Source organism: Phocoena phocoena, chromosome 21 (genome assembly GCF_963924675.1).
Source record: "Phocoena phocoena chromosome 21, mPhoPho1.1, whole genome shotgun sequence".
Classification (NCBI taxonomy): domain Eukaryota; kingdom Metazoa; phylum Chordata; class Mammalia; order Artiodactyla; family Phocoenidae; genus Phocoena; species Phocoena phocoena.
Window position 1 is genome coordinate 23,660,279 of NC_089239.1, and position 144,179 is coordinate 23,804,457.

The 144,179-nt window shown below is 45.6% G+C and overlaps 1 protein-coding gene and 1 pseudogene across 1 annotated transcript; one reads left to right on the top strand and one right to left on the bottom strand.

The window, feature by feature from the left end:
- Positions 1–13,552: 13,552 nt before the first annotated feature.
- On the bottom strand, positions 13,553–15,672 carry LOC136141727 (signal peptidase complex subunit 2 pseudogene; annotated as a pseudogene).
- Positions 15,673–17,228: 1,556 nt separating this feature from the next.
- ENPP6 (ectonucleotide pyrophosphatase/phosphodiesterase 6) lies at positions 17,229–111,201 on the top strand. Its single transcript, XM_065899940.1, has 8 exons — positions 17,229–17,564; positions 61,287–61,466; positions 81,958–82,069; positions 86,606–86,747; positions 87,916–88,095; positions 90,987–91,124; positions 106,233–106,356; positions 110,873–111,201. The coding sequence occupies exons 1-8, from the start codon at positions 17,324–17,326 to the stop codon at positions 111,076–111,078; spliced, it is 1,323 nt and encodes a 440-aa protein (XP_065756012.1). The 5' UTR covers positions 17,229–17,323; the 3' UTR covers positions 111,079–111,201.
- The last annotated feature ends 32,978 nt before the right edge of the window (positions 111,202–144,179 follow it).

Genomic DNA, 144,179 nt, shown 5'->3' on the forward strand with positions numbered 1-144,179 from the left:
ATACCCAGGGAAGGTGAAAGTCTAAAGTTGCCGGTGAAAGGTGGGCTGGGCAGTAGGAATAGAGAATTGGGCTTATGGAGCAGCCTGGGTTTCCATAGAAACAAGATGCAGCTGAATCAAACCCATGAGTAAACTTATCCACACTGGTTTTGAGCCTGGAATGAAGCTGGAAAAGGGTATTTACTGACCACGCAGGCAGAGTGAGAATTTCGACAGGAAAGTCCTCCAAAAAGACTCAGCCAAAGTAAATGGCAGCGGCTCCCCACAGAAGTCACGTGGGAGGCCCAGCTACAGATTTACGTGCACTGGCTTGTCGTGTGCACGAAATTGTCCAGCGTGGAGAATGCAAGGTGTTGTAACTCATTCTGGAAATGTATCACCCTTAAGAAACACTTAGCGCAGGGTAGTGATTTGGGGTCTGTGGGGTTTAGTGAAATACAGTGTCATGCTTGGCAGGTCCAAAACCTCCAGTTTATTGCAGACAGTTAAGAAAGCTGAAGATGTGATGCTGCTGCTGTGGGCAGCTCAGCCTGAAGCCCCCTGTGAGTGGCAACTCGAGCCTGTTTTCCAGCAGCCTGGCGGTGGCGGGGGCACTTCTGTTCAAACCTTCCCTCAGGCAGCGTGTGTGAACTTGTGAGACTGTGGTGGCTGCCTTCCAGCCGGAGCAGGAGAAGCTGAAAGTACAGCCTTGAGCAGAGTAGGGCTTGTCTGGAACAACACCCGTTCTCTCCCTTTTTTCTCCTGGGCAGGAAGGATTGGGCTCCCAGGTAAATGGCCAGAAAAGCCTTCCTTGTCTCACTTTGATGGAACCCATCGTGGAACAGATGGAGTTGCAGAAGCAGAAGTATCACTGTTGTTACTTTGCTTGAAAGGCTAAGGACTTGTAGATCCATAGAATCTGTAGAGCTCTGGGGGACCAATGAGGTTCTTGAATCCAGCCCTTTCATTCTACAAGAGAAGAAATAGATTTCACACGTGAACGTGCTTGCTGCCTGGCCAGGCTTAGGGAGAATGCCAAGACGAAGCCCTCTCAAGATGGGGAAGATCCCTGAGTAACTGCGCTGTGGGGTCCACGTTCTTATACCTGAACTTGGTCAGATTTGAGTCTTCTGAGTCCATGGTGAGGCTTACTGGCAGGTCATTTCTGAATAGAGTAAATTCAAGGTCTGACAGTATTCTCTCTTTGCCCTGGGATAGCAATTAGGGCATGTATTAGTTTCCTATTACTGCTGTAACAAATTACTACAAATTTAGTGGCTAAAACAATACAGACTTATTATCTTACAGTTCTGGATATCAGCAATCCAAAATGGGTCTCACAAGGCTGAAATCCAGACACTGGCAGGGCTGCGTTTGTTTCCGGAGACTCTTGGGGGGAGTCCTTTTCCTTGACCTTCCCAGCCTCTAGAGGCTGCCCACATTCCTCTGCCCGTGGCCCTCTTCCATCCTCTTCAAAGCCAGCAGCAGTGGTTCAAGGTCTTCTAGTCCTCACAACACATCCTGACCGCCTCTTCTACTTCTCTCTTCCCTTCTGATTTCAGTGGATGTACTCCAACAATCCAGGATAATCTCGCTAGCAATTTTATTTTATTTTTAAAAAATTTTTATTGGGGCTTCCCTGGTGGCGCAGTGGTTGAGAGTCCGCCTGCCGATACAGGGGACACGGGTTCGTGCCCCGGTCCGGGAGGATCCCACATGCCACAGAGTGGCTGGGCCCGTGAGCCATGGCTGCTGAGCCTGCGCGTCTGGAGCCTGTGCTTCGCAGTGGGAGAGACCGCAACAGTGAGAGGCCCGCGTACCGCAAAAAAAAAAAAAAATTATTGGAGTATAATTGATTTACAATATTGTGTTAGTTTCAGGTGTACAGCAAAGTGAATCAGTTATACATATATCCACTTTTTTTTTTAGTCTTTTTTTTCTAGATTCTTTTCCCATATAGGCCATTACAGAGTATTGAATAGAGTTCCCTGTGCTGTCTCTAGCAATTTTAATTGTCTCTTCCCCATGTAACCTATACACAGATTCCAGGGCTTAGGCCATGGGCATCTATGGGGGCATTATTCTGCCTACCACAGAGCACCCCCAGTTTGTCAGGAGCAGTCTCTACAGCCAACCTTGACGTCCACAGTCTTGACTTCTGAAGATCTGAAGGTTCTTGGTTCCCGCTATTTGGAAGTGACAGGCGGGGTTCATGACACATAACCGTTTGCTCTTCGACCTCTATGAAGCTTTGGCTTCAGTGCCAAAGCCAGCGCCTCGCCAGTGAGTGCGCCTCGCCGGCCTCCCAGCTGCGACCCTGTGGCGCTCCTCCGGTGATCTCATTTGATGATGCTCAGACATTTTCTCACAATAACCCTTTGAAACTGGCATTTTTCCTGATTTATAGCGAGGAAACTTACAAAATTACATGCTATAACGATGTTTCCAAATTCAAGGATTGTTTACATACTCCCCGCCAAGATGAGTGGTTTTATGTTCTTAGGGGACACAGGCTCCTTTGTAGGCTTCTGAGGCTTTCTAAAAAAAAAAAATCTTTGGCCACTAGAGGGAGACAGCTCTTTGAAGAACTGAGGCCATTTCTCATGTTTCTCATAGATGAAATCCTGTGTGTGTTTTAAAATGGTATCCAGGGCAGACGTAACAGGACAATGAAGGGGGCAAATCCCGCGCTCATCCTCAATGCAGGCCCCAGCGAACAACTTCTCCATCACCCACGGCTCCCTCTTCCATAGTCACTCCTGCCACTCGAAGCAAAGTTCCTTCCTTTTTACTTAGCCACTGACAGCTTATCATTAAAAAAAAAAAGAAAAATCTTCTCTTTCTCCCTGATGGTAAACTTTGTAGAGATAAAGCCCAATAAGTTGTTAGCACTGATTCTGTATAAAAACATAGAATCCCAAAGATTTCAAGTGCTGTCATGTAGGGTCTAAAACAGAGGCCACTGCTCCCCCAGACAAGCCCTGTGGCAACCATGTGTCCTCCGACAATATTGTTCAGAAATGGGAACTAGGGCGTGTTTTCTCTGGTAGAGAGTTCTGGGTTTCCCGACATAAGATTTGCTCCCAACATCTCTTGGTTTAAAAAATGCAACTTCTGTGTTAAAGAGATTGCTTTCCGTGAGGTAAAACGTCTAGTGTGGAGATCATGTGCGCCTAGTCGAAGCAATGTGGAGGCACATCAGCCACAGGAGTCCAGTGGCTGCAGACTGGGCCCAGTAGGAATGAAGTCGGGTGACTTTATTTAGCCTGCTGCCCTGTGTGGCGTATCTCAGAGATGCGATGGTTTATTGGATAATAACACGCGCCCACCTCACCTCTGTCTCTTATACTCGCGCAGAGATTCTGACTCAAACCTGGAAGAATTAGCACAAAAACCATGGTTACTAACAGGGATGTGCCGTATTGCTCATGTGTTTTGAGGAGGTAAAAGGGTCTCCGCTATGAAATCACTTGGTGTTTTAGTTGTTTTCAGCAGGTAGGTCAGTCTTGGTATTTAGTTCATCATATTTCTAGAAACGACATCCCCATCAGGCTCTTTAAAGGTTTTGTTGACTGTACTTCCTTTTTTTTTTTTTTTTTTTAAAGAAGACACATTTGCTTTATTGGCAAATGGTGTCATCTTGATCAGGAGGCTACTCCAATTAACTGATAAGTTGGCTGAGCTCCTCTATATAGATTAATTCTATAACCAGATTTAAAATTAAACTTGCGTTGCAGGCAGCAAACGTTGGCTTGGGACGTGCGTTCTCTGTGATGTGTATATTTAGCCCCTTTACAGCATAAGGCTACAGTGCCGCACATATTGTGCATAATAACAGCCTCTGGTGTTTAAAATTAGTCACTGTTTTCAATAAGATAAACTGTCTCTGTAATGAATTCATATTTGCAAATTGCTTCAATCCGTGGATCTCTCCACTGAATAGACTCCAAGTAACGGGACATTTGGGGTCAGCCCCTTGCAGTCATGGGAGAGCTTGGGTCAAACCAGGACCAAACTCTTCTGCCTGGATAAACATAGGTCTAGAAGGTATCTTCCTAGGTGACCTGGGCCACTTCTGCTTCCACCCGAACCAGTTAAGGCAGATGCATCATTAACATTCGTTTCAGTTTCTCAAGGAGGGGGACTGGAGACTTCTTTCTGGAACCCACCAGTGAGGCCCTGGGTAGAAAAGAAGTACTTTATGTGACTTGACAGCTACTAGTCTTACTGTTGGTTGTTGGTGCCAAGATCCATCTCCCTCAGACCCCCTTATGAAAAAAGGGTTCACTGAAAGGATACCGTGGACTAGAAATGGAGCTGGCAAGGACCCCAGGCAGCCGTGGGACTGGCTCCACCCGTCCCTTTCTATCTTTCTAACCACGCTCTGCACAGACGTGGCCTCACCACGCCCTGTAGACTAAGAACAAAGTATATATCTTTACCTAATACATTTAGAGTTTTCTCCCAAACATAAAGCTTATGCTGTTATCCACAATTCTAGAATTCAAAAGGCTCTGAAAATGTAAAGATTTTGATAACTTACTTGAGGAAAATCCTGATCTTATCTGAACTCACTGGGTGGCATGTACTCACCTTGATGTAATGGGAGGCTACTTATGGTCTTTATTTACCCCACTTAGTGTGAACGTGGATACATTTTCTTCTGTGGAAATGTTAACAGATTTGATTATCGGGTGATGCTTCTAAAGCTGCAGGTGTTTATATGATATATTCTACACGCACCATGTTACCTTTTTAAATCAGAAAAACGCTCAACTCCCAAACATAGCTGGCCCCATATAGGGTTTCAAATAAGGGATTGTGGACCATTACAAGCAGGAGATAAATGTATTTCAGGCAAATAAACAATGAAAGGGAGTGGGGTGGGAAGAGAGGCAGAATAAATAAAGTTGAAATTTTAAAAAGCTTTAATATGGGAGATTATACCTACTCTGGACTCTGCCTTTATTTACCTTTGTGATCCTTCAGGCAAGTTCTTATACTTATTTGACATGCAGCTTTCTCTTCTTCAAAATTAACAGATTACCACTAGATTGTTTCTCCAATCACAACTCTATAATTCTGTGATTCTAGTTACTTTTTTCAAGGCAGTTCTTCCCATCTGGCAGCAACCAAGATGTGCCAATTCTTTATCAAGGTTTACATGCTACTGTATTTTCCCTTCATATTTCATGTATTTAATGTAAACTCAAACATAGTCCTTTGACTAACCATTTTTTCAGTTTTCTTAAAAAGAAAAGCATTGAGGAGTTTCTATTGGTTTTACCTGAGTTTTTACATTCGACTTTTATGTAATTATTAAATAATCCATTTTACTTTCCTCAGCGTACATGATGATTTCTATTTATCCAGCAAAGATGTAAAGAGAGAACATTAGGTCATTTGTACAAGAGTATTTGAGCCAGGACTCAGAATTGCTCACTCTTGACGGCTCTGCTGAGATCACTTCCCTAGTTCTGTTTTGAAGATAAAGTCCCTTTGTTACCTTGGATCGTGGTTTGAATTAGGTTAACTTCCCTCTTTTTTCTGATTTATATAATGAGGTGATTGCTTAAAGATGGCGATTCTCCTACAGCACGAGTCTTGACAAATGTACTACTGCGTCATTGAAGGCAGAACCTTGGGAATCATCTAAGACCCTTTTCTCCCCCTAACCACCCACATGTTCAGTTCATCACCAGGGCCTGCTGATTTTTTTAAAGTTATATTATATTTCTGGCCTGCATAAAATCCAAGAGCATAATCTAAACAACATCCTTGTACCAACCCTCACGTTTGTGAAATTGTAGCCTTTTGTCATATGTATACACTTCATGTTCTTGTTTTGTTTTGTTTTGGCCATGCTGAGGCTTGTGGAATCTTAGTTCCCCAACCAGGGATTGAACCCGGGCCCTCTGGGCAGTAAAATTGCAGAGTCCTAACCACTGGACCTCCAGGGAATTCCTTGTTTTGTTTTTTAAATGAATAGAACGTTACAAACAAAGTTGAAACCCCCAGTGTACCTCTCTCTGATTTCATTCTCCTCTCTCCTTTCCAGAGGAAACCTCAATCCTGAGTTTGGTGTTTGTCATTTCTGTGGTCTTGGTACTATTATTATATAGAATATCGTGCTGCATTTTTTTTTTTTTTTTTTTGCGGTACGCGGGCCTCTCATTGTTGTGGCCTCTCCCATTGCGGAGCACAGGCTCCGGACGCGCAGGCTCAGCGGCCGTGGCTCACGGGCCTAGCCGCTCCGCGGCATGTGGGATCTTCCCAAACCAGGGCATGAACCCGTGTCCCCTGCATCGGCAGGCGGACTCTCAACCACTGCGCCACCAGGGAAGCCCCTGCTGCATGTTTTTATGTTAATATTCTATACTGTGTGTATCCATCTGCAACTTGTTTTTCTCACTCACCATTATTTTTGAGATCTTCAAGAACTAGACATTTATGTCTAGTTCATTCTTTTGGACGGCTGTATAGTGTTTTATTCTATGAATATTGATATCACTTATTCATACTCTTGTTCATGAACCTTTAGATTATTTCTGTTTTTTTTGCCATTACTGACACTGCAACAATAAATATCCGTGTATATATCTCCTTGTACAATATGACAGCTTCTGTCATATATGACAGCTTCTCTAGGGCACAGTGGAGTAGCACAGCATCCATGATTTCCTTTAACAAACTGTTTTTTAATGGTCACAGTGTTATAAGCTTTCTGTCATTGGAACCACTAGAACAAATATTTCGATATACAGAAAATCTTTTGCCTCTTTCAGTAAGAAGGCTTAGAAACTTACCATGACAAGATGCAGAATAACTCAGTCTTCATTCTTGTGGTAGTAGTATGTACAGTCCTTCCCTGGTATCCACAGGGGATTGTTTCCAGGACCCTCCCCTGTCCCTATGCTGAAATCCGTGAATGCTCAAGTACTTTATATAAAATGGTGTAGTACTTGCATGTAACCTATGCACATCCTCCTGTATACTTTAAATCATCTCTAGATTACTTGTATGTCTAATACAATGCCAATGTTATGTAAGTAGTCGTAAATACAATGTAAATATTACATACGTATTTGCCAATGAGTGGTAAAGTTAAGTTGTTTTCCCCTGTACTTATTTATTTATTTGGCCATGCCACGTGGCTTGCAGGATCTTAGTTGCCCGACCAGGGCTCGAACCGGGCCCCCAGTAGTGGAAGCTCGGAGCTCTAACCACTGGATCTCCAGGGAATTCCCTTTTCTTTCTTTCTTTTTTTTAATTGAAGTATAGTTGATTTACAATGTTAGATTAATTTCTGCTGTACAGCAAAGTGATTCAGTTATAAATATATATATATTCTTTTTAATATTCTTTTCCATTATGGTTTATCTCAGGATATTGAATATAGTTCCCTGTGCTATACAGTAGGACCTTGTTGTTTATCTATTTTGCATGTAATAGTTTGCATCTACTAACCCCAAGTCAAGTTTTTCTTTTTGGAACTTTCTGGAATTTTTTTTCTGAATATTTTCAGTCCACAGTTGGTTGAATCCAGGGCTGCAGAACCTGCGGATACGGAGGGCTGACTGTTGTGTATTCGAGATAACCTTCTCTCCTAGCTTCTAAACAAGGGCAATTGTTTCTCCATTGTTTTGTATTCTCAAAAACACTTTTGTCTTATTGATGACAGGCTTCTGATTTCAATTTAAATTCTTAAACTTTATTTTGAAAAAGTTTTGCACTCACTGAAAAATTGCAGAAATAAGGCAGAGTGTTCCCATAGCTCTTCACCCAGCTTCCCCTAAGGTTAGCATCACACATAAGCAGAGTACAATGATCAAAACTAAGACATTAACATTGGTGCAATACTAATAGCTAAGCAACTTTATTCGGATTTACTGACTTTTGCTTAATGTTTCTTTCTGTTCCAGGATCCCAGGCCACATTGCATATAGTTGTCATGTCTCCTCAGCTGCCTCTGGTTTGTGACAGTTTCTTGATCTTCTATTGTTTTTCACGACCTTGACATTCTTAAGGAGTCCTTGCCAGTTATCCTGTAGAATACCCCCCAGTCTGGGCTTGTTTGGTGTTTTCCTCACGATTAGACTGGCGTTTTGGAGTTTTGGAAGGAACACCACAGAGAGAAGCGCCGGTCTCATCTTGCTATATGAGGGGTTACATCAGGTCTGCATGACATCACTGGTGATATTAACCTCCATCACTTGGGTGATGTGTTTGCCAGATTTCTCCACTGCACAGTCACTGCTTTTCCCTTGTCCCTACTCTCTTCTTTGGAAGTGGGTCACTAGGTCTAGCTTACCCTTGATGGCGAGTAGGTAGGGGTTAAGTACTACCTCTTGCCGTGAGGGCATCGGCATATATTACCCAGAATTCTTTTGTAAGGAAGATTTGTCACTTCTTCCCTGTTTATTTGCTTGTTCAATTATTTGTTTATACTAGTATGGGCTTGTGTATTTATTTTATACTTTGGGTTAATATTCTAGTACTGCATCATTTATTTTATTCTGGTTTTGGCAATTGGGAGCTCTTTCAGGTTGGCTCCCATGTCCCTTTGGGGTGCCCCATCCTTTTGCTTTTTGTACACTTCCTCACTTTCTGGTTTTCCCACTAACTTTAGCATCCGTCGGTGGATGTTGCCTGTGACACTTATTTCTGCAGTGTTCTAATGGTGGTTTTCTATTCCCCCCTCTCAGTTTAATCAAGATAAGCTAAAGATACTTAGGGTTTATTATTTTTTTCTTTTACACAGTCTGATTTTTCTTCCTAATTTCGCAACTTGAATGTATTCCCCTAAAATATAAAGCTATTATAGAAGAGACCTGGGCTTGAATTTCAGTTCTGACACTTCAGGCTGTTTGACATTAGGCTTCCCTGAACCTTGATTTTCTTTGCATTTTCGGGATGTAGATACTTACCTTACAAAATGATCAGAAGATCTAAGTGAAGTTTTGCATGTAAAGTTCTTAAAATCAAGGAAGATGGATGTTGTCATTGTTGCTTCCACCGGCACTGATGTCGCCTCCCCATGGCTTCCAGAGCCTGCTTTCTAAAATGCAGATCTGATGATGACATGACCATGTTCAGGCTTGTCCATTGCTGCCTGTCATCGTCAGCAGTGGTTCCCAAGCCTAGCTTTTGATCAAAATTATATGAGGGGGCTTCCCTGGTGGCGCGGTGGTTGGGAGTCCACCTGCTGATTCAGGGGACACGGGTTCGTGCCCCGGTCCGGGGGGATCCCACGTGCCGCAGAGCGGCTGGGCCCGTGAGCCATGGCCTCTGGGCCTGTTCACCCGAAGCCTGTGCTCCGCAACGGGAGAGGCCGCAGCGGTGAGGGGCCCACATACCGCAAAAAATAAAAAATTATATGAGGAACCTCAAAAGATATATAATAGCCCAGTCCTGCAGACTAGAATTTTGGTGGGGTGAGTTCAGCCCTTGTCTGTACTCCGGAGGCATGAGACCTGAGTCGGAGGCTCCCTCTGAAGGCTGATCGTGGGTTCTCCCTCAGTGAGTGCTGACAGTGATCAAGAGAGGGGCCCTTCTCCCCACCATGAAATGGCCAGGTAGGACCAGAGCATGAGATTAGGAGTCAGGCTAACAGTTCTTAGATAGTCCGCGTAGTATCTGTGTAACTAATCTGTATGGTTAGCTAGCTGCCTTTTATGTACGGAGTATGTTCTTGAAGACCGTTTAAAGTGTGCACAGATAAAACTACTTTGCTAGCAGGAACAAGTGGAATGATTGTTGTACGAATTTTCTTCAGTGCTGCCTTTTACTCTTTTTTACCTTTAATTCTAATACTTTGCGGAGTGTTCTTTTTCTCTTTTGTTTTGATTCATTACAGAAATATATTATGAAAAGATTATCACAATAAGGTTAGTTAACACCTCCATCACCTCACATAATTACCTTTTTTTGTGGGGATAACATTTAAGATCTACTCTCTTAACAACCTCCAAGAATATAATAGAGAATTGTTAAGTACAGTCACCATACTGTACATTAGATCCCCGGAACTTATTTATCTTATAGCTATCTTATAACTGGGAGTCTGTACCCTTAAACCAGCATCTCCTTAATTCCCCCACCCCCAGCCCCTGGCAACCATCATGCTACTCTGTTTCTATGATTTTGGTTTTTTAGATTCCACATATAAGTGAGAACATACAGTATTTGTCTTTCTGTGACTTATTTCACTTAATGTGATGCCCTCAAGGTCTTTGTATGTCGTTGCAAATGGCACGATTTCCTTCTTTTTATGGGTAACATTCTATTGTATATACGTACCACATTTTCTTTATACTTTCACTCTTTAATAGACATTTAGGTTGTTTCCATGTCTTGGCTATTGTGAATAATGCTGCAGTGAACATGGGGGTGCAGATATCTCTTTGAGACAGTGATTTAATTTCGTTCAGATATATACCCAGAATGGGATTGCTGGGCCATATGGTAGTTCTATTTTTCATTTTTTGAGGAACCACCATACTGTTTTCCATAATATTTGTACCAATTTAACATTCCCACCAACAGTGCACAAGGGTCCCCTTTTCTCCACATCCTTGCCAACACGTGTTATCGCTTGTCTTTTTTGGTAATAGCCATTTGAACAGGTCTGAGGTGACATGTCCTGGTTTTGAGTTTCATTTCCTTGATGGTTAGTGACATTGAACATCTTTTCATGTACCTGTTGGCCATTTGTATGTCGTCTTTGGAAATATGACTGTTCAGGCCCTTTGCCCATTTTTAAATTGGATTGTTTGTTTTTTGCTATTGAAATGTTGAGCTCCTTATATATTGTGGATATTAACCCCATATCAGATTGATGGTTTGTGAATATTTTCTCTCATTCTATGGGTTGCCTTTTTTTTTTTTTTTTTTTTTTTTTGCCGTACGCGGGCCTCTCACTGTTGTGGCCTCTCCCATTGCAGAGCACAGGCTCCGGACACGCAGGCTGAGCGGCCATGGCTCACGGGCCCAGCCGCTCCGCAGCACGTGGGATCTTCCCGAACCGGGCCACAAACCCATGTCCCCTGCATCGGCAGGCGGACTCCCAACCACTGCGCCACCAGGGAAGCCCTATAGGTTGCCTTTTCATTTGGTTGATTGTTTCTTTTGCTGTGCAGAAGCTTTTTAGTTTGATGTAGTCCACTTGTTTATTTTTGCTTTTGTTGTTTGTGCTTTCAGTGTCGTATCCAAGAAATTATCACCAACACCAATGTCAAGAAGCTTTTCCCCTATATTTTCTTCTAGGAGTTTTATGGGTTTGAGTCTTACATTTAAGTCTTTAATCCATTTCAAGTGAATTATTGCGAGTGGTGTAAGACAGGGGTGCAGTTTTATTCTTTTGTATAGGAAGATACAGTTTTCCTATCATTAATTGAAGAGACTATTCTTTCCTCATTGAGTATTCTTGGCTCACTTGTCAAATGTCAGTTGATTACATATTGTGGGTTAATTTCTGGGCTCTCAACTTTATTCCATTGGTCTGTGTGTCTGTTTTTATGCCACTACCATACTGTTTAGTTTACTATAGCTTTCAAATAAAATTTGAAATCAGGAAGTGTGATGCCTCTAGCTTTGTTCTACTTTCTCACGATTGCTTTGGCTATTCAGGATCTTTTATGGTTCCATATGAATTTTAGGATTGTTTTTCTTATTTCTGTGAAAAACGCCATTGAAATTTTGTTAGGAGTTTCATTGAATCTATAGCTAGCTTTGGATAGTATAGACTTTTTTTTTTTTTTTTTTTTTTGCGGTACACGGGCCTCTCACTGCTGTGGCCTCTCCTGTTGCGCTCCGGACTCACAGGCCCAGCAGCCATGGCTCACGGGCCCAGCCGCTCCGCGGCATGTGGGATCTTCCCGGACCGGGGCACAAACCCGTGTCCCCTGCATCGGCAGGCGGACTCTCAACCACTGTGCCACCAGGGAAGCCCGGTAGTATGGACATTTTAACAATATTAATTATTCTGATGTATGCACATAGTATATCGTTCCATTTATTTGTGTCTTCAGTTTTTTCATCAATGTGTTGTGATTTTCAGTGTACAGGTTTTTCATCTCCTTAGTTAAATTTATTCCTAAATAATTATTATTTTTGATGCTATTATTGTATAAATGGATTGTTTTCTTTATTTCTTTCTCATATAATTCATTGCTAGTGTATAGAAAAGCAATTGGTTTTTGTACATTAATTTTGTATTCTGCAATTTTACTGAATTCATTTACTAGTTCTTTTTTTAAACTTTTTTTGGGGGGGTTTAGGATTTTAGATATATGGTATCGTATCATCCGCATACAATTTTACTTTTCCTTTCCAACTTGGATGCCTTTTACTTCTTTTTCTTGCCTAATTGCTCTGGCTGGGAGTTCTAACATTATGTTAAATAGGAGTAGTGAGAGTGGCATCCTTGTCTTGTTCCTGATCTTAGTGGAAAAGCTTTCCTATTTCACTATTGAGTATGATGTTAGCTGTGGGTTTGTCATGTGCAGCCTTTATTATGTTGAGGTAGTTTACTTCTCTATTAGCTATGCCTTTTTGTAGTAATTTTTAGTGGTTGCTCTTGGCATTACAATATGTATCCTTGTTACAATCTACTTAGAGTTACTATTTGATCACTTTAGATTTTATTCTTCACATCTGACTTTTCCCATTTCATAAATGAATAAAAAAGTCACAACAATTTAATTCCATTTAAACATTCTACTACTGTCTTTAAGCTACTGTTTTTTATATCTTTTAATTCTTCATAAGTTATAAATTTATACATCCTAACAGAGTGTTATTTTTTACTTTAAACAATTTTTTAGGACATTAAGAAAAGAAAAATATATACTTTTTAATGTTTATCTGTATATTCACCAATTCTAATACTCTTTATTCCCTTCCTGTAAATCTTAATTTTTATCGTGTATTATTTCCCTTCAACCTGAAGGACATTCTTTAGTATTTCTTTTTTTTTTTTTTTTTTAAAACTAAAAATGCCATTGGCTTCTTTAATTGGTTAATGTAACAGGCAGAAAGTCTCTTTTAAACAAATTAAAAAGCTGTGGGTTTTTTTCCCCCAATTCTCCCCAAATTAGATATATACATACCCGCAAAAATGGTGTGTGAAGGAAAACTGTCATACACAAGAAGTTGTATCCTGAATTAAGGGAAACAGCTGTTGAAATGGGAATTAACACAATAAAGTCATCAACAGGTTAACAATTTAAAAAATTGAGTCTTCAAATGCTGCATGGCACAAAGCTATACTATATAAAGTACTGCTAGGTATGAAGGAGGAAGTCTGTACGGATTTTAAGCAAAAATGCTTTTCCAGAAAAGCAAATCAAAACAATGCAATCAGTAGACCAAAGAGGCTACAGCTAGATAGCAGAGCTACAACTTCTCATATCTGAGCTAGAAAATTCTGTTTATACAGAATGGACTAAAATTTCAAGACAAAACGGACATGTTTTACATTTCTTACTTTATCCATATTAAGTTCTCTGTTTCTTTCTCCCTCACCCCTCAATTCAGCATGATCCAGCCAAAAGATGGCTGCTTTTAGAAGTAGCTATTTTATTTTTCTTTCTGTGGCAAGACTGTCATGAAGCCTGGATATCTCAGGCTCATATGCATCCATGACCAGGGTCCCGTTGTGGTCAAAAAACTTAGCAGTGGACTTGGTGAACTCGGCTTCCCGTTGCTGCTTTGTTCTTCCACTGATGAAGGTCAGCTTCAGAGTGTATTTTTCATCGAACCTTTTGAGACTGGACGACAGCTGCCAAATATCATCCCTGTGGGATCTTTCCTGTGGGCCACGAGAAAGATGCTCTTCTCCTTATATGAGGTATAAATGGTCAGGATCCCCATCATCACAAAATAGGATATAACACACAAAGCCAAAACAGGTTTGGACTCTGGAAAGGGGTGCATATAATCCCAAATCAAAGCCACTATGGCGAAGAAACAGGAGATGGTACAGATGATGAGGCGACCGTCAATTAGACCAAAATTCTGCACATACTTGTACTTTTCCAGAAGTACCTTTTTGGCAGAATCATCCAAAGAATTTTTCACAGCTGATCCATCCCATTTGTCAGTTTTTACAGGCTTATCATCAATCTTCCACTTGTCCAGCAAGCCGCTGCAGCTACTGCCTGTCCCACAGCTGGAACCACTGCCAGCCCCACTACTGCCTCCGCCACCACTGGTTCTCCCTCCCTGAGCAGCCGCCGCCATCTTGCTTGCTTCTGCCTAGTATTTCTTGTAGTACAGGTATGTTGGGGACTGATTGTCTCAGCTTCCTTTATCTGAAAGTGTCTTTATTTAATCTTAATTTTAGATGAATATTATCCTGAATCTAGAACACGTTCTGTAGGATTTCAATTTTTTAAAATCTATTAAGATTCTAATTCCAAGGCCTGACCAGAGAGAAGGCAGGTGGGACACTTGCCATGGTCAGGCTTTAGGGCAAGAACTTTGAGGATCTAAGACTGCTGATTTGTTGGGAAGGTAAGGGTTGACATGGGCCTACATGGGCTGCCAAAAATGTGATGGATTAACAGGGTCAGTGAAGGCTGATGTTGGCTAACATGGGCTGACTTGGGTCACAACTTTTGAATTCTAATTGATTCTGGGAAGGATCTTAAAGCCTCTATCACTTTCAGAGGGGAAAATTAAAGCATGGAAAGGCAACAGCTGTCTCAGAATCACACAGTTGCAGAATGCCAGAACCCAGGCTCTAGAATCGTGTCTTCTTTCTCTAAGCCCAGGACTCCTTCCTTCCATCTCATCTGCCTCTCCATGGAGGCAAGGCACCAGAGTGCTGACCCATCTGGACAGCACATTCCTGAGAGCTCATGCCTGTCCCTAGCAAGACCTGGAACAGCTTTCAGGACAAAGCTCGTTCCAAGTTCTGGAGGAAATTTTTCATGTTTCTGCATTATCTGGGTTAAACTCCTGTGGGCAGTGACCTTTATACCATTGTCAACCCTTGAAAAACAAGTGGCAAAAGGAGCACTTTTACATATTAGATGCTGAGGACATCCAGATAACAGGCATACAAGGTCTCGGACCACAAGGCTTTGGGCACTTAATAATAACCACATTTTCTAATCTGTTGTCTTTCCTTGCTGGCTTTTAGCTTTTCTTTCCAACCTTTTCTAGGCCACAAGGCAGTATAAGGCCAGGAGTCTGACTGTAGGCAGCGCTGGGATTTCCTTGGTTTGAATTCTATCCCATGTGTTTCTTTCTTTCTTCATATATTGGTATGTACATTAAAGATGCTTATTTACAGTAACGTATTGATCCAAAGCTTTAGAGAAACATCATCACAAAACAATGTTTAGTGCACAGCAGCAATGCCCGCACCCAGACGCACCACAGCGCTATCCATGGAGCCTTGGGGTCCTCTAGGGATCTGGGGACACTGTAACTTGGAGCTTGTTAGTTAAGGATTCCCCACCTCAGCAACTGGGTAAGGCGCTCAGGGAGCTGGATTTGGGGTTGGACCTCCCGCTAGAGGCGGAGGGAAGTGGATGCCCCTTTTATATTCGTCTGTAACATTTGGAGTCCTTAACCTCTCCCCAAGGGGGCTCAGGGGCCACCCCCAAGGCAGTTCGTGTGGGTTTGCGTTATTATGCCATCTCCATAGTCCCCTACCCTGGACATACTCAGGAACTGACAGCGCATCTAGCTTTATCTGCTGCCTCGTCAGGCCCTCCCTACCGGAGGAAATTCTTTCAGTGTGTGTGTGATGGTCACGGCCAGGGCAGCCCATCGGCTTCGTCAGCATCAGCACCTTTCCCTTTGCTTTACTCCTTCCTTCCGTTTAGAATAACAGTACAACGTAACTCAAAGAGATAAGAATAACATTGTGTTTTCAAATTTAAAAAATATTAAGAATAAGCTGTTCTCTTTCTCTTATTTTTTTAGTTGTAAAAAGCATTACTTTTATTGGGAAAATGAAATCTGATCCTTGTCTCAGCCAGCTGAGATGGGAATGGTAATTTGGCCAAGGTGTTTTTTTTTTTTTTTTTTTTCCCAGCACAATGTAGAAAGTGACCAGTGGTCTCATGTGAGGGCTTGACTCTAAATGCAATAGAATAGGATAAGAAGACAAGGCACAGGCAGAGGGCGGAGGTAGGGTGACAGCCACTGTAGAACTGATTAAGATCAGAGCGGCTGGTGTCTGACCGCCCTCAGTCTCTGTGAAGCTTTGCCCAGGGCCTTGCAAGTTTCACCAGGATCCAAGCAACGTTACAATGGTAATAATAGTTTGCATTTGTTAAGGACTTGCTATGGGCCATACACATTTTATAAGCCTTTATACTTAATTTTCTGCCAAATGAAAGACCCAGCCTAGGGAACCGCAGCCATCTGGACTTAGTGCTTTGTCTCCTGACTCACCTGTGTTTGCTGCCCTCACCGACCTCCTGGTCGGCCTCCCAGTCCCTCCTCTGCCTGGTCCTTCCTGGCATGAAGCCTCCTGGTTATCTCTTGCTGTGCTTGTCCATCTCAAACTATCGTCCTCCAGCTCTCTGTCTGATTGCTGCCCTCTTGGGCAGTGCTACCTCAGACCAATCTGCCACAATGACCCCCAAGTCTGTTGTTCAATTGTGGAACTTTCTGGCTCTATGGCTCTGCTGAGAGGCATCGCCTCCTACAGCTGGGTTTGGACACGGGCAACTTGAAAAGTAAAACAATAAGCGCTGTATAGAGATGCATACGAAAAGAAGAAGTGGCTGAGACATAGACAAATAATTTGTTTTTAAATGCTATGAAGATGGAGGCCCTGCTGAAAAGTCCACAGATATGCCCAAAATGAATTTTATGGTCTCTTGTTTACATCCCGAGTTAAGAGGTTTGCGTTACTAAATTGTAAGCGAAAAAGTCAGTGAGAGAGTTTAAATTGGGCAGAGGTGTGGGATGGCAGCAAACCAAGAGATCACCCTTTTCCTTGCCTCCTCGTTTGGTTAGCCCAACTGCAAAGTTAGTGCTAACTTCTGTCATCTTCTCAAATTCCACCTCTCTGTGGGCGCTTGTATTTCTGGAACATTCGGCCCACATAATAAGGTTGCACTCTCTCCCCTGGTGTTAATTCTGGGTTGTTTGGGAACCTGGCTTCTCCGAAGAGGTCGATCTCCGGACTTTCTAGTAAAGGGTGAGCATAGGTGTTTTTAAAAGGGGGTGCTGTACCTTTAAATTCTGAAAGTGAACTTGGCTCAGGAAGGCCAGCAGTCAAGGTCCAGCCCCTAGAAGAGAGAATAGCTACAGATTCTCCATCCTCAGTCTCTGCAAAGGGACGGCTGTGCCAGCCGTGCTCGGGCAGGCTCCTGGCAGCATGGCAGAGAAGCTCGGGGCGCTCCTGCTGGCCCTTGTTCTCAGCCTGGCACAGCCAGCCCCGGCCCGCCGGAAGCTCCTGGTGTTTCTGCTGGATGGTTTTCGCTCTGACTACATCAGTGATGAGGTCCTGGAGTCCTTGCCTGGTTTCAGGGAGATTGTGAGCAGGGGGGTGAAAGCGGATTACTTGACCCCAGACTTTCCCAGTCTCTCGTACCCCAATTACTACAGCCTAATGACTGGTGAGTACCATGTCCTCCTCCGGGCGGGGAGGGGCGGGCTGGAGTCCAACAGTAGCAGTTAGCTCCTGGCATTAGAGTCTCATGGAAATGCTCAGGTTTCCCTCATCCTTTGGGACACCAGAGATAGACAGGAAGTGTGTGTTCTTGGCTGAGATTTTTTTTTTCATGGGTGTGTTGTTTTCCAAAAGTTATTCCCAGGACCTGTTTTGGCTTCTCAGTGTGGAGAACAGAGAACTACATGAATAGATGATTGTTAAAGTGGTTATCTGTTTTACAAATAAAAAATTCTGGCCTACTCCGTATTTTCTAAGTTCAAATTTAAAAAGTCAACAGGTCTTCATTTGTATCAAATTCCTTCTGTCCCTTTGCCCTGAAGTCATCTGTCATCCTGGAGCTGTTTTGGCTTGTTTGTCAGTGTGCTAGATTATGAAAGTTACATGTGGGATTCCTGGATGACTCGGAGGGAATTTTCAGGTCATATCCTGAAGTATTACTTAGCAATGCTACTTGCTCCTTCTTTTGCCCTTTGGGGCCAGGTAAAATGACACGGAGAAGAAAAAATTGATGTGTAGTTCAGATTCCCATTTTTAACTTCTAGCATCTGTTAACAAAACAAAACCCAACCCCCAGCTAACCCAGACTGTGCCTGGGTTTGGAAAAGCAGACTTTTGCCTAAAAATGACCTCCATCTGGGATTGCCAGCACGCCAAATGTGATTGCACGAATTTGATCCTCTATCTGTGCTCACACAGTGAGATTCCTACCTTCCGGTTTGTTTATCAGCTAACCTTTGTAAGGGCCAGCGAGAGGAGCTCTGAAAGAATTTAGCAAGCTGTCCAGGGAGGCTGGGAAGAATGCGCTGCTATTAATGCTGATGTAGGACTTAGCTGTGTGCTCTGAGCGCAGGGAAAACTATAAGTTCTGTTAACAGGAAGGGGATGAGAACTCTTGTATCTCATTATGGATCTTCACAGGACAGCAAAGCCCAAGGATCCTGGAAAGACAAATTGCTATCTCTGACTTCATACGTGGATACTGTATGCATGTGTACATAAAAATGCCATCAAATTAATGGGGAAAGAGATTTTGGAGAATTAGAAATAAAGGCATGGAGAGCAAAAAAAAAAAAAAAAAAAAAAAAAGTCCAGACGGCACACAGCAAGGAATTTATCTGCTCATTTTCAAAAATCTCCCCCAACAGACAAACAATCAGCATCTCTCAGAAGAAGATGAACAAAAGTCTCCTCGTCCTCCCTTGGCACGGATCTGCCCTTTCAGGGAAGCCGTTTGCGGGCCGCACATAGAGGTTATTGTGTGTCACAGGCCGACTTCGGCACTGTCCCGGGAGTTTCACACCTGCAGCCACCCCAGCACCAGTTGTCTCTCAGAGCCCTGTTGCGAGGCTCGATTCACAGACTGCCACGTGCACTTTTCTCAGTCTCAGTGGAAGAGGAGCAAAATCCATTTTAGCAAGTCAGACTCCAGCGAGCAAAAAGGGACCATTACGGTCTCCACGGAGAAACGCAGCCAGTGACTCGGCCCTTTGTCTGTCAGATCCATGTTCCTGATATCAGCACAAGGACTAATTTGCACAAAGCCTTAGTCAGGCAGACACTTTCTTGTCAGGCTGTGGGTATTTTCTCTGGTCTAGGCACGACAGAAGGGCCCTTCTCATGGTGGGACAGTGCAGGCCCTGTGAATGTTTGACAGAGATCTTACCTTTACTATCAGACTGAGTCTAGCCCGAGAAAGCCACAGGCTGTCCATACGGCTTCGCCCTTCAAGGTTTTGTTGGTAAAATGTAGGATCTGACTTGAAAGCTCGCTTGGTGCTTAAGTTGGCCTTTTCGCTTTGATAGAAGCAAGATTGTATATAGGGTGTGTCCAGCAAGGCTCATGCTCACGTGCCAGTGTCTCTGGGTGTGACTTGTATCTACTGAGTGGACGTAAAGGCTTGGAGTGGGATTGTGGGCCGGGGTGGCCTGGCCATCAGGGTGCTGCCACCTCCACTGCCCTGGAACTGACTCAGCGTGAAATCTAGACTGTTTCCCCCAATATCTATGCTTCTTTTTCCACCTGATGTTGAAAAATTCCTCTTTTTTTCATATAAGGAAGGATCTATCCATTGGGAATAGTAGTTAAACATATGGTTTGAGCATATGAACATTTCACGAACCAACGAAAGAATCATGCTAGATCCTTTCGGTACTAAAAGGTATGCTGTCTTAAGGTTCCTCAGAATTTATAAGACAGACTGTGATCTCAATTCCTTACGTGAATTATTGCCCATAAGCCATAAAGCCCTTGGTGTTCTTCTCTTTTCATAATGAGGAATGATGGGTTATTGGAAAGAACTTGGCCTGGGAGCTGGGAGAACTTGGTTGGAGTCCTTGCAGGGTTGGGATGGGCAAGCCATTGCACTGCCCTGAACCTCAGTTTCCTCAGCTTCTGGGTCCTAATCTGGCCAGAATCTCAGGTGTTGCCAGAAGCAGACGTGAAATTAGAAAAAGTTAGGACTGTCACCTCTTGGGAGGCCTACGTATTAGAAATTAAGCACATGACTGATCTTTAGAGAGGAGAATTTCATGGGAAGCCACGTGGATGGTGATGGGAAATGAACAGTCACAGGATTTGTGGGGAACCTTGGAAATCATCTAGCCCAGTCATTGACATGAAGCCACTGTGACTGATTTTTTTTTCCTTCAAAATGTGTTTGCATCAGGACAAATGTGGACACAATTCCAATAGTGATCAAGAAGATCCATCCAGGGAATTCGCGGGCGGTCCAGTGGTTCGGACTCCACGCTTTCACTGACCAGGGCCTGGGTTCAGTCCCTGGTCGAGGAACTAAGATCCCACAAGCTGTGCGGCCTGGCACCCCGCCCCCCTGCAAAAAAGAAAATCCATCAGACAATTGATTACTGGGAACACATAGAATCTTAAAACAGGACCATTTACCCAGGGAGCCTACATTCAAGTTGAGCAGGAAAGACACATCATATACCTACTAATATCCCAAATGAGTAGCAAGGGCCGAATGGTGTCCCTCCAAAATTCGTGTGTTGAAATCCCAACCCCCAGTACATCAGAATGTAACCATATTTAAGGACATGGTGTTTAAAGAGATGATTAAGTTAAATGATGCTGTTAGAGTGGGGCCCTACTCCGCTATGGCTGATGCTCTTTTAAGAAGAGGAAGAGACGTCGGGGATCAGCGTTCACAGAGAAGAGACCTCATGAGGACAGTGTGAAGGCTGCCACCTGCAAGCCAAGGAGAGAGGTCTCACCAGAAACCAGACCTGCCGACTCCTTGATCTCAGATTTCCAGCCTCCAGAACTGCAAGAGACCAGTTTCTGTTGTTGGGCCACTCAGTCGGTGGTACTTTGTTAGGGCAGCCCTAGCAGACTGCTACACAAAGGACCAATGGGTAGTTTCCTAATATGCTGTGCAAGACCAGAAGAGAGGAGGATTTTCTTCTAGTCAGAGTAGCGTGTGAGAGCATTTTGAAGGCTGGAATAAACAGCCCCAAGCGTGGCGTTTATCATAATATCTTACTTGATGCATAAGCTCTTTTCTGAAGAGCTGTCTGTAGATCAACTTAATTTTAGTTAAAATATAACCACAGTGTAACTTCTATGGGGAAGCTTTCTGTTTTAATCTTATTAATTAATTTGTTTATTTTTGGCTGTGTGGGGTCTTCGTTTCTGTGCGAGGGCTTTCTCTAGTTGCGGCGAGCGGGGGCCACCCTTCATCGCGGTGCGCGGGCCTCTCACTGTCGCGACCTCTCTTGTTGCGGAGCACAGGCTCCAGAAGCGCAGGCTCAGCAGTTGTGGCTCACGGGCCTAGTTGCTCCACGGCATGTGGGATCTTCCCAGACCAGGGCTCGAACCCGTGTCCCCTGCATTGGCAGGCAGATTCTTAACCACCTCGCCACCAAGGAAGCCCTGTTTTAATCTTTAACTGTGGATCTTTTTGTAAAATTATTCTCTTTGAGGTAAATCCCCATTTGATTTAAGTAAAGTTTAACATAACATCCACGGACAAAAAGCAGTGATCTGTTCAATGCAGATCACGCATAAGAGAAAACATTGGGTGTGTTTTGAGGCAGCATAAGGTAGCATCATTTTGCCAAAGCCAATGGCAACAGTTGTTTGTAACTCTTGAGCACTTCTGATTAAGTGTTTGTGGAAGGTGGCCCAGAAATGTCCTGAGTAGCAGGGAAGCTGGTCTAGAATTTAATCTTCCTGAACATAATCTGCCAAGAGATGAACATATCCTGAGTTGTTTGCTATACAGTGTGTTATTATCATGTTAACATTTACAAGCTGGTAAATGAAGTGCAGGGAGACTGCGTGCTTCACTGCAGACACCTAAGAACCTCAGTAGCAGGGCTGAGATTGGAGGGCAGGCCTCGGAGGCCAGTTCTCACACAGCAACCAGCAGGGCCCCGACCCGAGTCCTGGCGTGCCCAGAAGGTTTTGTGTATGACCTGGGACCCAGGACAGAGGTCTCCTTATGACCAGTCCGGGAAGCAGCCAGAGCCTGGTTGAAGACACTTGATTAATCCTCTAGTGGAATCAAAGCAAAACCAAGGGTGTTAACTGCCTAGAATTAGTATCTGTGCCGATGCAGTCCTGACCGCCCTCCTAGAAATGACACGTGAAGCAAATTCTTCCCAGATATCAAGGCCTCACATTCTGGAGTGAGGGATTGCCGGGTAAGGCAAGCTTTCCCTTGCCTTTAAGAAAATAGCCGATTTAAATTAAAACCGGCTGTCACTTGGACCAAAGGAAATCAATGCAGAAAGTATTTGAGAAATCATGTTTTGAAAAAAAACCCACATCCTCAGCCTTCTGGAGAGTCAGTTTCACTTGTGGCGGCCTCTGCACGCCCACAGCACAAGCAGCATGGACACGGCCTCTCTCCAGGGCACCTGGCCTCTCCTCCCCCTGGATCAGCATCTGCTCGGGGCTGCTCAGCCCAGGGCTTGGCTTCCTTGGATTTAGATGCCTCTGTCTGGGGTGCCCACTGCTCCCCGCTTACTCTCTCTCCTGCAAAACCCCGTTATGCTTTGGTTTTCAGCAGCGGCCTCCTGGTCATCAAGGGTCAGTCCTCTGCTTTGATGGCCTCCTTCCTGATAGCGCCCTCAGCTCCAGGACGCCCTCCTCTCTCTGTTTCCTCCTATCTCACTGATTCCTCCGGTCCCTTCTGTCGGCCCCTCCCCATCTTCCTCACCACCTTTTCTCCCGCAGCTGAGTTGGCTCCGTTTTCAGGATGGATCGCAAAGCCTCTGCTTCTCCTGCCTCCATCCCTGGGGCCCTCACCAGAGGGCGCACCCTTGGGAGCCTAGAGCTTCCCAGCAGCTCCTGGTGCCCCACTCTCTCTGCCCTACAGTTTGTCTCATATGCGAACTAGACTAGTCCTCTTAAAACACATGCCCGATGGTGTCACTCCTCTGTTCAGACGCTCCAGTAGATTCAGGCTCTTACAGAACTGGCCCCAGGTCACCCAGCCCTTTCCAGCCTCATTCCCCACCATTTCTTCTCTTTTTTCCTCACCTGTTCCAGGCAGGTGGCCATCCCAGGACACCTGAACTTGCTGTTCCTTCTGTCTGGAATGCTTTTCCCCAGAAAGACCCAAAGTTTGAGGGATCTTAGTTCCCTGACCAGGGATTGAACCCGCGCCCTCGGCAGTAAAAGCACCAAGTCCTAACCACTGGACCGCCAGGGAATTCTTGCTCCGTTGCTTTTTTTAGATCTCTTCCCCAAAGTCACTGCAGTGGATACTCCTTCCCTGGCCACCCTCCCTTCACTTGTCATGCTCTGTCTTCAAACAAAATTTATCCTAGTGAAGAAGCATTATAATAATGATCAGAGCATTCAGAGTTTCAGGGAACTTGATTGTTATTTTGATTTTAGATACTACTAAACTAGCAGGCAGAGGAAAAGACTGAAATTATGCTTTGCTTTGTGAAAGCAATGAACAGATATTTAGGTGAACCGATTACCATTTATGCCTAATAATCTTATATAACCTCAAAGTATGTCTATCAGTTTTGTTTTACATTTTGACTATAAGGTCAGGGGCTGCAAGAGGGTTGTAAGGAGAGTCACCCATGAGGAGGGTGCTGGGCCTCAAGGGCCTGGGTTGTAGGGGGTGCAGCAATACACTAGTCATCAGCGTAGCCCTAAATAGAGCCTCACTCCAGCCAAGACTGCCGAAGCCAAGGAGGCGGAGGCATCAGTGAAGCACGAACGAGGCGAATGGTTCAGAACCGTGAGAACAACTGTGAGAGGGCAGCGAAGGCCACGTTTTGTGTGGTCTTTGCTGTGAGGCCCAGGGATGGGTCTGGCAACTTAAAGGGTCAGGCCGTCTTGTGCTCTTGGTCTCCACTCCACATTGCGTAAGGCTCATGAGAGGCTCCTTAGATATTTGAAAACAGGAAATGGTTTATGGGCTGAATCGTGTCTTCCTTGTCCAACACACAAATGTATATCTTGAAGTCCTATCCCCCAGTGCCTCAGAATGTGACTGCATTTGGAGATAGGGTCTTTAAAATGGCAATTAAGTTAAATGGAGCTGTTAGGGTGGGCTCTAATCCACATAGCTGATGTCCTGATAAGAAGAGGAGATTAGGACACAGATGGGCACCAAAGGAAAACTATATGCAGACACAGGGAGAAGGTGGCCATCTACAAAGCCAAGGAGAGAGGGCTGTAGAAAAGACCAACCCTGATGACGCCTTGATTTTGGACTTCTAGCCTCCAGAATTGTGAAAAATAAAGTTCTGTTGTTCAGGTCACCTGGTCTGTGGTACTTTGTTATGACAGCTCTTGGAAACTAACACAGGCAGGATGGGGGCCACTGGGCAGCCGATGGAAGAATGAAGGCTTCTTTAGACATACCACTTCCACCCCCAGACCTACTTCCTGAGAATTCCTGATGGTTTATGCTCTGAAATTGAGGTGGTCATGGTGTTTGGTTTCCTAGGGCTGCTGTAACAAATTACCACAAATGCGGTGACCTAAAATAATAGAAATTATTCCTTCATAGTTCTGGAAGCCAGTCGTCTGAAATCAAGGTGCCAGCAGGGCCACGCTCCCTCTGAAGGCTCTAGGGGAGCATCTGTTCCATGCCTTTCTCTTAGCTTTCTTGCATTGCCAGCAGTCCTTGGTATTTTTGGTTTGTAGATTGCATCGAAGTGTCACTCCAATCTCTGCCTTCACTGTCATGGCATTCTCCCTGTGTGTCCCTTCTTATAAGGACACCAGTCATATGGGATTAGGGATTAGGGCCCGTCCTCGTGACCTCATCTTAACTTGATTACATCTGCAAAGATCTTGTGTCTAAATAAGGTCTCACTCACAGGTGCTGAGGGATAGAACTTCAACATAACTCTTTAGAGAACGCAGTTCAACCCACAGTACATGGTATAGTGGAAAGAGCTATGGATTTGCTGCCAAAGATCTAATTTCATCCATTCTCTCACTTTCTGACTTGCAGGATTTGAAGTGCTTTTGAGTTTTAATATTATTAAGCAGTAGAATGGAGAAAGTAAAACTTACCCAATAGGCTTGTTGTGAGGACAGAATGAGAAACTTTGTGTAAAACCACCGTTATAAAAATTGTACATATTACCCACTTTACCAATAAGATAGGCTAAATCATGTTGCAGTAACAAGCTCTGTCGGAGGCTTACCACAACTAAGATTTTTTTTTTCACTCATGTGCATGGACTTTAAGGATTAACTGCCCCATTTCCTCTTCATTTTGAGACACAGGCTGAAAAAGCCACTTCCAAATGAGACGTGCTTCTTGCATGGCAGAGGGAAAAGGGAAAATGGCGAACAGTGTAATGATGTTTAAAAGTTCTGCTCAGAGGTGGCACAAGTCACATCTACTCCCATTTCATTGGCCAAAGCAAATCCTATCACCAAGCTTGATGCCAATAGTTCAGGATATATAATCCTCACATAGAGGTGGCGGGAATATATTTAACTTTTATGCACTGAATGGATATTAGGTACATTTTATCAGAAACTCGTAGGTATTAATTTAAACAAATGGCATAGAGATTAAGTGTCTGCAACTCAGGGAGACAGGTCTTATTGGGAGTTAAAATGGTCTTGAACAGTTCCATGGAAAAGGTGGATCTAGGAATAAACACTGAAAGATGACTGAAAAGATTTTTAGTGGAGATAAATTTAGGGCCAGATCTTAAAATAAAAAATCTATGAAGACTCTGATGAGGGACATGGCACAAGTACAGTCAGAGAAATAGTCAGAGACACATTAACAAGACAGAGGGAAGGGTGCTAAACCCATTCACCATCCCCGGTACAGGGTAGAGGGTTAGAGAGAGAGAGGTGAATTTGTTTTATAAAAAAAGAAAAAAGGCATGCAGTTGATAGAAGGCTTTGAAGGCTAAACTGAAGATAATTCAGTAGGTTCCACCTTTCCTTTTTTTCTACTTCAAACGTTGGAGCATCTATTCTTTCCGATGGGCTATAAGTGAAGAGTTGAATTTGAGGAGCGCCCTCGAGGCAGAACTTGCTGATTGGGTAGTGAGTGAACATGGAAGAGCTGAAAAGAAGGGAACCTGAATCAATTCCAAGCCTACAAGAAATTCAGAAGTCTGGGTCTCCTATGAGCAAAGATGGGAAAGTTTGGACGGCTGTTTATTTGACGAAGTAAATTTTCATCAGAATAGATTTCAGGTTGGATTAGGTTATTCACCTGGAGTTGGCCCTTTAGGGGATCAGAGACAACCTCTTAAAGGAGAGTTCCAGAAACATGTAGAATAATCATGGGGGTCAAGGAGAGAAATTTCTCCTGTGGGTTCAGGTGGACCCCAGTATATGGACTTCTCATCTCTCTGCTTGCCCCCCGGCTGGTAGAGGACATTTCTCACAAACACACAATTAAATCTGTCTTCTCATCTGCATGAACTCTTGTCTCAGTTTTGTCACTTACTTCCCAGAGATTTCACGTTTCCACTTAAAGCTATGGTGCGTGTAATGGGTCCTGAGTAAGCCGCCTGCAGAAAGCGGCTGGGTGTGTGAGGTGTCGGGTGACAGAAGCCGTGAGGGCCACTCACCGGCTCAAGCCCGGAGAAAAAAGCGCGTTCCAAGAATTTACGAAAATAATCTCTCCCGGCATGTCATTATTTTAGCTCTCCTCATCAGACCTCTCGACACTGAAGTGCCACTTTTCAAAAAGTATGTTTCTCTTGGCTTCCACGGTGATGGCAGGGTGTTCATTCGGCTGCTGGAAATGAAATGTACTCCCTGCAGGAGGGGACGGAGAGACTGGCGGGCAGAGCTGCGGTGAAAGTCTTTGATTATAAGCACAGCAAACCCTCTTTTAGGAGGTTCCCTTCCTGGAGCCAGGTGGTCTCCATACCAGGCTGGTCTCCTGTCTCACTCCCTCTCGCCTCTCCCCACTGCTGATTGGTGGGACCACAGGCTTCCTGCCAAGGCTGCTCTCAGGACCTGCTTCATCATCAGTGCTACGCCACAAACGGGTTAAAGAACATTTAGAATGGATTCAGAGGGAGCCTGAGTCAGCATGTTAACATTTATTTCTGAGACACTTTAGACAACACCTACTGGGGTTTCAGAGTCCCCGTCCGTGAATAAGGCCATTGTGTCCACGGTCTCCCGGGCGAGGACGCAGGGCAGGCCTGGGGCTCCTCTGCGTCCTGTGTGCAGCATTCGGCTCGCGTCACATCTTGTGCTTGATCGTAACCTGCTCCTGCCTTTGGCGCTTTCCCGGAGCGAGGAGAGGGGCAAGGGCTTGACAGGTAGGTCACAGAGCCACGAGGGGCAAACGCATCTGGACGAAGGGCTGCCCAGGCTGCAATCACAGACAGGCCTGTGGGGAGGGGAGTGCCGAGCCTTCACCCCCCCTGCTGAAGCAGCTTCCCCTGGGCGCCCGCCTTTAAGAGTGAGTGCTCCTGTGGTGCCAGGTCTGAGTCAGGAGGACAGACGCGCTCATTGGGAGAACTCACGTAAGCGTCTACAGCAGAGCATCCCCACCTGTGTGCTGTGGGCCGTGAGAGGGTTACAGGTGTGCTCAGGGGCCTGGTCCCCCGCCCCATCCCCTTGGGGAGAGCAGCCTTGTCTGTTCACCCCAGGTTGCCCAGCACAAATGTCTGACGGGCAGCAGGTTGGCAAGCCCTGCTTGAGCAGAAAGAGCGTGGGCAGGGAGTCAGGGGCTTCCCTCTGAGGACTGGAGACAGTCGACCAGAGCCCACCTTGGGTCCAGCCTCTGAAGGCCTTCCGCCTGCTGTCGTCCAGGCCATCCGCATGGCAATCTACCCTGCTGCTGGTCTACACTCACTCAGAGCGATTGTAGTGGAACGCGGGCAGTCAAAGCATCTGGGCCCAGAGCTTGCTCAGAAGAGACGGTTGATTCGTGTCTGTTGCACTTCTTTGATTCGGTGCCAGGAACTAGACTTGCATTCGATCCCATGGTGGAAGCCTTATGGTATTTATCTGTCTTCTAAGTCTCTGGAGTTTTGGCGCTGAACCTCATCAGCTGAGGTCCCACTATTTTCTAACAAACTGCTGTGTCAGCACTGGATTCTGGATTCCTCTGGCCATACTCTGTAGGCTTCTGAGTCCCCTCCTTCATCCTCACGTGGGCTGTGCTTCTCCTTCCCAGGTCCAAACGAGCACCCCTGCCACATTCAGCCTGTTGTCCTGGACCTCCCAGCACCCAAGGCTCTCCCGGTTTTGCTGGGCTCTGTGGGTGGATCTAATTCCAGGTTCTGGTTACTCCCAGTCTGGCCCATTTCCCCACAGCTTAGCCAGCTGGCCTCACCCCAAAACATGACACCCCTCCCTGTACGTTTCTGTGTGTGACTTTCATAGTCCATTTTAGTGTGCATTTGTCGGTGTAAAACAGAACACTAAAACTGTATGAATGAGCTTGGAACTATGTGACAAAACCCACTACATCCCAATCCAGAGTTTCCCCCAGAGACATTCAGAATTACAAAATGCGAAAAGCAGAAGATGCTTTAGGAATGCTAGTGCATTCATTTATCTCACTGTGCAGAACAGAGACTGGGGCGTAAGAGTCGGCTCCAGCGTCTATATAAGGGCAGAACCTCACCAAACACAGGCCTGTGAGTCAGGCTAGAGTCTGGCCTCCCTCGGATGTGCAGGGATGGAAGCCAAGGAATCCTTCCCAACCCTTCCTGCCTGTTTATCCACGCCGGCCACTTTGCCTGTGCTCTCTGAGCACTCCACTCTTTCCTGGCCGGGCTTCCCTGCTTGGTTTGCTTTTGCTATTTTCTCACCATCCTTGATGCCTCCCGAGATGTGTAAGCTGAAGTGGAGATGGGATTCGAAGAAGCTTTGTGTGTAGATTTCATCAAAGATCCAGTCAGGAAGGTAGTGGAAGTGCCTAGAAGATTGTGTGTGTTGGGGGTGGAGGGTGCTTAGACTCAGCTCAGCCATTCCGCCCCCCCCCACCCCACCCACTTCCCAGGCCTTGGCTGGTCATCAGAGGCTGGCTGCTGTCCTTCACAAGCCTTAAATGACCTCACCAAGTTCTGATGGAACAGATAAGAGAGTCACAGTCCAAAGACTTCACTCTCAGACTGTGTTAACAGCTGCTAAAAGCTAAAATAATCAAATGGAAACAAAAATGCCTTTATTTACTCAATTCTCAGCCACCTGTTTGACTAGCCTTTTGAACTGACTAGCCAGCTGTGTGGTGAATCTCACCTCAGGAGCTTCCATCAGTGGAAACAGACTGATTCCTCCCCTTCAAACACAGGGATCATCAGGGTTCTGTTGGCCAGTTGTGGAACCCCTGCGGGAATGGAATTTTGCAGAATGACCTCTTTACCTCCCTGTTTTGGTTGGAGGCCTCTCTGAGAACGCCCAGTCCTTCCCTCTGCTTATACTACTAATTACTTCTGGAAGCGCTCTACTCCCATCCTCCTTGGAACCCCCAAGCCTCCACCCCAGCCCGGACCCTGCTTCCCTCCACCCATCTTGTTCTTTGAAGCCAAAATAAGATGTCCCCCCTCTACAAGGCCTTAACCCACAGATAGTAACATCTCAGAGCTGGATGGCGCTCTGAGATCTCATTTTCATCCATTTGCTGGCTCCTTTACCACTTACTGTCTGAACCACAGAATTTGGTAATTACAACAGCATGTAATGTTGACGTATGTTTGTAAAGTACATTTGTGTATGATCGTTCCCTATGCGGGGATATATGATCATTTCCTAGGTGAGAGGTGCTGTTCTGAAGGGACGTGGCCTCTGTCTTGGATGAGCTCGCAGTTAAGCTGAGCAACTCAGTATGTGCAGAAAGAAATAGTCATAGGCCAGGACAGAATAAGGACAGAAAAGGCACAGGGTATGCGGGGACCATTTCTAAGGGTGTGTGGTGAAGAGGGAAGGTTTGCTGAGGTGACGCTGTTTGAGTGAAGCCTGAAGGATTTGGGCAGGTTGAAACCTGGCAGAAGGGCCGAGAGGGTAAATGGCGTTGCTCAAGTCGAGGGGCAGAGGCGGGAATAACGGGGAGCGTTTGGAGAGCAGAAGTGGGCTTTGAGATGATTACTCTGACATTTCTGAGTAGTGTGGGTTTGGGAGAGGCCATCCAAATCCAAGGTGAGAATGAAGGAGCCTGGGAGCCAAGTCCCCAGAGTTATGTAGCCCATCCTGTTTTCCTCTCTTCCTGCTTCCCTCAAGGCATATATGCCTTCCTTCCTTCTTTCCCCTTTAAAGTCATGTTCACCGTGTGTTTAAATGAGGTCAGTTTGAGATGATAAAAAGTCCCAAAGGAAGGAGTGTGTCCAGCAGGTAATATCAGCTCTCCAAAGACAAAAGGGACTGGACACCTACTTGAAACATTGTGGAAGGGAATATACTGGCTAATGTTTCAATAAAATATATCAATACAGTATCTAAGTCTCATACTTTGGGCACTTGCAAGACACCTGGGTGGTGATTTCTTTACTAGCCGTGAAGGCTGGAGATACAGATTTCAGAGTCGTCCTCATAGAGGTGGGCGTTATGTGAGTAGATGAGGCTCCTTGGAAGGATTGTGTCAAGAGAAAGGAAAGAGATCAAGATGAAACCTTGGGGGACCTTCTTACGTTTAGGGAGCACGACACAGAAGAAGAGACAGGAAAGGAGACGAGGAAGTAAAGACCTATCACAGAACATTCTAGCAAAGACCTCAAATGGAAATCAGGAGTCAAATAAGGTCAGAGTAATCAAGGAAAGAAGTTTCTATAGGAGATGGACAGTATTATCAAACAGAAAAATTAAAGAGAAGAAACAAAAAAGGGGCTTTACATGTAGCAGCAGGGTTTGGAGACCAGTAGGGAGATGGAAAGTCTGGACAAGACTTTGTAGGTAAAGCCTGCATTTGGAGGACTTGGGGGCTGGTATTCAACTATGTAGCTGGGAATCTGAGGGATGTAACTTAGTCTTGATATGCTAATGAGGTCCTATATGTGGATCTCTATAGTTGTGCTCTCAAGTGATCTTTTAAAATTGTTAATAGATTTATTGAGGTATAACTTACATACCATAAAATCTATCCATTGTAAGTGTACAACTCAATGACTTTTAGTATGTTTACAGAGGTGTGCAACTATCACCACAATATAATTTTAGAATATTTCCATCATCCCAAAAGGAAAACTTGGGCCGGGTAGTTGCTCCCCATTTTCACCTCCAGCCCTAGGTAACCACGAATCTTCTTTCTTTCTCTAAAGATTTGCCCTTTCTGGACATTTCATATAAATGGAACCATGTGTTCTTTTGTATTTGGCTTCTTTCACTCAGCACGATGCTTCTGAGGTCCATCCGTGTTGTATTAGTACATCATTCCCTTTCGTTGGCGAAAAACATTCCATTGTATGGATAGGCCACGCTTTGTTTATTCGTTCACCAGCTGATGAACATTTGGGTCATTTCCACTTTTCAGCTATTATGAATAAGGCTGCTGTGAGCATTCGTGTACAAGCCTTTGTGTGGACATAGGTCGTCATTCCTCCTGGGTAGATACTGAGCTTGCTGGGTCATATGGTAATGCTACATTTAACATTATGAGAAATTGCCCAACTGGTTTCCAAAGTGGCTGCACTATGTTATATTCCCACTGTATGACGGTTCCCATTTTTCTACAGCCTCAGTAACACTTGTCCTTGCCTCTCCTTTTCTACTGTAGCCATTCGAGTGGGAGTGGCAGGGCATTTCACTGTGGTTTTAGTTTACATTTTTCCCTAAGAACTAAGGTGCTTGACATCATGTGCTTATTGGCTGTTCGATAACTTCTTTGGAGAAATGTCTACTCAGATTCTGTTACCCATTTTTAAAAATTGGTTGTCTTTGCATTATTAGTTGGGGAGTTCTTTATCTATTTTGGATATATATTTCTTATCGAGTGTATGATTTGAAAGCATTTTTCTCGCAGGCGGAGGGTTGTCATCCCTCTCCCCAAGTGTCTTGAAGTACAAAAGCATTTAATGTTGATGAAGTCCAATATCTCAGTCTTTTCTTTGTGTACGTTTTGTGTCATATCTAAGAAATAACTGACTGATCCAACATCGTGAAGATTTACTCCTGTGTTTTCTTCTGCGAGTTTTATACTTGTAGTTCTTACATCTAGGTCTGCAATACATTTTGAGCTAATTTCTGTGTTTGGTGTGAGGTAGTTGCTCTGGCACCATTTGTTGAAAAAACTATTCCTTTCTTGATATTTCTGTAGGAAGTCAACTGACCATGAATGTTAGAGTTTATTCCTGGGCTCTCAGTTTTACTTCCTATGTCCATCCTTATGCCAGGACCACACTATCACGATTGCTGTAGCTTTGTAGTGAGTTTTGAAATAGGGGTGTGTAAGTCTTCCCACTTCTTACTTCTTTTTGAAGATGGTTTTGGCTATTCTGAGTCACTTGTGTTTCCAAATAAGTTTTAGGATGAGCTTTTCAACTTCTGGAAAAAAAATCCAGGTAGGATTTTGTTAGGTGCTGTGTTGAATTTATAGAACAATTTAGGAAATATTGCTAACTTAACAATATTAAGTCTTTTGATCCATAAACATGAGATGTCTACTTATTCAGGTTCCATATTCTTTCCACACTGCTTTATAATTTTCAGTGCACAAGTCTTGCACTTCTTCTAAAATATTTCTAGGCATTTTATTTTTTGATGTTATTATGAATGGAATTATTTTCTTAATTTCACTTTTGTGATGTATGAAAACTCAACTGATTTCTGGGTGTTGATCTTGCATCTTGCTGTGCTGAATTTGTTTATTAGTTCTGATAGAATTATGTGGATTCTCTGCATCACAGGAATCTACAAGATCATGTTTCCTGCAAATAAAAACAGTTACTTCTTCCTTTCTAATCTTGATAACTTCAGACGATCTTTATAATCACCTTGGGAGTTATGTAAAGGCAAGTCTGCAGATGAGAGAGCTCAAGTCTGGGGAGGGTATGCAGTTTGTGTGAGGTCACCTAGCCAGGAATTGGATAAACCAGGACCAGAACGAGGACCTCTGCATTCCCCCAGCCCAGCCCATCACTCAGCATCTTCACCATGCAGCCTCTGGTTGGTGGAGTCAGAGTCTGCGAGGACGATGGAGGCCTCTGTCTCTGCAGCACTCCTGTTGTCCTCCTTTGTTACAGCCGCCAGATTTAGTCAAGAGGGAACAGGATGTACATTTCCCAAACGTCTGCAGGATTCCTACATCCATGTGTCTAAAGCACCTAGTCCCAGGTGCTTTCAAATAGTGTTTCAGTCAGTCCTCAGAAAACCATGTAAGGTGGGCATAGTTATCCTGGTTTTTGTTTTTTCTTTTTGCGGTACGTGGGCCTCTCACTGCTGTGGCCTCTCCCGTTGCGAAGCACAGGCTCCAGATGCGCAGGCCCGGCGACCATGGCTCATGGGCCCAGCCGCTCCGCGGCATGTGGGATCCTCCCGGACCGGTGCACGAACCCGTGTCCCCTGCATCGGCAGGCGGACTCTCAACCACTGCGCCACCAGGGAAGCCCTATACTGGTTTTATAGATGAGGAAACCGAGGTTGTGAGCTCTTTTTTAAAAATTTCTTTTAATTTTGATTATTTATTTATTTTTGGATGTCCTTTTTTTTTTTTTAATTAATTTATTTATTTATTTATTTTTGGCTGCACTGGGACCCCGTTGTTGCACGCGGGCTCTCTCCAGTTGTAGAGAGCAGGGGCCACTCCCCGTTGCAATTGCTTCTCTCATTGCGTTGGCTTCTCCTGTTGCAGAGCACGGGCTCCAGGCATGCGGGCTTCAGTGGTTTTGGTTCGCCGGCTGTAGAGCACAGGCTCAGCAGCCGTGGCACACGGGCTTAGCTGCTCCATGGCATGTGGGATCTTCCCGGACCAGGGCCCGAACCCGTGTCCCCTGCACTGGCAGGTGGATTCCCAACCACTGCACCACCAGGGAAGCCCTGGATGTCCTTATTTTTATTTCTTTATTTTAACATCTTTATTGGAGTATAATTGCTTTACATTGTTGTGTTAATTTCTGCTTTATAACAGAGTGAATCAGCTATACATATACATATATCCCCATATCCCCTCCCTCTTGCATCTCCCTCCCTCCCTCCCTATCCCACCCCTCTAGGTGGTCACAAAGCACCGAGCTGATCTCCCTGTGCTGTGCGGCTGCTTCCCACTAGCTATCTATTTTACGTTTGGTAGTGTATATATGTCCATGCCACTCTCTCACTTCGTCCCAGCTTACCCTTCCCCCTCCCCATATCCTCAAGTCCATTCTCTAGTAGGTCTGTGTCTTTGGTCCCATCCTACCCCTAGGTTCTTCATGACATGTTTTTTTTTTTTCTTGGATTCCATATATATGTGTTAGCATACGGTATTTGTTTTTCTCTTTCTGACTTACTTCACTCTGTAGGACAGACTCTAGGTCCATCCACCTCACTACAAATAACTCAATTTTGTTTCTTTTTATGTGTGAGCTCTTAACTTACTCATTCAAGCTCACAGAGCCCCAGGATGGCAGAACTGTGAGTACAAAATCCCGTGCTCTTGTTAGGACTTCCCGCCTTCAAAGAAGTAGCTCTCAGCGCAGCACCGTCCTGTGTGGCCATCTAAGTGTCCGTCCCTCAGACAGTGACCTTGTAGCTGCATTATGCACATGACGCACGCCTGTACACACAGGCTCCACAGTGCATGTGTCACGGCCCTTCCAAGCTTCTTCCAGACTAGGCAACCTCACGGACAACTCTGTTTTTAAACCCTCCTTTGTGTGTCTCAATGGACAATACGAACAATAAGCGCTTCTGGGGTTGAGTACAAAAGAGAGGATTCAACCTCAGACACTCAGCTACTTATCTCAAATGGCCACGGCTGAACAGTTGTGAGGAATGGTTTAAACAGGCTTCTTTTGATAAGCCCCATCTGGGACACTGACCCAGGCCACCGAGGCGCTGCTTCGGACTAGCTGCATGTAAGTACACTTGATTCTGGGGGCCTGGGAGGGCATGGTGGTCCCGGTGAGGGCAGGACCCTCCCACTCAAGTGTCTCATCTACCCTCACACTTAGCAGGAGCTCCGTTAAGTGTCTCTTTGTGTTTGTTTTAAAATTAGTTGGAAGCTGCTTTGTCCTAAATACTCAGCCAGTTTCCTTTTAAGCTATTCTCTGCCCCATTCCACCCCTCACTCCTTACAGAAAGGCAGTCCCTGCTGCTAGGGCATCAAGGAGGACCTTTTTAGTTTCACAGCAGATGGAAAATCCAAATGGACGTGGCAAAGATTGCGTCAGACATTGCCTTACGATTCTCCTCAGCCCCAATCCATACCCGACCCAGGACAGGTTTTAGGAATGCAAAGCAGAAATGGGTATAATTAAGTATTTTGCAAACTCTGTCAAATATTTTAAGAGGCAAGTAGAGACCCAATTTAAAACTCCTATGGTTTACCTCTTCACTAAATTCCAAATTGGTGAGTAATCCAGAGCTCTGGTGGCTTAAAACAACTTCAGTCTCATTCCCAAGAGATTTTAGGTTTGGGAGTTTAAGCCATTTATAACTGAGAGTCTGGGACAGTTCTCAGAAACAGCAGTCCCCTCGGGCGACATGGTGTGAGGTAGAAGGTATCCTGTTTGCCCAGCTTCCACCTCCAGGTGGTTTTGTGGTCAGCAGGAGAATATGAATTTCTTAATAATGTGAAATAAAAAGGCAGTGCTTCTGCCCAAACAAGATTACCTTGTATTTGACTTCGCCATATTTTATAGTTTTTCAGGTCACGGCCAGACTCTAACCACTTCTCCCCTCACATGAGCCCCCTTCCTCTCTGTGTTCATGTGCCAATCTGGGCTTGGCCTGGTCACTTCCTCCCTGTCTCTTGATGGTGTCTGCGTGAGAAGGGTAATGGATTAGAAGCAAGAGATGTTGGTTCAAGTCCGGCTATGATGATTTCTAAACCCGCTGGCCTCAAAGTTTTTCTGGTTTCGAGTTGCTCTTCTGAAAAAAATGAAGGGGTTTAGGGCTCCGAGGAGTGAGTTCAAATGCTGTGGCAAGGTCCTCTTTCTTTATTTTATTTTATTTTTTTGCGGTACGCGGGCCTCCCACTGTTGTGGCCTTTCCTGTTGCGGAGCACAGGTTCCGGATGCGCAGGCTCAGCGGCCACGGCTCACGGGCCCAGCCGCTCCACGACATGTGGGATCTTCCCGGACCGGGGCACGAACCCACGTCCCCTGCATCGGCAGGCGGACTCCCAACCACTGCGCCACCAGGGAAGCCCAAGGTCCTCTTTCTTATCTGTTGTCGTGACCACTTCTGCTCTGCTTCCCCCGAACCTTCTGACCTTGGCTCACGTCACGGGGAGGGCAGTGTGTTGTTAGCTGATCCGTGCCCCTCTTCACTGCGTCGCTACTGAACCGAACGGGCACTGCGGCTGCGGTTAGCATTTGAAGCCAGATGACCATACATTTATTTTTCAAAGCAGGAATGTAGTTTTTGCCCCCCACGCCTCGCCCTGTTAAGATTCAGAGTTATGATTTTTAACAGGGGAAAAATGGCCTGGCTTGAGGTAGGATTTGGGGGATTAGAAGCCTAGGCCAGAAATTTCTACTTAAAATCCTGCTCTACCAGTTTACCTGAGGAACAAAGTTTAATTCTTTTTTGGGAAAAACCTAATGGACTCCATCCCCCTCTGTTTCACTGGAATAACCCCCATGTAGAGCTGTGGCAGGGAAAGGAGGACGGCGAGGGAAGAATTCTCTGGTGTAGCCAGGAGGAACTGTTTACCGTACCAACTCCAATCCACTTTCCCCGCGCAGGGCCTGCTGGCCCACCAGGCACACAGAGCTGCTAGGTTCCAAACCTCTGAAACAGTCTGACAGGTCGAGCGGCCGCCCTGGTGGGTCACAGATGGAAAATCCAGGAAATGAAGTGTTTTAAAAGAATGGCAAATACATTCGCTCGCTTAAGCACCTTACCTGTCATTTCGATTCCTATCAATCTTTCTAGGTGGATTCAGTTTCAAGTCAAGTGTTAATAAGACCAGATGTTGACTTCTACATGGTATCTATCAGTACCTATTCTGTCACATAAGGAAACAAATAAAATGCAAAAATGGCCCTGTCAGTGGGCCCAGTGGATTACTAATGAATCTCACAATGGCGGTTTGATGTCTTTATTTTGAAACGTCTCCACCATTTAATTGGTAATACATTCTCCTGAATCTTTTCTCATCAGAATTGCTTCTCCCTGAAGCTAAATTGTTCCTAAATTTCCCAACCTCTGGAGCTACTTGACATCACTTTTCACAGGTGGCTTCTCTTGAATTCCCTTTACATCTTACAAGAGATGCCCGCCTGTGCTCCCACGGAGGGGACTCCTAGCGACCACCAGCAAACATAGAGTGGTCAGGCCAAGGTGCGGCTTCAGGATGGAAGCTTCTCATCACGTGCCCACGATGACACAAATCGAACATAGGTTTCCAGATCTTCAGATAATATTGGGAGGAGTAGAAACGGCAGTTGGTGAAGAAATGACCTTCTTTACTTGGAGCAAAAATCTTGAATGATGTTTGATTTTGTTAACTAGAACAGGGTTGGTATTTTAAGAAAATGTTCACTTTGCCCAATCTCCCCACCGCAGCTGGGCTCAGTTAACGTTTTCACAAGGAGACACCACGAGGAAATGCTTCAGGCACAGTGAAAACCAACGCTTGACTCCTGGAATTGAAATGTAAACATGAGAATGAAAGCAAAGACCACTGGGCTTGTTCAACCCATGGCCATGTTACATTCTTTCCTGGGGTGGGCTCCTATGAGAGCATGTACCTTTAATGTTAGCTCAGAGAGACTTAAGACAAGATACCTCTGCTCCCATAAATGATCTATTACATTCTAGCATCCAATAATCAGTCTTTTATTTTTATTAAAGAATGTATACTCTGTGATAGTGGGGAGTCTTGTTCACTGCTGTATCCCCAGCTCCTGGAACAGTGCCTGACTCATTCATCCATTACATAAATATTCCCAGAGTGCTTGCTATGTGGACATGAGAGGTGTTCATCTTTCATTTATTTTTTACTCAAAAAGCATCCAGTGGGCTTCCCTGGTGGCGCAGTCGTTGAGAGTCCGCCTGCTGATGCAGGGGACACGGGTTCGTGCCCTGGTCCGGGAAGATCCCACATGCCGCGGAGTGGCTGGGCCCATGAGCCATGGCCGCTGAGCCAGCGCGTCCGGAGCCTGTGCTCCGCAACGGGAGAGGCCACAACAGTGAGAGACCCGCGAACCCCCCCCCCAAAAAAAAGCCAGTGCCTTTCGTGAGCCCAGGGGTACACTCTTCTAGGTACTGGAGATACACATGAACAAAACAGGCCAGAGTTTCCACCCTCATGGAACTTATATTCCTGTGAAGTGCCACAGACAAATGAACAAATAATGTCATGTAGTAAAAAATTCTATGGAAAAAGTGAAAAAGGTTAAGGGCTCCGAGAACGCTGAGAATGCCATTTTATATAGAGTGGTCTGCAAATGCCTCTCTGATAAGATAGAATTCAAGCAAAGACCTGAAGCGAGTAGGGGGGCTGGCCACATAGATATGTGACAGCAAAGTTCCAGACGAGGGGACAGCAAGGATGAAAGCTCAGAGGCAGGCCCATGCTCGGGATCTTGGAGGGACAGCAAAGAGCCAGGGTAGCCACAACAAAAGTGAGTGATGGGGAGAGTGGCAGACGAGGCCTGGGACCTAACAAGTGGTGTGGCTGCCGCAGAAATGCTCGGCTCCGATGTCCAGCTGCGGGGAGCCTGGTTAACCCATGGTTCCCCTGCTGCCCGCTGGGCCCACCACTGTGCTGGTGCCGAAGCCCCACTTCTCCCAGGCTGATCCTAACCAATGACCGAGCAAGGCCGGGGTCCTACCTTTGCCCATTCCTCTGATGGGTGACTTTGGCTGAAGGACCGCCATCAATCTGGCCAAACTTTCTTACATTTACAGAGGCCCTTTCTTCCCAGCCCCTTCCTTCTCCACCTCCTTTCGCAAATGTCAGACCTTCACAGGTGGAGGATTCTCCCACCTGCTCCTGCTTCTTCCTCTTCATCTGTAACAGCTGCTTCCCTCAGTAAACTTCATGCATGTCTAATCTTCTCTCAGTGTCTCCTTCCCGAAGGGCCTGAGCTAACACAAGGCCACATCAGGTCCCTGGAGGTCATGCAGACTCTGGACCTTATCTGAGTGCAGAGAAAGGCACTGGAGGGTTTTGAGTAGAGGGGTGGTGTGATATAACTCTTATCTTAGAAAATCCCTCTGGCTACTGGGGCAGAGAACAGGCACCAGCGAGGGTGAGGGTGGAAGCAGGGTCACGCAGATGTATGAATGGCAGTCTAACTTTTGATGTCATCCTTCTACCACCACTGCTCTTCCTAAGTTCACCCAAGACCTTCTAATAGCAACATCCAATGCCATCTTTCAACCTCTCTCTGTGGAATTTTACCTTTTGACCATCCCTGCCTTCTACAGACTGTCTCTTTACTGGGTCCCAAGTTTCCATCCTCCTCTCAATCTCCCCTTCTAGTAACTTCCACTGACTTCTCTTTTGCAAGCCCTTCACCCTGAGGCTCCAAGAGGAGCTTGGTTCTTGTCCTCTGGTCTTTGCTTGTTCTCTCTTCTCATCTTGGTGGTCTCATCCCTCATGAGGTGTTACCCCTCATGCACATTTATTGGTAGTTCTCATTTGTCACCACTTGGGCCCCAGGGAACCACTAATCTACTTTATGTCTTTTTAGCTTCGCCTTTCATGGATATTTCCCACAAATGGAGTCATTCAATATGTGGTCCCTTGGGTCTTGCTTCTTTTACTGAGCGTAATAGTTTTGAGGCTCGTTCACCTGGTGGCGTGTCCATAGTCTGTTCCTTTCTATTGCTGAGTAGTATTCCATGATATGGATATCTGCCAAGCCTTTATAATAAAAAAAAAATCTTAAAGCTACAAAAACGCTGAAATAGTATTATGAGTATCCGTGTGCTGTGATTCTCTAATCGTTAACATTTGGCATGTTTGCTTTTATTCTCACTTGAGAAATGCAGGTTTCTGTTTTATTTTGTTTTTTGTGCTTGCTGAACCAGTTGAAAGTCAATTGCTGACATCATGACACTTCATCTCCCCCAATCCACAAATAATGCGGCATGTCTAGAATATTCTCACATAGGACGACAGTTATTTTCAGATTTTCTCAATTGCCAACAAAATATCTTTTATAACCTTTTCTGAAATAAAAATCTAATCAAGTGTCAAGCAGTCCGTTCAGTTGCCATGTTTCTTTGCTCTCCATTGAGTGGCATCCTTGCCTTTTTGTTTCATTTGGACTTCCACCGTATTGACATACTTGAAAAGCCCAGACAGTTATGTGGTAAACTGGCTGCATTTTAGATTTGTCTGATTTTTCTTCATGGTTAGATTCATTAAACTTTTTTTGGCAAGAATACTACATTTTTCAAAATCCAAATTAGGACAAGGGGTCATGCAAGTTAGGACAGGGGGACAAGTGTAAAAAGGTCTAAGGTGTCTGTACAGTTCCAGAAGAGGGTCCCCGCAGCTCTCCCTCTGCTGCCCTGCATGGATGCTGACATCAGGTGGCTCTTGGTAGCCTTGGATGGGTTGTTCCCACAGGCTTCTACCTAAAGGTTCACAGGGAGAATTTGTCACTTAGTTTTGTCATAGATGTTGTCCATGGGATGTTTGTGTTGCTCTGTTTGTCTCTATGGGGGGATTTGGTGACATTCAAAATCTGTGCAAATCAGGACACTTTTGAAAATGAAAAAAGGGGTTAAGAATCAGGAACAACAGGTGTAAACCAGAACTGTCCTGGGAAAATACTACCCATGACCCAGTAATTCTTCTCCCAGGTATGTACTGTGAAGAAGCGGATGTTCAGCATTCTCACTACAGTTTGTTTTGGTATGAATTTTGGTATTACAATCTAACTTGCTTTTTTTTTTTTCCGGTACGCGGGCCTCTCACTGTTGTGGCCTCTCCCGTTGCGGAGCACAGGCTCCGGACGCGCAGGCTCAGCGGCCATGGCTCACGGGCCCAGCCGCTCCGCGGCATGTGGGATCTTCCCAGACCGGGGCACGAACCCGCGTCCCCTACATCAGCAGGCGGACTCTCAGCCACTGCGCCACCAGGGAAGCCCTAACCTGCTTTTTGATGTGTTGGATTACTTATCTAAGGATTTGTGTATTTCATCAGTTTGGGAAAGTATCAGTTGTTATGTCTTATAATGTTGCCCTTCCTCCACTCTCCCTCTTCTTCCTTCTGAGTCTCTTATTAGATGTAACATAGAACCTCTCATTCTAATTCTCCTTATCTCTTAGCCTTTGTCTTAGTTTCCCAGGGCTGCTATAACAAATTGCCACAAACTAGGTGGCTTAAAACAACAGAAATTTTTTCCCTCACAGTTCGAGAGGCCAAAAGTCCAAAATCAAGATGTTGACAGGGTTGGTTCCTTCTAGAGCCTCTGAGGGAGAATGTTCTGTGCTTCTCCCCCAGCTTCTGGTGCTGCCAGAATTCCTCAGTGTTCTTGACTTGTAGATTCATCACTCTGATCTCTGCCTCTGTCTCCACACGGCCTTCTCCATTTTGTGTGTCTGGCTCTCCTCTTCTTATAAGGACACTTGGATAATCTAGGATGATCTCATCTCAAGATCCTTAGTTTCACTTGTAAAGAAGCTTTCCCCAAATACAGTCACATCCACAGGCTCTGAGTGGATGTATCTTTTGAGGAGCCACCGTTCAGCCCACGACAGTCTTTCTTTCATATTTTAATCTCTTTCTCTTTCCTCTCTTTCCTCTGGGTCATTCATTTATGTCTTCCATTTCACTATCTTTTCAGCTGTGTTTATTCTGCTATTTAGCTTACCACCAAATTTTAATTCAAATGATTATATTTTTAATGTCCAAAGTGCTGTTTGATTCCTTCTTCATCCTGCCTGTTTATTTTTGATAGTCTTTTGCCCTTCGATAATTTTGATTCTCTTTTGTTTCTTTAAACATGTCATAAGGCTTCTTTCATATTCTAAATATGATAATTCCGAACTCTAAAGCCCTTGGTGCTCAATTTGTGGTTTCTTGTTTCTGCTGACTCTCACAAGGACGGATTAGTTAAGGTAGATTCACCTCCTGCACACTTAAACTCCGAACTCGCAGTGCCTTGACACTCTGGATCTTTTTTTCTTATTCCCAGAACATCAAGCTGGTAGACTGAGGTGGGACTTTGCTCTGTGCTGTCATTCCTGAAAGGTCCCTGGACCCTGGCTGAGGAAGGCTCTGCCATATTCAACACGTGGCCTCCAAGATCACCCTGAGCACCACCACCATTCTGCTCGTGGACAGGGGAGCCCGTAGAGGATCCCAGAGGTGGTCTCTGTGGGCCGGGCCTGGAAATGGAACCTGCCACTTCTGCCTTCTTTCTGTTGACCAAAGCACGGGTCGTGGCTCCACCTAGATGCAAGGGTGGCTGGAAGCTAGCATCGCCGGCTGGGCTGTTGTGTCCCAGCAATGATTTTTCACTGTGGAAGGAAGGCAAGGGACACTGGCTGAGAACCACTTGCCTGAGCCACATGATTTATTTCTCTGTGTGTTTTTTGGCTTTTTTAAAAAAAAATTTGTATTTGATTGAACTTAGTCTATGGGAAATCTGAGGGCTTAAATTGGAACTTTCCTTGAAGGAAGATATTCGTTTGCATTTCTAGGAAAGAAGGGACACTACTGACCTGGGGCCAATTGTGAGCTTAGCAATATTTTAAACTCACGCACACACAAGTGTGTGTGTGTGTGTGTGTGTGTGTGTGTGTGTGTATCCAGGATCTAGTTATATTGTGTATTGTAGTTATATTGTAGAGGGAGAGTCCTCCAGAGCATTCACGTCAGTGTTACTCACTTGCCTGTCAATGGTGGAAAGTATCTATGCTCATAATATTCGAATTTAATCTATTTCGTTGGCTGTGCAACAGCTGGAATTCTAAAATTAAAAGCTATTCAGTTATTTCTACATGCTCAATATCTGCCTAATAGAATCAGATATTCTTGTTATGTCCCATTAGTCTGACAATCTGGTTTAATACTAATAGGAACCAAAAAACCCCTCGGTGCAATAACACATACAAGCATGGCGTGCACACAGTACACCCAAACACCACACCACGTTGATGTAGCATCTTTCTTCCAAAAAGTTCTCAAACACTTTCATATTTATCGACTCTTGTGTCCTTAAGGATTAAGGATATTAAGTTTTTCTTAATCTTGTCCAAAGAGGTGAGATTCTTTTAGTCCCACTTTAGAAATGAGAAAACTGAGCCTCAGAAGGTTGTAGCTGAAGGCGGAGTCTCTCAAGGCCAAGGCCCAGATCCCTTCCTCTGGCCCACACGCTCCCCCGCAGTGACCACCTTCAGGGCCCACGCAGCAAAGGTGGCATGCAGATATCTCTGGCCCACACGCTCCCCCGCAGTGGCCACCTTCAGGGCCCACGCAGCAAAGGTGGCATGCAGATATGTGTTGTTCGTGCTTCGATGCTCTCACAATCCTCTGCTAACTCTCATGATGACATTTCCCACTGAGTCACTTTGAAAATGGTTCAGTCAACTCTAACAGGGTTTTCCTTAGGCCCCTCACCTGCAGCCTGAGAACATTCATTACTCATAGCTCATGCCCCCACCCAGTGGTACCCAGAGCTCTGGTCCTCAGCACAGTCCTTCCTTCCTGCAGTTCAGGGCAGAGGGAGGTGTGCTCCCTGTGGCCCGGTGGACAGGCAGCGTGGCACGGCACTCAGGAGCTACACCCCAGGTCAGATACCTGCACACACCTTCTCTCGCGGCCCCTCGTCACCTTGAATAAGCCACTTGACTCCTCTGGGCTTCCATCTGCTCCCCCATGTGAAAAGAGGATGATGGTAGTATCTTCTTCCTAGGGTCGGTGTGAGGATTAAAAAGAATTCTGGTGATGCCCCTAGTATCCTACTTGACCTAGACTCAGTATTTGGTACCTGCTGGCTGTGATGGTGAAGATGATGCTTGGCAAGGCCTTGGTCTATGGCCAAGGGTGCTGGTCCTGGAGTTGGATTCCTGGTTCTACCCCTTACCAACTACATGAACCATGAACTTGGGATACTCAGCCTCTCCTAGTCTCTGTTCAGTGGAGGTAACAATGGTGCACGGCTCATAAGATGGTTTTGTACTGGCTTTTGTGGCCTGGTACCTGTCCTCTCCTCCATCCCACCCACACACAACCTGCCACTTTTCTGGACACCTGACCTTGTGCCACTGGAGGGACAGTGATGCTAGTGTGGCATGATGGTTTATGGCAGACCTGGCCCAGGTCTTCTAGTTCTGTTCTCATACATGCACTGCCCCACTGGGGGTGGGAATGCAGACCAGATTTGATGTAAGTGGGCTCCTACTTCTCAGTACTCCAGAATGAGAATTCAACTCTAGCTTTGCAGTTGGTGGAGCTTCCATTTAGAGAGAGTGCCTAATTTTTGGCCCACAAGTTAACAACTTATGAATTCCCATTCCAGCACTGGCTTTGCTTTCTCCCAGTGGTGTGATAAAGTGCCCTCTTCTGCAGAGGTAGCCCCAAGCCTAGGGCTTTTCTGTCACTTACCCTTGGCATCAACTCAGTAGTGGTATAGAAGGGAGAAAACAGGGCTGCTATGAAAATCACAGCTGCCTTTAACTCAGGAGTTATTTTTTAAATTTTTATTTGATATTGGAGTAGAGTTGATTAACAATGTTGGGTCAGTTTCTGGTTTACAGCAAAGTGATTCAGTTATACATATAGATGTATCTATTCTTTTCCAAATTCTTTTTCTATTTACATCATTACAGAGTATGGAGCAGAGTGCCCTGTGCTATACAGTAGGTCCTTGTTGGTTATCTGTTTTAAAAATAGCAGCGTGTACACGTCAATCCCAAACTCAACTCAGGGATTACCATGCGATTCTTTTACATGAATTCTCTATCATCCCTGTGAGAGGAAGAAAGGAACAGGTTGTTTATAGTCCTCGCTGATTGGGAAGGGGGGTGGATTTTAGTTTGCTGAAGCAGGGAGATGGGTGTGGGTCTGCAGGTTTGGAAACTGGGACTGGAATGAGCTGAAGACCTTTTTGCCAAAGACAAAGGAGAGGGACTGAGAGGCCGAGGGGATGAGGGGACAGATCTGGGTGGGAGGGAGTCAGGAACCAAAACTGAGCAGGGTGAGGGATGAGAGAGAGTGGGGTCCTGGGAGCTGCGAGGCCGAGAAGAGAGACTTGGAAATTGTATCTCGCAGGGGTTTCGGAGTAAGTGCTGCGCACAGTGTATTGTTAGGAAACCCTCGGTAAAGGGTACGTTGTTCACTGATGCTTTCATGGGAGTGGATTATTTCCAGTGTGTGCATAGATGTGACGATTTCTGCCTCAAAGTTGCACCATCTCTGTGGTGAAAACAAGAGATGAGGGCAAGCAGAGTTAGCAGGTGCATGGGTTACGTTTCCTTCATCTTAAAGAGGAGGAAATTGGGAGGCCCCTGAGTCGACCAGCCAGGTGATCAATGGAACTGGGGTTCCACGTGGACTCTGTGGACCCCAAGGCCTGGGTACTTGTGCAGTACGCTGAGTGTCTGAAGTCACCACCTCTCCCCTTCCATGTCCCCTGGGAATCTCCCAGTGTATCTCAGATTGGGAGCAGTAAACTCAAGTGCATGTACCACAGTTAAAAATCATATTTTAAAATACTGTTGGGGTGCAAATTAAATACAGATTAGTTCCAATCCTGGCACGGGAAACCTAGGTAACTTACTTCACCTATCTGAGCCTCGGTTCTCCCACCTGTAAAATATCTGCCACATAAGGCTAATGTGAAGATATGATGAGATTGTTCTGGAAACCTCTCAGCACAGTGCTTGGCACATAGTAAAAGCTTCTGTTCTCATATGGTCCCGGTTATTACTAAGCATGTTGCAGGCACATAGTATTTTGTATATTTCAGTAGCTTAGCCTAGGATTAAAGCAAAGCCACTGAAGGTTTGAGGTTGTTTGTTACACAGCAGTAGATAACTGATACATCCACCCACTTCCATGCAAGGGACATTCAGGCAAAGAGAGATTCAAAAAAGAATGTGTTTTCAGAAAATAGTTTCACTTGGGAACCATTATAAAAGGGATGGATGTAGGTGAGGATCATCAGTGGTTGCTAAAACCATTAGGTGAAGGTTGATGGGAAACTTTATAGTAAATGGATTAGCTTGACACCATCCAAACCCACAGATCAAGCTTAACAAACAGCAAGACAGCCAGATGTTCTGAGCACATGACGTGGTGCAGGAGCAAGTACACAGCACCATCTGTAATGGATTCTTGTGTGAAAAAATTGAACCTGAATCTAAGCAGACCTCTAGATCAAACTAGTAGTTGGTAAGAAATACAAGAGCCGAAGGAACATGTCAGTAACACCACGATGCTCTAATTGGCCAAATCCAGAATATGAGACGTTTTCAGGACAAAAGACTCAGTTTCATCAGTAAATAAATGGTGAATAAATAATAAATAAACAGAATAGAGGTGAATCCTTACAAATTAGAGGCGACCAAGAGTCATAACCAAACACACCCTGCGTTTTGTTAGAACCCTGATTCAAAGAAACCAACTGCATGGAGGCATTTTTGAGATAATCAGGGAAAATTGACCATGGACTGGGTACTAGATGATGGCAAAGAATTATCGTTCATTTTGTTGGGTATGAAACAAAAGTGTCATTTTTTAAAAAAAGTTCTTCAGTATGAGAGATAGGCACAGAAGTATTTAAGATTTAAGATACGATGTCTGGCATTTGCTTTAAAAATATTCCAGTAGGGGAAGGAAAACATACAAAACCAGGGCAGAATATTCTCTGTTGTTTAGCATACTGTTTTTGGACGTGTGAAAGTTTCCATAAGAGAGAACTTTTAAATTGTATCTAAGCTCTTCAGCAGCGGCAAACCTAGACTTAGACCGTGAGCACTTTTAAAGCAAACCGATGTGTGAGATTTGCCACGGGTGAGTAAGCGTTGGAGGAAGGAGCCCAGCCAGACTGCTGAGGCCTGGTGTTCAGAAGCCATGCACCACCCAGGTCCAGGGCCTCCACCTAAAGTGGCTCTGAGTCAGCAGCCTCTGCAGCCGTGTCCGGGCGAGACACTGTGAGCTCAGAGGGAAGAGGGCAAAGTGCCGGGAAATGCCCACAGAGCCCATGTGCCAGCTCCAGGGAGCTGAGTCCCGGAAAAGGTGAAGGATGCACGTGGTGGAAATCCAAGCCTGTGACTCTCGGCAGAGAGAAGGTTCTGGAGTCCCTGCACCCAGCGGCACAGGGGGAACTGGGAGCAGAGCTAAGGGCACAGCCCTGCCGGGACCGTACCGCCACCTCAGCCTCCGCTGCTCCTTTCCTACAGCCCACATGGTCCACATTCGCCCCTACTGCAGCCTGGATTTCTCCCCCCAGGGAGCGTGTATTCACGCTGGGGGCACTTCTTCCCAGCTGGGTCTCCCAGCATGAGTGCGGGGGGCGGGGCACAGCTCTGACCCGCCCAGCCTGGATCCTAGAGCACCTGTCACTGTGGCCAGGGGTGGGCACTCTAACTGGCACAGCTTGGGATGGATGCCCACTAACCCACAGCTAGAGAGGTTGGGTCTCGTAAGCTCCTGAAAGGACCACGTGTAGGGGGTGGAGGGAAGGAATTTCCCAATGGGCAGTGGTAGCTGCTCCTAAAAGAACAAAGGGTGCTGGAGAAGTTAAATGTCCACTGCAGTGACCATTACAGATTGGGGTAGGAAAAGATCACCGACCTTAACCGAAAGAGGAAAGAAGAGAAGCAGGGGGATAAAGGGCTGGGGTCAAGGATAATAAAATACCAAATAGAAGCAACAATCTTAAAAAGAAAAGTGAAATGAAACGAGGATTAGGGTGGGGTGGAGTATGGGTATGAGCACGTGGAAACACAACAGAGACCTAGAAGGAATCAAGTCCAGACCAGGGGATCTCGTCTCCTTCCGCAGGGTGCACCGTTCACGTTTGCTGCGCTGACTTAAGGGGGCTGCCCTGGGGGTGTGGCCACCTGGCCCCGCTGGCCACACTGTCTGCCTCGGCCTGAATTTTTGGCATATTTAGTATCTTCACAAAAAGCTCTAGAAATTCTGGGGTGCCTTTACATCGTGAGATGCAAGGACAAAATGCGAGGCTCCTAAAGGTGCGTGGCGCCCAGCAAGACCGTGGGTGAGGCTGCGGGTGGTGGAGATTATTGTGACGGCCAGTAGAGGGCAGTGTCAGCCCAGGCATTTCCCAGGCTCAGGGGAGGCACTTTCTCAGCCGTCCAGAGCCCCGTGGTTAGTTTCTCAATTTGGGATTCACTCCTTGCAAACCTTCCTGAGCAATGGTAATGAGTGGTAGTGCTTTTTTTTTTTTTTCCTTCAAGGGGATTTGAGAGTCTGCTTCAGGAGTTGGTATGTAAATACGAGACAGCGTTGCCCTCTAAAGGGGGATTTAGGTGGTGGTGTGCGTTTACCAAATGCCTATTACGTACCAGACACTGTGCTAAAGTTTTGCCTACCCCAAATTATTTAACTGTAGACAAAGGTATGATTATCTCCGTTTTTCAGAGGAGAAAGCTGAGGATCACTGCAGTTCAGTGACTTGTATGAGGTCCCAGGCAGGGACAGACTTTGGTCTGTTGGGCCCCCAAATGCTTTCCACTAGGCCACATGCTTCTCATAGGTCTTCAGTTCCTGCCAGTTTTCATCCTTCCTGATGCTTCTATTTTTAACTCAAGAAGCTTCTCTGTTCCAAAGGTGTCTACTGTTTGGACTGGGAAACTATCAATACATCAGAAAGATACTTCTCACACCTAGCCAAGTGATGAATTGCTCGTTTGAGTTACTCTTTCATCCCTAAGGCAAATTATCTTTCAACACATTTCATATATGTTAAGAGCACCCAAGGAGGATTATATACACAGATCATTAGGCCAGGTGCAGTGTCAACTCCAGACACTGTGTGTTTATATGCTGATCGCTGGTGCTCGTTGATCAGGGCAGATAAGCTGTGGCTACAACCATGACCTGAACTGTTTTTTCCTCTCGTGACTTGGGAGACTGGTCTCACTATTCTGTGGTCACACCTGACCCAAGGCAGTGAACTTGATGGGCCAGCATCATACCTCACACATAGGTTTTTGTTTGTTTATTGTAGATTGGTTGGTTCACACTAGATTGAGCCAATAAAGTTGTAGATTACCTCACACACCTGAATAGCTGAATTTGATCATTCTTTATCAATTCCTGACATTAATTGTTGATCCAGTAATGTTTTGGTACCTGTCTTTGGAGCTCACCCGTCAGCCTTTCCAGGTTCTACACCAATTGAAAAGATGGATTGGGGAACGTGGCTTGGATCCAAGACCTAAATGTGACCCCCCCCCTTTTTTTTTTTACAGTATTGAACTCTCCATCCTTAGCCCACCCCTGCCCCAGTCACAGGCGGGGCAGCTGGAGAACTAAAGAAACCCCCTGCCCTGGCGCAGGGAGGACTCCTGTCCTGGGTGAATTTACGGGGAGGGAACGAAAAAGGGGCCTTCCACCACCTGAAGGCAGACAGGATGGGAGGGGGCTGGAGCCTGTTTTATGCCAAAGTAACCACTCCCAGTAGCGTGAGGAATGTGGCCGGCCTGATGTCACTGGGGAAGGGGAGGGTGGCTCAATGGGCGGGGAGGAGGTGAATGCTTTATGACTAGGGAGAGAGTGGAGAAGCTTGTGGACAGAGGTATTGGCTGCGTCTCTCTTGTGTATGGAAGAATAAGGGCTAGGAATAAGGACTTTCCACCTCCAAGTACCTGCCATCTTTAGAAGTCCCTAGAAATACTTAGTAAAATGGGAGTGTGTTTCAAAAGGGATTCCATCTTAAATGCAGTAATTAATTCAAGCTCTTTTCCAACTCTGCACAGAGGTAAGGATAGATTAAATTGTCTGGAAATTTCTTTGAACTTTGATAAAAATTAGCTTTCCCCAAATAAAGAGTGTTTAAAACAAAAAGTCCCAAACTTACATTTTTGTCCTTATTCAGGAAAATAATTTTTGTTTCTGTCCCTGTATTCTAGTTGTTAAATAATTGCACCAAGCTAGTACACTCCAGAAAAATAAAACAATACATTCTTTAGAGTCCAGTGACCTCAAAACTATGAGCATGAATATCTCTAATCAAAAAATATCTCCCCTTTTAACATTTTGGGGTTATTTTTGTTGCAGTCCGTATACTTCACACTATAATCAAAGCCTGTTATCTTGGTCTTGCAATATTTGTGACTCAGACTTGATCAGGACTGTGTCTGGCACATACATCAGTAGCTGCGTTTAAAAATGTGCAAATTGTGAACTCTTCTTTCAGCTTGATCTTGCATATTTCACTTGAAACCACTTCTTTAACATACCAGATTCTGTCTTTGAACAAGTTAAGAAAATCAGATATATTTCCTAGTAGAGCTGATCATAAAGCAAATTTCGATTTGTAAGTTAGGTAGTTAACTTTGAGCAATGCACTGTTAATTCAAGTCTCTTGGGCATCAAGTAGTTATTTGAAAATTCACTCGTCTAAACAGGGTCTAAACTCATCTTTAGACCCTCCAGATGCTCAAGGAAGAGCTCAGAGAGGAGTCTAGTGGTGGGAAAGTCTGGCTTATATAATGTGCTCAGGCTGCCCGGCTCTGGATCCGGTGTGTAGTTACCTCTTGGCGTCATGTCAATTTGAGGTGATGTATATACATACGTTCACTCTCTAAAATGCACCCATTAGCTTGAGATCTCCAGATTTCAGACCTTTGGGAGCCTCTCGTTCCACAGCTGGACCCCTTCCAGAGGGAGAGGGAGGGGAAGATTCCCGTCCGCTTTGTTCGTATCCCTCGTCTGGCAGCCTTCCCTCCTTCAGAGATATTTATGGTAAAGTCTGTGCATGATAATGCATTGCAAGAGGCAGGAGCATCTGGCTTTCTGGAGATCTGAGCACCTCACTGTGGTTACCTTGGTGAGAGTCTTAGAGGCAGTCCTGGATTGTGGGGCAATTTCTATGAAAATGACCAAGCCCTATGGGGCTGGTGAGCCACCCAGTGGCCAGAAGGGAGTAGCTGCTGGGAAGAGCGCGGGCACCGTCAGTGAGACCTGGCTTCGAACTGGGGCTCTGTTCTTTTATTAGCTGCGTGGCGCTAGCCTCGCCACACAGCCACTTTGAGCCTTAGTTCTCCCACCTGCCACATGAGGACAGTATTATCTACCTCTTAGAGTTGTGTTGAAGACGAAATGAGATGGAAGCACAAAGCACCAAGTTTCAGGTACGTGGAAGGCGGCCAAGAGCTGGTAACTAGTCCGGTTACTAAGCTGATCAGCAGATACCCGTCAGGTTGGCTCAGGTCTTTGGCCTTCAGGTTATGACCCCTCCTGAGTCTAACCTGGCCTCTAGCCCATCCATGCGGTGCCCCAGGTAAAGTGCTTCCTGAGTGGACTGATCCCCGGAACCTGACACCTGGACTGAACGGTCCCCTGAAGTCAACCTGTCCTTGAGGGCAGAAGCTCTACAGATGGCATGAAAGCAAGCACAGAGTGGCAGCAGCTCCCTCTCCGTGGGCTTCTTAAGGCTGAGGATTGTATCAAGTGCCGGGTCATACACTGGTGAACTAGTGTTAGTGGGTTGTAGTGGTTAAGGGCGAGGACTCTGTGTCCAGCCTCCCTCAGTCAAATCCTGGCTCCACTCTACCCACTGGTGTGAGAATTTAGGCAAGCTACCTCTCTGGGCCTCGGTTACTTTACCTGTAAGGTAGGGCTACCAATAGCACTTATCCCTGAGGGTAGTCATGAAGATTAAGTGTGTTAGTTTCCTGAGGCTGCTTTAAATTCCACAAATTGGGTGCCTTGAACAACACAGTTCTGGAGGGCAGAAGTCAGAAACCAAGGTGCTGGCAGGTTGTGGTCCCTCTGAAGGCTCTAGCGGAGAGTCCTTCCTTGCCTCTTGCCGCTTCTGGTGGCTCCTGCTGTCCCTTGGCTTGTAGGTGGCCATCTTCTCCCTGTGGCTTCACATCGTCCTCCCTCTGTGCATGTCTGTCTCTGTGTCCAACTTTCCCCTTTTATAAGGGCATCAGGGTCCACCCTATGACCTCATTTTGTTCAAAAACTTGATTATCTCTGTAAAGAGCCAATTTCCAAATAAGGTCACATTTTGAGCTACTAGGGGTTAAGGACTCCAACATATCTTTTTTGGGAGGGTACAATTCAACCTGTAACGGATGAACTTAGAACAATCATTGGAACATAGTAAGCATTACACACGTGTTAACTATTTTTATCTTTAATACTCACCCCAATCCAGCCAGGGAAGTAATGTTATTCCCATTTTACAGATGGAAAAATGAGGCTCTGAGAGGTTAAAGATTAGCCTCAATCCGCACAACTAGAAAGGGGGAAGACCCCTTAACCCCAACTCTGATCTGTCTGACCACATGTCCGTCCTCTCTCCATCGTACCCATCACCTCCCAGAGATGGACAGGTTGCCCACAGCCTGTTCCGTGTGCCCATCACACATGGTTGTAACCCAGACTTCCAGCGGGTGGCCCCAGAGGCCTGCCTGCAGCTGTGGACTCAGAACTCACCTGAGTGCTGCCTCTGGGTGAAAATGTATATGTTCTAAGGAAAGAATCATCTCCAAGGTCTGTATTAATATTTTGTAACCTGTATTTATATCTCTATGTTTTGGCTAAATTGATGTACCTAAAATATAACTTAATTTTTCACTTTTCACCCGGCTGTTTTGATATATAGTAGACACAGCCATATTCATCTAATGGAAACACATGGATGTCAGAAGAACGCAACGAATGGCTTTAATATTGCTTTGTAAAGGTGATTATACACCGAGAATTAAGAAAGCCTTTTGTATAATAGAGAAATTCCTCACTGGCTGTGGAACCTGAGTGTTTAGCGATACCATTCGCTATGCAGTTGTTTTTCTGCGTGTGTGTTTAAAGACGTAAGTAAATGGTTTTAAAAAAGAGCCAAGAGGTCTCATCTTGAAACCAGCATCGTTTTATGTTCCAGGATACAACTGTAACCACTAAATCTACTGCAGCCATGAAAGGTGAAAGAGTGGTGATTCAAGTTCCGGTTGTTCGTGTTCTCTTTGCCCCTGCACCCCACACACCATTTATTAGCACCGGGACAGTGAACAAAATATTCAGCCCTTTTGCAGCTAATATATATAAAATGCAGAGAGCCATTCCTCACTTCTGAATTTACAGGTGGAGGGTTAGACCAGGAGGCCAGCTGAGGTCCCTTCCATTTCTGAGATGTGTGTGGGATCATACACACTCATAAAACCCTCTGCCGGGGACCTCAGGCTCAGGTCGTCTCCCATGTTTAATTAAGGACTCCTGCCCAAGAGGTCAACATGATTTTCTTGAGAAATCCGCGTCTTATGATTTTCTTTGGCGGTTGTGCCGGATATTGTCTGTTTGTCTCTTTGCCCTACTCACCCTTCCCTGGCCTGCCTGGAGCCCCAGGAGGTGCAGCGCCTCAGCTGGACAGCGGGAGGACAGCAGAGTCGGGGTATCCATCTCCGCCAGGCTCCCTGCTGGCCACACCCGCTGCCCTAGCTCTTCAAGCCTGGGGAGCAGGTGCAGGGTGGGTGGAAGTGGCTCCTTGTGACTGTTAAGCCTGGGTTGCTTCACCATGTCTTCTGGGCTCCCCAGGACCCTGGCCACCCCTTTGCAAATCACCCCTTTAATGACCAGTGATGTATTGTGCCAGGACCTTGGCTGAGTGAAGCTCTGGCTGTCTTGAATTGTATTAGCTCAGCATATCATTAAAAGCATCTCGCCTTTCAAGGAAGGGGAACCCTGAGTGATGGAAAGCAAGATTCTACATTTTACCTGAATAAGAAATATCCACACCCCCCAATCCCATCATAATTTTGCACATGCCATCATCTCCGTCTGCAGCGCTGTTTGTGCGCAGAAACGTCCTGCTTAGCTCTCAACTCCCAGCTCCTCTAGAAGCTTCCTCTGATCCTTGCAGGCAGTCTCCGCCACTCCTCGTTCTACATTCCTTCTGGGCTGCGCCCACACCTGCTGATTCCACTTCTTATCCTTTACTGTTACTGTGAAATTGGGACAAATAAAGGATGCTTTCTCTAGAGTTGCCAGATAAAGTACAGGATATTCAGTTAGAATTTTAGATTAACAACAAATAATTGTTTCGCAGAGGTATGTTCCATGGACTACTTGGGACATACTTACAGTAAAAAATTTTATCTGAAACTCAAATTTAACTGGGAAGCTTCCAGCGTTTTGTTGTTGTTTTGTTTTTTTTTTTTGCTAAAATAAACCTGGCAGCTCTGACTAGAATAGCCTTATAAAGTCGGCGATTCCTGATCAAAGAAACACTTTCTTTCGGTTTCTTCCTTCCTTATTTTCTTCCTGCCCCCCCCACCGCCCCCCATATTTTTTCAGTATTCTATCAGTTAACGAGCTATGCAAATTTAGGAGCTCAGCAGGAGCTCTGGGGGGCTGAACTGCTTCTGAGAAAACTTTGACCTCCCGAGAGAAGTTTCGGAGGTGGGTGCTGTGGAGCAGAGAATGGAGCCGACATGAGTCAGTCAGTAAGATGCGCAAGGCTACGATCTTTCCAGTGACGGGCCAAGGAGGAGGCCCTGGAGGGGGAGGCTGGAAAGACTTTGCAGAACTTGGATGTCTAGTGCTCAATTTGAAGTTCTTTGCACTGTTCTCAGTCTTCCCCTGCGCACCCCACTGGATCCCCAGTAAAGTTCACCCCCCCTCATGACTATGTCATGTGAGTGGCCGTAAAGCACTGAGCCTCACCTCTGGGGAGCCATATGTTATGGGAGCAGGAGGCTAGAAGTAGAGAGGCCTGCAAGTTAGCGAGTGTCACAGGGAAGTGCAAGAGTCTGGCGGAAACAGGGTTGGGACAAATCATGTGGAGAGCTCGAAAGACAGGAGGCTCCAGCTGATCTCTAGATTACATTTGTGTGTGTGACTCTCTACCCTAACAATAATAATATAAGTTAATCAGAACAGTTTTTACTGTGTGCTATGTATTCATATATGTATTTGCATGTGTCTGTGTACACAAACACGCTCCTCCCTTTGCACTGTTTGGATAAGCACAAAATCCAGTTACTGCAGTTTAGCTAAATAATACCAGTTCTGCAACATGATTCAGATTTCAGTTACCATGGTATATTAACTAAAATAAATCTGGCAACCTTAATTGTAACTATTGCAGCATAAAATATAAACTTCATTCCTAGCTCATCAGTCCATAAATCACTGTGTAAATAACAAATGTGCATCATAATCAGTGACCAATCACATCACTTCTTTCAAGGTCTGTTGCTGGTTGGTTGCTGCCCATCTGTTATTTAGTTCATGCACAGACAGCAAAGCATATAATTGTGTTCCCTCTTTGTCTTCCAGTGATAAATGCAGATAATTTAATTTTTAATAAACTACTACTGTTGGATAATGCTCTGGGTCACCCTGATTCTCTTGGACACCTGAAGATTTGAACATTTTCTTTTTATGACAAAAGCAATTTCAATAATCCAGCAAACAGACCATAGAGTTATTTCAATTTTTAAAGCCTATTATCTTAGATGGACTTTTGGACAGGCTATTGAGGCTACAGTGGGAGATCATGCAATTTCTTTAGCTGAATTTTGGAGGACATATGACATAGAACATGCAACTGAAAACATTCAAGCATCATGGCAGAAAGTGACAGCAAGTAATATGTGTGTGGTGTGGCAGAAATTTTTGCATTTACTGTGCAAATAACTTTGCAGTATTTGAATCAAAAGGAATTGGAATCATAGAGGAAATAGTTGACCGTGGGAAAGTTGACACTGACACTATTGGAGACTCACTATGCAGCCGGAGGAGCTTAGTGAAGGCGAACTTATCGACGAAGGAAGGGGTGGTGATGAAAAGGAGGAAGATATCCTAGAGGAAGTGACACCAGCAAAACTACTTCACATTAAAACAAGTCTCAGACATATTTCATGACATTGAAAACACAAAGGATAAAATGTTTGAAGATGATCCACACTTAGAAAGGGTCTGAAAATTTGCCTCAGTATAGAAAAGATGCTCCCTCGTATTGTTTTATATCTTGGGAGGAAGTCAAGCACTGTTCACACCATTCTTTCTTTCTTTTTTTTTTTTTTTGCGGTATGCGGGCCTCTCACTGTTGTGGCCTCTCCCGTTGCGGAGCACAGGCTCTGGACGCACAGGCTCAGCAGCCATGGCTCACGGGCCCAGCCGCTCCGTGGCATGTGGGATCTTCCCGGACCAGGGCACGAGCCCGCATCCCCTGCATCGGCAGGTGGACTCTCAACCACTGCACCACCAGGGAAGCACCAGGACCACATCTTTTGATCTTTGTATACCTGGCACGTAAACATTATTTGATAAATACATGTTGAGTGAATGAAAAAAAAAAAGAATAAATGAAGTAAGAAACCATAAAAGGAATTAACGTTCAGTGCTTGAAAGTAATGAGAAAAGATTAAGACTGACTGAAGACTAAGTAGCAGCAACCTTACTGATCCCCAGTTCCAGGTACAATGGGCAGATCCTCAAGCATCTCATTTGATGTGAATGCCAGCCATTTTTGAGATGTTTGGAAATATTTAATATTTAATATGGTGCAGAGGATTATGGTCATTACATCAGAACACAGCTGTCTAAGGCTTTGAGGAATAAAGAATGAAGGTGTCATATCCTGCTGCTTTCTTACAGCAGTTCTAGGTATGGACGCTATTGCATCAGCTCCCACCGAGAGAGACAAACAGCGGCCCCACCCTGGCCCCCAACGCGCGAGAGCCACTAGCAGCTCCCAGTCAAATGCAGGAGCTCTTGAGCTGAGGTGGGGTCTGCAGATGGGTTAAGAGTCCACAGCTCCGTCAAGTATCGGGCTGACTGCTACTTTTTATATTAATAAGTCTATAAACTCTTCGGTCTTAGGGATAAGGGGGGAAAAGGGAGAAAAATGTTCATCTGTGTTGGGGCATGTTTGTGCCAGGAGCTGCCTGCATTTTCACAGTGAGCGCTGAGCCTCCTGGCACAAAGTTTAAAGACCCACAGAGCTGCGTTTGGAGGAGGGAGAGGCGGGTAGGAGCAGAAGTGGACCTTCTTTACACCATACCCGAAAGCCACCTGAGATCTGTGGTTTGTGACGGTGTCAGGAAGGGTTCTCCTGATGCCCTGAGCAAAGGGTCCAAATAATCAAACTACAGCAAGATCTGCTTAGAAAGCCCAAAGCAGAGAAAAATCAAGCAAAGTTGCAGATGCATAAAAATAGATACAGGTCAGGCAGAAATATGGATACCAGAGCTTGTAGGCTGCAGAAGCCAGTACCCCATGTTGTGTCGTGTTGTTTTCTTTCAGCCAAGCAATAAAAACCAAAGAGCAAGAGAGGGCCTGGGTAGGTAAGGAAACCAGCTTGAGGAAGAGCAGACTCACGCTGTTACAGACACAGACCACCAGCCTTTATATATTCATGGGAAGGAAAATCGGCTCAGCTGGGAGAGAAGATTCGAGCAGATGATGAGATGGAGAGCGTACGTCTCCTGCTGGCTTCCGTGAAAGGCAGTGCTTCGCAGAACAAAGGGATGCCTCTGGGGGCTAGCACTGCATCTGTGATGAAGCCTTTGAAGAATACACCCTCTCGCTTCAACTCAAGGCCCAGTCCACTAAAAGAATAAAACCCACTTTCTAAACAGGGGTCTGAGATGACCTTCTTGTTGAAACAGCTCCCTCTACACTTGGAAACCCTTTAATCATATAAGGAAAATCACTGGTCCCAGGATCTTCTTCGGCACCATTCACTCACAGGAAGTGGGCAGGACCCTCCGTGCTGGTGCCTCGCGTCCAGCCTTTGGAGAGGGGTTGGGTCTCGGGGGAGTGGGAATGGATCACTTACCTCCATGGGTCTGAGTTCCCCTTAGAATGGATGTGCCTTTCTGGGCCAGCCTAGACCAGCCAGGATGCTGGGTGGGAACAGGAACCAAAGCCATCTCTGGAGACCTCGTCTCAAAGACGCTTCCCTGAAGAACGCCATAATTAAAGGCTTTGAAGCTCACTTGAGTCTACGGGCACCACAACCAATTGGTATGGAAAGAAAATATGAAAGCTAATGCTACATCCTACCTAATGGTGAGGAGAGAAGACCCATTATGAAAAAAGCTAAGAGGCCCAGAGAACCACAGGAAACAAGACTTCATCATCTGAAATGTAAAAATATGGTAGAACTGTGCGTTAACGGCACACATAGATCCCACCTGTCCTCAATGAGGCCTTACGGGTGTCAAAAAAAATAAGTGTAAGAGGTAGAGAATTTAGCAGAAATTCTCTGGGAGAATATTCTTTCCGTCTCTGTCTCTCTGACACGCACACACACACAAACACACCCCCCCACCCCCACCCCACAATCCAGTCATACTACAGCTCTACAGTCTAAAGGAGGCCGTAATATTTTACCCATGAGGAAAAGAGCGAAGGAGGGTGAGAGAGCCTGCACCACCCTTTGGGTCTAGAGTGTTGAACGTGAGTGTTGAAAAGAAGAAGGAAATTTTATCAAATGATATTGTGGGGTTCTGCGATATACAAGTAAAGGTTATATAAGTACTTAAAAAATATTTTCAGTTACTTCATGCTTCTCTGGATGTAGCACGGTTTGGAAACTGAATCACGTGAGGCCCCTGCTTAGATTCGGGTTTCACGCATTCCTTCTAGAATAGCTGAAACAGTTCCAGTTAAAAGTAGAGACTCCTGCACACACACAACCCCACTTGGTACCTTCCCTTATTATTCCTGTATCTGATATCTGTAGCCCTTCTGACGCTCTCCCAGCGATTCACTCAGAGGCTCCGTTTGGTCTACTGACCTCAGTAACGCTTTTCATACACCCTTCTAATTTTCACCCTTCCTGTGAGTTTGTACGCACCAGCACCAGGTGAGATGCCCTCCCTGCCCTTGGTAGAGCGCTAGAGAGCATCTACAGAGAAAGACCCTAAAGGACACATTTCCCACGACTATTATCACGATTATCTTGCCTCGTGAAAAGGGTGAGTGAGCGTCATTAGGATGATAGAAATGCTTAGATAGGGGATGCAGTGTCTTGGGTTAAGGAAATAGATAAGAACTTTCACTCATGAGGCAGGTTCCCTTAATATTGTTAAACTCTGATACACCAGAAAGGATAACAGAACCAATAAGAAGGATGCCTCTCCTTTTAGTAGTAGGAATTATCCTCAGCACCCGAGTTGGTGACGATCCTTATAATTCTCCACGTAAGACGACAACCTGGGCTTCCCTGGTGGCGCAGAGGTTAAGAATCTGCCTGCCAATGCAGGGGACACAGGTTCGAGCCCTGGTCCAGGAAGATCCCACGTGCCTCGGAGCAACTAAATCCATGTGCGATGACTACTGAGCCTGTGCTCTAGAGCCTGCGAGCCATAACTACTGAAGCTCACACGCCACAACTACTGAAGCTCGCCTGCCACCACTACTGAAGCCCGCGTGCCTAGAGCCCGTGCTCCGCAACAAGAGAAGCCACCGCAATGAGAAGCCTGCGCACCACAATGAAGAATAGCTCCCGCTCGCCTCAACTCGGGAAAGACTGTGTGCAGCAACGAAGACCCAATGCAGCCAAAAATAATTAAATAAAATAAATAAATTTATTTAAAAAAAAGACTACAACGTGGTCCCCTTCTTAGCCCCTCCCAGGAGGCCTGTCTCTTTTATGCAGGGGACCCTTTGTTGAGTATTACATAGCAATGCACTTGAGGTTGGGGACTACATTTATTCAGATTTGAGTCTCTACACCTATCACAATGTGTAGTTCATAGGAGCATTTAATAAATGTTAGTTGAAGAAATAAATAAAACTAAGAAGTTCCTTAATCACTGGATCATTTTCTCAAAGTTTTTATTTTTTAATTTTATCAGTTTACATGTGAAAGCTTCAGTCAGGGTCAAAAAACTAACTCTACAGCTTTGGGTAAACATTTTGTTTGGCTCTCTGGGCTTTAAGTTGCAAGCATCATTTGTGGAATGCATGGGTTTCTGTGATGAAATAAAAGGTTTTTCTTTTAAGATATTTTGGGTCTACGAATTTTTAAAATTTTATTTTACGGTTTCTCCTTTTTTTTGATTAAAAATAAAGTGTGGGTGTTGGGGGGCTTGCTGGCAAGAAGACAGAACAACAGCAAACAAACAAGCAAACGAAAAAAGCCACTTTGATTAAGCACAGTCAGTGAGCTCCGTGAAGCGTGTTTCAGCCCGACGCCAAATGACGCTCACTAAAATTGCAGCAATTTTTGATGCACGTGCCAATGTTTGTGTTATTTTTACTTTAAAGATGTAACAGATTGCTCCAAAATAAATAATTTAAACCTAATGTTTCAAAAGATTCCAAGTGCTGTGTCTTTCACTTCTGTAACCAACAGAAGCAACCCTCCTCTCTATGTAACGCTCCTTTGGGAGGGTTGTTTTCTTGCTTTGTTTTTCGAAGTAGACTATTATTAAGTCACGAAAAACAATGATGTACTGATTGATATTACGACATGGATGAACCTTAAACACATTATGCTAAATGCAAGAAGCCAGACATAAAAGGCCACATATTGTATGATTCCATTTATACAAAATATCCAGAATAGGCAAATTCATGGAGACAGGAAGTAGATGGATGGTTACCTGGGACTGGGAGTAGGAGGGAATGGAGAGTGGCTGCTAATTTGCATGAGGTTTCTTTTGGGGGTGATGAAAATGTTCTAGAATTAGACAGTAGTGATGATTGCACAACTTTGTAAATACAATAAAAGCACTGAATGTATACTGTTTTTTTGGTACGCGGGCCTCTCACTGTTGTGGCCTCTCCTGTTGCGGAGCACAGGCTCCGGAAGCGCAGGCCCAGCGGCCATGGCTCACGGGCCCAGCCGCTCCGCGGCATGTGGGATCTTCCCGGACCGGGGCATGAACCCGCATCCCCTGCATCGGCAGGCGGATTCCCAACCACTGCGCCACCAGGGAAGCCCCTGAATGGCTTTTAAATTCAGAAAATAAAGATGAAAAGTAAAAAATACCAGAGCAATAAACTGACAGCCTTGTGTTTTCATTAACGTAGGTCGCCATTGTGAAGTCCATCAGATGATCGGGAACTACATGTGGGACCCCGCCACCAACAAGTCATTTGACATAGGGGTCAACAGAGACAGCCTGATGCCTCTCTGGTGGAATGGATCAGAACCTCTGTGGATCACTCTGACCAAGGCCAAAAGGAAGGTCTACATGTACTACTGGCCAGGTGAGTGTGTTGACATCCACGCCTGTCCAACCTTCCAAATCTCAAAGCACCATTGGAGTCTCTGAGAACAAAGCATGTAGATGTGTTTGAAGACCAAGCCAGGATTTAGAAAATGGGGTCTTTGTTCAAGAAATGTCTTATGGACATGTTTCTTTAAGTTTTGGTTCAAACTCTCTAACATCAGACCAGACATAATGCCATTTCCTAATTCCCTTGGTTCACCAATATTTCTGCAGTATATCATGCGTTTTCATGGGTAAAATTTTGGATACACTGGAGAGATAAATTATAGGGTGCTTATTTGCTTTACAAAAGAACTTGGAGTACCATTTCTACAGATTTTGAGCTCCCCTACAATACTAAAAAGAGGATTCAAAGCTCTTACAACTTTTTGGTTGTGCATTAAATGAAGTCCCTTTATATTAATATTCCTCCTGTACATCCTAAATCAATGAGAAACTAAAGTACTTAACTTACTTCAGTGAGGGAGGTAAGCACTCATGCAGACTGCCCTGGCTGCTGTGAGGGGGCTTCAGGAGACTCATCTTGTCAGCCAAACTCTTGTTATTAAGGATGACAGGATTCAGTGACAACAGAATACTCAACTCGCCACTGACTTTGCATTGGTAGGATGTGTTCCTAGTCAGTGGGCAATATAACTTTTCCATGCACATGGCTGTAGACACGTTTTTCCTAACTCTTCCCGGTGCAATACTGATGATTGTCATTGTGGAGGAAGAGATCAGGAGGCCTAGAAGAAATGAAGGGACAAGTGGGGGAAGCATGTGGAGGGATCTTGCTGGCCTGGGCTGGAGACAGCGGCAGCCTGATGGAACTGTGCGAGCGTGGCGGGTTCTGGGGGGCGGGGGAGCGGGGGGAAGGGGGAGTGAGCCCAGGCTGAGTCACAGGTGGCCCACACCAAGGACGTGGGCCTGGAGCGAGAGTTTGGAGGATGCTGGTTGCAGGTGGCCACGTGCAGAGCTGCTCCGGGGGCTCAAGGCTGTGCCAGCTCTTGGAGGAGGGGCGTCAAGCAAGGACGGGTGGAGAGCAGGGAAAGCAGGCCCACGGCTGCGCTGTGTTGAGTGTCCTGAAAGCTGCCGCAGAGCAGAGACTGACATCCACAGGTGAGCCCAGGACGGCCAGGGCAGCTGCGTTCCTTCAAAACCCGGCAGAAGAACAGACAGACAGCCTGGTTCTGCGGGCAGATGCAGTGTCGGGGGAGTGCTGGAGTTGCTTCAGAAGACGCCTGGGGTTCGGTTCATAGCAGCTACCTGGGCTGACATAAGGAGAAGCTTTCAAGCATGGGAAGGGTTGAAGAGACTCTACCTTAAGTGGAGGCTCAACTTTTCACGGAGCTGGACGTAAGATTGAGAAAACAAGTCGGTGCATCCGCCAAGCTAATCAGACTTGGTCGAGGAGCCCAGCTCGGGTTCAGCCCCATGTGACGACGAGATCCAGAGCCGAAAGATGTTGCTGCGCTTTGAGGTCATTCTCAGCAATCATCATCAACAAACACAAGGGCCCGCAGGCATAGGCCTAGGAGGGGCCGGGAGCAAACACGCGCTCTTAGGGACCACCTCGAGACGAACCTGAGGACCATCAAGACGAATGCTGTCCCGACTCCAGAAGGGCCATCTTCCCCGGGATCCGGTTAATGTGACTTTCTGTGTCTTGGAACTTGATCTCTTCTTGCTCTGAAGAGCACCTCCCCCGGCACCTCCCCCCAGATCCCCACATGCCTCCTGCACATATGCTGTCCTCTGATGGCCTTCTGGGAGCCCTGGATGCCAGTGCTCGTGGAAAGCGGGGGAAGATCTTAAAGGAGACAGTTGCCATGTTTCAGACTTCTCTCCGCTGTATTACAGAGCATCGCTCTTTATCTCATCCTGGAGAGTCTGGCTCCTTAATCATAATCAGCAATTTGAATTCATGTATCACTGAGTAGCTACAAAGTCTCAGTGCTAACGTGAATGTAAAATATCTTGTTGCTCCTCCAAAATAGCTCCTGAAGGGCGAGAAACGGCCAATCGCTTTCTTTGATTCAGCAGCTCATGTGATGTGACACATACGGCTTGAGATCAGTTTATGGTGTTTCCTATCAGGAGGGCAGAAGCTAAAACAGATAACCTCCCAGAATTTCCTCAGTGATCTACATGGATGTTAGCTAACCATCTGGCCGTGTTGAAGTCTTGATAGAAATTGGATGAAAAGTCTCTTGTTTCTTAGACACTGTCCATTCCTTCTAAACTGGATCCACAAATAAAGGCTCCCTGAGAACCAGCTGTCTCTGAAGGCCCTGCCGCCCAGCCCAAGCCAGGCGTGCTCTGGCCCCTCCATTCTTACGGGTTGACAGCTGAGGAATTAACGATCACTGCTGTCCTTTCTCCCTCCACCTTGGTCCTCTCCGGCCACAGCTCATAGCCCAGTGAGTGTTCATTTGTCTCTGCAAGATTTAGTGAAGTGCAGTGGCATTTCTTCTAAACATGACTTGGTTTTATTTTTCTTCTCAAACCCTCCTCTTCCTTCTCCAGTCCCCACCAGACATTGTACAGACCTCTCGATGAGGCCTGGAAAATCTTTATTGCTCCAGTGAGCTGTGTTATGACACTTTGAGTCTTGCCATTAAGTCAATATTTAGAAGTACAATTTAGAAATGGCAGTAGTTCAAGTCTTCCTGTCAGGTAGATAAAGCAGCAGACTGAAAAACTGATCACTGGTAAAGAGTCCAAAAGACCCCACCTCAAGCCTTGAGAAATTTAATATCGTAAGCAGACCCTTTATTACCCCACCCAGTGGTGCCGTGGAGCTGTGCAGAGGAAAATGTGCCTCAGGGAATGATCCCAGGCCCTAACTCAAATATCTGGGGTGGGGGGAAGGCTCCCCCAAATCAGCCAGGACCAGCGTCACCGGGACCTAGAAGTGCTCTGCAAAGGATGAGAGCTGAGTGTGTGTCATTCACTAATTTTATTCCCCTATTCCATCCCTCTGGTCTGAGGTCAAAGGAGTTTCATTGAGTGGGGGGAAAGAAGAGGCTCCAATATTCACTTCATATCAAGAGCAACCCAAAGAGAAGGATGCCTTGCGGGAGGAGGTGAAGTGGGGGAGTATAGGAGGATACGTACTGATAAGATATTGCATGGAAGTAGAGTTTGCACTCCTTGGACAGTCGATGCTCCCTTACATAGTGGCAGCGGTTTTTAAGTTTATTCTTATGGCTATCGTGAAATACAAAAAAAGGAACAAAAACCAGCAGCCTTTAGGAGTCTGTAGTTTAAAAACTCCTTGGAGCAAGGGTCTGAAGACTCTCAGTTCTACATCTTCAGTCATGATTTTGCAGTATTAACTCCTTATGGCCAAGCAGTCAGGAGGAATTGGGGGCAACCATTCATATGGCTCCGGGAGGGTGTTGGGTGTGGGTCTGGGGTCTTCTGCTGTCCTCTTCCCGTCCTGTTTAGGTGTTGAGACAAATAAGACACCTTTTATGTGCGGAAAGACACATTTCCAGCTGGCTTCTCCTCCCCTACTTCCCAGAGGTGGGCTGGCTGGGGAGTTAACAGATGGGTATCTGACTCCGCTCCAGTCAAGTTTTGGTTGTTAAAATCAAGAGGATTTCCTCTGGATGTGTGAGGAGGCATGTCCTGACTACGGATCAGGAATTGTGGTTGTTCACAGAATCTTCCCCTTCCCTGCTGTGCTGGGTCCCTGACAACCTTCCATTGGGCTGAACTTAGATGAATGCACTTAGGCTCAGGGGAGGTCCGGAGCCTAGCATCAATCATGCAAATGTGTGGGTTAACGTTACAGCCAAGGTCTTGGACTCTATCTACATGACTCCAAATATCTGCATAAAAACTGAATTTTTTTTTCAGGCAAATATTTAACAATCAGATACAGGGGGTCCAGATTTTCACTAAATTTTCCAACGCTGCCACCAATTTGGCATTAAGCTTTAAGATGTATGTAATTTTAGGACCAGAAGAGGCTTTATTCTGTATGTAGTTTGCTGGTTCCTACACTTGTAAATCAAGACCTCCTTAGGATACTGATAAAAACTATGGATTTTTTTTGTATTAGAAAAACAAGCACATACATACTATACACACAATTTTGTGCTCATGTAACACAAGAGGCTACAATGATGAGGACTGCTAGATAGTCTTTGACACGGAAATGCATACATATGTATAATATCTAGTTGATTTGATTCTTTTCAACGTGAGGGAAATGTCTTAGAAACTCACTAAAGTATCAGTGAAGCCCAAACTCCTCTAGTTAATGTTGTTTGCCAAGAGTAGGCTTGGGTTAAAATTCTCTAAGACTCTCTGGGTCAAATTCACCTTGAGTCCTTTCCTTTGTTTGTTGGTAACTTGGGTAAGGTCTGCCTCATTGCCCTTGTCTGTCCGCGTCAGCAACAAGAAGATTACAAATTCACATGGCAAGTTAGAGGTTGTCTCAGAGAAGTGATCTGTCTTCAGAAGCATCCTGCAGGATTTCTAGGCGTCAACCGTTTCTGCTGCAGAGATATTGAGGAGGTGGTGCCTTTCTGGACTGCTGCCTGCAGGGGTGACTCCCCCAGCACTCGAAAGTCTTCTGAGCTGTCCAGCCACATCCAGTCTCCTTTTGCAGGATGGTGTCTTGGCCAGAAGAGCCCATAGTTTCTCAGCAGCATCCGTTACGGTAACTAGGAAGCCTTAAAGAGAAATCCAGGGACAAACTTCCATTCTTCACAAATCATGGCAAATCTGTTTCTTCATAAAACATCTTAAAAGGGTGTGACTCAAGGCCCTGTAATAAGCTCTCAGGAGACAACTGTTAGCAACACCAGATATAGGCTCTCCCCACCCTACCCCCAGCCCCCCAGAGAACTTACCATCCATTCAGTCAAGGAGACACGTGATAATCTAATACTCGCCCATAGAAATGAAAAGGCCACTTGTTTAAAGTATAACAGTGAAAAGCATATTGCATTGTGACCTCCTCTAATAGGGGATCTGGTTTCACCCAGAGGGTGACGTGAGTTAACATCTGAGGGGATGGGCAGGGTAGCGGGGTGGGAGCGCGGGAGCACGGCGTATGTTAAGGGATGGATGTGGCGTGTGGATGGGCTGGAGAGAAGCTGAGGCCAGGCCGGGCTCCGTGGGCCAGCTGAAGAATTTGGTCTTATGCTGAGAGGGGTAGGAAGTCACTGGAAGGTTCTAAGGAGGAGGGTGACAGTACCATATTTGCATTTGGCAAGATTACTCTGGCAGCACCGTGGAGAAAGGAACGTAGGCCTCCAGAGGGGCTGGATGAGGGGTGACCAACCCGTCAGGAAGGTACTGCACAGACCTAGCAAAGAGGTGAGAATAGTGTGGATGAGGGTAAAGGAAGTGGGGAGAAATGGGTGGGTTGGGGACATATTTAGGTATTAAAATTGCCAGGGCCTGGTGATGCACTTTGGGATTAAGGGACCGAGCAGTGACGGGCATGACACTTGGTTTCTGGCTTATAGGACTAAGGAGGGAGGGTGTGTCTTTGCCCATCCCGGGAAATTGAAAGAGGAGTGGTTTGGAGGCAGAGGAACGTCTGTGTCGACTCTGAGACGTGTCACGTCGTGTGCCTGGAGCTTGAGGACTGAGCTGGAGATACACAGATGTGTGGTTCTCGGGAGGGCCCGGGGCCGGTGAAGCTGTGGGCAGGAAGGTCAGCCGGGGAAGAGCCCACGTGAAGAGAGGAGACGGCCCCAGACACAGCCTGGAGTGGAGGAGGCTCATGCTTAACGATCAGATGGGGCGAGTGAGTCTGCGGAGGAAACAAAGATGGACTTGCTCGGGAAGCAGGAGGAAAGCCAGAAGAGCTGGGAAAAGTCCAAGGAGAGTGATGCCATCCTTTGAAGGTGTCTGATGGGGGGCTTGATGTCACCCGAGAGGCAGGGGAGGCGCCACTGGAGAGCGACACCAGCTGAAATCTATTGGCCCCTCTTGTTACAGAGACCAGAGGAACCGAATGGTTTCAAGAGGGGAGTGGCCATCCCCGGGCTCATTGTCGAGCGACACTGCGGGGCGGCAGAGACAGCGTGTGGACTTATTATCTGGGGCATCGCTGGCAAGCTCTGAACTTTGTAGCTGTTAATTTCTTTAACATTTTTCAACTTAGTCTCAAGAAAGGTCCATAATGATAACCCCAGGGTAGCCTTTAATTTCCCTCTATTGCCCGAGAGTCTGCTTGAATAGCAACAATGATCATTGTACCTCATCTAATACTGGTTTTGAAGAAAACATAGTGTACGAAGAATAAAATTTGCCGTGATTTTTTCCGCAAAGACGATTTTCAATTAAACAGGAAAAGTAACATTAACAAAACAAAACAAAACACCTTTTATTGTTCTGGTTAGTGAACCCTGTGACTCCCGCTGGGAGTTCGTGTATTCTAATGGTGAACAAGCACATCTCCTCAGGTCGGGAGGCCAGAGAAGGAGTCAGCAGTCACCATCCACCGTGGATGACGCTGGGACTATAATAGACACGGTAATGGATGTGCAGGTGGGACAGATTTCTAGGAGCATCTGAGGCCGAGGGAAGGAGCATTGTGCTAAGGTTCCAAGACGAGCAGGCAAGGGCACGTCGTGTTCCTGAAACTACAAAGAATACGACAAGGTTGCAGCTGAGTGGCTAAGGCAGGGGTGAAGAGATCGGAAACTGGAAATGGCCAGATCTTAAGAACCAGGGACTTGGGCTCTGGTATGTAAAGGGACTTGTGTTTAAGGAACAAAGGTGTTTTAGATCATATCAGTTTCAGAAACAGATAAGCCCCAAAGTCTCAGTGGCTTAACCCAATGGAAGTTTATTTTTTGCTACAGAAAGTCTGAAAAGGGTCATTGTGATCCACAGTTGGCTCTCTGAACAAGGATACAGACACCGGTGGGGACTGAAACGTGTCCCCCAAATCCGTACCTCAGAGCCCTAGTCCCCCATGTGGTGATGTCTGGCGGTGAGGCCTTTGGGAAGTAATCAAGTTTGGACAAGGTCATGATCCTTTTTACTCCCGCTGGGTCTTCCTTTCTTGCCGTTTAAGGGGCATCTCTGTCCTTGTTTCTCCCTCCTTAGGAGTGATTCTCCACCCTGGGTATGCTAAGAATCCCCTGAGGCCATTATGAAATATCAGAGCCCAGGCTGCATCCTCAGAGGTTCTGATGTCACTGGTGTGGATCGAGGGGCTGAGGACTGCAGCGAGAGACCCTCTGCAGCGGGCCTGGTGCATAGACCTAGCGTGCCTGCCCTGGGTGCCCACAGCCCTGGCATGGCTTCCAGCCCCACACTCCCATCCCTGCCGGTCACACTGTCCCAAGAAGCCTCTTCCCGTCATTCTCTCCCCCCTGCCTCAGTCCCCAGGGTCACTCTGTGTCGTTGGCGCTGGCCTGTCTGAAACCTGACATCAACAGGGAAAGGAAAAGAGATGAGTAGTTTGAGCATCTGAAGTGAGCTCAGTGCTTCGCAGACATAATTTTACTCAACCCTCACAACAGTCCTAAGACATGACTGCTGTCATCCCCACTTTCCAGACGGGGGCATGGAAGTTCCCAGAACACACAGCCAGGACACAGTAAGCCAGCTGGGCCGCTGCCGGGGCTGCTTGAGTCCACGCCCCGCGCAGGGTCCCTCCCTGAGCTTGGCCGAGGCGGGGGAGGGTCTTCCCACCGGCCATCCCAGGTTTGCCAGTTCAACTGCCCCCCACAGCCCAGGGTGGGAGCGGAGGGATTCAGGGGGAGGGATCCTGACAGAGTGAAGAAAAGAGCCCAGAGTCGGGACTTCGTGTAGAAACTCAGTCCCCGGTAGAGAATGCTGGAGGCTTGGCTTTTGGTGGCCGAGGCAGGCCTATACCCACCCCCGGGTCTGTTCCACTTTCCCCCTCGGCACCAAACACACCCTCGTTGCCAGCGGGCAGGGGGCTCAGCTGCCCCTGCAGTGCTTTTCTCAGCTGGTGGGCCGCTGGCTGTGGGATCCAGCATCTGTCAGAGGGATTCCTTAGGGTGAGACAGAGACGTGGCACTTTGACCTCACCAGAGCCCTTTGTGTGCAGAGAGCTCTGTCGCCTCCCGGCCTCTCCCCTCCTGTTCTCCCTGCTGTGCTGGATGGAGCCCTTGAGGAACCTCGGGGGAATGTAAAGAGCTAGAACATGACCGGAAAGAAAACAGCTGAGACCAGTTCAGCCACTTCTCTGCCGGGACCAGGGATAGTCACTTAATCTCTCTGTGTGGCGGGTTCCTTATCTGTCCCACAGGAATGACTACGCGTGCCTCTCAGGCTTGCTGGGCGTGTGAAATGAGATAAGATATAGAGAGTATCCGACTAGAATATACGGTTAGTAGCTATACAGTAACCCCACCCTCGCCCCCCCGATTCTTAAAAGGGAGCTTCAGCCTGTGTCCTTCTAATGCGTCGCATGGGGTGCACGGGGGGAGGGGGAAGCTCTGGCCAGGTTACTCTTGGCCCAAAATAATGCTGCAAGGTCACATCAGGGCTTCAGATACACACTTGCAGCAAAGGCCACAGGGTGAAACACAAGTCCTGTTTTAAATCGCCATGAGAATTCTGAGACAGGCCATCATGGCCAGTCAGGGACAGGAAAGGAGTTTCCCAGGAAAGGGATGGATGGAGGGATCTGGCCACTGGGTCATCAGAAGACGGAAAGAGGACAGAGTCTGGCGTTTTGATGCCTCAGGGCTGGGGGGCAGAAGCCACGGACAGGGCGAGCTGTGCACACAGGACTCTGTGCAGAGGCGGGTGCTGAGTGCTCGAGGTGTGGCCACTGGGGCGGCCCTCAGGCTTTGCCCAGGTGTGCAGAGCGCTGGCTTTGCAGGGCCACATGTAGCACTCACTCCCGCTCCCAGCCATTCCTGGAAGTGGTTCAGAACCAGCTCAGAAGCTGGGGAGACCAGGGTTCCCCCAGATACATGGTGGGAGGAAAAGGGCAGTTGGTAAGACCTGGAGATCACAGACTTGAACTGGAGGGCTGGGGGATGAGGAATCCCTGGGTCGGCGCTAGAGTTCTAGCAAAGCCGCTGGCAAGGCTGAGCCTGCGGTCAAGGGCTTGCCGGCCTCCTGCATCCCGAGGAGGCCCAGGCTTCTTGGATCCAAATACCAGGAAACCACCTGCTCCGGGAGGAGGCTCTGGTGGGGACCACCACGTGTGCAGCAGTCGAGATGCCTTCCCCCTGGGGAGCATGACATCACTTGCAGGATTTCGATGACCTTGAGGCATGCGCCTCTGACCCAGAGATGCTGCTCGTGGCTGATATGAGGGCACCAGGCGCCCCTCACTCCTCACCTGGGCCTGCTGGGGAGGAGTACGGTCCCTGACCCTGGGACAGAGACTCTCCCATCTAAAGCTGACTCGCAGAGGCAGAGATCTTTGGCCTCACGATGCCTTGCTAAGGTTTCACCACTGCCTTCCTAAAGCAGACACCCAGCCTGGGTTGTGCACATGCCCCTCTGCCCTCAGGTTCCCATTATCACCTTTCACGCCCAGTGAGTCCTTTCCCGTTGAGTTTCCAGAACCGGCTCTAATGGATGAGTGCTTCTCATCTCACCAGTCTGCTCGCGTGCACAAGGCCAGTCTGCATGGCATCCCGTGTTCAGGCCAGCCCACCCCGCCGCCTCCCCCATCCCAGCCCTGTGGGCCCGGCTGACCTGGGAAAGGGCCTCTGAGATCAAAGGCCACACTTTCCCCAAGGACTTGTCCCCATAAGCTCCTGGGCCTCAGCTGTATCTTCCTGGAGAAGGTGCCATGTTTCTAAGAGTTAATTGACTTAGCTGTTTTAATAAGCTCTCTTGAGACGCATATTCAACCGTAGTACACCTGCCTCATATCCCATAAAATGCAGCTCACAGGGGTTATTGTCACAAGGTGTGTGGAAGTTGGAAGCCGAGCGGCACTTGGAAGGCGGGACCTGTGTTCTGGGACGTTTAGAGAAATGCGATTTTCATGGGCTCAGCTTCCTTGGAGAGAGTTGGCAGGAAGCAAGGATCAGTCAGGAAAGCAGTGGAAAAGTATCAGAGCCAGGAAGCTGATTACTAGGTGGCAAGGAGACCTTGGGACAGTCACTTCTCCCATCGCAGGCATTTGTTTTCTCAGCTGCAAAATAAAAGTCACTGATGTAAGGCTGCCGCGAAGGGCCGTGAAAGCTGTTCGTTGTGCCCGGATGCTGTGTCCGCGGGGGCGTGGCTCACACTATAGTCGTCATAGATTTGCATATTTATTTTGACAATATGTTGGTCTGTGACGGTCATGTTGCTATGACAAAATAGATATATTAAAATAATTGTCTAGCAGATATAAGTTAAGTGTTTTGAAGAAGAAGTGACTTAAAATTTTTTTTTGGCACAGAGATGCATGGGCTTAGTGGCGCTCCTCTTTGGTTGTGCTTTAAGTTCCCTCCAGCTCAGGATATATTTATTAGGTTGCTGAGATGGGACTGTCCAGCAGGAAGGCAGACTCTAGACAGAGATAAGACGAGGACCTGAACTGTGAGCCCTAATTAAGGGCAATTCCCTTTCAAGTTCCCTGGGAACAATGAGGAAATAAGATGCAGGAAAGCCAAAGCCTGCCCTTGAAGCACTGGTGAAACCAAAATCTTACTGCCAACTTCCTGGTTGGTCTTTGAAACTGCAAAAGCCAGGCCACTGCCTTTGTTTCCCCACAGACCCCTGTGCAGAGATTCAGGAATCCCTGTTTCCTCAGGCACCGGTGGGCTGACCTGAAGGACCTCAGTTGCCCAGATCCACACTCCCTGGGAGGCCAGGAAAGTGGCCTGGAGGCGACAGCCCGAGGGGCTGAGCAGTGCGCCTAGGTTCACAGACTGAGCCCACGGTGGGTCCAGAAAGGGGCCCACAGGCTCCTGATTAGAGAAATAGCTCGTGGGATCCACACAACACACCCCTTCCAGCCTGATGATTTCCATCAGGTAAAGACTAAGGAAAACAAAAGGAAGCCCCCAGACTAATTCTTCCAGGAATGACGAGCCTTGCCGTCTCTAAATCTACCACTTTCACTAATTCCTTGTTCCATTGCCTCGTGGCATCTGTCATTGCTTGCTGGCTGTTTCCTTTGCCAGTCATTTTTATTCATTCTGGGTTTTAAGATTAGAGGTCTGGTGACTGTTTTTGCCTTGGGAGATTTCACGTGGGAGAGACCATTCAGGCCAGAGAGCGCAGAATGGCTGCACTTGCCTCCGTTTTTGTGAACTTGGGTCCCGGTCTCTCCCTTCTCAGGGCCACGTGAAGGTATGAAGCTTCGATCCAAATTAATTGTGTCTGCAGTGTCAGGGCATCTCTGCTGGGCTGAGACACAACCTTTTCACTCCTCTGGCTGGCTGTCTGCATATCTGAAGAGACAGTAAGCAATAATGCTCCGTTGGCTCTGCAGCGAAGGTTTTCCCTCTCTCTGCTCAGCTTATAGAGCCTCAGCTGGGGAGCAACCCTGAGAATAAATGACAACTGTCAGTCATATCTTACCTGCAGCTGCCTGCACCACTCTAAGCCCTGCTGCTTTCTGAACTTTACAGTTCCCTTAGAGTAGCAGCACTAATGCCTAGTTTCCTGGTTCAGGGTCTTCAAACTGTAAGGATTTCCAAGAGCAAGATTCATTTTAAGGGAATCTGTTTTAAGATCATCAACTTTCATATATATTGCAAAAATTGTCCTGATTAAAAACATGTCCTTTTCCTACTTTATATAAGAAAGGAGTACCCCTCAGCAATCAAGAACCTTACTAAGGTGCATTGCCTCCGTATATAAAAGCCTCCAGGGCCAAAGAAACAGTTCGAAATGTTGGTGTAGGTGGATAGAAAAGAATGCATCTAGTGACAAAATAACAAAACGTAAACATAGTCAAGTATTTGCCAATGCTCTCTTTTAAATTATTTAAGAAAAACTTAATTGAGTTGTCAGCTGAAACACTATTTAAACATTTATGATGATAGATCACTATGTGAATGTTGGCATTCAAAGAAGCCATTCAGAGAATTAAATGACAGACTACTTCTATTTCCATCTACTTATTTATGTCAACAACTTTCTAATCACTTAGATTTAACAAATAGGAATAGAATGGATTCTGAACTTGTCTCATTCTAGAGATCAATCATATTCATCCATGAATATACAAACTGATTTTTAAAAGCATCCTATTCCTTTCATTATGAGATGCATTTCCAATAAAATGTAACTTTTTATTTTAAAAGATCATTTATTGAAATTTGGGGTTCCACTCGTACAATGACAGGCAAAGCTACTTTGAAACAACTCTTCTCGCCAGCAACAACTGAAAATGCTGCTGGACTCTGTGTGTGTGCGCGTGTGTGCACACAGTGTGATGGATCAGAGACAGACTAAGACCTAGAGAACAAGGTGTATCTGGAAATTGCCACCATGTCTCCCCTACATTTAAACACTGATTGCAGAAGCAGCAGCTGAGAGACTAAGAAACTGAACTGAGGTTTTGACAGAATCACAGGATGGGGGAAATGACAAAAATTGGAGTTCACGGGCCACCAAGCAGAAGAGATCTAGTAAATATCCTAGACTTTCGTTGGGACAGTAAAGGACAATGCCCTTGGAGTAAGAAGGAGCTAGAAGTAAACTAGGGGTGAAACCCTCTGGAGGACTGAAGCCTTCATAAAGCCCAAGCTGAGCTTCGAGTCACCTTAATCCCTGACTAACTCCACTCTGGGTTAAGATGGTCTGCCTGTAGCCTAGGTGCCCTTCATAAGCAAAAGCCTGTGCTCTCTAGAAAAAGATAACAACATACGGAGTGTCAAATGATATCTACAGTTTTCTGTATACAATATGCAGCATTCCCAGTATATGGGAAAACAAGTCCTGACTGGAAACTCAGGAGAAATAAACAGGCAAGTCTTGACTGAAAAATCAAGAGAAAAACAGTAGACAATAGACTCAAACCCACTGGTCCAGATACCGATATGACTTTAAAGAGACCTATGATAAAAGAACTAAATGACAAAATGGAGACCTGCACTAGTAAACTAGAATCTTTTTAAAAAGGTGAACTCTAGCTTAAATAGGCAAAAAGATGAAAAAGGCAGAAAAGAATGTTCGAGACACATGGGACATAGTAAAAAGGCCACAGAAGGATTAGAGAGAGAAGATGAGACACAAGTAATATTTGAGAGAGAAAGTTTGAGAACTTTCTGAAACAGACAAGAAATAGCAAATCATAGACTCAAGAAGTGCTGTGAAACCCATTAATTTCAGAACTGCTGATACCACGGAAATGAGAAAAACTTAAAAGCTGAAATAGAAAATTGTTCAAAGAAGCAGTGATAAGACTGACAGCTGACTTTCCAACAGAAATACTGGAATCCAGAAAGACATAGAATGATATCCCCAAATGATAAAAGAAAAATAATGATCAGTTCTATATCCAGTGAAAATATCCCTCAAAAACGAAGGCAAGGGACTTCCCAGGTGGTTCAGTGGTTAAGACTCCGTGCTCCCAATGCAGGGGGCCTGGGTTCAATCCCTGGTCGGGGAAATAGATCCTGCGTGCCACAACTGAGACCCAGCATAGTCAAATAAATAAAATTTTTTTTTAAAGGAAGGCAAAATAGTGACTTTTTCTAGAGACAGAACACTGATAGAATTTATTGCCAGCACGTTTAGAGTGGAGGAAATGCTAAATTCTTAAGGTAGAAGGAAAATTGTCACAAATGGAAGCACAGAGATGGAGGAAGGGATGAAGAGCCACAGAAAGGGTAAACGTGTAGGAAAAACTAAGCTAATAATAATAGTAGTAATAATAATTTTTAGATTAAAAACCCATACGGAATGGAAATACATGACAACAGAAGCACAGAAGGTAGGAGAAATGTAAAATTCAAAGTTAAAGTGTTTAAATGTCTTTGCATTGCCTGGGAAGTTGTGGGAGTGCAAATTTATATTAGATTTCAATTGACCAATATTTCAATTTTTAAAAATCATCTCTAGGGCACTATTCCAGAAAGAGATTAATTAAAATATACAAATAGCAAGGTAATAGAGGAGAGGAAAAGGAGCAATAATAATCATACATACATAATCCAAAAGGAATTAAGAAAGGAGAGAAAAACTGTCAAATGTGTAATGAATACAAGACATGTATTTAGGTGGCTGATTTCAACATAAAAATTTCCTTAAGTACATTGCAAGTCAATGTTTATTTATTTTACTAATATTTCATTAAATACTCCAATTAATCTGAGTGAGTCTATTTATATAAAGTTCAAAAGCAGGTAAAACTAATCTACAGTGTTAGAATAGTGTTTACACTTGGAAGAACAGTGACTAAAAGGGGGCACGAGAAGGTGCCTGTATGTGAAGGTTATGTTCTGTTTCCTGATCTGGGTGCTGGCTACACAGCTGCATTTACTTGGTCAGGATGAACAGTACACTTATCATTTATTCACTTTGTATGTATCTATGTTAAACTTTAATAGAAATTCACATGTAAAACAACTATCAGACTAGATACGAGCAAAAACTAATATATGCTGCTTATAAAAGGTGTACATTAAATGTAAGTATGCAGAAAAGTTGAAAGTAATAGCATTTTTAAAAGACATAACACACACTCACCAAAGGAGAGCTGGTGCAGCTATAACATCAGTCGGTGCAGACTCTAAGCTTAGACTATTTTTAAGATAAAGAAAGACAGTTCACATTGATATAAAGTTCAATCTACCAAGAAGTCGTAATAATTCTAAATTTTCCAAAAAAAAAAATCTAAATTTCCATGCTCCTAATTACACAATCTCAAAATAAAGCAAATATTGATAAAACCAAAAGGAGAAATGGGTAAATTCACAATGATAATAAGTTTTAAGACATCTTTCTCCGTAACTGATAATATAAGAAAATTAAAAAATAGAAGGATACAGAAAATTTATGAAGCATAATTAACATATTTACCTAATTGATATTACTAGAACACTGTACCCAACTACCACTAAATACACATTATTCTCAAGTACACATGGAACATTTGTCAAAAATGACCATATTTTAGCCATAAAGCATTTCTCAACAAATTGGAACTGTATGAAATCATACAGAATGTGTTCTCCGACTACAGTGTAATTAAAGTATAATCAATAATAAAAAGAAAAATTTCAATTCTATATACTTGGAAAATAACCAGAGACTTCTAAATAACTCATGGTTCAAAGAAGTAACTATGCATATTTGGATTGTGGGATGCAAGTAAAGTCATTCTTAAATGGAAATTAATAGTTATACATCCAAGTGATGACAAGGGTGGAGTAACAAAGTCTCATATGGTGCCAGGAGGAACAAATTAATATAGCAACTTTGAAAACCTATTTGGCATTATCTGATAAAGGTGAACATACGCTTACCCCAAATCTAGCAATTCTCCTCCTACACATATTACAACAGAAGTGCATACCTAAGTGCATCAAAGAACATGTACAAGAATGTTTATATTAGCATTATTCATAATTTTTAAAAACTGGATATTCATACAATAGAACTTTTGTGTCTTAATGGGTATATTAGAAGGAAGTTGGAAGTTAACACTAAAAATATGTTTTTGGTTTCTTATTACAAAAATAACATATTTATTTTAGGAAAGTTAGTTCAATTCAATAAGCAATAATAAGAATATAAAAGTCAACTATGATCCTTCTGTATCAGTTATGAACTCTCTACTGCAAGTTTTAGAAAACCTAGCCAACAGTGACTAAACATATAGGAATTTATTTGTATCACATAAGAAGTATGTACTTTATGTAGTTCAGCTGTTTAACAATGTCATTTTAAAAACCTAGGCTCTTTTGATCCTTCTGCTCTATATTAGCATATTAACTTTTTCCCTTCATGCTTGTTGACTCATGGTTTCAGAATGGTTGCTGCCGGTCCAGGGATCATGTCCTTACAACCTTCATCCCAAACTGCAGAAGAAGAAAAGAGGTCGCGCTAGCAACTCACGTTAACTTTTTCATATCAAAGCAAAGCCTCCCACTCTAAGCATCTCAGCAGATCTCAATGCCAGTAGTGAGTCACATGACCATTCCTATGCACAAGGGACCCTGGGCAGATGAGAAAGCTTTCCTCTTTCTTTAGTAAGGGATGGAAAGGAAGAAAGAGGTTCAGAATGGCTTCAGTTTAGCCAAAAAAAGTCTACCAAGGCAGTCACACAAATTTTACCCTGTCATATTTTGTTATATTCACTTCCACTCTTTCTTAGACATAAATACGCTTATTAAAAAAAATAAATTTATTTATTTATTTTTGTCTGCGTTGGGTCTTCATTGCACGCAGGCTTTCTCTAGTTGCAGTGAGCGGGGACTACTCTTCATTGCGGTGTGTGGGCTTCTCACTGCGGTGGTTTCTCTTGCTGTGGAGCACCAGCTCTAGGCACGCAGGCTTCAGTAGTTGTGGCACGTGGGCTTCAGTAGTTGTGGCTCTAGGGCTCTAGAGTGCAGGCTCAGTAGTTGTGGCGCACGGGCTTAGTTGCTCCATGACATGTGGGATCTTCCCGGACCAGGGCTCGAACCCATGTCCCCTGCGGTGGCAGACGGATTCTTAACCACTGCACCACCAGGGGAGCCCTAAATACGCTTTAAGTATTTACAAAAATGAGATCATCCTTCACAAACTATTTACTAGCCTTTTTTTCACTTAAAATAGTATGGCAGTAAATACAAATGGCATAATAATTTTATATGCCTGCATGGTATTTCATTATTTGGATGTGCTGTAAGTTAACCATACCTTTATTACCAAATGTTTAAATTGCTTCTTAATTTTATATTCTAAATAATATTGTAATAAAGGTGCTTGTATATACAAATTTATTTTCTTAGAATATGTTCTTTGAAGTGGTTTTCAAGGAAAAGCATGTATACAATAAAAATTATATAAATATTGCCAAACATTGCCACTCTGGAGGAGAGTGACCCAGAAACCCACTCCTAGCTGTGTGCCTCATATTGGTGTTTTTCAAACACTGGTCTTGATTCATAATGGACAGTGACATCAATTTGTGGATTGTTAACCAGTTTTTTAAAAACCCACCTAAAACAGAATAGAATAGAATACAGTATTAGCATACTTTGCTCATATTTTAGTGAAACTTCTGTTTCCTCTGTGAGAGTGTGTGTCCTGTACTGTGTCATGAAGCAAAATGAGTATTTTGCCAAGGGTTACAGACAAAATTTTTAAAAAATGTTCCCATAGAGAAACACTCATGCGTGCCTCCTGATTTCCCGCACTCATTTAAAATTTCTGTTTGTTGTTAACTGCCTTGATAAGAAGTTCTATAACAGTAGCAGATTATAGCGGTGACGGCAGCGCTCCTGATTTGCTTCGGACCTAAATGAAAATGTGTCCCATGAAGTTTTTTTTTTTTTAAGATTTATTTATTATTTATTTATTTATTTTATTTAGTTCTGGCTGCATATGGTCTTAGTTGCAGCACGCAAGATCTTCGCTGAGGCATGTGGGATCTTTCGTTGTGGTGCCCGGGCTTCTCTCTAGTTGTGGCGTGTGGGTTTTCTCTTCTCTAGTTGTGGCTCACGGGCTCCAGGGCGCATGGGTTCTGTAGTTGTGGCACGCGGGTTCTAGTTGAGGCGTGTGAGCTCAGTAGTTGTGGCACGCAGGCTTAGTTGCCCCGCGGCATGCGGGATTTTAGCTCCCTGACCAGGGATTGAACCTGCGTCTCCTGCACTGTAAGGCATATTCCTTACCACTGGACCTCCAGGGAAGTCCCCCCATGAAATTTTTAAATGTAGCATTTTCACTGTTAATAACTAGCCTGTCGGTGAAGTTTTCATTTCCTCTTTACATCGTTTCATAAAGGTTTTCTTTTTTATTTATAAGGAGTTGGATTTATTTTTAGTTAACTGTTATAATTAATTTATAGTTTTATTACCTGTGGTCAGATAATATGCATTGTGCTGTATAATTTCTACTGTTTTGGAAGTTAATGCGATTTTCTTTGTGGATGAGGATATGATCAGTTTTTCCAACTTTTGTGTTTTTATAACAATTCCATTCTTATAAGAATTCTTTAGTAATAATTATGTATATTTGTGTATATTTATGATATATAAATACTCATTTACATTCTAAACTATTAATGTGGATTTGTAGCTGTTTCAGGCTTTTGAGACCATAATCAACTTGAATACTATTGAGAGAGCTGATTTTTTGGTTTACTTTTGGGGGGGTTTATTTGGTCTATTCCTTTATATCTAACCTTGCTGTGTAATTTTACCTAACCTGTAAATTTTAAAAATAGTTTATAGTTACCTCATGTTGACATTCTTGTAGAGTGTAACCCATTCACATTTATTTTGAATATATTTGATTTTCTCTTTTATTATGCTTTCAATATTAGGGCTTCCTAGATATTTCTTTTTTTTTTCTTTTCATGTACTTTGATATTTGATTAATTTTGTATGCTTCTTTTTCTTCCTTTAGTGATTTGGAAGTTATGCATACAACTTTCTTCTGTATATTCCAAACTTTTAAATCAATGTCTAGAATGAACACTATATATTGACCATCCCTTCCCTCCAACAACAATGAAAATGCTTTTCCTTTCCTTTTTGGTTAAATAATTGGGAACTTTAGATCCAGGTTATTACATTAAACATTTTTTTTAAATATGCACTTTATTTTTCAATAAAATATTTTCACATAACTACATTAATATTACTAATACTTAACTATATTTTGTGATTTCATCGTTTACTGCTATTTATTTTAAAACCCTATCTTATTCGTCCTTGGGTTCTTTTATTTTGACTTATTTCTCGATTAGCTTGAGTAAATCTTAATAGTACAGAAAAATGTCTGTCTGTCCTTAATGTCCATAATGTCTGTCCTTGCATGTCTGAATTCGTCAGATACTGTTTTAAAAGAATACCTAAAGTTTTGGAGTCAGATAAAAGTAGATTCAAATGTTAGCTCTTCCTCATTATTGCCCTGAGACAATGGGGAAGTCTCTTCACCATTTTTTTTTTTTTTTTTTTTTTTTTTTTTTTTGCGGTACGCGGACCTCTCACTGTTGTGGCCTCTCCCGTTGCGGAGCACAGCCTCCGGACGCGCAGGCTCAGCGGCCATGGCTCACAGGCCCAGCCGCTCTGCGGCATGTGGGATCTTCCCGGACCGGGGCATGAACCCGCGTCCCCTGCATCGGCAGGCGGACTCTCAACCACTGCGCCACCAGGGAAGCCCCCTCTTCACCTTTTAGACTCAGTTCCTCCTGTGTAAAATGAAGGCACCATCAGCAATTTTATAGGATACATAAGGATCATACCAAGTGTAAGTGGGAATCATTTTCTCTGGGCTACAGAAAAGCTCACCATCTGGTCTCCAGACCCCCTTGCCTGGGAACGTTACCATGCTTGCTGTTCTACACACACACCTTATTGTTTCTCACTTTGAACTGTGCTTCCGCTGCTGTCTTTGCTTGGACGTCCCTTTCTTCCCACTTCTAACCCCAACGCATGGGCCAGACACAGTCTGTAAGACTGAGTCCAACACGGGGATTTGAGGAAAGCTTCCAGAAGGAAATAATATCTGCATTAAATGTGCTCGTCTGAGTCCTCTCACCACCCAGTAAATGTGCACTTCACTTTAGACTTCAACTATTACACTGTTTGCACGGAATCCTCCTCCTACTAGGCTAGATTCTGGGATGCCACAGGATGGAGCAAACACAATTAGAATTAAATACACCACTATGTCTGAACGTAGTGACTAGTTCATAGTAGGTGCCCAGTAAATACACCCAACTAACAAACTGAGACTGGCACGTTCCTCTCCTGCCCTATTTTCTGATAATGAGGTTGGATGTCTCTTCCTTGGGGCAACCATTTCAACTTGTTCAGGGGCCTGGGGCAGAAAAGCTGAAGCCACAGCAGCTCCCAACATCTGAATACTTTCATTCTTTTACTTCATTTTGGGAGAGGTAAGGGGACGGCTCAGGACCCTTGCTTTAACTCAGTGATTTTTAGACTTGCCCATCAGTGCAGTACTTCTGAGTCCAGCTAGACTAGTGAAGTCTTTATTTTCTTATTCCCAGGCTAATCAGATATTAACCTCATACTTGGTTCTAGAATAGGCAAAGATGCACTAGAAGAATTAGTAGTTATAAAAAATCTATAGAAAAAAGTTTTAATTGAGACATTCTGTGTACTAATTAATTTTTGTTATTGTTGTTTCAAATTGGGAAAGACAACCATTAACCAATTTTTGCCAGTCCCTGTCATGAGACACCAGTGCTGTATAGGAATGACGTTTAAGAGCCTATGCTCCAGTTAAACAAAATTAGAATTAAATACACCACTTATCAATAATACATTCTTTTATTTCATGAAAAGGAACAAAAATTTTTGTTTTGACTAATGGTATTTGCTTCCTAAAATAGGCTCATCACCCTACCTTGATTATTGAAGAAAGTAACCATTTACTGTCTTTTTCCTTCTTAGGCTGTGAGGTTGAGATTCTTGGTGTCAGACCTACTTACTGCCTAGAATATAAAAATGTCCCAACGGATATCAATTTTGCCAATGCAGTCAGCGATGCTCTTGACTTCTTCAAGTAAGTGTCCCAAATTCTTAGCCATGCCACTGTTCTTCCTGTTTCCAGGACCAATAATGAATGTTAAAGTGGATTAAGAAGGCTTGGTATAGGTGAAGTATGTCTCAGAGAGGTAGCGAGCCTCTCACACGGTGATTGCTACCCTCTAGTAGAGGATGATTGTGTGTTGAGTAATTTTAGGTAGGGGCACCCTTTGGAAACGTTGAATTGAGAGCAAGGAAGTCCCCAGGGGTTGAGGACTTTCTTCTTTGTGTTGATGGAAAATAGAGAAGCAATGTAAATGTCAGCATTTCTCTAATCATGATATAGTGAATGCCTGACTCTCCAAAGATATAAGTTTTTGACAAAAGAAGGAAGATCTTTGGTGGAATAAGTTTGGAAAACTTGACTACTCTGCCATCTTCTTGGACGTGTACAAAGCCTATTAGCATATTAGTACATAGAACCTTTTTTTTTTTTTTCTCTTCCACATGGAACTATCACACCCAGTTTGAAAAATGCAGAAATCAGTAATGGTCTGAATAGCACACGAGTGTGTCAGGGAAACTGACTTATTTCTAAGTTTTCAATTAAAAAAAATGTATGTATTTATTTATTTTTGGCTGGGTTGGGTCTTCGTTGCTGCGTGCGGGCTTTCACTAGTTGCGGCGAGAGGGGGCTACTCTTTGTTGCGGTGCACAGGCTTCTCATTGCGGTGGCTTCTCTTGTTGTGGAGCATGGGCTCTAGGCGCCCAGACTTCAGTAATTGTGGCACACGGGCTCAGTAGTTGTGGCTCGCGGGCTCTAGACCGCAGCCTCAGTAGTTGTGGCGCACAGGCTTAGTTGCTCTGCGGCATGTAGAATCTTCCCGGACCAGGGCTCAAACCCATGACCCGTGCATTGGCAGGCAGATTCTTAACCCCTGCGCCACCAGGGAAGTCCCTCAATTTTTTTTTTAACACTCAGCAACTTCAACCATTCCTTTAACCATTCTCTCTCCCTAATTCTCTCCAACCCACTTCAGTAAGGAAAATTGATGTGACATTGTGAACTCTTTACATTGAAAAGAAATCTGGACAGGATCCTAAGGTGATGGGAGATCTGGGTGTCCCTGAAATCCAGGGTTGGGGGCCTCTTGCAGCTCTCAGGTAATTGGGCCGCTGGCCACATGTCCTTCTGGCATGGTTCCTGGGCTGAAAGCTATAAATGGCCAATAACAGATCTGCAGGCGTTTCCACCCATCACTCCTCACCCAACCGCTCCATTACAAATGAGCTGACCAGTGATGGAGACCAGATCCATGTGGAAAACAGCTGGCCACCAAGAATTTGTCAGCTGAACTCCAACAGGCAAGAGCTCTTAGCCCTTGAAGACTCAGGTCCCTCATGAATCAACGAGCTCCAACATAGAAGTCTTTCACAAAAGGCATATGTATTAATCCCCGAATCTCAACCATCACAATTCCAGTGTTCCTGGCATCTGGGGTTGACAGCTTCCTGACACAAAGCCATCAGGTGACTCTGTGAGACTTACTAGCTTTCTGATCACACGGAGATTTATGAATATGGCAAATAGCCTTAAAGAAACCAGCCCAGTGGCTGCTGTATTAAGGTGAAGTGTCTAAAATGTAGTGACCTGAAAGCATTTCGTTGAGCTTTAGTGCAACCAGTAAGCCTTGTGAAATTTTTCCCACATACAAGCCCCACCCTGGAAGTGTACACACCTAAACATAGGATGTTCTGTGTGAACCAGCACATCTGGGATGCTACAGGCACAAGTACAAAAGGCAGCTAAGTGCGGAGACATATCCGAGGGTATGATTTTGTGGAAAGTTCCATTATGTTCAAACGTGGTGGAGGAAATGCCATCAGTCCGTCAGTGTAATGAACATGGGCCTCAAAAGAGTTTAGGGATATGTATGAAAATGCCATTCCCAAGTTAGAACTTTTCCCTACTGCCTACACACGTGTGGAACCCTTAGTGACTTTTTGTTCTCTGCTGTCTGTAGATGCAGGGGGCATTTGTGTTAGTCATTCATACACTAGTGAGTATGAATGATGATAATAGTATTTGTGAGAGACAAGCAAATAATAACTTACCCCAATCCCCATTGTGGAGGAGGGGGGACATGGTATTTGTTAAAGAAGGGCCAGTCTGTTTTGTTCTAAAAGGAGAAAAGAAAACTTGACTAGCAATTTCCCTTAACTGGAAACCAGCATATCCTCCAAACCGTGAATGAAGTACACCTCAGGGTACAAGAACATCACAGCATCATTAAAAGGTGTGCCCTCTTGGCAAGTATGACCATGGTGAAGGAAGATGCCAGGCTGAACATTCTCTGGAACCGATCCCCGTGTAGTGAATGGAGTCGGTGTGGACATTCAAAAGCCCGGGCTGGTGGAGCCAAGTGTTCTGACCTTGGACGTGGGAAGTTCACATTTCCAGTCCTAGCCATGTCTCAGAGGTCCGTGAGGCCTAGAATCCTTTTTGGCCTATTTCCTCATCTGCAAAATCTGCAAATGCTTTTCTCTAGGGACGCTTTTCATCTCAGATCCAGAATCTGGAGGCACATCGAAGCCGCAGACATAGAGCTCATGCCGAGAAATGAAAGTGACTCCGTTTCACTGCTGCCTTTGCCTTGTCTCACGCCCCACTTTCTTGGGGTTGGTGGGATTCTTATAGCAGAATAAGAACCACTTCCACGTGGTCATTTGGCTTTAGCAGAATGTTTCCCCATTGGTGCGGGCTGTTGCGTTCTCTCAGAGTATTGGGGTCAGGGTGTCGGAGCTCCACCTGGGTCTCAGTGCTGGCTCCACTTCTCACGAGCTGTGTGATGTGGGCAACAGTACTGAACTCTCTGTTTAACGTATTCCTGCCTGATAGGGTTGCTGTGAGGATGAATGACGATAATGTATGAAAAGCCCTCAACGTAGTGCCTGACCTAGAATAACTATGATTTATTGAGCACTTACTATTATTATACCTTCAACTGACAGTTACAGAGCTCCTGCTGTATGCCAGACCTAGGCTGAGCTGAGATACGACGGAGAATGAATGCATCCCAGGGTGAAAACCCCCGCAATTTAGAGGGGAGGGAAGGACACATCAACAGGCAATTACAGCACAGTGTGAAAAATCACAACCCAGAGATGAACCAGGAAAGCCGTGGGAGTGCCCAGAAGGGCCACCCACCTGAGCCTGGGCCTCAGGGATGCTTCCTGGAAGAAGCACCATCTTCCTGAGACTGGAAGGATGGGCGGGGTTGTGCAAACCACGCTCTGGAACTACTGTGAGGTTCTTTTTCCTCTTCTGTGGATTGCAAGGCCCAAGGCACCACAGGCGCTAAGGATACACGTTCTCTCATTCCAACTGTCAGGGGAGACCACACCAGGAGAGACCAGGCCACCTCACTTGTGTGTTTGTTTAAATAGAGTTTTTCAAGAGAAATAAGGCAGTCTGCCAAGAGGATTATTTATTAACCCTTAAAGTCCAAACAAAGGAGTTAGCCTTCATTCCTTTTCCACTGCTTCCTCTTTTGTCAGTCGCTGTTACTGCTACCCGCACCATCACCATCATCAGCGTCACTGCTCTGTTCAGGTGCTTTGCGGGACGTTGTGGGCAGGGCAGTCACAGTGGGAAGCTGTGCGCTGTGTGGAGGAGGGGGAACATTGCACAGTGTTTTCTCCCCTACCCCCCGACTCCCTCAGCCTCCTACTCCAGGTTTGTCACTAGTTCCCACTCAGTCTCAGCTTCGCACGGAGGGTTAAATAGTTGGATTTTTACCACCAATACTCTGGCCGAGGGGGGCATTTTTCTGGGATGCAGAAAGCGTGGTCAGTGCTAGAATTCACCCTGTGCCCACCCTCAAGCTGACCCTTCCTGGGTCTCCAGAGACATCAGGCCCTGAACACAAACACAAACCTGTCTGCCTCCTGCAAGGTTGCCTGGTAAAGCTTGTTCTTATTCTTGCGGGTCAGTGAAACCTACAGTCTAGTGTTTTATTTAGAGGCTCCCTCGAAGACCAGCAATAATGGAGGAGACTTTTTTTTTAAACATTTTTATGGGAGAATAATTGCTTTACAATGGTGTGTTAGTTTCTGCTGTATAACAAAGTGAACCAGCTATACATATACATATATCCCCATATCTCCTCCCTCCTATGTCTCCCTCCCACCCTCCGTATCCGAGGAGACGTTTTTTGAATGATTGCTTCTCTTTTCTCTGAGCTTCTGGTGACAGCTGGTGGTGAGGGGAGTTATCAGAACTGTCCCCTGCCTGTCGCCACCTCTTCCGACTCCTGGGTCATGATGAGCTGAGAGGGGGAGGTGACCCATAAGCATGCTCCCTGACTTTTGTCACCAGGGTGCCCGGGACTGGCACCTTCTCCAAGGTTCTCTCTCCCTTGGAGAACCCCCTTGTTCTTTTTAAGGTATCACTGTGCCTGGACCACAGGGCAGGGGCTGGAGGATGCTCATGCCTCCGCCAGGACCACCGGGTGGGAGGGGGGAAAGCTGGCAGGGCCTCTCTCAGCTCTCACCCTGCCCGCCCCCTCCCCAGGAGCGGCCAGGCGGACCTGGTGGCCATCTACTACGAGCGCATCGATGTGGAAGGCCACCACTATGGGCCCTCGTCGCCACAGAGGAAAGAAGCCCTGAGGGCCGTGGACACCGTCCTGAAGTACATGACCACGTGGATCCAGGTGACCGAAAACCAGGACCACTGGGCTAACCTTCCCTCTGTCACTCTTCTTCTGTCTCCTTGACTGTCACACCCCTCGACATCTTCCTTCTTACTGCTGAGAGCTGACTGGGCCAGCTCAAGGGTCTGAGGGGTCTCTTTTCATCACACAATGCCCCCCCAGGTACCACGAGCTCCCTTGTCTTATAGCCAGGCCAGTGGCACTGAAATGACCCAGATCTGCATTACCGCCTGGCTCAGCTGGCGAGATGGCCTGATGCTTTACCAAACCATTCAGTCTGGTAACCAGATTGGTGTGGCTGTGGAACCCAGGCCTGGGTTCTCTCCCTGATTCTGCCACACCCTTACTGAATGACTTTTAGCAAAGTATTACTTTTAAACTTTAAAAATTTTTATTTTTTATTGAAGTATAGTTGATTTACAATGTTGTGTTAGTGTGTTAGTTTCAGGTGTACAGCAAAGTGATTCAGATATATATATGTAGAGAGAGAGAGAGAGAAAGAGAGAGATAGATAAATAGATAGATTATATATGGTTCTTTTCCGTTATAGGCTATTACAAGGTATTGAATACAGTTCCCTGTACCATACAGTAGGTCCTTGTTGTTTATTTTGTATAAGTAGTGTGTATATATTAATCCCAAACTCCTAATTTATCCCTCTCCTGCCACTTTGTCTTTGGTAACCATAAGTTTGTTTTCTGTCTGTGAGTCTATTTCTGTTTTTTAAATAACATTTTTTAAAATCCCATATATAAGTGATATCATATGATATTTGTCTTTGTCTGACTTCAAATATTATTTTTTTAAACTTTTGTGGGGTTAATTTTTCACACGTGTAAAACGGGCGAGTGATAGTTGTATTCCCACACAAGTTGGCTGAAAGACCCAAAGAGGATGAAAACAGAAAGGCTACCTTAAAAGGCTGGAGCCTCATATGTATTATGTTCAGCGCTAATCGGACGGGCACTGGCTCTCTCGTTCCCTCCCTGCAGCGCTTCTGCTATGATTTTGAACCGTGTCTTATAGGGCAGACAAGCAGATGATTAAATTCAGAACTGGGGAAGGAGGCTTTCTCCTATAACCTGTAGTTGAAAACACCTCTTTGCCAGACAGCTGGTGTAAGAGGGTCCCCGTCTCGGCGCTGTCCTGACTGCCTGTCTCCCCACAGGAGCGCGAGCTGCAGGACGACCTCAATGTCATCATCTTCTCAGATCACGGGATGACTGACATTTTCTGGATGGACAAAGTGATTGAGCTGGATAAGTACATCAGCCTCCATGACCTGCAGCAGGTGAAGGACCGAGGGCCGGTTGTGAGCCTGTGGCCGGCGCCCGGGAAGCATTCTGAGGCAAGACGGGGGAGAAGGGTGGTGGGGGGACGGGGGCAGAGCGCACCCTCAGAGGCCATGACAATGCGCTGAGTCTGTGTGTAGCTTTAAGGTGGAGGCACAGGGCAGCCTCGGGAGCCGGGACTCTGGCGGCAGATGACCCACCTGCCTCCGTCCTCGCCGCGTGACCTCGGTCCAGTGCTTCATCCTTCCGTGTCTTCCTTTCCCTGAAGCGGGCACTGAACGTTAGTGGGCACGAAACGAGACGAGGGTGTGCAGCGCCCAGCACGTGGCGCGGGGCCGGTTCGTTCTTGGCCAAAATGCAGCCCTTCTCCTGCGCAGCTGGGGACAGCGGAAGCCGGCACAGAAGGCCCTTCTCTGGAGGAAAGCCGCCAGGCTGACCTGTTCTCATCAGGGACTGGAGAGAAGGCGAAGGACGAGCACAGGCTGAGGCCGCGTGTGCCATGGGTCGGCCCCGTAGCTCGGAGCCACGCGGCCGGCCGGGGTTCAGACCCCCGCTCTCAGCAGCCGAGCAGCTCCCTAAGCGGCCCTCCTGCCGCTTCTCTGCTGCGTGTGCTGACTGACGACACTGTAGCTGCCCTCCTGGGCGGCCGTGAAGCACGGGAAGCAGCTGGGTCCGCTGCAGGGACGATGTGTGTGTCGCCTACGGCGATTACCACCATCCAAGGGGGCGTCCCCACGAGGCCGTGGCGGAGTTCCCACGGCGTGCAGATAGCGTGGGGCAGGGCTCCCGGGGACTTGGCACGCTCGATGACGAGGCCCCTGCTTACCCCTCCCTCCAAACAATCCTTCCCTCCGAGTGGAGGGTAAACCACGCTGAGAAGGTGAAGGAGCGAGTGGCCCCGCCGGCTGACTGCTTTGGCCCGTGTGGCCTGGGCGTCTCCCAGCACAGGCTCTGGGCCTCTATCCCCTGGGGGAGGCCTCCACCGCTGCCAGGGGCGGTGCATCGGCAGGGAGATGGGAATCAGCCTCGGATGGGCCGGCTGCCTGCCCTGCTTCCCCACGGCAGGTGTTGGCTGGGATCCGGCCGTTTTGGCCCAGACAGAGACCTTCCTCCCAGCCCTGACCACTCCCTCCCACATGAGAGTCCGAGATCTGTGTGTCTGGGGTTGAGGAACTCGGTGCCCGCAGTGCGGCTTCTCCCCAGCCTCGTCCCCTGCCCCCGACGGGTGCCCCCTTTTCTCAGGCTCCACGGTCAGCAAGTGGAGGTGCTGAATATGTTTGCACAGGCTTCTCGTGAACTCCTTAAATATGAAACTGGGAAGAATATTTTACACGTTGGCAGGTCCCACAGTAAATGGCTTCTTGCAAAGAAGTTCTGTTTTCCTGGCAAGGAACATCATCTGTTATCTCCTATCTGGCACCTAGGGACATGCTGTCTCCAGGATGCTAGAGCATCAACAGCTCATGAGCTGGGAAGAGCTTCTTTCTTCCAATGTGGTGTGTACATCAGGCAGTTGCAAGCTGCCTAAAACAGTTGGTAGATTATTCAGAACTGGGGCTATGTTTGGGTGACACTTTGTCACGTGACGGACACAACAGTTTGTGAGGCCCGTTATGTGCCATCAGAGTTTTCACTTATGCAAAATCTTTCTGGTAATGCCCCCTACTTTTCTTAAGAATTATGGATTTTCTTAAGTAGGAAATCAACTCCTGGGGCCAGTAGAAACTCTACTAAACAGCCTAAAGACTAATTATTTTCCAGAGTTGAATTGATAAACTCAATTTTATATTCAGTTCTACCCAGGAATATATGCCAGCTTTGGCTAAGGGCCAACAAATCAACACCAGCCAGTTGATTTTAATTTTAGCCATAAAGATTTAAGCTGCTGCTAAATATTGGAAAGAGGTACAGGGTTTACATCTTCATCAGAAAATTAGCAGTGTAATTAATGGCAAACAGTCACTAGTATTTTAAAATCAGGCATAGGGCTTCCCTGGTGGTGCAGCGGTTAAGAATCCGCCTGCCAACGCAGGGGACACGGGTTCGAGCCCCGGTCCAGGAGGACCCCACATGACGCGGAGCGGCTGGGCCCGCGAGCCATGGCCACTAAGCCTGCACGTCCGGAGCCTGTGCTCCGCAATGGGAGAGGCCACAACAGCATGAGGCCCACGTACTGAAAAAAAAAAAAAAAGAATCCACCTGCCAACACAGGGGACACGGGTTCGAGCCCTGGTCTGGGAAGATCCCACGTGCCGCGGAGCAACTAAGCCTGTGGGCCACAACTACTGAGCCTATGCTCTGGAGCATGCCAGCCACAACTACTGAAGCCCGCGCGCCTAGAGCCCGTGCTCCGCGACAAGAGAAGCCACTGCAATGAAGAATAGCTCCCACTTGCCGCAACTAGAGAAAAGCCCACGTCCAGCAACAAAGACCCAATGCAGCCAAAAATAAATAAAAATAAAATAAATAAATTTATTTTAAAAAATCAGGTGCAGATAGGACATGCTCTAGGTCTAGTCAAAGAATAAATGCTTTTCTTTGATCTTGGTGGTGTTTAACATCAGGCAGACCAATTTCTCATTCACCTTTTAATTTTACTGTAGTATTTTTTTTTTTTTTTTTTTTTTTTTTCAGTACACGGGCCTCTCACTGTTGTGGCCTCTCCCGTTGCAGAGCACAGGCTCTGGACACGCAGGCTCAGCGGCCATGGCTCACGAGCCCAGCCACTCCACGGCATGTGGGATCTTCCCAGACCGGGGCATGAACCTGCATCCCCTGCATCGGCAGGCGGACTCTCAACCACTGCGCCACCAGGGAAGCCCTTACTGTAGTATTTTTGACATAAATAAGTTTTTATAAAGTCCTTCCTCTCCTCCAGGTCCAATAAATATTCACATACATTTAAGAGAGAGAATGCAAAACTGGTCATTCTTGGTTATCTTTGCAGATATATAACAAATTGAGAACAGTGGAGCACATGACTGTCTACAAGAAGGAGGCCATCCCGAGCAGGTTCTACTACAAGAAAGGGAAATTTGTCTCTCCTTTGACCTTAGTGGCCGATGAAGGATGGTTCATAACTGAGGTAAATATAAAACATATGATAAGATATTCATTATACAAATTCTATCAAACAGCCAAAGGTAAACAATTATTTACCTTTTCCACCTGAAAAATTTCACTTTTGCTTAAGTCTCATTTGTTGTATTATTTCCTTCTTTAGAGAATCCAGAGGCTTGGTCAGGTGACTCTGTAGACGCAAACTGGAGACTCCGACCCAGAGCCATGGTTTAGACTTCATGGCTCCAGACTTGCTGGGCCTTAACTCAATTACCCAGGCTTACAGTGTAACCTATTCAGTTTAAAGTGGAACAGTTACTGTGAACCAAAGCAATTGCTTTAGGGCAGCGAAAAGCCAGGAGAGGCTCGGCTTTGCTTTCACCTTAAAGGGAAATGATTGGCAGACAAAAGTCCACAGGTCCAGGTCTCTGGTTTGCCAACTTGATTTTACAGAGCTTATCTTGCATTTTGGGCCCAAACCCTAATTGCCTGGTGCCCGGATGATTTTGGCAGCTTCCTCCATGCCCACCTGGACTCCAAGCTCACCAGGCCCTTGCATCAGCTTCTGATACCCGGCCAGCTGGTAAGGCACCCCAAAGGGGAATCCGCAGTCACGTCCTGTTTAGAGTCAGTTCCCAGCCAGGGCCTGGATCACTGTCAGTATGAGTACGAAGCTGGGTTACAAACTGATCACACTACAGGCTAAAAGAGAGTAGCAGGTGTTGGCGCATGAGAGTTGTTGGTCGAGGCCAACGAAGTACAGTCAAATTTGAGGCTGCGCATCTGTAGATTCAACCAACTCTGATCAGAAATATTCAGGGGGAAAATATCCAGAAATTTCCAAAAAGCAAAACTTGAATATGCTGGATGTTGGCAACCATTTACATCACATTTTCATTGTATTTACAACTATTTACAAAGCATTTCATTGTATTAGGTATCATAAGTAATCCAGAGATGATTTCAAATATACAGGAGGATGTGTGTAGTTATATGCAAATACTGTGCTGTTTTGTATAAGGGATTTGAGCATCTACAGATTTTGGTATCCGAGGGGATCCTGGAAGCAATCCCCTGTGGATACTGAGGGATGACTGTATAAGGCCTAGGAGTGGTATTTAATCTGGCAGAGTGAGGGCAGGTGGCGATGGGCAGAAATACCGATCAGGCAAAATGAGTGGACATCTAGAGACCCAGGTGTTGAAAACGGGGATTCCCTGACGTAAACTTCAGTCGTTCGGGAGGACTGAGCTGTTCCTGTGTGTTCTCAGACCAGAGAAGCAGCTGGTCGCTGAGGAAACAAAGCAGAACTGGTCAGAAATGTCAGCTGCGCTGTCCGCGGCCAAGCTGGGTCCTCTGATCGGCAGACTTTGGCTTCCTATGCCATGTGATTTTGGAAGTTTCCAAGAAGGTCCCTCTGCCCCCTAACGCTCTCTTCTCTAAGCGCCCTAACGCTCCTGGTCACTTTATCACACCGTTTGAAGTTCACCCGGAGTGAGGTTATTCTAGGCTCACAGCGTTTTCATCTCCAGTGGTTTTCTTAGGACTTTGCACTGAACACACGTGCAGTCAGGTGGGCCACCTGACTGGGTGCCTCTTCAATTTTATTCCATCAAGCCAACTTCCCAAGCCGTACAAAAGGGCTAACATTTTGCAACTTGTTCCATTTAGAATATTCTGGTAAAATTGTTTTCAGTTTTTAAAAGCAAATAGATGCTGAGGGTTAATCCACAGTTAACTGTCACTCATTTCTCTGTAGGACTATGTGCCTCTATTGTTCACTTTCTCACATTTAGCTGAAATCAACCACACTGAGAGGCTGGTCCGTGGCAGGGAGGGAGATTATAAGAGTACAGAGGTGATTTGAGATAATTTATGGAAAATCTGGCTTACGTAGGGAGAGTGGCAAAGCCAGAGGGTGTCATGAAGACAGTGGACAACTCGTGAGGAGCCATCTCAATTCCTCCAGGAGGGGTGGACAGTCACCAGGGAAGTTGCTCCAGCCGTCAGTGCTGTCAGAGAAGGTTCAGTCTGGAAGTATCTGAGCTGTCAATACAGTATCTTGGCATTAGCACATCTAGCAAGACGATGCACGTTTTCCCAATGAGTGATTAAAACACAGTGATGGGGAAACTTGGGCTATCAGTCAAGATGCTCTTGGTTATAAGTCATACACCACTTGAATAAATGGGTTAAAAAATAAAGATTCATTATCTCACATAACTAGAAGTTTAGAGGTAAGAAGTTCCAGGGTGGTTCATCCAGCAACTCGATATCAAGGCCCTGAGTCAGTTCTTCTGCAGTTCTTTTGGCTTTCCCTTCAGAGCACAAGGTAACTGCTGTAGCTCCAAGCATCCCATCCTTCAGTTCATCCCAAAGCAGGAAAGCAGGGATGTGGCTTCTTCTTGTACATCTCATACTTTTATTAGGGAGCAAAATATATATCCCAGAATCAGAGGCAGATAGAAGTTTTGTGGGACTCTCATGATTATAATAAAATTAGGGGGAGGAGGTCTCTCTTTAAGAAAGTAATACTTAATTATGAATATAAAATTAGATACAGGGACTTGGAAGAAACCCATGCAAGTGAGAAGTCCTGTTGCTTAAGCTTCTGTAACTGCCCTATAAATCCGCCTCAGCCCAGAACCCACCAGCAAACTTCCCTTTAGGTCTCATCACTCAACTCACCAGTGTGGCTAGAAGACTCCTGCCTTGAGTCCGCTTTGGTCCTAAGATAGGGTACTGTGCTGACATGCAGGCCAGGGCACCACAATCGCAAGACCAATGTGATACAGCAGCTGGGAATCAGGCAGACAAGGTATCTGAAACTTAGATCAGCAGAGAAAAGGAGGGGAGAGGAGAGTGAGGACAAATGACACCATCGCTAACGTTCTGACTGGTGGTGGCCACTTAGGCCAGTGATGGATCCGACGATGCCGCCTCCCGCCCCGCCTCCACTTCACTCGTACCTCCCCCGCTTCCCAGCGTCCACCTGCTGAGGTCCAAGTACCTGCTCCCTTGCATGAAACTGGCATATTGCACTGTCTGTTGAGAGTAAAGCAATATGGTGATTGCGCACTATATATTATATCATTTCATATCACATATATCATATATATCGTATCATGTCATATTACATTTTGTATGTATCCCACAAATACACACACACACACATTTGTTTGTGTAAATCAAAACTAAGAGTCAACCAGTTAGCAAGGGCCACCTGGTATTTCATCCTATGGCTTAAGAAGCAGAGAGAAGCCATAAGAACGGAAAGGAAGAACGCCTATCGACAATGACTTGAACAGCTTTTTAAAAATATATAATTATTTCAAAAGGGAGATTTGAGGTAATTTTAAAATACTTGATGCAGAAATTTTTTTTTAAAGAAGGAAATCAGAAGGAAGATAATAGGTTGAGAAAAAATAAAATTAGTTCTGAAGGACTAGTGTTAACCCCCTAAATGGAGAGACTGTCAGTGTTACCTCATTTCGCTTTAATTAGTAATAATGGGTATTATAAGACTAATCTTCACTTACCATGCCTGGCTCATTAGATACTATAGAATGACTCCTCCCCCGGAGATTCAATGAAGTGAACGTAAAGTTATTTTGCCTTTCGCACATATAAAAAATCTGTCAAGAAAAATTTCTTTTTAAAATGTTGGTTGTAGGAATAAAGACGCAGACCTACTGGAGAACGGACTTGAGGGTATGGGGAGGGGGAGGGGTGAGTTTTGACAGGGCGAGAGAGAGTCATGGACATATACACACTAACAAACGTAGTAAGGTAGATAGCTGGGGGGAAGCAGCCGCAAGGCACAGGGATATTAGCTCGGTGCTTTGTGACAGCCTGGAAGGGTGGGATGGGGAGAGTGGGAGGGAGGGAGACGCAAGAGGGAAGACATATGGGAACATATGTATATTTATAGCTGATTCACTTTGTTATAAAGCAGAAACTAACACACCATTGTAAAGCAATTATACCCCAATAAAGATGTTTAAAAAAAAAAAAAAAATGTTGGTTGGCAACAATAATAATAGCCATCTTGGATTAAGTATCTCCTAGTTACCATTTCTGTTTCTCTCCATGACTCTGCATTGTAGATATTGCTAGTCCTGAAAATCACTTACCATAACATAGAATGGAACACAAGGTGGTTCTGAGCTTCCTAGCCGCCAACTCAGAGAAGAAAGTGCAATCAGTTATATCAGTGTAACTTACGGTGTCTGTAACATAAAAACACAAATGTTTCTTTAGAAAATCATGCCGGTCCCTGGTCCTGAGAGAAATTTAGGTATTTTTTAGTCAATCTTTTGCGGTACCTTAGTTTTCTAGACTGAATACCTTAATCATTTTACTCCTGTCTTCAAATTTACGGATTTTTATTTTTAAGATTCGTATATGAAAATTTTAATTTCTGAGCCTACTTAGATTTAATACTGGGGTTTTATCTCTTTATCTTCTGAAAAATCCTAAAAATGAGTGCCCATTCTTTCCCTGCTGTCTTAGACTTTTTTCTTTTACATCTCTCTGTTGTTTATTATACCTACTTGACTATAGAGAATTGAAAGTGCCGTTCTAGATCCCTGTCCCTGCACTGTGCCAGCACTATTAATCTCCCACATTCTTATTTGCAAAATCTCTCCCCACATGGTAAAAGATCATTGTGTTTGCTCTGGAGCCTAAATACCAGTGCACAGCCCGGGTGAGGATGTTCCTGTTCTGGATTGCACTTTGCATCTGCAGCAGGGCGAATTCTCAGCCCTGAAAGCAACTTCTCTGGGTCCAGGTTTGGATAGCACATGAGTCTTTTTTTTTTTTTTTTTTCTGGCTTTGACATGATTAGGAAAACAGCCGAGTCAGGACAAATCGATGCTGGTTGGGGCCAATAAAATAGAATCCCACCTCCTCTTCCTTTTTCCCTACAACCACTATCCCGTAAACATACAAGATTTGAGTTCCTTGGCAAAAATGCCATTCCCATATAGACACCAACGTTTTGCCACCAATTTAAGTTTTGCAGACTCTGAGGCAGCTGCTCTAACAGGAAGATGCAACCGAGTTCTTTTTTTTTTTTTCTTAATGGTCACTTGGAGGGCTATCACTGAAAAAGATAAAGATAGGGAAACCTATTGACTTTGTCACCTGGAATTGCACAAGCATCCAGCGTGACGGCTGGCATCATACAAGAAGCTCCCTGCCCAGTGGCTCCCCCAGTTTGTTTCTCACTGTGCTCCTTAGTATACAGACTAGATTTCCAACTACTGCCAGTCCCTTCTCTGGCCTCCCCTCCTGCAGGGGCAGAAACCTGAAGGTGTTCATCTTCCCAGAGGACTAACCATGAAGAGGCAAAAGACACAGGCCACCTGCCTAGGTTAAGCCCCAGCCTGTCACACCTGCCAAGCTCCTTTCTTCAAGGATGGAAACAGGGCTTCCTAAATGGAGGCCCCACCCCTCTGTCTCCCTGAGACCTGGTCACCATCCCCTGTAAACACTCTCTTTGCTTTTCCTTGCCAGGGGATGAGGGTCACGCTCTTCACGGAAGCATCTGAGCCCAGCACAAGGTGGCCTCACTCTCCCAGCCCATGTGGTTTTCTCACAGTCCTTTTCACTCACCCAGGCTCTGCACCCATCCCTCCACCAGGGGGCACTTGGAAAGGGGCTGGGGCAGACTGAGGTTGTCACAATGGCTAGCGTGGTCCGCGGGCCCTCAGGAGGCAGGTCCAGTGATGTTAAATGTCCTTGGCATGTGGGATAGGTAGGAACAACAGAGCAAAATGCAAAGTGGAGAAATTCTGTGGGTAGTTTCCACCATACTCAAGTACATTCTTCCCAAATCCACATACCTAAAAAAATCACTCATCTGCTAAATTCAACAGACATCTGCTGAGTGCCCGCTCCATGTAACCTACCAAAGTTCTGACTCCAATGAGAGCCAGGAGCCCCTAGGAGCTCCCTCACGGAGCTCACAGCCCAGGAAAGGAGCCAAATATGAAATAAGCACGCGTGCCATACAAAGGAATCAGCGTGCAGTTACAAAGCGCACTGCGTTATAATGCGGAAAGAGTGTCATGAAAGAGACGGTCTGGGAGGAGAGGAAGCCTGACTCAGATGAGGGGCAGAAGGTCTCTGACAAAGTGACCTCCAGGCTGGAACTTGAAGGATGAGTGGCCGTCAATGGGGCAGGGAGAAGGGGTTGCTTTCCTGGCCGACGGAGTGGGATACTGGAGGAATCTGAGGCAGGAAAGGGCCTTGAGAATTAGAGGAACTGAAAGGATGGACCCAGCGGCACGTGTGGGGAGTGAGGAGAGGGACAGCGACACGTCTGAGGCTGCCCAGGGCGGCGGGGCCTGAGCAGGCCCAGCCATGGGCAAGACTTCAAGTCCCACCTTAAGTGCAAGGCAAAACCATCGGGAATTTCAACAAGGGGGGAGCACGCTCCATAATCCTCGGGATACTGTAACGCACAACTCACAAGGAAAACAAGAGTCTGAGCAACTGAGGCTGTGAGCAGTCCCCTCCAGTTATTATATTTCTTGTGCCTGCCCACTAAATACAGAGACCATCAGTGTTTTTTCATACACCTCTCCTTAGTGACAGTGAGTGCTGTAAAATCAATCTTTATTTATCACGGATCATTAGAACCTTTAGAATGAGCTCCCCACTACCACCGCCCAAAAGTTTCAATGACACATGCATCCAGTTATTGTGCATTTTTCAGATAATAAATATATCTAGAAAATTGTCTTTTAAAAATGTTGGTCGCGCTTCCCTGGTGGCGCAGTGGTTGAGAGTCTGCCTGCCGATGCAGGGGATGGGGGGGTTCGTGCCCTGGTCCGGGAAGATCCCACGTGCCGCGGAGCGGCTGGGCCCGTGAGCCATGGCCGCTGAGCCTGCGCGTCTGGAGGCCGTGCTCCGCAACAGGAGAGGCCAGAGCAGTGAGAAGCCCGTGTACCGAAAAAAAAAAAAAATGTTGATCAACAACAACAGCAGTAATAATAGCACCTTGAATTAAGTGTCTCCTGCTTACTGTTTCTGTATTGTGGACGTTATCCCAATTTTACTGAGTTAAGTGAGGCTCAGAGTTTTAAATGTCTTGACTAAGGTCCCAGAGCTAGGAGGGAGTGACAAAGAATTACAACCCAGATGTAACCGTTAAGCACGAAGTCCATCCAGTTCTCCAAAGAGCCTTCAAATCTTCCACTAAAATGTTCAAGGTATTTCTGATTTCGTGGATTGGAATCATGGACTCACCCTTCTGATTCCTAGTGGGGTCTGGAGATAAGTCTCAGCTCCTTCACAGCAGTTCTAACGTTGGCATTCATTTTTTTCTTGCTTTTGTCACAATGCAAAAAACTCTTCCTAACCAGCCCTCTCCTTTCCTCTCACCAACATGGGAGATTTGCACATAATTGAACCAGAATTTTCATATTTGTGAAAATGCTTTTTCTAATGCAAGACTCAAGCGTCAGGTGTCAAGTGGTTGGATCCCAACGTACTTCATGCTCTCCTGACCTGCTCTCCACACCTGTACTCAGTGGGTTCTGGTACCATCAATAGCCCAATAAACCATCAGTAGAATCCAGAGTGCCTTCTCCTTCCTGACTCCCGCCTGTTTTTTAAGCCCAACTCAGATACCATCTCTTCCATGAAATACCCAGCTCTTCCCTAATTTCCTCCATCTTGGAATCTCACAAAACCCTGAATCACTCCCCAGGTGCTGCACTTGTCTGTCTGCTTTTGAACTCTTCCTTCCTGGGGTGGAAGCTCCCTGAGGGCAGGTCTGTGGCATCTTGACCTTTGTTTTCCTCTGTGGAGCCTAGTACACGGCAGAAACTCGGTACATATTTGTGATATATGAATTAAGAGATGAATTCATAAATATTGAGAGAGTTGGTTCTTGATTACTTGTTGACAGGTTGTTTATTTTGTAGGTTAGTAAATCAGTGACCAAGTAGACAGAGAGGAAAGCTGAGTCAGGCCTTTAACTTTGGCTAATTATTAGTAGCCCTAGAAGAGATTTCAACAGGTAAAAAGATGTTAAACCACTAATGGCAATTGTCCTAGCTTCCGTTAGCCCACAGCTGGAGCCCAAGGGCGGCGGATACATCAGCTCTCCCTAGGCCCTACTCAGCTCCAGGGGCTAATTCCTGCGGCCTCTCCTGAACAGTGTCCACTTCATGCCACTGTGCTCAGAAAGTCAGCCAGATGCAGCCGGAAGCTGGTGAAAGACTGTGAGACAGGGTGCTTCATCGTTGATCTTCTGGGCTCTTGTCTGAGTGGAGGGAAATGCGGCAAATTCAGGCCCAAGCTTCCAAGGGAGGCCCAAATTTGTCTCCAGAGGAAAGATTTACTTTGAAAATTGGCAAAGGATATGAAATGCCGGGCTCAATTCTAAGGCCTGGGGTTGAATGGCAGTTGGGCCCGAACCCAAAATATTTGGGGAAATCAAGACAAGCTGGAGAACGTGGCTTCCGAGTTTTAGTGGCAGCTGGAGTGGTTTTGTCCAGGCCCAAGTAATGGAGCTTCAGGAAGCTGGTGTTGGGGGCTGGAAGCTGCTTGCTTTCTGGGGGTGACTAGGGTCATTGGTATGCACTGTCGGAGAGCACACGGACGCCCTCCTCACTGTTGGCACGCTTCAGTAAACACGGTCCGGGGGAGAAAAGAATAAAAGAAAGCCCATCGGGCTTCCCTGGTGGCGCAGTGGTTGAGAGTCCGCCTGCCGATGCAGGGGACGCGGGTTCGTGTCCCGGTCCGGGAAGATCCCACATGCCGCGGAGCGGCTGGGCCCGTGAGCCATGGCCGCTGAGCCTGCGCGTCAGGAGCCTGTGCTCCGCAACGGGAGAGGCTGCAACAGTGAGAGGCCCGCATACCGCAAAAAAAAAAAAAAAAAAAAAAAGAAAGCCCATCCACTCAGTGCTCTCCTCCAACACCTCCCTCCACTCCAAGGAATTCTGCTGCCCTTGGTCCCTGCTGATTTTGCTGTCATTTTCCATTTCCAGAATTAGGCTGCATGTGGCAGTGGGCTTGCCAGGGTCAGACCGGGGCCTGAGGACTGAGCAATCAAAGCCCATCCTAGAAAGAGGCAGCCTTCTAAGACGGAGAACGAGAAACTGTTGGGGGACAAGTCTTTGCAGTGGCGCATGGCAAACACACATCTGAAGGTTCACGACCACCATTTCTGGGGGGCTCCAAGGAGTCATCCCCACAGGAAGCCCCTCGGGAGGAGGGTTTAAAATGACGATGCCACAAAACCAGAGACACGGTGCTTTGTAGTAGACGCCTAGCTCGACCTTAACCCTAGCAGCAAAAGCCCAGAGCCAGGCGGACTGCGCTCCCTTCCACAAGAGTTCTAATCGAAGCCACTTCTGGTACATCACTGGGTGCCTTTTCCAGCCTGAGATGATGTGAGTTTATTGCAACGTGGAGGGCATGGGAAGTCGCTATTATAACCCTGTCCTAGGGGAATAACGTAGATTTCATTTGTATTAGGCCCCTCACACACCTTAGACAGGTGTTCACATTTTATTTATTGATTTTAATCGGACCAGATTTCAACTTTGTTCCCTTGGGCCCTAGAGGTGGGGTGAGAGGCCTCATCAAGAGAGGAGGAGGGGGCCCTCGGGTCCCTGACCCTACTCCTCGACAGGAAGTACTTTTTTAGTGGCTGACACGAGGGGTGATGGTCAAAATGTTTAACCAACAGTGAACCTGGCGCCGGCCAATGAGCCTCGATGGCAGGTGGGAAAAGCTGGTCGGCCGCCCAGGTTCCTCTTTGGAAAGCAGCCTGTGTGAGCAATTCCATGCTGGACTCTGCGCCTACCGCGGGGAGGCCCTGTGCTGTCTCTGGCAGGGAGGCCCTGCGCTGCTCTGTGGGACCCCACGAAGGGGCCTGAGGCACAGCCTCTGACCTCAGCGTGGTAACCCAGCATAACGCGAAGCGTTCTCAGGAAACGACGGATACTCACTGAACACGGCACGGGACAGATGCCAGGTGAATGACTGCCAGCGGTTTCCAGGCCAGACGATGCATCCCCGTCACCTGGGGGACGATGATTAAATAGACAAGAGTTCCTGCCTTACGGACCTGCTGAAGCCAAATACCCAAAGTGGGAGCCGGGATAAGCTCAGGGCACTGTGTGCACAGCCAGGCTTGGGATCCAGCAGTGTAGACGGTGAGTTTCAAGGGGGAAGACTGGAGAGCAGGTCACCCAGATGGAGCAGGGGGACCCAGACAAGACCCCGAACGGCACCTCTGGCCTGGGAGGGAACCCACGAAGAACAGATTACCACCTCCTTGGCTGCCCCAAGAGAAGTCATTTTGGGTGCAAGGCAAGACCGGGAGTCCAGATGTTTTCCTGGAGCTGGAAAACATTTCCTGCGCCCTCAGGAGTATTCTTCTCTGTGGCTTGGTAAACATTTTCTGATCTACGCCGAGGGGAAATCGGAAGGAGGCGGTGAGAAATATCCGTGCTGATATATTTCCCAAATGCAACAGTACAAAGTGAGTAAATGACCAGACAGTTTATCGAAGCAAGTGCCTCGGCCACGTGCAGACAGACAGTAACGACTACAGACTGTTCAGGCCACCCTCTGCTTCTTCCCAGCCTTCCATCCCCGCTTCCACCCTGATCCTCGTTCCCAGTGCCACCCCCATTTCTGACTGTGCTACCGACAAACAGTAACGACTACAGACTGTTCAGGCCACCCTCTGCTTCTTCCCAGCCTTCCATCCCCGCTTCCACCCTGATCCTCGTTCCCAGTGCCACCCCCATTTCTGACTGTGCTACCGAGACATCGCAGCTCAGCAGCAGAAAGGAATCCAAAACTGGCAAGTCACAGAGATGGAGAGGTCCAGGCGGTCGTTGAACCAACTCCATTAGCTGGTTCGCTGACTTGGGGGTAAACAGTGAATAAAGGAATCCAAAACTGGCAAGTCACAGAGAGAGAGAGGTCCAGGCGGTCGTTGAACCAACTCCATTAGCTGGTTCGCTGACTTGGGGGTAAACAGTGAATGCTACTGTTTTTTTTTAATGCCAAGGATGAATGAGACAAAGATCTCATTCAAAGACTTGTCTCAGACAAAGACACAAGTCTTATCTCCTAGGTAATCTGGCTTCCCCAGTTCAGCAGGCTTCTGGTAGACATCTCATGGTGAGCTGGTAGTGGAGTGAGGCATTAAAATACAACGCAGGCACCAAATAAAAGAACCCAAGTCTATAAACATAATAACAACCATTCCTCACAGTGAACTCTTTCTGGGTCCTTCCTGTTGGAAATGACGAACTAGTTTAGGGGCTCATGAAGGGGAGTGTCCCGGCACTGCTGTCCACCCATGTACAGAAGAGGGGTCCCGGAAGGTACTGGAAGGTGCTGAACAAATGGACTTGGTGAGGATTTTATTTGAATTGACAAGAGAGTGTTCATTACAGAGCGACCAACTTGCCCTGGTTCGCCTAGGCCTGTCCTGGTTTTCAAACAGGAAGTTTTGCATCCCTGGACCCCCTCAGTCCCCGACAAACCGGGACAGTCGGTCACCCTGTCGGACTGGCACAGCCTCGGGTAGACACCGCCTCACTCCTCCCGACAGCCTCACGGTGCTTTCTTCTCACGCTCTCCCCACGTGCGGTCACTACACAAGGTCCCCTGGCCTCGCAGGGCCTCCTCTGTGTCAGCCCTTCCGCCACTCAGAGCTCCCGGGGGCCGCTACTGCGGAGCCACAGGGCTGCCCGCGCTCTGCGCTAGAGCCTTCTGGTGGCCTCCTCACTCTCTCTCTCTCACACACACACACATACACAGACTCACGCTCACATACACACAGACGCTCACACACAGACTCACACTCACACAGACTCACGCTCACACACACACGCTCACACACACAGATTCATGCTCACACACAGACTCACGCTCACACACTCACGCTCACACACAGACCCCTCTACCCTCGCTCTCCTGCAGGGTTCGGGCACCTCCCCGGGATGTCACCAGGCGGTGCTGTGTGGCAGCCCCTGGGCCTGGTAGGGTCAGGAGGGGTGAGGCTCAACCAGTAGCTTGAGGACCCCCTGCCTGGGGACTGAGGTCTGGGGCGCTTCACCTGCAGGGCTGCCCCTGTGTGGTATGTGTCACATGGCTGCACAGGCCTGCGCTGGGATGCTGATGTGGGGATACAGAGCCCAGTGAAATGGTGAAAGCCACCGGGAGGGGACGAGGAAGGAAATCATCCCTGCACCTCCTTGAGGTTAATTACATAATGTCATTAGATTATGTCATGTAATCCGTTCAATGACTTCGCTTCTCACATAACCAGCCAGTTTACTATTACTTTTTAAAATCAGTAAGAACAGTTGTTTCACTGGAGCAACCTGTCGTGTTAATAAGAACTGGTGGATTGACCTATGATCAGACCGATCCCCAGTTACCTTCAGGGCTGAGATTTTTTGTTGCTGTACGTTTGTAGTTGTTTAAGCTGGAATTTTAAAATCAGGCAATCAGTCCTCATCTCTCTTCCACCTGTCCCTTGGTCATGGGACACATATGTCCCATGGGGTTCATGATTAGTGACATCACCAGTGATATGTTCTACCTAGTTCTTCAGGAATCACTAAAGACTGGGGGGGGGGGAGCAGCATGTGATATTAGCGAACAAAGCTAAATTGGGATGTGTTGTGAGCTTCGCCACAGACAAAGAACAAAAAACGGTATAAGTCAGAAATGCAGTAAGTTAATAAATATATTCCCATTGAAAACTACAAGCTACAGCTGGAGAAGGCGGGATAGGGGATGATGGCAATTCAGGAAACAGAGAGTCAATGAAACAGTGTGATTTGGAAAGCAGTAATGCCAGGGACTGATTTATGGGGTGAGACTGGATGGGTGTGCAATGCGATGTGACAGCTAAATAAGCAAAGGAGGGTTCGACCCTGCCGCACAGTACCCGAGCGCCTCGCCCCGCAGCCAGTGGCATCTGCTGACCATCCCCAGCCATTTATCGAGCACCTACTGTGTTTCGGGCTTAGCGCACAGCCGGGTTATCCTCCAGAATCTCTGTGAGGCAGGTAGTATCACATCCAGCAAGGAAGCTGAAGCATGGAGAAGTTACGCAGCTTGCCCAGGATCACAGAGCTGGAAAGTGGCAAACTGGAATTCAACCCACATCCTATTCCAAAATCTCATCTCCATACTCTGAACTGGCCACCACTCAGTGAGTGAAGAGGCAAGGGACAGGGAGAGCCCACTGTCCTGTGCTGGCAGGAGCCCTGCAGCGACCTCTGGCTATGGGGTCCTGGAAGGCACATGAAGACCAGGAGACTGTCGACCTGCGTTCCAATCCCAGCCCTGCCTCTCAACAGCTGTGTGACTTTAAAAGTGTCACTTAACCTCTCTGTGCCAAGGTAGGAAAAATAATACCATCCACAGTGGGAGGTGGTGATGATTAAGTGCACGTTGGGGGAGGCTCTTGGTGAACCGTACAGCACACAAGATACACGTGTTGTTACGAGTCTTGTGAGACAACCTGTAAATCCCTGGTCCTTGAGCTCTTCTGTTTCCAGGAGGTAGTCAGTTCTACCTCCTGCATTTGGAAAACTTGTAATATTAAACCCTGTGCTGAGCAAGATGACTAGAATATCGGAAATGAAGGCTTAGTCCGCCAAGGAGGGCTCGGGTTGTGTCCAACTGGCTGCAGCCTCCTTAGGATTTGCAAAACCTCCTTTAAGCTTGTTGTCTCTCGAGTAAGCAGCAGCAGTCTAAGAAAATTTAGTTTTGCAGGAAAGAAGGGTGACAGGGCAGTGACAGTTCTGGAAGCCATCCTCAGTGAAGAATGGTCGAAGCAAGTGAAGATACCAAGGCCTGGAGCAGAGGAACACGGGTGCTATCTTCAAATGTTGACCAAATGGAGAGGAGGGGACTAATACGTTCCGAGTCACCCCCCGGGGTGGAGCTGGAAGAAAGGAGGACGGGTGGTTCCTGCAGTGGGCGCCCCTGGGATTGTGGGAAGCCAGCTGCCTCGGGGCTTCCGTGCTGTACTAAAGAAACAAAGTGATTCGATTAGACGCTGTGTTTTCCAGCAATAATTCTCCCATAGCAATTGGGTGTCCTACCATTCGATTCAATTCTGACATCACCCCAAGTTAGAGCAGACACACACTTCAAGGGGTTCCGTCCCACAAGACTGCCTGCACATGTGAATTCTGACCGCAAGTCTTGGGTCCTCAGGATGCCCGCTCTTGTGTCCGACTTGGCTACAAATTTGAGGGTTCTCACAACCCCCCTTCAGGTTCGATAATTCACTGGGATGAATCACAGCACTCAGAAAGGTGCTATACTTATGATTACAATCTTATTACAAAGGGTGCTACTCAGGGACAGGCAAATGGAAGAGATGCACAGGGCAAAGTATGCGGGTGAGTGGTGCAGAGAACCCAGGCCCTTTTTGGGTTCATCACCCTCCCATCACAACAATGTCTTCATTAATCCAGAAGCTCCCTGGACTACGCTGTCCCCGGGGTTTTATCTGGGGTTCCATTGCGATGGCATGGGTCATTAAATCATGGCCACATTGCTGAGCTCAATCTTAGAGGTCAGAGGATGTGGCTGAAAGTTCTAACCCTCTCATCCTGTGGTTGGTTCCTCAGGTGACCAGGTGATCCTGAAGCTATGTAGCTCCCTACCCCAGCGAGTCATCTCATTAGCATAAACTTAGGTATCAGAGCAAGGGGCTCATTTCGAATAACTAAACACGCCCATCACTCAGGAAATTCCAAGGGTCTAGGCATTCTGGGCCAGGGAACCCGGGACAAAGCCCAACTATATTTTTTATTATACCACAGGTAGACTTTCACGTCCCTTCTGTCTCTGACATGCTATACTTAGTGACTCTAAAACTGCTTACGAGGTTCAGTCCAGCCCGACATAAGAAGATACCTTCAGAACTAGAGCTCTTTGGCAATTCAATGGGCGGTCTCCAAAGGTCTGAGCTACCTGGAGTAGGAAGTGATCCAGCTGAGGTTGGATGACCCTGACTGAGACCGCTGAGCAGGAAGTCCACTGGGTGGCAGTTTGGACCAGATGCTCACTCGTCCGGATGTCTGGACACGGGGCGATGTGAATGCCTTTTGCTTGATTGCAGAATCGAGAGACGCTTCCATTCTGGATGAACAGCACTGACAAGAGGCAAGGCTGGCAGCGCGGATGGCACGGATACGACAACGAGCTCAGGGACATGCGGGGCATCTTCCTGGCCTTCGGACCCGGTAGGAAGACACGACCGAATTCTCTTAGTCATTCCTTCCTAAGGAAGCGTCAGCCACCAGGGGCTGATGGCACTAGTAGAGCTGGAGTGATTTCTTTATGGACCCTCTTTATGAGCAAAGCTGAGCAAACCCAGCCGGTCTCCATGAAGTGTCTTCGGCTGGCTGGCTTTCAAATGCTTCTTGGTTTTGGCAAACGCGGCCAAATACCTTTCCTTGTAAGTTTTAAATCTCGAGCGCAGTGAAAAAAACGTTCCACATGTTTATGATTCATTTGTTTTACTTAATTCATCAAAATGTTCTCTCACAGCCATCTGATGTCCAGGAAGGCTTATCAGGCGCCAGGTTGCTGACAGCTGCGTGTCCTGGAGTTGACGCGATCGCTTCACAGGGTCTGACTCTTCCACAGTTCCTCCCTGGCTAGAGCACCCACCCCTGTGCAGGTCATTCGGTTTAGGGCCCACCAGAAGCTAGGATGTGCTCAAGGGCAGGCGAGGAAATGATTCTGTGACTGACTTTGAGAATAAGCCAGAATGACTCGGGCTGTCTTGGATGAAAGCAAATTTACTGTGCCTTCCTTGACCTACATTCCCAGGGCAGGGAGAGAGGGGAGATGGAGAGAGCCTCTTTGGTTATTTGCTTTAATAAACACAGCACTGTAAATTCACATTTTAGAAAAGTTTATCAAACACTCTAAAGATCATACTACCACCTGAATACCCCCTTTTAAAAAAATAGAGTAAAAATCAGTCAACAGCCATCCACAATCAGTGGACTGGTTCATGAGCTACTAACCTTCCTTCCTGCTGTCCACACTCCTTATTAAACACAGTAAGCTTACCCCAAGATCCATATTCCAAGTTCCTTTTTCTGCATGTTGATCAAAATGTTTCAGCCCATGAAAGTCCATGCTTTCCTTTCAAATTATAGGTTAGAGATCACGCCTGGAAGCCCTGCCCTTCTCCTTGATGTAACAGGACAGAGAAATGTGTCAGCCCCCTTCATTCCATCCACCTCAGGTCACTCTACCTACCACAAGATAGCTGCTGAGAACTGCAAGGTGCCAGCTTCTGCACCCTCCTTGGGCACCTCTGGGAGCCTGAGCTTAGGGAACATGTCGGTCCAAATCATTGCCCACGTGTCATCCAGGTTCCCGTGTCCTTAAGTAAGCGTCAGCACCAGTGGCAGCAAACATTTATGGAGCACAACTGGGGTCATGACACTGGCCTAAGAGAGTTCAGAGGACGCCCCAGCATGACGCCATCAACTGATAACAGTTAACAGGCCCTCCCTGTTAGCCAGGCCCCGGGCTAGAGCTGGGCAGCTCAAAAGCCAAGTGAATTCAGGATGGAGCCTTGAGGATGTTGAGGTGACAGCTGCTAGATCAGGTTAGAGACGCTCCAGGGCCATGGCCTTCATATGGGGGAACATTAGCCAGCAGGGCTTTCATTCAAAGACATCGCCTCCTCTTTCCCCAGAAGAGAGGGATCAGATCATGAATGCGAAACAGTTGTCGGTTGGAGTGTTTACGAGTAAGAGTCTCGGGAGATTTTAAAGCAGAAGCACGTCTAGCGTCAAACCGAAAACTTTAAACAAAGTACCCAAAGCTGCAATAGCTTAAATTCAGTGGGGAGATTTTGTCCATTAGCAAAGGCCTCCATCATACGTTCCTTTAAAACTAAAAGCCTAAGTCTTTTATAGACAGAAAGACGACCCCTGATGAAACTGGACTGGGCTAATTGCAAAAATGTTTCCAGGCAGATACAGCCTTGAGAGCCTCCCACAAACCATCACGTTTCTGGCTCTAATTCTCATGAAAGATTGAACAGCTTTACGCACTGACTGTTTACTCAGAAGAAAATTTAAGAGCGAGGCCTTTAATAGCTATCTAGCTGCACTTTGAGATAAAGGTACATCCCTCCTGATTAATTGTAGGTACTTCTCGCTCATGGAAGGACGCTGAGCATCGCTGCGGCTGCCCCGATACAGCTTTAGAAGTCAGTAAGTCTGGTCCAGCTAAGAGAAAGGGAAATAATTCTGGAAGATAGCCTCTCTCTGCTTAATCCCAGTTTCTAATTTGAACAACCTAGTCTTGCTGTGGAGAACTCCACATTCGAGATAAGACAGCAGGAGTGTGACTCAGTGAGCTGCCAGCGAGCTAGCAAGCCTCACTTGGAAAGCAGCCCAAGGTGTTCAGGTACAGCGGGAGCCTCCAGAACCTTCTCTCTTTAGGAGAAACAGTTTAAATATCCAAAAAATGTAAACCCACGGAAATAACTTGGATTCCCATTCCAGGTTCACACACCATCTTGAGCTAGCAGGGCTTGTCTGGCCTCTCCCAATTGGATCAGGTATTGTTTTGCTGTTCAGGAATTTTCTAGAAGCTCTCATTCCAGTCTGGATCATCTCTGCACTGGGCCCAAAATCCCAGCCCTGTAGACCGGGAAGCCGTGAACCAGATGGAGTGGGAAAGAAACCCCAATTCTCCTTCCTGCTTACATGTACCGGATTTGACTTTGTACTTTCAACATAAAAAGATGATCTTTTCTAACATTTATTTTTTGTCAGTAGAGCTTGATCTCAAATTTTCTTGCCAAATGTTAAAGAAGGAGATGTCTGAAAGGCTGGGGACGGCTGTCTTGGATATGCTATTGTCTGCCGCCCTCCCACGTGACAGGACATGGCCACCAGGTGATGTGGCAGGATGATCTCACATCCAGGTCCACGGCAAGTCAGAGGGAGGGGAGTGGCTCCCACGTCCCTGGGACAACCTTGCCACAATCAGCTGCAGCTGGTCCTCCTCTGGGGCAGCGTTACCACCACCCTCTCTAACTGTAGTGTTTTCCTTGATATTGGAAAGGTTGGCTTCCAGGGCAGCCTCTACGTTCTCCTTTCCAGGAGGTTCTGGATTTTCTAAAGTGAGTGTTTACCCTGAGGCGATGCTGACTCTTACCCTCCCTGCCCTAAAAGTAAAGTGAACCCTTCAAATAATCTATAGGGTGAATATTCTCAATCCATACTTTCCCTTGCTGGGCGTTTATTCTATTACTAATAACAGCTCCCATTTATCGAGCACACACAGAGTGGCTGGAACTAGGATTTAGGCGCCATCTCCATGCCTGTCCCCTGAGGTTACCCAGCTAGTAAGTGGCTACAGGCTGGTTGTAGAGCCCGTGAACCTCTTTATACTGAATTCAACTTTAATTCTTCAAAATGAGCAAAACCCGTCACTTGGGAATTTGCCCTGGGTCTAACATACGCTGTGGCAGAGTTTTCAGTGTAGTCTCCTTCTGTATTTATAATTGCAGGGTTAATACAAGAGTAGAATTTGGTGTGGACACTTCTGGGCTATGTTGCTGTTTGTTTGCTCTTTAAATCAAGTATATGTGATCATTTTAGCAGAGCAATTATAAAGATTATTTTCTAAGATAGAAAACTTGGCTTTACAGCCCCCAAACTACCTGTTTTAAAAAAATATTTTTTAGAGGGACTAAAATCACACGCATGGGCCTTTATTGATGGATAAAACTCCTTCCTGAATTCAGCTTCTTAAGTTTTGGGTACTTTGTTGGAAGCTCTGGTTGGGAGCTTATGAATATTATTGAAGTCTCATACTCACTCTTTAAACACTTTTCATTCAGCATCTTTTCTGCCTCCTGTGGAGAAAGAGAGGGTCCACTTTGGACTGAAGTCCCTCCTTCAGCACCCTTACTTGCTATGCTGTGAATAGCCAGCCAGGCCCTCGGGGGCCCGTGTCCCTGTGGAGTCTGGCACAGCCTTGGGTAGAGGCACAGCCCTCTCCCTCATGAGCTCCCTTGAGCCTTCACTCAGGTCTCTAACTCCACTACCAGTTTCATTATTTTCCCCACAGTTAAGTTACTCTATCTGCCAGTGAAAGGCTCCCAAGGAATGTGCAACTGATCTTCCAGACATACTTAGGAGACCGTTGCTATTGCTTGTGAACTAGGCACACTGAGGAAACTATATAATTTCAGGTTCCATCCAGTCCTGGGACCTCCATGTTGCAGGAAAATGGGACACATTCTTGAACTGGGGAGCACCCAGGCTAACCAGTCCCTGCCAGATAGGTGGCCTGGAAGAAGAGTATGCAGCTGGAGTGGGTCTGGGGAGCCCGGCAGGACAGTCAAACTTCTGTGACCACAGCGGCTCCGCAGGGCTTGCAGAAACGAGCAGCTTCAGATGGCCCTTGGGTCCCCAAGGAAAGCTCTGTTGTCACAAGGGAAGCACAGTTATGCACAGAGAGAGTTTGCTGTCTGATCTGTCTTTCAAAGAAACATCTCCACGAGCCATAGAAAGCAACCTCCTACCATAAGCTAGAACCTTCCAGATCTCCTTCCAGGTCCACAATCCCTTGGCCAGGCCCCGCGGACGAGGCGGATTTTCCAGTCCCAAGCTGCCTGGATGCTGAATGCAACTCCTCCACATCGTGACTCCATGCCTGTCTCTGCCCTGCCCAGGAGTGACCGTGACAACTCGTTTGCTTGCCTTTCCCTTTCAGATTTCAAATCCAACTTCAGAGCCGCTCCCATCAGATCCGTGGATGTCTACAACGTCATGTGCAACGTGGCAGGTGTCGCCCCCCTGCCCAACAACGGGTCCTGGTCCCGGGTGACATGCATGCTGAAGGACCCGGCCAGCTCGGCCCTGGCTGTGCGGCCGGGTGCCTGCACGTTGGCCTTGGCGCTGCTGGCGCTGCTGTCCTGAACTGCTAGCGCGGTGTGTGCCGTGCCCCACTGGGGAGGCCTGGCCGTCTCCTATTTCACTAATAGCTTCGTCAGTTCAGTCAAGGCCATACAATTGTAAATGTATTAGTCTTGGATGGTTCTATACGTAAAAGTCCCCATTTCTTAAAAAAACAAAAACAAAACCACTTTGCTTTTTCCGGAGGTAAGGAAACTCCTAGCTTTTCATTTGTTCAACTATAGGTTATTTTCTCCTTTCGTTCCGTGTACTCAGATGAACTAAGCAGGGCCTCCCCCTGTAGTGACCGGACCTTGGGCGGGTATTCCATGGAATCCCGGCCCCTCTCTGTCCCGCTCTGCACAAAGCAGGCCCCTGTCTGTGCCCTGTCTAAACCCGGGAGCCGCCCTCAGGGTCTACGGCCACCATCCCACACTGCTCCTTCCGTCTGGGACAAAGGAGGCCCACGTGAAGCAGTAGCTGCTATTTCTAACTCAGCTCATGGGGTTTCTTCACGTTATACAAAGTCCCAGAAAGGGCATATCTGAGCTTGGCTCACCCAGCAATCAAAATCAATGGGAACTGCAGAATTCATGGAACAAAGTGAAAGATACACGTTCCTTCCCAAAGTCTGAGTGCACGAAAGTTTCTCCCTGCCTGAAAGAGCATAAGAGTTTCCAGTAGATACGGGCTTTGTGAGCCTCCTTGTATCGTGGTGTGAACATGCACACGGCAGGCGCTGGATTGCCTGTGGGAAGGCTCACTCAGAGGCTGCCTCTCTTTGGAAACCCGTACTGAGTGTAGACACTAGCGACCCCCGACATCATCACGGGCGGGGAAAGGGGTGTCTGGCTGATGATGGTGTGGACATACTTAAAGAAATCTCACGTCATTGCTTGAAATGGTGATGCAGTTAAGCGTAAGTTTGATGCACCAGTGTCCTGGAGCACTGCTTATTCAACAACCACAGCAAAGTGGACCCCTGAGTGACCCAGAATTCCAAGGAAAATGGTGGGGCACGGGGAATGGCGGCCACATGATGGAGTCAAATCCCAGTCACTAACCACTTAGCCACTGGATTAGGAAACGGTCTGGTCAAAGTGCCACCTCAGAGACCTTAAGAAACCCCGAAGAAGAGGCACTGAGCCTGAGATGAAATGTTTTTAGTTTAGTCTTCTAAGTTTGCTGTAGGAGCTCTTGTTGCAAAACAAGGGATAACTGCATTTCTATATGATCAGAGTCATATACATATATCATCGCGTTAAAAATGAGTTTGCACTAAACGAGGCACGTCTGCAAATGAGGCTTTTTGTCAGGAAAGGGCAAAAGATCAGGTCTCGTCAGGACGATGAAGCCCTTATGTATTGTTTACCTTGAAAAATGAAAATGTATGCTCACCCTGATTCAGGAAGGTTGGGAACCGTTCCTGGGCCTTGCATCATGAGAGCAAAGGATCACTGCTTAAAAATACCAAATTTACCTTCACAGAAGACTTCTAAGGATTTATGTAATGGGTCTGTAAAGTGCCAGACCATCGAATCAGCTGGGAGGCAAATCAGCCTTTGTGCCCTGGCCGGAAGCCAGTTAGTGCTTTCGGAACACTGGCGCTGGTCGTTGCAATAGGCATCTATTGTTCAAAGGTTTCTTTCTCCTTAAAGGACTGGGTTCTACTGAGTCCAGTGCGGCCCACTGTGCTCCCTTGTGAGGAAGGAGACCTAAAAGAAACCCAGTGCAGCCCACAGGGGCACAGACAGATACACAGCCTCGGATTTGTCCTTCCTGCCCCGTTCTACCAATTTTTCCCCTCCCTCGTCCTTCACATCTTCAAGTTCCATAATAAAATTTCAGATATTTGTCTGACAAAGTACAGTTGCTCAATAAGTAGTCTTGAATAGATAAATGAGAATAAGATACTTTTGGAATCATGACTATTGGTAAATAATAAAGAAAATTCAGACACTAAATGGAGAAAAAACCTTTTTACCTAAAGCAATGCATATATTTTAGTGGCTTAATTATTTGGCTAGAATTTTTTCTTTTGATGTTTGTTTTAAAGGTATGTTATTTTCCCAAGGAAAATTCTACTTCCTCTAAACGCATTTTGTCCCATCGGAACGATACCCGCTAGGATGATACACGCACCTTGTCTCCTGGATTATTTTCCCACTTCATCGCTAATTCCAGGAGGAAGGTAATTGGACTGACCTGCAAATGCCGAAGACAGATGAAAGGAATGATCTTTAAATGAAGGATAAGATGAATGGCGACTTTCCCTGCCCATAGGCCTAATGGCCAGAACCCAATTCACTTAACTTCTGAAGACTTAAACATGAATAAGAGCAGGCCCAGGGAATTCTTCGTAGCCATCAAGAGCCCAGACTTGGGCTCAAGTCCCAGCTCTCTTTACTTTAAAAGGGCTCTTGGAAATCCACAGCAGGTCTGAATTCAGCCACAGACAGCAGTTTGCAAACCTGCTGGGACTGAAAGCGTCATCTGGCCCTCTTCCAGAGACGCAGGTTCAGAGGATCTGGCGTGGACACGACACTTCTAAGTCACGTGACTCTAAGGTCTGGGTTTGCTCTCAGGAGAGATGGGTTCTGATTTGACCTTGGTAGACCTGAGTCTCCTGACAGCAACTTCGTAATCTGCCAGTTTTTTTGGGAGCCATCAGGCTGGCATTGGCTACTGGTCCCAGCTGGGTCAGATTTCCGCCCTTCTTAAGCCAAAGCGGGTCTGTAAGCCCCAGTGATGGAGAGGCTTCTCCACACCCAAGTCCCTGTGAGTGTAAGATCCCCAACGGTGCTACCAGACAAACTCACTGTTCAAGACACACAGCTCTTTTATGAATTTTCTGTGAAAGTGTTTTACGTTTCTGTAAATATCGAGAGATTTCCAAATGTGATAGTGTGTTTAATCTTTGTAAGCAATCTGTGATAGACCAAAGTCAGCTCTTGTAAACTACTTACTAGGAGGACGAGAGACGGTAGCCTTGACAGCCTGGTTATAAAACGTGGGAAACTTGGTCTCAGGTCTCTGCTATGGAAGTTATACTTATGTGTTGCTTTGAAATCATAAAATAGCACCTAGTGCGGTGCCTCAAATGTTTCATAAATGTCCCATAAATATGTGTTGAATGAGAAAAAGAATGAATATCACTGAGGAGACTTGCTTACACAGCAGATATTCTCTCTCTTTGTCTGCAGTTCCTCAAATTAAACAAACCTTTCCGTTTTGGGTTGTTATTTTTTCTTATCACCCAACTGACAATATAATTATGCTTCGTTTCATGGACTAAGCATATTCCATCTCAAGCTTATAAACTTGACAGATGGATGGAAGGAAGGAAGGAAGGAGATTAGATTTTAAATATACTAAGCATATTTACTTTTTAAAAATAAAACAGTTTTATCGAGATTCAGTTCGCATGCAATCCTTCCCTTTACAGTATCAACTTAACGGCATCAGTATAGTCACAGAATCGTGCAACCATCACCATAATCAACTTCAGAACACTTTTATCACCCCAAAAAAGACTCCATACCCACGAGCATGTTAGCACTCACCCCCCTCCCCCACCCGCTCCCAGGCCACCTCTAAGCCGCACTCTTATCTCTACAGATTTGCCTATTTGGAATATTCCATGAAAAGGCAATAACCATGATCCCTGTGGTGGCCTGAGTCCAGTCTATAGCCAATGTTACCACTCAAACGTACTCAGCCTCTCCCAGAGCATCCTCACGGCTTCACCCCGGGAACCTGTAACAGCCCACGTGCCCCTTCTCACCAGCATCCCAGCCAGAAGGTCTACGTATCACTGCGTGTTGGCTTCCTGACAGGTCTCCTTGAGATCCTGGGGCTGGCTCCAGCTCGTTCTCCTCTCTTCCATTTGAGGGTCTCTCTCACATGCAAGTCAGACCAGGTCACGTCCCTGCCCCAACCCCGACATTGACTCCCCCCGTCTTAATCTCACACCTGTAGCTTAATCGGGGCTGGCACCATGTCCACCCTTCTCTCTACCTGATCTCATATCACTCTCCCTTTCACTCTGTAAGCTTTTCTTGCCTTAGGGCACTTCCCTCACATCAATTTCTCCTCCTTGATTAGTACCCCCATCCTCATCTAGTAAGTGTCCCCTTGCCTTAGGACTCGGGCTAAATGTTTCCTTACACTCCTCTTGACCAGATTAGGCCTCCCGGCTGTACACTCTCTACACCAGCCGCATGCAACCCCACCCATCAAAATACTAGTAGCTGGAAGAGGCAAGTAAGGATCCTCCCCTCGAGCCTTTAGAGGGAGCACGGCACTGCTGACACCTTGATTTCAGACTTCTCGCTTCCAGAACCGTGACAGAATACATTTCTGTTGTTCTAAACCACCCAGTTTCTGGTAATTTGTTACAGGAAACTAACACACCCTTCCGATTGCTTTCGGAGTAGTCAGTCTAGTTCATCAAAGATTTCTTGAGTTCCTCCTTCACAGCAGGTACTGGGCTATGTTTTGGGGATGCATAGAGGAAAAAAGACCATTACTGTCCTCACAGAACTCACAATAGAGTCATTTCCTTTCTTCCATTTTTTAAAAAAAATTTATTTTTTATTGAAGTATAGTTGATTTACAATTTTGTGTTAGTTTCTGGTGTACAGCAAAGTGATTCATATTCATATGTGTTCCTCTTCATATTCTTTTCCATTATGGTTTATTACAAGATATTGAATATAGTTCCCTATGTCATGTCTTCCATTTTTCAACACAGTTGAATTCTCATTTCTGTAGAACAACATGTTCCAGTTGCTACGGGCAATGCATGGAGAGAATTTCAGAGAAAACAGGAGTAACACCTGTTACTGAAAGAAGGCATCAGCTCTAGAGCAGAGGAGCTGGTGTTGGGAGCCTCACCCACTGCCTCCTCTGGGATCTTGCTCTTGGCCATTTGATGTCTCCACGCCTGTCGGTTCTTTGCCTGGCCTGTGGGATCATGTGGCAGCAAAAGCAAGGCTGATCACATTACTCACCTGGTTAAAAAACCACCCTTGTCTCCCTTTCCTGTGTAATTAAATTCCAAATTCTGCTTCCCATCGTTTTCTACAGTTTGACTTCCCCCTGCGTCTCTCAATGCTTCATCTCAAATTTCTCAGGTTAGCCCCTGAATGTGCCAGTGTCAACTCTCTTACGTTGGCCCCATGTCTGGGATGGACCTTCCCACTCTCCATCTAGCAAACCTTCATTTATCCTTCAGAGCCTAGACTCCCTGTAAGGCTTTTGTGCTTTCACATTCTTTTCTTGTTTCATTTATCGCAAAGCAAGTCACATTGCCTTGTAATAATTTGTTGTCAAGTGTTCTCCAACTAGGCTGTAAGTTAAGCAGAATGCCAGGATTGAATCTTCTTTTTTGGAGTCTCCAAACCAAATCTGCAGCACCAACAAAGTCTGCCACAAAATAGTTGATAATTGCCTGATGAAATGAATGAATTATGGAAGGAAGGAAGGAAGGAAGGAAGGAAGGAGGGGAAGAGGTTAGGACACTCTGGTTAGTTCACCTAAATCTGGACAGAGCTTCTCACAGTAACAATGGGTTGGAAAAGCCAGAGCTAGGAAACATTTTGTAGAGGGTAGAAGGATTTGACAGATGACTAATGTGTGACACGGGATCCAGAGGGCAGGGGTTTCTTTTTCAACATTTCAGCGGGCCCCCTCTTTAGCCATGAACACGAGGAAGTATAGCAGATGAGAAGAAAGGAAGAAAAGATAAATGAGCCCTGTCTTCACCATGCTTAATTCAACTTTTCAACAAGATGCTAACACAAGCCTGTACTGTCATCTCCCTACGGCTTGGAAGAGACAGAAGAAGGGGGTTCAGAGCCTTGGATGCTAAAGACGTAGCATGTGGAGAAGGAGGAAGAGTCCCAGTCACCAGCTCCCTCCCTCCCATGCCTTCTGATTCTGATCTGCCTTTGCTACTGAGAAGTGAGGAGTGGATGACAGGAGGAAGTGGAGAAAAGCCTTCAGAGGGAGGAAAGCGGTGTTTATGAAATCCCCTTCCTGGAAGAGCTGTGTTTCCACCCCTGCCCTTCTGCTGCTCAGGAAAGTCTGGCCTCAGTGTGGTGTCAGCAGGACAGGCAGGAGCTGAATTTCCACCATATTCCAGAACCAGGTGGTGTTCAGAAGGACCCCTCCACTCCCACAGTGGCATCTGGAGGGGATGGGGCAGTCTATCCACTAGAAGCCCTTGAAACTGACCAGTCAGGTCGCAATGCTGGGACAAGACCCTAAACTGAGGAGACTCTGCTGAAAGTTAAATCAAAATCCAGCAAGATAGGGACAATAGAGATGAAAGAAAGAGAAGGTCCAGATAAGCATGGCAGAAAAAAAGAGAGCCTGAAAAAAAAAAGAGAGCCTGGAATTTCTAGCCAGAAATGTCATATTTTTGAATACTACATGAAAACAACGAAGAAGATACTGTATAAAATCAGAAAGACTATCCTGCACCACATCTCCTTCTAAAGTTTAGAAAAATTAATTTCAAATAAAAATGTAAAAAGTATTGAAGTCAAATTCCATATTAAGATACTATTTTTAAATGATAATAAGGAGCAGAATAATAGTCCAACAATCAGTGAAATCGTGCCAGAAAGACCTGATCATAAAGCAGACTGAAACCATGACTTACTATTTCAAGATGAGCCAAAATACATTAAGAAAACAATATGAAAGAACAACATAAATCAAATTATAAGAAGGCAGAAAGGGTTGAACTCAAGAAAGAATAAGATATAAAAATAATTTCAGAAATAAAATCTAAGCTAGATGGACCAGAGAGTTAATAATCACAACAGATAATGCCTTAGGAGGAATAGAAGGTAAAAGGGAGGGTTAAAAAATCAAAATTAAAAGATTAAAAAAAAAGACTCAAGAGAAAGTGACAAATACTGAAGACAAGTAAAGAACACTGAATATACAGTAACATGAATCCAAGAAGAAGAAAACCAAAGCAAAGGAATAGAATAAATATTAAAACTGTAATGCAAGGAAACTTTCTTGAAATTAAAAAGAAAAAAGTTAACACTATATACTGAAAGAATACTTCACATATCTGAGACTGTCAACCAGAACCACTAATATCAAACCCACAAATTACTGGATTTTAAGACCAAGAAAAAATCCTTTGGGCATCTAAGCAAAAAGAGGACGTGATTTATAATAAAAATGCCTTTTCCAACACAATAGGGCAGAAGAAAATGGACTAACATATTTGAGATACTAATGAAAAGAAAATGCAAGTCAAGGATTTTTATATCCAGCAAAACTGACTTTCAAGTATGAAAGGTTCAAATTGTTATCAATAGGAAAGAATTCAGGAAATACTGTGCCCACGAGTCTTTTCTGATGAATCTATTAGAGCACACGCTTCAGACAATCAAACTGACCAGGGACACATGGACATAAGGCCTAGTGATGAACATGAAATAAACAGTTATTACAGAACAAGGATGAGAGGGCAGTGTGCAGTGTCTATGTGCTTTGGCAATGTAGATATGGTATAACTTTTTAAGTGGAGGGAAGATAAATGGGGAGAGACTTCGCAAAAAAAAAAAAATTAACTCTTGTCAGTAGTCTTATTGGTGGTGGGAATATCTGTACTCTTGTCCTGAGACTATTGTGTAAGTAATGTAGAGTAAAGCATGAGAGTTAATATGGGATATTCTAATTATATCATTCCTGTGTCATTGAGAACCAGGATTTGCAGAGTGGAAGAAAAGAGATGCAGATATAAACTGGAGGGTATATAAAACTCCTATGTCCTGAACTTGAATTAGAAATATCATTGTACAACATGGGGAATATATCCCATTTTTATAATGACTATAAATGGAGTATAACCTTTAAAAATTATGAGTCACTATATTGTACACCTGTAACATATAATACTGTACACCAACTATACTTCAATTTAAAAAATTATAATTTTCAAAAAGTGATGTGGAAAGTAAAAAAAAAGAAATGTCAATAAAAACTCTTAGAGATTTTATCTTTAAATATATATTTTCTAGCTCTAACTGCTAAAAAGACTTAGAAACAATTATATATCCAGTAGTATTCCTAGTATCCATGTTGTGATTTTTTTTTTTTTTTTTTTGCGGTACACGGGCCCCTCACTGTTGTGGCCTCTCCCATTGCGGAGCACAGGCTCCAGACGCGCAGGCTCAGCAGCCATGGCGCACGGCCCCGCCGCTCCGCGGCACGTGGGATCCTCCCGGACCGGGACACTAACCTGTGTCCCCTGCATCGGCAGGCGGACTCTCAACCACTGCGCCACCAGGGAAGCCCCATGTTGTGATTTTTTAAATACCACTTCCCACATGTCCTCTCAAATATGTACCCCCTCCCCCCAAAAAAAACCCAAAAGCCAGGGGAAAAAACCTTAAAAAATTACACCAAACTAGTAACAGGTATTTCTTATTTCTGGAGGTGGTAGGATTGTAGGTGATTTTGATTTTCTTCTTTATATTTTCTATATATTACAAATTTTCTATAATGAATTTGTAATTGAAAAAAATAGAGCTTTAGGGCTTCCCTGGTGGCGCAGTGGTTGAGAGTCCGCCTGCCGATGCAGGGGACACGGGTTCGTGCCCTGGTCCGGGAAGATCCCACATGCCGCGGAGCGGCTGGGCCCGTGAGCCATGGCCGCTGAGCCTGCGCGTCCAGAGCCTGTGCTCCGCAACGGGAGAGGCCACAACAGTGAGAGGCCCGCGTACCACAAAAAAAAAAAAAAAAAAAAAAATAGAGCTTTAAAATAAAAAGACAGAGAACAAAATTATGCTATGAAAACACACATAAAAAAATAAATTTATTAAGTTTTTTTTTTTTTTTAAGGTATATGTTTTGAAAGAGGATTATCAGGCAGCCAAAAGAGAGCAATTTAAAAATCTTTTTTCAAGGACATCTTCTCTGAGGTAGTTATACACACACATCTGTCTCTCTTGACAGAAAGATTCCTCAAGTCTACAGACAGAAACGGCCTGGGGGCCACATGAGGAAATGTGCACCCAGAGGTCCCTATGGGGGACTCGGGGCTCCCAGGGAGCCCTGAATTAATCATATTCCGGCAGCTCTGCTGGGGAGCAAGAGGGCGTAAGCACGGCAAGATACCACCCTTCGTTTCAAATGCTTACCTCTTGGTTCCTGGGAATTGGGATTTATTTGGAAAGATCATTCCTTTCCAAATAAATACAAAACGGAAGAACATACCTCCCACCTGAAGTCTCCCAACACGGACATAGAAGGGTCCCCTCTCTTCACCCGAGGCAGGAAGTTGGCACACGTCCAGGAAAATGTTTCTATGGGAAGTGTTTCCAAATGGGTTTCCGTGACCACCGCAGAGCTCAGTGGTCAGGGAAGGGAAGGCACACGGTGGCCACCAAAAAGAGAAGTGATTTAACAAACCGTTTAGACCGTAGACCCCAATTTTCTTCACACATCAACTCTCGAACGCCTCAATTTCCCTCCTGCCAGATAAAGACAGTCTCACTAGTTATTTACTTTACAAGGGTGCCATGAAGATTAATGACAAGATGTTTATAAATATTCTGAAAGCCCCTGGGGGGGTGGTTGTATGAGCATAATGTGTTGCACATGCCCAACTCTGTTGGCACACACAAAAGTAGAGGGTAGAAGTTCCAAAAGGAGAGTTGGAGTCTTAAAAATACATCCCAGAGATGTATCTCAGTTGTCGGGGGTGTTATATAGGTCTCCGGATGCAACTGGCTTAGAGCTGGGCGATGATACCCTGCAGGGCAGAAATTGACCGACAGCCTTCCCAGCAGGCTCCATGGGCCTGGGACGTGTGTGATGTGAGTTGCCGCGTGAAGCCGAACAAAGGCCTGGATGAGTAGCAACCAGAAGTTCCTAGAGAAACCCTGTCATATGTTGTGTGAGGGTCTATGGTTCTCAAACCTCAGGGAGAATTAAAATCACCTGGTGATTTTGATGAGCGGTGATTTCCAGGCCTTACCTCCAGAAACCATCATCGATTGGCTTGGAGTTCTGCCCAGTGATCTGAATTTAACTAAGCTGATTCTTCTGCAGCCCCAACTTTGAGACTCAGGGGTCTAAATTTTACACCTGCGGGTGAACTAACGCATAATTCTCTGAAGGCACAGATGGGCTGGGCTGATCTGAGTTCTAACCCTTGTTCTAAATTCTGCTTCAGAATGGATAGTGGAGAGAACAGGGGAAGCAGAATGTTCTGGGGCAGACTCCACACCACTGCTAAGTCACTTGTGTACCCAGAACAGCAAGTGGTAAGTGACTGAGGTTGTGTAGTTGGTCGGAGCAGATAAATACTGTGCATTCATGCTGTGTAATCGGGCAGCCACTAGCCACATGTGGCTACTGAGAACTTAAAATGTGGCTCGTCCGAACTGAGATTTAATATAAGTGTAAAAGACACACCAGATTTCACAGATTTCACGCAAAAGAGTAGAGAAGATTTAATTAGCATTTTTACATTGGATAAAGGCTAATTTATCCAATAAATGTGGAAATAGTAACGTTTTGGAAATACTTTGTGGGCTAAAATATATTAAAATGAATTTCACTTGTTTTTCTTTTGTAAATAAGGTTACCAGAAAATTTTAATTTTCTTCTGTGACTCACACTGTATTTCTATTGGACAGTATGGTTCTAGATCAGTATACCATGTGGGTCTTAGTTTATAGAAGTGCTTTATCTTGGTGTGTGCCCCTTCTGGATAATGCTGGTGTGTCAAGAGCCCGTTCTTCATTGTGATCTTAACAGGGTGATTAAATTGTAATGGCTCCTCAAGGGAGAAAAAAGGAGGAAAAAAAGGCCTGACCCAGCTCATTCATTAGTCCAAAAAGCCTGCCAGACATGAGTACCCCTCCAATATAGAGTCAAAGGGTATAAATTAATTAACCACTGAAAAGATAATAAAAATAGTGGCGATGTCTAAAGCTGGTGACCACTCACGTGCTATAGCGTGGCTCTACCTTCTGGTGTTCTGCTCCTGCCTGCCCCTGTGGAGAAGGGAAGAACGAGAGGGATGCAGAGGTGGGGTGAGGGAGTTGGAACCCAGCTCTAGGGGGGACAAGGGCAAATGAGAGCCATCCCACTTTCTCCTGGAGTTCACTGTGTTGAACCTGAGACAAGCCTATCCAGTCCTATCTGCAGTGACTTGAAAATACTTTTTTGAAGAGTATTTCTTTAAAGTAAGTCATTACATTCTTATTCAGGTTCTCTTATCACTGGCCCAGATGCTAATAAATATACAATAAAGTATGAACGTAATTCTTTTCAAATGACAGAACAAGCAGAAAGAAATCCATAGGTTATTTGGGAGCATGACAGATTTTACACCTAGAGAAAAGTGTAAGAAAAAGAGATTCTCACCTTGTTAAGTAAACTGGAAGTGAAAATAAAGATTTGACGTGTTCTGACTTCCTGGCTGCTCTGGGCGCTGTGGCACCTGACGATTCTAAGAAGATTCTAACACTCTCACTGGCCTCCATCTTCCTGGTGAGCTCATTTGAGCTCCTCTTCCATCCTAGAGGTTTGGGAGGTTTGACAAGCGCTCTGCTTGAATCCCAAGACCCTGGGGAGCATCCATCCTTATGGCTTGAATCACAGCAATTTCACTGAGTGACCCAAATGGTAGCTTCTTCATGTACAGGCAAGAGCTGCAATTTGTGGCCAAAGAAACCCCCCAAAACAAAAAACCCAAAACTCAGCTTTTCAAAATGCCAAGTCCGTAGCATCTTGTCAGGCCTTTGCTTCAGGTGTGACCTCATTCATCCAGCAGAAGGAACTGTTTACCAGACTAGAAATTACATTAAATCATAAAGAGGGAAAGGGTACTTTCCTTTGTTCTAATCAGCTATGTCGTGGGATAGCATTCGGAAGGACCAGGGCAACTGCGTCTGCTCGTGCTGAGTTACACTACACTGATTGAGTCACACGTCAATCCGGATGCAGCAGCGGTGTACAAGGGAAGTCACACACGCGTTTCGTTGTCACCTCTTCCGTGTGGCAGTGAGTTTTTCCTCAGCCATACAGGTCGCAGAGGTCAAAGAGTCTCCCGATTCCACCTTTTTTGTTTTACTTATTGTGGATTTTCTGACGGGAGATGGAAATTTGGTTGATAATTACCAGGCATAGAGATAAGGTTTCCTCATTAAAGTCTCATAAAACCATGAAAATAAATCATTCCAAGTGGAGAGAGAAAGAAAATCTTCTGTTTAGACTTTTCCATGACCGTTCAGACCAATTCTTTTTCCTCTTCCAGCCTGGTGACTTTATTTCCAGCTAGCGTAGGGCCTGCTAATCAGAGGAAAGAATGCAGAGGCCTCGCAGACGTTTTCTGATTTCAAGTTAATGGCTTGGTATGTCAAGGACAGGCCGAGCCTGGCAGAATAAATTATGAAAGTGCAGCTGAAGAAACACAGTGTTGGAAACCCACATCATACACGTCTACAGAGATGATATAGACATAAATAAATCCTACCATTTCAAGGAAATGGAAGGGGTCCATTTGGCCTGTTCTGGAGATCAAAGCTAGTAGGAGTCACGGCAGCAGCTGACAGTCCCCAAGGCGACTCCACTAGAAATGGGGTCAGCTCCCCCTTTCCTGCTCCCCTCTCCAGGAGCATCCTTCCTGTTCTGAGCATCAGAGCCAGGTCCTTAGGGACCCTGATGCAACTCAGTTTCTCCCAGGAATTCCCCAACTCGGCCGCAAGCCTGGTAGCTTTCCAATTTTCCTACCAGAATTTTCTCTGGTCCCAAGTCCCAGCTTTTGGGGCATTTTGCTGTCTGCAGAGTTAGTGTGACCAGCTGATGAGAACAATGGTGTTACTGGATCACTAGATGGTAGCAGTGGCCTTCCAGGTTTCCTGACAAATACCTGACCTTGGTATGTTAAGATGGTTCCCAGTGGAGCTGTGCCTGCAGCCCGCTCCGTCATTAGAACGCCCTACAGGAACAGGCAGAGAGACCCACTCTAAGGTCAGTTAGTAATTTCAGACTAAAATGAATCCAGATTATTCATAAACCAGGTTATTAAAATGAAGATATCCAGGGCCGATTACTGGGTGGCAGGGTGACCAGCTGTCTGGGTTTGCCAGGGACAGAGGTGGACTCACAGTGATGAAACCTGACAAACCCAGATAAGCCGGTCCCCCTACTGGGTGGACCAGAGACATTAACTGAAACCCACCACAGTGCTCATTTCACCCTTTCCAAGGAGACTGAAACATGTCTTGGCAGTGACTGCAAAGTACCCCAATATAAGGTTTCGATTTAAGCCTATGAACCTAGTTCCTCACCTCCAGTGGCAAGTACGGCAGAGTCCTGAAGCTCCAGCTGAAAGGCTCCACCTGCCTCTGATGTCTTAGTCTGCTTGGGCTGCCATAACAAAATACCAGGCCGGGTGGCTTAAACAACAGACATCGTCCAGAAGTCCAAGACGAAGTTTCTAGCCAGTTCGGTTTCTGGTGAGGGCTTTCTTCCTGGCTTGTACATGGCCACCTTCCTACTGTGACCTCATGTGGCCTTTCCTCGGTGTGTCTGTACCGGGAGAGAGAGAGAAAGCAAGCTCTCGAATGACTCTTTTTATAAGGACACTAATCCTACTGGATCAGGGCCTCACCTTTATGATCTCATTTGACCTTAGTTCCTTCCTCAGAGGCTACATTTCATTCCAGCCACGTTGGGGGATTAGGGCTTCAACATATGAATTCGGGGCAGATACCAAACATTCAGTTCGTAACAGTTGCATCACTCAAAAGAACTGACCAATTTTAAATCCCTGTTCTTAAAGATCTATTGAGAAAATGGATATGACAGCCCTTGGAGACCAGAATGCCCTGTACAAGTTAATCATACTGTGATGATCAGGGTGGTGATAACCAGCCATCAGGTTGGTGTTTTCTGTCTTCCTCTCGACCACCTTTCTAAGTGTGTTTCCTATTCAATGGCTTTTGTCTGCTGCTCATCACCTGTCACCTGTGCCTTCAAATGAGCCCCAGAATGACCTCTCCCAAGACACCCAGCCTAGCTGCCAGACATCCTCTTCCTCCACATACTCTGCCCTGCCTCCCCTCTCTCCACCCTGCTCCCATGCTCTGGTGCTGTAGCCAAAGCGCGGGTCAGTGGAGTGATGTGCTGTTCTGCATTTGAAGCTCCTGGCCCAGAAAGTTATTTTCCACATAGTTGTGTAAAGTCTCCAATTACCCAGTTAACTTTATTCAATTCCCTCTCAGTCTTATTTGATAAGGAGGGGTGCCTACTGTCCTCTCTTTTCAGAAGTTTTTATGAATTCTTGAATTTATGGTTCAAGTTTTTCACCAAAGAACTCTGGAGATATTACCAAGTATAGTGAAGAGGTCTTGGGCATAATCTCTCCACCATCCAAATCGACCTTGTTACCCTTTATCTCTAACTGAAAACATCCAGGCAAAGGTTTATTCCTAAATCTCAGTGTCGAGAGCCTTGAGTTAGTCTCTCATTACTTGAATTTTCATGGAAACAACAGCATGACTATTTTCATAGGTTTTGCAGCTATACTTTTGGGTTTTCCATTATATGCCATGTATTAAATGGCCTCCCTCGCTTTGTTAAGCGTTGTTTGTGACACTGCATAAGGACAATCCCTGTATGTCATGGGGAGCTTAATTATCCAGATGAAGTGCCCTTGTTGAATGTCGGTCCCATTGTAAGAACGTTTGTTGAATGACTACGTGAACTTTGATTCTGTTATTTGCTCCTGCATTCCTGCTTTTGCTCATACTGGCTGTGATTCCATGACTGATAAAACGGGGAAGAGTTTTAAATAAGAATTCAAGCAGAGAAGAACTGCTGGCTGTTCCCAGAAAGTGCCCAGCGTTCCAGCAGAAACTTTGGTTCTCCTGTCAGTGTGGTTCGTTCCCCGTGTTCAGCACCACAGCTGCAGTTTGGGGCACACACAACCTCTGAATATGTTTGCCTCCATTTGGACCACTGCACTACAGAACAGACAGCAAGGCCACGCAAACCTTCAAGGCTGTGTCTACACAAAGCATCCACTTGGTTACATAAGCAGCACAATCTAGTCACGAGAATAAGAGTTTTTGAAATTTAAAAGTCAGGAAGAGACGGACAAAGAGAGTAACTTTACAGTGGAGAAACCTGACAAACACTGCTTTAGCGAGGGACCAACGTCAAGATCAACAGTCATAAATTATGTTGATCTGTACCTTTAATATGATGTGATGAAAACGGCACTTTACATCTGTGACCTTCCTTTCAAAAACCTATAACACCAGTCTCATAGTGAGAAAAACATCAGACAAATCCCAGTAACGGGGTGTCCTGTAATAAACCTGACCAGTCCTCCTTGAAACTGCCAAGGTCCTCAAAAGCGAGGAGAGTCTGAGAAACTGTCCCAGATACAAGGAGTCTAAGGAGACATGACGTCTCTATGTAATGTGGCATCCTGGATGGAGTCCTCGAACAGAAGGAGGACATTAGGTAAAAACTAAGGAGATCTGAATAAACTATGGATTTTAATAATGATGTATGGATACTGGCTCATTAATTGTACTGTACTAACGTAAGATGTTAACGATAAGGGAAGTTGTGTGAAGGTGTATAGGGTAGTATATTCCTATACACTCTGTACTAACTCTCTGTACTATCTGCTTAATTTTCCTGTGACTCTAAAACTGTTCTAAAAATAAAGAATATTAATAATAATAATAATAGTAATAAAATACATTTAAGGCAGTGGTACTAGTTTGCCCAGGCAGAGGGATGCATCAAGGATAGAGGAAATATTTGTTTATTTTTTGGACCTCAATAGACCTTGATGGCATTATGTTAAGGGAAAGAAGCCAGATAAAGACAAATACTGAATGATCTCACTTATATGTGGCATCTTAAAAAAGACATGAACTCATAGATGTGGAGAAGAGATTGGGGTTGCTAGAGGCAGGGAGTGGGGGATGGGTGAAGGGGTCAAAAGGAACAAACTTCCAGTTATAAGACAAATTAGTCCTGGGGATGTAAAGTACAGCATGGTTTAAAAAAAAAAAAAAAGGGGACTTCCCTGGTGGCGCAGTGGTTGAGAATCCACCTGCCAATGCAGGGGACACGGGTTCGAGCCCTGGTCCGGGAAGATCCCACGTGCCGTGGAACGACTTACCCCTGCGCCACAAGTACTGAACCTGCGCTCCAGAGCCCGCGAGCCACAACTACTGAGCCCGTGTGCCACAACTACTGAAGCCCATGCGCCTAGAGCCCGTGCTCCACAACAAGAGAAGCCACTGCAATGAGAAGCCCGTGCACCACAACGAAGAGCAGCCCCTGCTTGCTGCAACTAGAGAAAGCCCGCGTGCAGCAACGAAGACCCAGCGCAGCCACAAATAAATAAATAAATAAATTTATTTTAAAAGAATGAATAAAATACCACCACACCCTTGAATATGAAAGTCTACTAACGAGTGAACACTTAATAATCCTACTAAGTTTAATGTTTTCCACTTTATCTAGAGTAGAAAACGGTGCTTTAAAATAACGAAAAAGTCAGGTACAAAGATCACATATTGTGTGATTCCATTCGTATGAAATATTGAATACAGGTAAATCCATAGGGACAGAAATCAGATTAATAGTTGCCAGAGGCCAAGGAGAAGAAGGAAGTGGGAGGGGGACTGCCAGTAGGTGTGGGGGCTCCTTTGGGGCTGATGAAAATGGTTTGGAATTCCATAGAGGTGATGGTCACACAACATGGCAATTGTACCAAATGCCGCCGAGTCACTCCCTTGAAAATGGTTAAATTTATGTTAAGCAAATTCTACACCAATCAAAACTAATTAATGATAATAAAATAATGTAATAATTAAAAAATAATGTTTAAAGAAATAGTTTAAGTATGATAATAAAATAATTAGTGATAAAAATAATAAGAACATAAATGCTGTGCTTTTGGTTTATCTGCTATTTTTTTTTCTTTGTCAGAATTCTGAATGTTAATTTAGCATTATTGTAAAAACTATAAATGACCAAATAAAATAAAAGCCCTTGTCATTTGGAAGAAGAAAGTCAGGGAGCAGTTAGATGACGAAAAGGGGGTGTGGCCAGGGGACCACATTTCGGCTGGTGGATGTGGTCTGTTGATGTGATAGCAGGAGGATCGGGCCGCAGTTCCCATCCAGGCTCCGTCCTTCAGGGGATAACTTGAATTCTGTGGTTCTCACTGTCTCTGTAAATCGAGAGGAGAAAGCCAGGGTGAACATTAGGAGACCTTCCCAGGAAGAACAATCCAAGTGTTCTCCTGCAAAGTTTTAGACCATTGGTGTGTGGGGGTGTCAGCAGGTGTGAGGGACAGGGGGAAAGGGGCCTTGCGCCAGCGGCCCGCTGACTGAGGGAACAGGTGACGGCCTTCCCTGAACTGACCAGTTGTCCTGGCCTTGTGCAAACCCAGTGGCGGAGCCAGGCCACGTGCTGTGGGCGGTTTCACCTGCGACAGGGCCTCTGTCTCACCAGTTTCTTGCGGCCCTTCGGCCATGCATCAAGGTCCTGGGATCCGGTGGTTTTCAGAAGGACGAGCTGGGAGCGGTTGAATCTTGCGCCTGGTTTGAGGGCTCCCCTTCCCTTTCCATCAGCCTCTCCAGCAGCCACAGATCAGGGCGTGCACTCTGCCGCAGGGGAGAAGCAAGGGGGCCCGACCCATTTTCCCTGTGTTGGGCACAACCAAGGAAACCCTCCACGGGTGAAGGGCTTAGGGTGCAGGCCAGGGGGCTCAAGAGACTCTGCTACTTCCCCTCCCTCTGCAGCACAACGTCCTTTTCTGGATGGGCGATGCCAGTGAGGACGGATTCACCACCACTGGCAAGGGGACCTACTGCCTGGGAGGTGCGGGCGTTACTCTGGCGGAGGGGCCTCTGAAGTCTCTCTCCCCATGCTGGCAGTCACCTCCTCACGCCCAGGACCGTCCTCCGGCGAGGTGCTCAACACTGATGGATCCTTGCTCCCTCGCAGATTCGTTTCCATCCTCAAGAGTTACTAAGCCGTCCATCATCCGGGTCTAGAGCAAGGAGAAGCTTCCTCAAAGGTGGGCCACGATTACCTAACTCAGAGCTCCCTCTTCTGTCACTCCAAGTGTCAGAATTAGAACTGGGGGAGAAAGCCATCATTTTCAGATTCAGGTCAAATAGGCAAAGTTTAAAATCTTTAGTGCCTTCAATAACCGTAAAAGATAGCAGAAAGCAGACACCTGTTTAAGACGTGGAGCAAGGGGCATTTATAAGTAATTCACCTTCTGAAATGTGCCGTCAGGAAGTTCCCCAAACAGGCACAGTGAAAAGCTGCTACATGCTATTTTAGGCTGAAGTTGTCAATAAGTTATAGCCAGAGGTAACGGAAAGAAGAAAATTTCAACCCTTTGAAGTAACCATGATAAAAAAAAAAGACTCTCAATCACTTAGCACACCTTTCTTCTAATGCAAGACAGCATAATAACAGGGAGGCATCTTCTAGATGTGGTCATTTGGACACGTGTTCATTCATTTATTGAACAAACATGTGTCAAAGGTTTAGGATGGGCAAATTAAGGAGGCAGTGGGAATACAGGGGTAGGATCTCCACGCTGCCCAGAGTGACTTTATCAGTGAACACAGGAAGTAGATAATTAGCAGACAGGAAGTACTCTACTATGATACATATCCAGGGTTCAGTGAGAGGAAAAAGACTCATGTCTTCAGTTTCGGGAACATTCCCAGGAGAAGTGACACCCACCGCTGAGCCTAGAAAGACCTAACCAGGCACAAGGCGGTAAGTTGAGGCAAGGGAGTCGGCAACATGGGAACTGAATGAGGGCCCCAGAGACATTCCGGGAAACTTGGGTAGTTCTGTGGGCTAGCCCTGCAGACTTGAGTCTTCAGTGTCTCGAGAGCAGTGTGCCTCTCAGATGGTAGAGTGAGACCCGGGTTCAAATCCCACCCCTACCACTTATTAGCTGTGCAAGAAGCTTTTCCCCACCCCATGCACCCTTGACCCCATATGTGCACACACAGCTTGGTCTGCTCAAGAGTGTTCCCACCTCTAGGGACTGCCCTGGTGGTCCAGTAGTTAGGACTTCATGCTTCCAATTCAGGGGACGCGGGTTCGATCCCTCGTCAGGGAGTCCAAGATCCCACAAGCCGTGCGGCGTGGCCAAAAAAAAGACTGCTCCTGCCTCGTAACTTAGAATCAAGAGGTCTACTAACCACCTAAGCCTAAAATCTCAAAGGCTTAACACAAAAGCAAACCTATTTCTTACTCACATTACACGTCCAACAATGGTCAACTTGGCTCCACTCCACATGGACACTTGGGGACCCAGGCTGGTGGAGGTGCCACCATATTGTAGCTGAACCTTCTAAATAAGTGGCCTCTGGAGACACCACGAAACCTGAAGAGAGACCTGGAGAGCCAGGTAGGGGCTGCTGAGGCCAAGCCTTGAAATGACAAAACTTATTTCTACCCACATCTCCTCAGGCAGAACTGAGCCACCTGGGCCCAGTCTAACAGCAAGAGAGGCTGAGAAACGCAGGGGAACTTGAGGATTTTCAGTAAAAGCGGATCGTTGCTGCCGTACCTGGATGGTAATGAGAAACTAAATAAGGTCAAGATTGCAAAGCATCTTGATTTCCAGGGTCAAGTGTTAGCACATTACCCTGGAGGCATCAAAGAGGCACCACAGAGGCACAAGTAAAAGGCCAACGTTCAAAGTGTTGCTTTAGAAAATTAAAACTAATGCCAGGATAAAGGATGGGTTAGAAGAAGGCCCTAGAGTGAGGGAGACCAGTTTAGAGGATGTTGTCACAGTCTTGGCATTTGGTAATAGAGATGTCTTAGCACGAGAGAAGGAGAGAGAAAAGTGGAGTGAACAGTGCATTTTCTGTAGAAGATTGATTACATGGACTGTCGAGATTGGAAATCCAGATTTTGGAGTCAAGAGGTGATATTTGAAACCATGAGAGCCTGCAAGGGAGGAAGGAGAGGGGTCCACCCAGAGCTTCGCTTTCCCTTGGCAAATAGGGCCTGGTGCAGGGACAGTGAAAAGTCAGCTCCCTCAAGGGCAGCCAGTGTTGAGAAGGCAAGATCTAGATTTGGGCTTTCTATGATTTTGGACATTTCTCATGCTTTGCAGGAACAATCAAAGGACCAAGGATGAAAGTCAAGATTTCCCTGGTGGCATAGTGGTTAAGAATCTGCCTGCCAATGCAGGGGACACGGGTTCGAGCCCTGGTCCAGGAAGATCCCACATGCCGCAGAGCAACTAACCCTGTGCGCCACAACTACTGAGCCTGCGCTCTAGAGCCCGCGAGCCACAACAGCTGAAGCCTGCACGCCTAGAGCCTGTGCTCTGCAACAAAGAGAAGCCACCGTAATGAGAAGCTCGGGCACCACAACGAAGAGTAGCCCCTGCTCGCCGCAACTAGAGAAAGCCCACGCGCAGCAACGAAGACCCAACGCAGACAAAAATAAAATATAAATAATAAATAAATTTATATTAAAAAAAAAGACCCAATGCAGCCAAAAGAAACAACGAAATAAAATGAAGGTATGTTACCTTTGTAATAAGATTATAAAGTAAGGTTTTTAATATAAAGAAGAAAAGAAAAATGTCGAATTAAAAGCAAATTTCTATCTCCATTAACCGATCATTCTTCCATGAGAATCATATGCGTTTCAGTCCTGTGACCCCTGCCCCCAATCCTGACACACGTTTCCTGGACCCCAACGCCCACGGGAACTGGCTGGGAAGATCTTACCTTGGTGAACACAACATAACACACACACACAGCCCCGTTACGGGCAACTCAACGGTTCTCTCTGTTCATCTTTATCCAGTCATTCCCTGACCTATCAACTAGTGAACTAGACTTACTGTTTGGAATAGAAAGTATCACATTCACTGGATGCGAAGAGAAAATCCCCTTTCTAGTCTTCCCACACTCTCCCCTTAGGCCACCCACCTCGTTCTTTATTTCAGGAAGCGCCTCTTTAAATGCCAGGTGTTGCAACGTGTAAGCTGTCGGGCACAAGACAAGTAAAACCCGCTCAGAATACAGGTGAATAAGCAAAATTCTACTGTTTTTAAGAAAAAAAAAAGAAAAAAAGAAAAGCTCACGGTGGGTGCTGTATGCGCAGAGTCAAGAGCCTGTCTTCATATGTGAAGGCTGACATCCTGCTAAAAACACACAGGGTCTGCTTTCATGTTTGACACTCTCAATCCGTGGTGTCTTTAGGAGACTCCTATATCAATACCCGCGATAAGCATAAATGACAAAAATAGACCATAGAAGAGCCCAACACAGTGGTTAAAAATACTGCCTGTGTATTTAATCGTATTTGGATGCAGAACCTGGCTCTGTCCCTCCCCTCGTGAATGACTCTGGGCGAGTCCCCGGGCCTCCATTCCTGCTTCCTCGCCTGTGGAAGGTCCGCCGTGACTCCGCCGCACAGGGCTGCGGCAGCTGCAGGAAGAGACAAGCATGGGAAGTGCTCAACCTTGTGACTCGTGCACAGGGAGCCCCTACAGATGAGGGGCCCTCTTCAAAACACTGCCGTATGATGAGAAAGTGAAGCCCCAACGTTTCAGTGACAGGACAGGGCTCAGCACAGGCCAAGCCACCCTCCTAGGACCCTGACACTTGCTGGCAAATTCACTCTTTTACTCAGTGAGGAGTGGGACCCACTCAGGTGCCCTCGGTCTCAGACATTTGGGCTGGGGAGGGCACCCGCAGCGGCAGCACAGCCAGACGGCATCCAGTCCTGGCAGGGAAACTGAAGGCAACACACTTCTAGAGATGCCGTCATCAGTCCCTTTGGTGGGACTTGCCCTTGGCTCTCCACGCTACAGCTCTGTCATTCTGGAGATCCAGGCTTTCCAAGGCCATGGCTGAATAACCAACTCTTCCTCTTGCTTCTACTCATCCAGGGCTTCCGCTGCCTAGAGGCTCTGCTCACTGCCTTTCTCTGCTCCTCTGAACTCCCCAGAAGGGGCTATAGACATGGTAGGCGCCAAAGGCATCTTCTATGTAGCTAAAGCACATTGGATAAATTAAACATAGAGCTACCATATAATTTGGCAATTCCACTTCTGGGTAGATAGCCAAAGGAAAGGAAATCATTATCTCGAAGAGGTATCTGTTCTTCTATGTTCCTAGTGGCATTATTCGCATAGCCAGAAGATGGAAACAACGTAAGTGTATGTCAATAGATGAATGGATAAAGTAAATGTGATATATATATAATGTATATATAATTGAATTATATTCTTAGAAAAAGGAAGGAAATCCTATCATTTGCAATAACGTGGATGAACCTAGAAGGTATTATGCTAAGCAAAATAAGCCAGACAGAGAAAGACAAATACCACATGGTATCACTTATATGTGGAATCTTCGGGAAAAAAAGTTGAACTCATAGAAACAGAGAGTAGGAAAGTGGTTTCCAGGGGTGGGGGGGGGGCTGGGGAAAATAGGGAGCAGACTTTCAGCTATAAGATGAACAATTTCTGAGAACCCAAAGTATAGTACAGTCACTACAGTTGATGACACTGTTTTATAATTGAAATTTGCTAAGAGAGTAGAACTTAAATGTTCTCACACACACAAAAGAAATTTAAATATGGGGAGTGATGGGTGCCTTAACTGACTCATTGGGGAGAATCCCTGCATAACGTATGCACATGACAAATCACCACATTGCCCACTTTATCTTACAAATCTATTTGTCAATTATACCTCAGTAAAGCTGGAAAAAAATTCAGATCCTTATGTATTCCTCTACTTGAGAACATTAATTTGGGGTATTCTGAAGTTGGCCACTGATTCCTCTTATCCATGGTCATCAACTCTACATGCGGGTGATCAGAAAAGGAACAGCTCATCTGTTTCAAATTTTGTCCAAAATGCACCATTCACTGATTTTTTTCTTCACAGTGGGAAACGTGATGGACTGGAAATTTTTCCATAATATAAAATAATCGTAATTATCTGATTCCATGAAGTAAGCAATGCCTCTTAGGAAATTGGAAACAGTTTTCCATTCTACTCATCTTCACCGGGCTCTGGTTTCCTTTGAATACCTCCGAAGGAGACATTGGATGTTTTCAGTTTCAATGGTATATGCTCAGTAAACTTGCATTCACTAAACTGAGTTTGAAACTATCTCTAATCCAGTTAAACTCAATATGGGGCAATCTCAGAAGGCAGGGACTAGGATATGATTTAATAAAATCAACTGTGTGGTGCCTTGATTGGAGAAAGACTGGGAACCAAAGCCTGGCAGGCAAGCGCTCAATAAACTTTTTCATGTGCACAGCTTGGCCAGTGGGTGAATATACATCCAGAACTTGGAAAAAGAGGAAAGGCCAAATAATCAGGGATTGACAAGATTGATGGGGCACAACCCATGCAGACAAGCAGGGAATCAATGGACACAGATAGAGTCAGAAGAGGTAGCCAGGCTGCTGTCTTCAGGCACAAGGAACAGGTCACTCCCGCGCCTGGATGCAGCCTCTCCTGAAACAGCTCACTTCCCTTGCCTCTGAATCCTTTGCTCACCAAGCAATCTACGGATCGCTTATTTAAATTCTCAGGTGAAATTCAAACTGGGAAAGGGGTAGAGACCTGAGCATTCTGATGACTGGAAAGGGATAAATATTTGGGAAGCACTGAAAAATGTTGACTGTGAAACAACTTCGGAATCGGTACCCAGAAATCTCTGTTTCGCATGGTTGATTCTTCTCCTACTCCGTCCAGAGCTCCAATAGATTTCAAAACCAGCCGTGAGCTTTGGGAAGCAATTTGTAAGAAGATGAACAACAACAAATCTGACTCTAAGCTCCAAACTCTTCTCCTTGAAACACCACGCATCTGGTTTCTCCCAGAACACAATCTCTCTTAATCCAATTTAAAAGCATGGTTTCCGTTCACTTTTCAAGAATTATGCAAAATAAACATTTCAGCAGACAGGACTGTGTATTAGCTTTGGCTATGCCGCTTCTTGATAGAATTATCTCACTGCCTTCCACGGTATGGCTTTCTAAGCATGGTACCCTCTGTGGTCCCACATTAGATAAATAGCCGGTAGAACGTGCCACACAGTCCAGATATGGAAGTGTCACATTTACAAAGTCACTACTCTAGCCCTGCAGTGAGGGAACAATATTAATTACCTCACTCCTGGTGTGGAAAATGACTAAAATGACCCATGCCACAAGGATGTCAAACTGTCTTTTTTAATCTGACACCTGCACTGGAAATGCTAGGAATCTGTGACACTCACAATTAAATACCTGAGATTACCGAGCACAAGTTCGGACAAGGCTAATTTAGAAATTATTGTCAAGACTCACTGAGGAACTGTCATCATCTAGGAGAGAACAAAAGGTTAAAATACCAAAAAGCCCCGCAGAGGGGCTCTGCACATGGTTTCCCCATTTAGAAACTGAACTGAAAGTCAAGGACATCTACTTCATTTAGACTAAAAGTCACAAAGATTCAAAGACAGGTGGGATTAAGAACAGTCAGTGGTCTTGAGCTGTTTCCAGAGAAGAGCTCTTTCCAGGAAGAAAAAGGAGAAAAATCCAAATACTGAACCTCCCTTCTCTCCTAGGTTTTGGCGAAGAACAGAGTTCGTCTCTGACTAATGTTTTTTTTTGCGGTACGCGGGCCTCTCACTGTTGTGGCCTCTCCCGCTGCGGAGCACAGGCTCCGGATGCGCAGGCTCAGTGGCCATGGCTCACAGGCCCAGCCGCTCCACGGCATGTGGGATCTTCCCGGACCGGGGCACGAACCCGTGTCCCCTGCATCGGCAGGCGGATTCTCAAACACGGCGCCACCAGGGAAGCCCTGACTAATGTTTTTGTGTTAAAGTTTTGTGACACTTTTTTTTGCCCTGCACCGAGTAAAACTGAGACAGGAAGTAGTAAAAGATAAAAGTGCCAGGTGACGAGAAAACCAAGATCTATCCTAAGACGGACTCAAACGCTCAACAAGTCTCAAGTATAGCCCAAGTCATCCTTTAAAAAAAAACAAAACTAAACTAAGACTCAGAGAAGCACTTTCTATATCTTACATATGACAGGAAGATATTTCTCCTCAACCCCTTACCTGGCCAAATACAGACTCTCTGACCCATTTCAAAGAGATTGTCCATGTCTATCTGAAATATTAGTATTCAGAATATGAATAAAGTATTTTTGAACAAGGCATGACTTAATGTAAACCAAAGCTAAGAGAGTGGGAAGGAAGATTAATCTAAGAATATTACATGCAGCATAATGACAAACTAAAACCTGGCCAAGATCAGATACATTTCTTAGGGAAAAAAACCACCCTGTGCACTAAATCATGAAGTTGAGTTTTCAGTTCAGTAGCTCATGCTTGGGCAACGGCAAGGTGGGGCCCATTACAAAGGTGGGTGTCGTGCTGATGGAAAAGTTGGTGGAGGGGGGATTATAACATGAAACCATTTGGCATCTGTTAGCCAATGACAGCTCCAGAAAGGCCCAGGAAAACCCACAAACCGGCTGCGGGAATGACAGGTGTGAGAGGCCAGCACTGGTTTTTTTTGTTTGTTTTAACATCTTTATTGGAGTATAATTGCTTTACAACGGTGTGTTAGTTTCTGCTTTAAAACAAAGTGAATCAGGTATACATGTACATATATCCCCATATCTCCTCCCTCTTGTGTCTCCCTCCCACCCTCTCTATCCCACCCCTCTAGGTGGTCACAAAGCACCGAGCTGATCTTCCTGTGATATGCAGCTGCTTCCCACTAGCTAGCTATTTTACATTTGGTAGTGTATATATGTCCATGCCACTCTCTCACTTGGTCACAGCCTACCCTCCCCCCTCCCCATATTCTCAAGTCCATTCTCTAGTAGGTCTGTGTCTTTATTCCCGTCTTACCCCTAGGTTCTTCATGACCCTTTTTTTTTCTTAGATTCCATATATATGTGTTAGCATACGGTATTTGTCTTTCTCTTTCTGACTTACTTCACTCTGTATGACAGACTCTAGATCCATCCACCTCACTACAAATAACTCAATTTCGTTTCATTGTTTTGAGAGTTTTACATCCAAGACCCCAACCAGGAAAGAAAGAAGTGGACCCACCTGCTCTCCGGAGACAGCCTTCTCCTTCCCAGGAAGCGGGACCTGACTCAGGACACAAGGACACATGCAGGATGTGGTACTGGAGGTCAGGTTGCCTGCTCCCTGTGAAAAACCATTAAAACAGAGTTGCTACTTGCTTTTTGACATTCCTGCGACCGCTTTAAAGACACAATCTCTCCGCTTCAATCCTCAGGTTACCAGCTCAAATATCATAAACGCACAGCAGGCTGGGGGTTGAACTGTAAAGTAGGCAAAGCCAGTTTCTTGGGTGGCCACAGCTGTCTGTCACTGAGCTGTTTTCTTTCCTCTCTACCTCCGTATGTGTTGGGGTCCGCGTGTGACATGGAACAGAGCTGGCTGGTCCTCCCGTGGCTGTGGTCGATAGATGCCCTTCGATGCTACTCTGGCTTGTGGTGTTGATGCGGGTGCTTGTGCTGTACAGGGCACCCCTCTGCTTCTAAGGATGGAGGGCTCACTGGAGAAAGAGTAACGGGGGCCGCAGGTCAGTCATCAGGGGAGGGAGCCTCAAATTTGAACCTGGAATTTGGAGGGAGAGCCTCAGATAGGACAAAGAAAGGGACCTGGTTTTCGGGGCCACGATCTTGATGGGTGAGTACGTTCTCGGAAGATAAGCCAGGAGCTGGGACTCGACAACGCAGACGGGCTGACCCGGTTTGTGCCAGGTCTTTGGAGATGGAGAGGAATGAGCTCAGCCTTTGAAAGTAAGCCTGTTTCAATGTTCACATGTACAGTGTTTTCTTCTTCATCTGCTTCACCTTCTAGAACCCTGTTTGAAGGGCCCAGTCTGCTGTAGCTGTATTAACGGGAACACGGAGAAGGCAGTGGTGCCCAGGCTTGGGCAAGAACTTTCAAGTACGTACAGCCCTGGGGTCAGGGTCGGCAACAGAGCCCAGTGACATAAGAGAACCCCAGCAGAAGCGAAACCTTTACGAAGAAGGGAGCCCGGGGGTCCCTCTCCACCTAGAGGTTCTCTTCTGGCTCTAACCTTTGATTCTGGACTTTGGATTCTCATTCTAGATTTATTTAATTTTCATTAGGATGTTAGTTTTGCTAGTTTTACTAGGAAAGTGGTGATCTTACATTCTAGGCTCTTTCCCCCTACCTCCTAACAAAGCTCACTCCTAAGAAAAATATCAGATCAATTTATTTAGCCAATATAGTCAAGACTTTCTGTGTGCTGCGCTCCAGGGAATGTTCTGGAAGCTACTACTGGGTGCTTCACTCCTGGCCCGCAGGGAGCCGAGACTCCCACTGGTGAGCGCTATCTCCACCAGCTGGTTCCATTCTAAGCCTTATCTCTGAGAGGGAATGAGAAAGTTTTATTTTATCCTCCCTTCAAGGAATATCCGATGTCACCAGCAGTTCGGGGCCAGTTTTCCGGACCCTCATATCTTTGCAAGGCCAATTCCGGGCACGGATCCCAGCTGACCATATTCTCTTTCGTGGCTCTACAACACTGATCAGATGAGGATACTTAGCACATTACCGAGTGACTCGATCTGTTTACCTGTGAGTAGTGAACAGGCAGAAACATGCTGCACCCCAGCTGCCTGGCTTTTAATCGCACTAAGTTCAATCTCCTAACAACTGTTTTCACAGTATCTTGCCCACTAACAAATTTAAATCGACACCCGGATAATAAACTATATTAAATTACAATGACTCTCCTAGCCTTTGGTGAGATACATATGCTAATAAAGCCTTATTCTGAAAGGAGTTAAAAAGTAATTGTTTCCCTCCCTCTTCCTGTGAAAGGCAACACCCAGACAGGAAAAGAGTGAAAAGACAGAACTTGAAAATAAAGAGAACATCAAGGTATCATCCCTACAGATACACATCAAAAACCAGGGAAGTCCATCCTCTTCTGAGGAAAGTCTAAACTTCCAAGCCTTGTCTCAAAGCCTTCTCACCCCCAGTGCCATTTCGGCCTCAGGCTCAACGCCCAGATTCAGTGCTTACAAAATGCTGTGAAATTAAAAACAAGAAAAAACTAACTGCCGTAAAAATACGAAAATGAAACTACAATATTATTTCAAATTCAATTAGATATCTAGTGTATTATTTTACTAATACCTAATAAAGAACCACAGATTGGGTATTGAACAGAGAAATTTATTTTCTCACCATTCTGGAAGCTAGAAGTCTCAGATCAAGGTGTCGACAGGGTTGGCTTCTTCTGAGGCCTCTCTCTTTGGCTTGTAGATGGCCATCTTCTCCTTGTGTTTTCATATGTGCTTCCCTGCACATGTGTTTGTGTCCTAATCTCTTCTTAGAAGGATGCCAATCATATTGGATTAAGGCCCACCCCATACCTTCATTTTACCTTAATTACCTCGTTAAAGGCCCATCTCTAAACACAGTCGCATTCTGAGATACTGGGGGTTAGAACTTCAACATATGAACGTTGGGGATATTTATAAAATATTTATAAAACACATTATGTCCGTATGATTATTAAACTTAGAATCTACAAATATTTTATTTACTTGAGATGTTTTATAGATTTTAAAAGTTATCACTTTATATGAATTCCTAAGTGCTCTCAATATAAAAATTATGCCCAATTGTAAACTAGATGAATTACTTGTAGACAAGTATTCATGGGAGCGATTTATATTTCCAGCCCATACTTCCCTTCCAAACACCACACCTGTATAATCTAACGGCCTGTTTGACATTCAGATGTCTACCTGACGTGTCAACATCAACAGGTGCAAACCCCCAAACCTGCTCCACCCACAACTTTCCCCTTCATCCTCATGGCAACCACGTCAATCGCTCAAGTCAAAAGCCAGGGGGTCCAATCCTGGGTCCTGAGTTTTCTCTCAACCCAAATCCAATATAAGGAAATCCTTCCGGCTCCAACTTCAAAACACATTCATATCTGAACACTTCTCACCTCCTCCCCTGCAATGGTAGAGTCCCCGTTATCTCCAGCCTGGTTACTGCGCTCGTGTCCTAACAATCTCTTTGACCCAAGTCTTGTCTCTCTCTCTGTAATCTCTTCTCAACACAGCAGCGAGCGCAGTCTTTGTAAATCTCAGTTAGACCGTGGCAAACCCTGTCATGCTTTTCCAGTTCACTCAGAGTAAAAGCCAAGGCCCCCAAACAACCTACAAAGCCCACAGCATTCTGGTTCCCTGCTCCCTCTTGGAGTTCATCTCTCCCCCTTGCCCAGTCTTGGGGGCCTCCTTGCTGTTTTTCCAACGTGTTGGGGTGCTCTTGCTTTAGCAATTCCCTCCGCTGGGAACAGCCTTCCCCTAGACAGAGGAAAGCTAACGTCCTGACCTCCTTCAAGTCTAAGCTCAAATCTAACCTTCTCTAAAAGGCTTATCCCAGCCACCATTAGGAAACCTGTCCGCTCTCCGGGGATTCCAAATCTCCCTTACGCTGCGCTGCCCTTCCTTCCTTCCATGGCGCCCTCCGGCACACCATCCGTTTCGGATGTTTATTGCTGCTGCTGCCCCACCTGCCTGCAACCTGCTCGAGGTCAGCTCTGTGTCTGCTCCCAAATGCATCACTGCCGCCTAGACTGACATCGGCCCCACAGGTGGCGCTTGGTAAATATTTGTGGAATGACTTACTTCACTTAGGATGATAATCTTGAGTTGCATCCATGTTGCTGCAAATGGCATTATTTCATTCTTTTTTTTACAGCCGAGTAGTATTCCATTGTATATATGTAACCACATCAGCTTTATCCATTCATCTGTCGATGGACATTGAGGTTGTTTCCATGTCTTGGTTGTTGTGAATACTGCTGCTATGATAAACCATAATGGAAAAGGGTATTTTAAAAAAGAATGTGTGTGTGTGTGTGTGTGTGTGTGTGTGTGTGTGTATATATATATATATATATATATATATATATATATATGTAAAGCTGAATAAAAAATATTTGAATGAGTGAGTAGATAAGTGAATTCAGGTACAAAATCTTTGCAACACTTTTCAATAATACATCAAAAAGTGGTATTGAATGTAGAATATGGAGGACTTTTACATGAGGGTTGCTTCTAAAACTAAGAAGGCTTAGTCTCTTTGGATATTCTGCTCTGGCGGCTCCTCTATCTGTTTTTTTTTTAACAGAACTTTTACAATTCCTAACAAACAAGGGTATCATCTTCTGATCTCTGAGATAATTATTCACCTCTTCCTCCTATTTCTCTACCAAAATAACTCCAGGATTCATGTCTCTTCCTTACGACCAGGTATTTTCTGGACAATTTCTAAAAGAAAACAACATCCCAAAAAATGCCCTTCTGGGGCTTCCCTGGTGGCACAGTGGTTGAGAATCTGCCTGCTGATGCAGGGGACACGGGTTCGAGCCCTGCTCTGGGAGGATCCCACATGTCGCGGAGCAACTAGGCCCGTGAGCCACAACTACTGAGCCTGCGCGTCTGGAGCCTGTGCTCTGCAACAAGAGAGGCCGCGATAGTGAGAGGCCCATGCACCGCGATGGAGAGTGGCCCCCGCTTGCCACAACTAGAGAAAGCCCTCGCACAGAAACGAAGACCCAACACAGCAAAAATAAATAAATTAATTAATAAACTCCTACGCCCAACATCTTCTAAAAAAAAAAAAAAAATTTGTCCTTCTGGAGCCCAACAGCCTGGGTTTGTACCTGGCTTCCCTTTCCTCATCTGTACAACATAATAATTCGCGGTCGTTTGAAGATTAAAGGAATTAACACAAATTCTCCAGAACAGTACCTGGCATACAACAAGAGCTAAGTGTCAGCTATTTTTCCTGTCAGTGTTACTGCATCATAAAGAAATTTTTCTGTTAGATATACACTTTATTAGTTTAACTTGGTTTTAAATTATGTAGATCAACAGAACCAAAAATAAAGCAAAGCAAAAATAAAACTTCTGTCTTTCTGCATCACAAAAAATATCCAGACAGGTTTTCACCAAATGTGGAATCATGTGACTTCAATACAGTGTCAGTGGTACGGTCAAAATTCACTTTGGGAAAACGCCAAAGGAAATTGCAGAGTGATAGGCGGTATTTGTCCAGAACAGCAGAAACTCAAGTGTAACAAGAGTCTCATAGGACTGAAAATTAGGAGAGACGTGCTACACATATTAAGATGCCACTGACAGAGAAAATCGGAGACATTTTGAACGTAAGCCCTAGACTGCAAATCACAAGGGCAAACACTCCTAAATGCAGATACTGAGTTGCTTTCGAGCCACTTTCATATGAGTAACTCTGTGCAGGCTGACCCAGGTGAGATACGGGAGTTGTTACATAACGGTTAATGCTTCTCCAAAGCAACGCTAGGGCGATCGTGGATCAGGTAGAAATAAATCAGTCCCTTTAGAAAAAAAACCCTGAAATTATTCACTCACTCAACTTTAAGTCTGAGGGAGACGATGAAACGTGGTGAAGCACAGGCTTTTGGGATATAAGGTCAACTCATGAGTAGGGAAGAGATTTATAACAGAATTTAAAAATTATAAGTGACTTTAGAAATGATCATTTTGCAGTTGAGAGAAATTAATAAATGGACAGGTTAAATCCATAGCAAAAAGAAAAGAAAAATCTTCTCTCTTGGGGCTCCCTATAATGTAAGGATAATAAAAGATTAAAAATATATTAGCCTGTAGTGTCAAAGAGACTGGAGAGGGGTTATGTGCAGATGAGGGATTTCCACCGAATTCTGTGAGGTAGAAAGCCCGTGGAAAGTGATGGATGGGCCAGGCGAGGAGGAGGGAGAAGCAGCAAGTGCCTACCTGGGGGAATTTGGATCAACGGGAGGGAGAGACGGTGGGCCCAGCAGGACTCCTCTGGGCCTTAGGAACTGGAGACTTCAGAATGGCAAAAGCGGGGTGAAACTTGAGGCCGCAAACATGTGGCTTCTTTAAAGATCAGTAAATTAAGCAATCAACCTCCCAGCCTATTACACAGAATACTATTAACCTAAGCATTCCAAAGCTGAAGAATCATAGTTTCTCTTTTGGAAAATGAAATAGCTACCCTCTCCTCAAAAGACCTCCACATTCTGGTTTTTGATGGGCTCCCAGCATAACAGCTGCCTTCCTGACTGATAGACCTAAAAAACAAAACAAAACAAAATAAAACAAAAGCCCAATCTTATCCCAGTATATAAAGTTCTCAACCTACTTTTAGATTCTTACTCTTAAATATGAATGGACAACCTGGGAGCAATAAAAAGCACAAAAAAGAGAGTTCATGATAAACAGATTGAAAATGTGATCCTAGAAGGAAAGGATAATGTGGAAAATAGGGAAAGAACTAAATAAACATACAACTTTGGCATTCCCAAAGACATTGAAGAATTACATTGTATCTATAAAATGAAAGCAGGATGTTTTGATAAAGGAATGGATATGAAATAAGTTGAAAACTATTACAAATTAAAAGTGTGGAGCCAAGATGAAATAAACCAGTTGTGTAATTGGAGGAAGAGGTCAAGGAAATCTCCTAAAAAATAAAACTGACAAAGACATGGTGTAAGAGAAACTATAAGACACTAAGAGGAATATGCATGAGGTCTTACATCTAACAAATAGGGATTTGGGGAAGAAAGACTAGAGAAAATGGAGTGAAAATTAGCAAAGATATAATACAGAAAAATTTCTGGTTGAAAAATCAGTCTCCACATTTAAAGAGCCCACTTTAATAAATGGACAAATGGATGTATGAAAAAAGACTTGTATCCAAGCACATCATAAAGAAATTTCAGAATACTACAGATAATAAGAAGAATCTAATAACTTCTTGGGAGAAAAATCAAGTAACATACAAAATATCAGAAAACAGAAGCAACACCGCAGCCTAGGAAAAAGTAGAGGGAAAAGTATACTTAACCCTAGGCAAATAATTCATCAGTTTTGAGGGTGGATTATAGTCATTTCCAGATGGGACAATCTGCAATTACTTGAAGATATGCTTAAATTAAGCAAAGAACAGGAA

Excerpts from the sequence above, each read along its gene's own strand:
- ENPP6 (XM_065899940.1), top strand. The coding sequence starts at position 17,324 with ATGGCAGAGAAGCTCGGGGCGCTCCTGCTGGCCCTTGTTCTCAGCCTG. Across the intron at positions 17,565-61,286 it reads TTACTACAGCCTAATGACTG|GTCGCCATTGTGAAGTCCAT; the intron begins GTGAGTACCATG and ends TCATTAACGTAG. Across the intron at positions 82,070-86,605 it reads GATGCTCTTGACTTCTTCAA|GAGCGGCCAGGCGGACCTGG; the intron begins GTAAGTGTCCCA and ends CCCCCTCCCCAG.